General features: G+C 38.9%; 1 protein-coding gene across 1 annotated transcript; it reads left to right on the forward strand.

Annotated features, from left to right (window-relative positions):
• The first annotated feature begins 21,460 nt into the window (after positions 1 to 21,460).
• Positions 21,461 to 97,417, forward strand: LOC122808246 (melatonin receptor type 1C-like). The gene is made up of 4 exons (XM_044079210.1): positions 21,461 to 21,641; positions 88,195 to 88,983; positions 92,263 to 92,343; positions 97,251 to 97,417. The coding sequence occupies exons 1-4, from the start codon at positions 21,461 to 21,463 to the stop codon at positions 97,415 to 97,417; spliced, it is 1,218 nt and encodes a 405-aa protein (XP_043935145.1).
• The last annotated feature ends 46,762 nt before the right edge of the window (positions 97,418 to 144,179 follow it).

The raw sequence follows: 144,179 nt of genomic DNA on the forward strand, positions 1-144,179 counted from the left end.
TCTGCAACTGTTAGCTATGTATATTTCATTGTTGTTGCCAGACATGGGCTTCATTTTTTAGGTTTGTGAGCATGCCCAGTATGACCTTTCAGTATTTTGTTGTCTGACATTGCCTTAATTTCTCTAAGTGTGGGAGCATGCCCAGTATGACCTTTTCTATTGAATGTGTGAATCCATTCCAGGTAGATTGTACTCCAGTGCAGACTTTTGTGTTCTACACCTACAGCTATCAAACTGTTTCTACAGGATATTTGTAGATCAGTTGACAATATGGGGTCAAACTGGGCAAGGGATAGTGGATACTGTAGGTAATTGTGTCTGTGCTGCTTTTGCTACATGGTCCTAGTGTTAGCAGAGATATTCAGACATGTGTACTGTTATAAACTGTGGTGTTTTATGTCATCAAGTACTGTCAGATAGACATATTTGCTTGCTGTGATGTCCTGGGAAACACAGGGTGAATACAGCTGTGTCCAGTATTGTGGTCAAATGCCTACATATTGTTGCAAACTAATGCCATTCTGGAAGGGGAGCTGCAGACACTTGCTGCTGGGTCTGTGTAACTCTTTTAGCACCTTGGTACAGTGGTGGCAGAGGATCCCATACTTGTACATCCATCGGCGTGACAGTATGGCCTTATCTTGCTGTGGCAATACCTCACAGCTGTACAGATTCACACAGGTTACCCAGAGGCAGGGGTCATAAGTCAGGACATTACCCCTATTGTGGTTTATGAGCAGGTTTGTAGCCACCCATTCATGTGTTTGCAGCCAGGGATAATATGTGCACACGGCTGTGTTTTGGACATCGCACACTCTATGCTGCCCATGCTCCCACCCCCTCCTATATTATTCTATCCTCTTCCATACATTATGCAAACATTCTCTGATACTTTACCTATAGTAATCACCTCATTACAGGAGTATATTGGTGTTGGTCCACAGTTCATGCAGTGGGACATGGTGGACATGTAACTGTGGTATGTCCACATGGCCTTGCATATGGGTTCTGTGGACTGTGCTATGCTGTTATTTGGGGGTCCATGACATAACATACATTAGCAGTACAGGTGAGACACAGGCCTTTGGCAGAGGACTGTAGGCCATTTGGTAGTGATGAAGGCCAGCTGTAGCAGGCCATTGCATTCTGTCAGTCCTACAGTCCCAGACTGAAATACAGTATATTCCCCTGGGGTGACAGGGTAGGTGTGTTAGGTGTTCATGCCAATACTTTTTGTCAGTATTGATCCAGTGGTGTGGATGCTGGCAGGGTGCTGCTTACAGCTAGGGACACACCTGCATGGGACACCTGCACTGCATTCTTTCACTATTGCCATATACAGGTGGGGGCATATTGTACGCATTCCCAACAGCAGGGATAAGACCGGAGAGGTACCTGTGGGTGGTGGTTGGGTGACGTGGGTGCATATGTGCTATGGACACTACTTGCATCTGGCTCAAAAAATGCATGGGGCATTCCACTTATGCTGGCTTGTGCAGGGACATCAGCTGTTTCTCAATACATCATTCATATGACCTTTGTGGTCTGCGAGTGTTTGGCTAGATGACATCGGTATTCCCTACTACAAGCCCAGAAAATGTGCTGCAAACCTGTATGTACAATTCCAAGGATGTGTCCATTTAATGGTTACACATTATACACTGTCTGTCTGGGGTACTTTCCCCTGTGTACTGCTTGTATATCTGGCCCAACAATCATGCCATGTCCATCTTTCAGATGGTGACACATATTACTTCCATACATTTACAATGACTTTCTGCTAGAATGTGTTATACTGGGAAGCATTGTGTTTGGCACTACAGTTGTGAAGACTTGACCCTGTCATTGGCAGTACTGGTCAATGGCCACCAGGACAAACCTCACCATGCATACATACTGACCACTCTCATACAATATAAAACACACACCAAACTAACACACGCATACCTGCATATTGTACAAATGCTACAATCTATCCTGCTACCTTGGCCACCTCAGATAATCTGTGCTCCACTGGTATTATACCTACACATACATGATACTACATTTCTACATAGGATTGGAGGGGCACACCTGACTGTTACTATGTGTCTACATCGGATTGGGGGGGGGCACACCTGACTGTTACTACATATCTACATCGGATTGGGGGGCACACATGACTGTTACTACATTTCTACATAGGACTGGGGGCACACCTGTATGTTACTACATGTCTACATAGGACTGAGGGGCACGCCTGACTGTTACTACATTTCTACATAGGACTGTGGGGGACACACCTGTGTGTCACTAAGTGTCTACATAGGAATGGGGGGCACACTTGACTGTTACTACATGTCTACATAGGATTGGGGGGGGCACACCTGACTGTTACTACATGTCTACATCAGATGGGGGGGGGCACACCAGACTGTTACTACATAGGAATGGTGGGGGGGGCACACCTGACTGTTACTACATTTCTACATAGGATGGGGGGCACACCTGACTGTTACTACGTGTCTACATCGTATTGGGGGGGCACACCAGACTGTTCCTACATGTCTACATCGTATTGGGGGGGCACACCAGACTGTTCCTACATGTCTACATAGGATAGCGGGGGCACACCTGACTGTTACTACGCATCTACATCGGATTGGGGGGCACACCTGACTGTTACTACATTTCTACATAGGATTGGGGGGGCACACCTAACACTTGTACACATTTGCTATGACTGTACTGGTATGTCAGATACTCCATTTCATTCTGTATTCTAACATATTATGCTGCCTAGAGGCATATCAGTGTACTACAGGTCTTAGGTTTGATTGACCTACATATCAGTTTCTGACTTCTTACTCTTCAGAACTAACATCCCACTGTCTGACCTGTTGTAGTCTGTCAGTGTAGGCCTGGGGGGGAGGTTACCCATAGCCATCATTCAGAGGCCTTAGCACAGCCTTTGTTTGTGTTTGTCTACACCTGTCCTGCTGGCTGAGACTGTTGTTGGGTATGTGAGTCTCCCTGACTGGCATGTGTGTGTTATATGGACACACATGTGGCCCAGCACATTTCCTGCAGTGGGTTTTTGTCACCATGTGTAGTACTGGCTACTATGGTGACACTAGTATTTGTTACAGATCTCATGCTGCCACTATAGGTGTCTACTATCTGCTGCCATCCCATTCAGCCACCCGATTCCCTTGCATGCTCACATCCATACCATAGATGCAAGTAACAACACATACTACTCCTTTCAGCAATTGGTAGGAAGAGTGACTTACCTTGTGGCTGTGCCAGTATTGTGGATGGTGCTGGAGGGCTGCCTATGTTGGATGAACATAGTAATTCCCTATACATGGTTGAGCACAGGTAGTGTCATGTTTGGCATCCCTTTTACTGTATGTGTGAGTCAGAGAGAGGTGTCATTCCCTGGGTCCCTATTGTGTTAGTGTATGTGCTATGCGTTGCCTCTTTGCCAAGGCCGGGGCATACTGGGCACACCTCCTTCTGCCTACTAGGGCAGGCTCAGGTTGTTCCTCCTCCGAGTCACTCTGTGCATGTGCAGGTCTTGGCAATGGTGGGGGGCTGTGTGATGCTGCCTCATGCTGTTCCTGCTGCAGCTGTTTCCACAGGATCATATTGTGCAGCATGGCACATACGATGACAATTTGAGTACATGTAGCTGGTGAGTACTGCAAGACTCCACGGGATGTGTCGAGGCACTGGAACTGTGACTTGAACATCCCAACCACATGCTCTATTATAATTCTGGTCTGTGCATGTGCCTCATTATGGAGTTCTTGTTCGGGTGTGTGTGCATTTCTGATGGGCGTCATCAGCCATGGCCCCAGTGCGTAACCAGCATCCCCCACTAGGTGACCGTAAGGGATGTCCTCATTGGCAGATCTCTGGTACAGTTGCATCAGATGCCAGATGTGGGAGTTGTGATAGCTTCCAGAGCAGCTAGCACACACATTCATTATAGTGCCCTGGGCATCGCACATGACCTAGCAGTTGATGGAGGGGAAGCCCTTGCGGTTGATGTAGACCCTACCCTGCTCACTGGGTGGTGCTTTGATGCATATGCGCATGCAGTCTATAGCATCCACTACCTCAGGGTATTCTGCTATTTGGTGGAAGAGATGCATATTGCTGGGCAACGCCTCACGGGTGTTGGGGAAATATACATGCTCACCGGCATGTGCTGACATGGCATCCAGGAACTGGTGGAGTACCCTGGATGCTGATGCCTGTAAGAGCCCATGATATCCCCAGTTGTCCTTTGGAAGGTACCTGTGGCTAGTATTCTTAGGCCTACACATACCTTGGTATCCACTGGGATGGGTTCCACTCTGTTAGTTCTGTGTGTCAGGCATGGCCGGCACAGCTCAACAATTTGCTGTAGGAGGTCCCTGTCCACCTTATAGCGCTCCACTATCTCCAGCTCATGTAACCCTTGGTAGGTTACCCTGGGTCTGTACACTCTTCTCTGTCTCCTCACTGTGGGTTGGTCAACAGCATTCTCATTCTCACCAACCTCAGCCTGTTCCACATGTTGATGTATGATAGCTACTGCAGCCCCTATCATTTTGTTGTTTTTGTTTGTTACAATTTCCCTGCTTGTATACACTGGTGGTGTAGAGTATGTGGGAAAAACCAGAGGGAAAGGTGTTTGCATAGTTTATAGTAGTGTTCTGGGCTGGGCAAGGCTGCTGCCTGTGTAATTGGCTGATTCTGATACATTTCATCTGCCAGCTAAGCTAGTTCTCCTTGATTACCTTCCTACTGCTGTTTTCCCTTCCCATTGCCTTCCTGTTTAAGCACAGAGGCACTCCGCACAAACATAGTGCTTAAATGTGCAAAGAGCTGCTATTTTCTGGTTTACTTTTTTTTTCCTTTAAAACCCAGTGCGCAGCGCGCACATCCGCTTAGGCAATGTAAAGAGTGCTAGGCAGCCTCAGACACACCCCTTTGCCTAGCTCTGCTAAGCTAAGGGCAAATCAGAGCCACAGGGCTCCAATATGCTTACAGTATGCCTGACATCCCCCCATGATGTCAGCTAACTCTTAGGCTTGAACCATGCTATTCCTGCACTTACACTGTTGGGTGCTGACTAGCATTGAGGGGAAATCTGGGATTCAGTACCATTCCTCTCATTTGCATAGGATTGCCTGCTAATGCATAGCTACAGATCTCACACTGAGCCTCCCCCCTTAGTAACCACTATTTACTGGCCATGTTGTCTTCTGCCTGCCATTGAGTATAATGGCAAAATAGTGATTTTGGTTAGAATGCTTATTTCAGGTTATTTTTTATATTTTCGTCCGAATCCCATTTGCGCGCAGCTGCCGTTCACTTAAACAGCCGAAATCGGCTAAAAAAAAAAATAAAAGTTATTTTTTTTATTTTTGAAACAGTTTTCCATGCCAATGGCCATATATTTGGCCAGTGACATGGTTTCCCATAATATATACACTTTATTTGGAGCTGTCATGGCTCCATTTTGTATTTTGCAAAAATGTACTGGGTTACTAACCGAGTACATTTCTGCACACTACACTAGTCCTGCATGGCCGGCTGACAGCTTCCTAGATCGCAAATTCACCTCCTTTGCATTGTTTTCACCTACAAATGGGGTAATTTGCATACAGCAGCTGCATCCATGCAGGAATAGTGCAGGAGCGCTCGTGCCCATCCCTGCGGCTTATTCCTTGATCGCATGGCAGCCATATTGCTTCCTGGAGCTCCTGCACTGTTCCTGTACACCGTGCAGGGCTTGCTGAATCCGGGGGAAAGTTACTGCAAGGTATACATGAGGTGTAGATCTTGTGGTAATGTTTTTGTACTCAGGGACAGCCTTACTGTCGCACTTTTATAAGTTCATAAATTTAATTTTAGTGTTCTGGCCATAAGGCCACCAAGGAACACTATTTCCAGAAAAGCAGGATCATGAAAAAGATCACCAACCTATAAATCTAATAGCTTTTTAAAACTCTTTAATATTCTTTGCTAGTTTTATTGTATCCAGAACTTTTGACATATATAAATAACTCCAAATATGGGAATTTCTTAGTTTTGTTCTTGCAAATGGAGTAATAATTCTTAAATTATTAGGTTTATGTGTTTTGGAGTGCACACACATTTCTATTCCGAAAAATGCTTATAACTCATTACAGTGGAAACTTTTTTATAAAAATCAGTTTGCCACATATATATCTGTAATGCACTAACTAGAGATTAAGTTTTGATGTTTGATTACTGGGGTAGTACACTGATCAACACTGACCATTTGCAGGTACTGCCTAGGTGAGATAATTCAATAAACAGAGAGGCCGTAAGCTTACATATTAAAAACAAAATGGAATGAAACAATATATAAGAAAAACTGTAAAGTAGCAATTAATAGAAGTAGCAACAATTATTACAAAAATGCAAATTTTACAATTCACATGATTACATTTCAGGTTTACATCATGGTGGAAATACTGTTGGGTTTACTAAGAGTCAGGGTACAGAATATCCTTAATTTCTATAAGTTTTTTTAGTAAATTTTCCTCAGACTTGCTCAGTGCTGTTAAGTTGTTCACTGTTTTATATATATATATATATATATATATATATATATATATATATATATATATATATATATATATATATATATAATGAGTCTACTTGATATGTTCAACATTTCACTATGTCGACACCCATATGGCCGAGACCATATGATAGACATTTGAAATGTCAAACATACAAGTAAACCAAAAAAAAGAAAAAAAAAATAACTTTAAAGATGCTAGCGGGCGGGGGGGGGGTCCACCTCCCACACCTTCCGTAACTTTAATATACCAACTCCGAGATCGCACTACAGTGCGGAAATGGAAATCTTTCCATTCTGCACTGTATGGAGATGCCGGTTCCCCATGGTCAACATTTCAAATCTTGATCATATGGTCTCGGCCATATGAACGTCGACATTGTGAAATGTCGACCATGTGAAGGGGACCCATATATATATATATATATATATATATATATATATATATATATATATATATATATATATATATATATATATGTGGGTGTGTGTGGGTGTGTGTGTACACCAGAACAGTGTTATGTTCTAATATAGGTCAAATGAACTTAAAACAATATAACTAAGCATGTGGCACCTCTAGAGGTTATATTCTTTATTATGTAGTCCACTTGCTTAAGTGTCATGAAATAGATGTGGTTTTCAAAAGAGAAATTTTCAGATACCATCATTCCTAAGTCCTTACAGCTGCACCTCTGTTAAGTTAAATGAAGATAAAAATACCAATTTTATTAATCTTATGTCTATGTGCATAATATTATACTTATCCTTACTAAATTCTAAAGCCATCTTATCTTCCCAATTAACTATTTCTTGCATTTAAGAAGTAATCTTAGGACAATCTTCTTCATTATTAGTTATTCCAGTTTTGCAGCCATCAGCATATTTACATACCCAACAGTGTTTATTTAATGGCATTGTATCAGAAACCATGTAAAATAATAATGGGCCCAAAAGAGATCCTTAGGGCACTCCAAATAATATATTCATATGGTATAATTTAATTTCTTTAATTGATACTAATGTCCTGCCTATGGCTCTAGTTATATTCTCGAGGAAGTCTGCCAGGTTTAGCAAGCATGACCTGCCCTTGACAAAACCAGATTGGGACAGATACAGGGTTTGCAGGTCACCTATGTCCTTATTTCTGAAGTCTGTGATGATTTGTTCCATTTATCTACAGATGAGGCTGGTTAAACTTATGGGTCTGTAGTTATCCAGGTCTGTTGCCAAGCATCCCTTGTTGAGGGGGATAACAGTTGCTGTTTTCCCTTCCATGGAGACAAAGCCAGTATTCAGGCTGTGGTTGAATAGAGTGCCTAATGGAGTAGCTAGCTCTTGTTTTAGAACATTAAGGACGCAGCCCGAAATGCCATCTGGTCACATGGAGGCTGTGTTTTTAGCTTTGGAGAGAAGATTGATGACTTGCTCTTTGGAGATGCAGGGTGGAGATGATGATGAAAATATGGTTTGTGGCATGTTTGGGAAGCACAGGGGGCGAAAGTTTCACCAAACCTGTCTGCGAGCAGGTTTGCAATTTCCACAGGGTGTGGTGCCATCCACAATTAGTTCAGAACACATCTGAGTCCGACCTTTTAGGTTGCGGATGTAGCTGAAGAAAGCCGTATGGTTATCCTTGGCTATGGTTGCTAAATGTTTCTCATAGCTGCTCTTTGAAGATTTTATGAGTTGCCTAATTTGCTTGTTTAGGCTAAGGAGGGTGGTCTTTCAGTTTGGGGATCTCACTTTTGTATTTTTAAACACCAGATTCTTTTACTTATTGTATAATTTATTAATGGTAGATATCCACTAGGACAGTTTGTTTTTTCTTGAGAATATTGTTTTAATCTTATCCAGAATGGCTGTGTCTATACATTTGTTTTGATGTTTATACAGGGCATCGGTATATACCTTATTTTAGCCATCAATGCCACCTGTGGAAACTAGAGCTTAGAAGCTGATTATAGCTTCTGAGGGTATACTTAGCTTTGGTGAAGTTTTTTAGCGTGACTTTTCCTTTGGGGAGTTCTGGTGCTATTGCTACTTCAAAAATGACTGATTTATGGTTGGATTTAACCAGTGCACTTGAAGCATTGCATTGGTCACTCATATTGGTGAGGACCGGGTCTAGAATATTGGAGCCCCTTGTAAGGTGATACACAATTGCTCCAGGGCATTTGAGTTAACAAAGTCCAGGAACTTTTGTGTGAGTGAGTTTGGGCTCATATAAGTTTCCCAGTTAATGGAAGGATAGTTGAAGTCACCCATGACTAGGGTATTAAGTTGTACCTTAATTGTCCCAAGTAGACATAAATAAGCTGTGTGGGCATCTTGATTCATGGAAGGGGACCTGTAAATGACAATGACCTGAAGGGGGGGGGTCTTACCCACAGTAATTTGGACTTGGAGAAGCTCCATAGATTTTTCTTTTCTAATCAGTTTAGAGGTATATTTATCTTTAATGAAGATAGATATTCCACCTCCTTTGGTTCTCACACTTTCAATTTTTGGTCTGAAATTGTGGAAGGCATTGTAGCCTTGCAAGTCTGGAGTACTTTCTGTGGCTTTGAGCCAGGTTTCTGTGAATGCACAGACTTTAACATCTTCCAGGGAGAACAGTGCTTCCAGAGAGTGCAGTTTCTGATTTAAACTCTTAGTGTTTAGCAGCATGACCCTTAGTTTCTTTGTGTTTGATATTTTCTTGTTGGGGATTTTGTTGTTGTGACCTTGCCTAAAAAGGCATTATGTGGGAGGCAAGTGCCTTAGCCAGCAACTGAAAGCCTAGAGGTGCCAGGTGAAGGTCATCTCTGGCAAAGCAGGGCAGTCTATCCACCATGTTGTCCCAGGCTGACAGGAACTTGATCCCCTTAGAGTGATATCAGAAACTAAGCCAATTATTGAAGTCAATCATTTTCTGTTTATATTTTGGTATCATCCTAGGGGAGGATAAAATGATGCTCAAAGCTGGGGACGTACCCACCTGGGACACATATTCAGAGAGCTCAGTCATGTCTGTCTTCATATAGTACAGACAGTTATGTCTCAAGTCGTTCACACCAACATGAACTATGAAGGAGTCATAACAGTACATGTTGTTGAGAGACTTGAGTGCATATGTGATCTGGTGAATCCCTGCACCAGACAAGCAGCTGACTGTAACCTTCTTCTTGTTCATCCTGGTGAGTGGGGCATCTGTATGTCTCACTATAGAGTCACTTATAACCAAAACATTTGGAATAATTGTGCACTACCTTAAAGGATTATTTGGTGAGACACAGGTGCTAGTGTTTTTATGTGTATTGGGTGTTTTGGGTGTTGTGTTAGGTATAGCATGTTTGTGTTATGAAGGTCTCTGGTGTTTGGGTAGTTTTCTGGACCTTCTTCATCTTTGCCTATGAAGGTTTATGTGTTGGGTGCATATTATGAATAGGAGTTGAGGTGTGTGAGCTGGCAACCTGTTTATTGTTGCTGTTCTGGGTGCAAGACAGCAGTGATTCCAGATTCTTAGTATAGGGACATCTCTCGCAAATTGTACTTGAGTGGTTTAGGAGTAAGGGGTTGTCAGTGTATATGAGGCATTTGCTACACTACCTCAAAAAACCCATGCCACCAGGCTGGCAGGAGAAACAGAGGGAAAATGACAGTCCATAATGCAAGGGTTGAACCTCGTATCTCAGCAGATGAGAAAAAAATGGGGTATCAGGCATGGAGCTATTTAGGGTGACTAACCTATGGGATGTACAGTAGGAGGTCTATAAAAGAGGGGATCTATAGGGTCTGATGTTGATAGGTAAGAGGTAAAATATCTGCTGGGTGGTTCACTGAACAGCTGAGAGCTATTCAAGAACTGCTCTGCTAGAGAGCAGCCACTTCTAAGGGAAAATACATCTATTGGCACTTATGCATCTATAACCATCAAGAGTTACCCCCTCTGCACAGTGGTGCACTATGCAGAAGCAACAGCAAAACAGCTACTATAAAGAAACCAATGAAAAAGCTGAAACGGAGCCCTGTACAAATAAAATAGCTCAAACTGAGCCCTGAACCAGTAACCTTCAATTAGATAGTCCTACTGTATGCTTCTCCATGTAGGTGCAGTGGGGCTTCTCTAAAAAAAAAAAGATGACCCGATTTTTAGTGCTCAGTCTACAAATAGAACTGAATTCAGCCGGTCTGAATCCAGTCTATACTATGGCCAAAAGAAGTGCAATGGAACAAGAGAAAAAAAGCAGGATATTTTTTTAAGTTAAATAAGCAACAGTGTAAAAAGCAGCACAGTATTTCTTGAATAAATAATAGCAACAGGATAAAACAGTAGAAGCAGATCTTTTCTTAAATTAAGTAAAAGCAGCAGCTGGTGTGAAAAACAAAGTATAACAAATGCAGTAGTAAAATACAGTGAAAATCAGCAGCAAACAATACAGTGTTTTTAAACTGCTGAAGTACAGTCACAGTATATAACAGAAGTGCAAAGAAAAAATACTTACAGCCCTTTTGTGGGTTTCCCAGCTCAGAAAGACCAAGTAAACACCTACAGCCACTAGATGAATAATTCCAGTCTTCCTAATGTAAAAGCACAGTAAGATAGTGTCCAGAGTGAAATGCTACCATAAACTTAGGGCTACAGCAGTGTACCTTAAACAGCTCATAAAAGTGTGATTATAAAATAAAAGTGCTTTGTGTAAATGAGCGAAGAGCCACTCAGTTGTACAGAATTTATAAAGGCACTAAAAACAAGATAAACTCTCCAGCCAATAAAACTACATACAGAAATCTCACATGTTTCCTCAAACTACTGGAAAGGCTCACTCAGACTCTGCTACAGTTTGCTGTGAGGGAAAGGTTAGTTTGCTTTTTATTTTTTGTATTCTGCATTACTGTATTGCCTTTTTCTATTTTGTATATTGTGATTTGTTTTCTTTACACTGTGGTTTACTTGTATTCTGCTTTTAACTGCATATTAAAACTTGAAAAGACATCACAGCTCTGTCTCTTGTGAGTCAGACAAAAATTAGAACAGTTCAATTAAGGAGTCACACATAAGTTAGAAGAGGTCAGTTAAGGTTAATCATCTGTGAACTGAGGGAGTGGAGCTAGGAACTAAACATTCTATTTAAGGGGTAAAATAAAACATTTCATTGCTTTACTGGAAAGGCTCACCTAGACTCTGCTACAGTTTGCTGTGAGGGAAAGGTTAGTTTGCTTTTTATTTGTTGTATTCTGCATTACATTATTGGCTTTTTCTATTGTGTATACTGTGATTTGTTTCCAGTGCACTGTGTTTTAGTTGTATTCTGCTTTTAACTGCATATTAAAACTTGAAAAGACACCACAGCTCTGTCTCTTGTGAGTCAGACAGAAATTAGAACAGGCCAGTTAAGGAGTCACACATAAGTTAGAAGAGGCCAGTTAAAGTTAATCATCTGTGAACTGAGAGGGTGGAGCTAGGAACTAAACTGTCTATTTAAGGGGTAAAATAAAACATTTCATTGCTTTACTGGAAAGGCTCACCCAGACTGTGCCACAGTTTGCTGTGAGTGAAAGGTTAGTTTGCTTTTTATTTGTTGTATTCTGTATTACTTTATTGCCTTTTTCTATTTTGTATACTGTGATTTGTTTTCTTTACACTGTGTTTTACTTGTATTTTGCTTTTAACTGTATATTAAAGCTTGAAAAGACACCACAGCTCTGTCTCTTGTGAGTCAGACAGATTTTTTTCCACCCTCCCTCCCGGTTACTGTTGTTTTCTTAAACACCACTGTCTTTCTAGTTGCCTGCCCCTTATATGACCATATATCTCATTTCCTCTCTGCTTTTACTGGTTGATGTGAGTAAGCACAAAATTATCATTTTGTGAAATCACTCCCCGTCAACTATTTAAATTTATTGGCTGTCCTACTGTATTCCATAGTACCAGAATAAAAAAGTGACCACCCCCTTTCAATCTATCTTGCTATTTTAAAAATAGTGACTCTCCACTAAAACTTAACTTTTTAGACAGGTAAAACTTAAGTTACCTACTTTCACATCTAACGCCTCTAGTGCACACTGCAGTGTTTAGGATAAACCATTTTTCATCTTACCTTTAAGCATCTATTGCAAGACCACCAGTTATTGGAGAGCCCACATTCTGCCTCTCAATAGTCATCTTGGGATTAGTGCTTCTGTTTTCTCCTGGTGAGAGAAAGAGTGCAGTTACATTATTTCCTGCAGACTGCTGATCACCAGGAAGCTTAATAACTGCTTTATAGGTTGACAGCTTGGAATTTGCTTATATTCTGATCCTGGTGAAAGTAGGAGCAGAGTGCATTGATTCCTAACTCTTTCTGGTTGGAAAGTGAGTGTCTGTGCTCAACGTACTTGATTGGTCTGGTTGCTATTAGAGGGATCTACCAGAAAAAGGCTACAATCCTGAAGACCCTTGCATCATCTGGGACAAGACTGTGGATAACCAAACAGGCCATGGCCTGCTTCTCTTCTTGGGATTGGTGCTAACATTTTGCTTCTGGTGAGAGAAGAAGCAAAGGAGTATTGTATCTCAACAGTGTGAAGCTGTGCTGAGACCAGCATTAATAGTAGCCAGGCAGAAGCCATTCATGCAACTCCCCTCTTTTTATCATTCTTGACAAGCTAATTCTTTATTTTCACTAAGTACTGCTTGATTTCTTCCTTACTTCAGAATATCTCCCTAAATACTTCATCTTTAAATTTTCAGCATCTATGTATTAGTTTCCCCTCAAGTGTTTGTCAATGCTCTGTACAGAGTCAGACACTTTGAGTGACATTTTTCCGGTAAAAGGCTTCAGTACTTAATATATTGAGCTCATATCCAGGCATGTCTAAAGGTCAGTTCCCTGTGCTTTCTCCTGTCAACCTGATGAACTTGGGCATCCTGAGGCAATGTAGCAACTGCCGCATGCACACAGACAACCCTCTCCTCTTAATTCACAACATTATGACTTGTGAGAGATTCACATATATAGCGAAATTGGAAGCCAAGCACTCTCCAGCCAAGACTGGATTAGCCAGTCAAGAGGAGAAGGTTAACACCTGCACCACACCACATTCAACACATAGCCCTCCAGAACATACACCACCATAACCCTCACATAGTAACACAAAGCACACATATACTTTTTCGGAGGCTCTTAATAAAAATCTGCCCAAACAACAGAGACCTCTGAGGCAGAAATGCAAACAACCACCACATCCCAGCACAAACCATGAGACACATAGCTCACATAAACAGTGTGCCACTCAACCAAAGCCCATAAGGCAAAACAACTTACCCAATACACTAGTCATAGGTGACTCAATAGTAAGGCACACTGATGTCCCACTCACTAGGTTGAATAAGGAGAAAGTTAGGTCAGCTGCCTGTCAGGTGCCCAGATCCACCACATAACGCATGCACTTAGGTCACTCCACAACAGGTACAAATATGACTCTGTCATTGTCGATGTTGGTGTGAATGACCTGAGATGTACCTCCTTGCACTACATGAAAAGAGACATAGAGGAGCTCTTGGATCTTGTAGCCCAGGCAGGTATGACCCTAGCTCTGAGTAGCATCCTACCATCACACAGAAAGATACCACAGTACAAGCAGAAAATGATTGACTTCAACAATTGGCTAAGTTTCTGGTGTCATTCTAAGGAGATCCAGTATCTGTTTGCTTGGGATGACATGATCGACAGACCTCGATGCTTCACCAGAGATGGCCTGCACCTATCACCCCAGTGATTCTGGATACTGGCTAAGACTCTTGCCACCCCTATAGTGCCTTTTTTAAGCAATGTCCTGAAGACAAAATTACCACCATAACAGCTACAAGCAAACAAAATCTGAGGGTTATGCTACTCAACACTAGAAGTCTAAATCTCAAAATGTACTCATTTGAAGCACTCCTTAAAATAGAGAACACTGACATCTGTGCAGTGACCTAGACCTGGTTCAAGGCTCCGGAGAGCACCCCAGCACTACCAGGCTATAATTCATACCACACCTTTCAGCCCTTAAACCTGATCTGAAGCACTAAAGGTGGTGCGGTCTCCATATTCATAAAGGATATGCACACCTCCAGACTAGTAGCCCAACATAATATATCAGAGATACTTCAGGTACAACTAACACTGGATAAAACTGCAATCCAGGTTGTAACCTGCTATAGATCTCCCACCATTTCCTAAGACTCCCAATCGACATTCCTAAACACAATGGAAAACATTAGGGTACAACCCAATACACTTATACTGGGAGACTTTAACTACCCCTCCATTAACTGGGAAAATTACTCAGGTACCAACACACTTGCTCAATGTTTTCTGGAATTCATTAATTCCAGCACCCTGGACCAACTCATTCTTACCCCCACCAGGGGTACAAACATCCTTGACCTGGTCATTACTAACATGGGCAACCATTGCTCTTTGCCAGTAATCAACTCCTCCCTGGTCAGATCTGCCCATAAGCTAATCACCATGGATATCCACATCCCACCCTCATCCCCCCTAAAGGAAACCAGTTTAAAAAACTTCTCCAAAGCCAATTTTGGACTTATAAAAACAGAGGTGGCTAACTTCACAACACCCATGCAAATGGAAAATAGGTGCATGACTGAATCATACACCAATGCACTGTATGAGCACATATACAAGTGCATAGAATGGGCCATACCAAACAGAACCAAGATGCTCTCCTCCAAAAAAAAAAAGCCAATCTAGTGGTCCCCCACTATAAGTAAACTCTAGAACAGAAGGAAAAAACTGTTGCAGAAAAGGGTCCCTAGACTGGAAAAACTCCCTTGTCAGCATCAGCAAAAAACTGAGATCTATCATCAAATCCTCTAAAGCTAGCTATGAAAACAAAACTGCTGCAGATTCTAAAGACAACCACAAGGCATTCTATAGTTATGTCAGGAATCTACATGGCAATACTCAGATCTGCTCTGAGTTACAGCACAATGGCAATACATATACAGAACCAACTGATATTGCCAACATATTGCCCAACAGGTTCAGTGTGAACTTTACACCTTTCACCCCCTAAAGGGCCTATCACAATACCTGAGGAATGCCAAGTCCCTATTATTATGGCTACACAGGTAGAAACTGCACTGTCCAAAGCCAAGAATACAGCTTCCATGGGACGTGACAATATCCCTGGCTGTGTTCTACATGAATTGCAAAGTGAACTGGCACCACACCTGAGTACCCTGTTCTATCACAGCCTCATTTCAGGCTTTGTTCCTACCGAATGGTGAACTGCTATGGTCATCCCACTCCGGAAAAGGGAGTGACTATAGACCCTGGGAACTACCGCCCCATTAGCCTGATGAGTCTGATATGTAAGGCTATGGAGTGCATCATCATGGACCTTATAAATAAGGACATAGGAAATCTCCAAACTCTGGACCCTATGCAGTTTGGATTTGTGAAAGGTAGATCATGCCTGCTCAATGTGATAGACTTCTTTGAGTCTGTCACCAGAGCTGTGGATGAGGGCATCTTGCCAAGACCTTTGACACCATCCCTCACTCAGGAATCATAGACTCACTAAACTAGGCATAAACCCCTATGTCATAAGATGGGTTGCCAACTGGCTCACTAATAGAACCCACACTGTGAAAGTAGCAGACTCCAACTCTGACTACCAACCAGTTACAAGTGGTGTCCCACAGGGATCGGTCCTAGGTCCTCTCCTGTTTGGCATCTATTTCTCTGAAGTTCAAGCCAACACAAAGGGACTCTGGCTGACCAAGTTTGCAGATGATTGCAAACTGGGAGCCATTATTGATTCTCCAACTGATGTAGACATTTTACAAAAAGCCCTCACTGACACCAATGACTGGTGCCAGAACCATGGCCTTAAGCTCAATGCCAAAAAGTGCATTGTTATTCCCTTTGGGAAAAATTTGGTGCCCATGAACTACCACATAGGCGGTAGTCCACTAAACACCGAAGGTGTGATAAGACACCTGGGGACACAAGTTGACAGCAACCTCTCCTTTGATAACCACATTGCCACTGTAGTCAGAAAGTCCTTCTATGTGGCACATCTCATTACAAAAGGTTTCTCATCCAGGAAGAAAGAGGTCATAATCCCTTTCTACTCGTCCCTCATTAGACCTAGTATAAAATACAAAGCCTCATTTGGTATGTACCAAACTAGACACCTACAATGACTGGAAACGCCACAAACATACCTCACTAAGAGGATCTTAGGCCTTAGACACATGCCCTATATGGACAGACTCAAAAAAACTCCAGCTATACTCTGTCTCTTATCGCCTACTTAGAGGCGATCTCTGCTTGACCTACAAAGCCATGTCTGACCCAGAGCTGCTAGATATGCTACACCTAAAGAAATCCCAATCCCTCCATGCCACATGCTCCAGGGACCTAAACCTCACTACCACAATGAACAGAACATGCTGGAGAGACAGGTTTCTAATTCAGATACTTCCCATACTCTGGAACAAACTTCCCATTCACATCAAGCAGAGCACTTCACTGCCCCTCTTTAAGAGAAATCTTGACGAGTGGATGGGTAATAGGAAGTTCACCCCAGGGATCATTTCAGTGGCCTTGCTTGACAGGGGCAATGGGAACTAACTTTGGGCTGCATGATGCCAGGGAATCTGGGCTAGGCTTATATAGGCTCCAGGGACATTAGCCTAGTACACACCTATGAACCTAGACAGACCAGGCTACCTCTTAGTGCACTAGAAGGAAAATCCACTAACCTTGATGAGAAAACAAGTGCTTGCTAGAGTGTTAAATATACTACTTTATCCAACAGCTAGCTAGATAATGAATTCAGATGAAGTTAATCAGTACAACAGACAATAACAGGCAAAATGTAATTTTTTGATATAAACACAAGGAAAAGCAAATAAATAATTCAAATAAAAATTTCAAGATAGCAGCAGCAAAAAGGGAGGAACTTATTAAGCAGAATTTATAGTAGGGGTGAGAAGCTTAAAATTACCAGGTTTAAAAAGAAGAATGACAAATGGCAGGGTGGATGGGAAAACAGAGAATCACCAGCAGTGCTATACCTTATGCAGGCTTCAAATCCTTCCAAATACTCTTATTTTTTTTCTTGGTATTTCATGCCATCCATCTTTATCATTTTTACTAACAACACAAACTTTCTTTCTTTATTTTGAGCTGTATAATCATCACAGCATAGAGCCTACTTGGTTTCATATGATTTTCTGTGTTACTCCCATGTTGAATTAAGGCATTGTTTAGGTTAGTATTGCTGATACTATCCATGCTAATAGTGTTACCAATATTCATTCTAGATGAAAGATCTTGTATCAAAGAAGACTCCACCCTGAGTGAACTTTCCATATTAGTAAGCAATTCATGTGATATTCTTACATCTTCCTATAAAGTTATTTCATCAACTAATACTTCAGGAGTATTGTCCTCATTATATTCAGTCTTTTGCTAGAAGACATGCAATACTGCAGTGGGCTATCTCGGAAGGCCATGCTAGATGCTAATGGGGCATTTCAGGAGGGATGAATAAGCTAATTAGCCATGTGCTGTCATCTGGAACTGCCTGCATGAAGTAACATGGCAGTTCCTGGCCACTCATGCTAATGAACACAGCCAAAAGCTCATACTCATCCATCGTGGTAGAGGTAAGTAGAAGGGAGTTTAGTGGTAAGTGTGTGTGTGTGTGTGTGTGTGTGTGTGTGTGTGTGTGTGTGTGTGTGTGTGTGTGTGTGTGTGTGTGTGTGAATGGGTGAGTGTGTCTTTGAGTGTGATTAGGTGGAGAGGGGTTGTCTATGTGTTTGCTTGTATATGGAATGAATGTGTGTGTGTGTGTGGTATGGTACAGGTTGGGGGCTGTTTCACACACACACACACACACACACACACACACACACACACACACACACACCTAAAATACAACATCAGTAGGGTAGTGTGTGTGTGTGTGTGTGTGTGTGTGTGTGTGTGTGTGTGTGTGTGTGTGTGTGTGTGTGTGTGTGTGAATGGGCGAGTGTGTCTTTGAGTGTGATCAGGTGGGTAGGTGGCTATCTGTTTGCTTGCATGTTTATAGAATGAATGTGTATGTGTGGTATGGTGGGGCTTGGGGGCTGTCATAGCTGCGCATTTCTATAGACTATTGATTTAATCCTGCAGTATTAGGATGGGGAGACCACTAGCAACCAGGGATAATGCTGAAGACATGGAGTGGGGGGGAGACCCTATATACCAAGAATAACCTTATGTCACCATGTCAAATTTCATTATCAGGGGCAAGTGGGGTTAGTATTGACTGATAATAACAGTGGCAGTGGCATGTATAGCATCTGAAAAGGGGTAAACTCAAAACTGCCTTGAAAACTGCTATTTCACAGAAAGGGTGGCGGAGCTCTGGATCCAATTGCAACAAGCATTTACAGATTGTAATTTAGAAGCAGCTTTGAAGGACATAAAATGGAATGAGCATTGCTGGGGGATGGTCAACTACATTAGGATATCTGTAAAAGTCTAGTAAACATAGCAGGCCATCCGATTTTTCCATCAACAAACTCAAATGTTTCACATAAACTGCAGGATGACAGGGGTATGGTAGGACAGTTCAGTAGTCAGAAAGACAGAGTCAAAGTGGCTGATAAATTAATAATCTTAATGTGTGGCTCACAGAATGGGCTTCTCAAAAATGTATTGTGTTCCATTTATCCTGAATTGGTATCAGGGCACTTCAGAAGTTCAACGAATAGGTTAGTTTAGAGGGAATGCTTCCAGTTCCTGCAAGGGAGCTCTCAGAATGTAGATGGCTTTGTTATGAATCTTACATAGTTGTTTGTTGGAAAGACTGCATTAAACTATCAGAGAGTAGCCACAGTTTTAAAACTGTCATCTTTAGCTCAGGCAGCCTACTTAGACAGAGCAATGTATGGTTTTACTCCTGCCTACAAGCCAAAGAGATAGCCAGGGATATAATCAAAGAAATGGTCGATGACTCCACATCCTACACAAAATTAACTTGTCCACTGCAGGGTTTAGATATTTATGCATGAGTCCCAAAAGATGGCTCTAGTAGACATGTTACAAATACAGAATAAAATTATCACTGACCCCAGATGTGCTACAGTCGCTTTTTAAATACTTGGCTGTATAAATAGATATATAATAAAAAAATCTGAGTATCTGTTGTCTTAATCCATACGAGTCAACACAGCCTTTATTTACTGCATTAGTCTGCACATTCACAGCTTTAGACTAAGTCTATTAGGTGCAATGTGATCTCAAGGTTAAATAATGCTCCTCTAAAGCCTTATTCTTTAGTTATGCTAAGTTATATTCAAAGATGCAGATACATTAAATTTAAATATTTCATATAAAAGTTATTTTTACACTAAGAAATAGGTTGCAATCATTCCCATTATAATGCAAACAGACTAATTTAATTGACATCTGATTACTGAAAGAATTATTTTACTTTTTAATTATTGAGCTACTTTTTTAATATAACTGCTTGGCATATGACTTCCCATCTGATTTACTGTTATCAAGATAAATAACTGTTTGGGATGATTATCTTATTTGATAACATCCACCCCACTTAATTAAATCCCTGATGCATAAGTTTACATTTAGAACTTAACCAATCCACAGGGAAAATATACTTTTCCTATAAAAAGCATCTAAAATGTATATAGAATACTTGCCTTTCCTTTTGTAGCTAAATTCTGCAGCTTTTCAGTGGAAGATAAAGAATTCTAAACAAGTTAGGATGCTACATCCTGTTTAGAATCATATGTTCATAAAGTTATAGGATCAGTAATAAGTTTAAAGCATATTATCCTTCTAAAAATTTGCTTGACAGCTCTGTTCTCCCATGTTGAAACATGTGTATTGATGTATTATCAAGGTCCCTTTTAAAATGTGAAGGGACCGATATTGTTATAATGGCAGAAGTTTGCTCTAAAGTTAATACGTCCACTGACTGATAGATTTTTCATGCTTGTTACTGTCTATAATGGATATTTTAAGATAGGGCTAGAATCCATATTTATTTTATAGCATTGGGATAGTTTTTAAAATGCAATAAATGATTAGGTTAAAATAGTTTTGTCATACCTGCTCTACAAGACCACGCCAGCTAAGTAACCAATGTTGTTTTCAAAGCAATCTTATATAGATATTCCAGCACCAGGATTCAGCAAATCACCGGTAACTTAGAAATGAGTTAATAAATTCCTTAATAACCATGTTAAGACCCCTAGGGAAGAAGAGGAATATAATACAACAAATAACTTAGTCATTGGTAACAATGTTCAGCAGGAGACTTTGGGAATCTTAGATTGATTTGCTCCATCTATCAGACTTGCCAGGAGTCCATGGCTGCAATGTAATATATGTTATCCATCACTGGACATTATGTTTGGAGATATGACAGCAAGTAACCCATTGTTTGCCATTATCATATCACACAGCACTGCTAAGACATGACTCCTCATGCTGTATATGCATTCTTAAATTCTTCAATCCAGCTGAGGAAACAAATGTCTGAGGAATCAATTGACCTGTTTCTATAAAACTGGCATTACCAGTACTTGCTTTTGCAGTTCTGATAACTTCACTGACACAGAGAGCCTAACGTGTTGGTGTTTCTGTAGTATTTCATACTGAAGTAAATTACAGCATTATCTAACAGTCCAGGAGAGTGATTTAGAAGAGACGGAAAAAAAAATGATCAAATATTTTCATTTCTGACAAAAAGTGCTACAAAAAAGAAAATATAAATGAAACACATTTTATTGTCTCATTTGTATAGAGATAACAAATATTTGAGGCAGACATACAGGCTTCTTTTCACTGTATTTTCATTACTACCTTCACAGTGAAAATGAATTGCAGTGATTGCTGGCTGATAAATGCAAATCATACTGGCCTTCCAGCTACTTCATCATCTGCTGCAAAGACCATTTCCCTGACAATTGTACTGCTCTTCATCATTGTTGCAGACCTTATTGGAAACACGCTGGTTATTTTATCTGTACTAAGGAACAGAAAACTAAGAAATGCAGGTAACAGTTTTTTTAGAAAAATATCATAAAGTAATACATTATAATCTTATGTTACAGGTGTTCTTCAGCTAAATTTCAGTCAGATACTAAAATTATGTGGGGATAATGCAATGCAAGACCATGAATTAGTTTGGGCTTATGTCAGGATTACCTGAAACTATATACTTTTAGCAGACAAAAGAGATTTTATGTAAGAATGGCTACACCAGAGATATTTATCAAAGGTGAGCTAGTACACTTTCTGGCCAGTACACAGCACTCAAATGTGACCGCGCTGTAATAATAAAAAAAATATTTTATTTATTTATTTGCTTTTGCTTATCAGGGAAGTCTGACTGTGCATAATGCCCTTCTCATTGGAGGTCCTGTGAAGAAAAGCTCCACAAAATGATTGCATTAAAGGATCCATTCAATATGTGTTTGCAGCAATTGGTAGCAATTATTTTACACAGAACGAGGAACATTCAGTATGTACATGTGCCATTCAGTAACAGTTTGCACATAGAATAAGTAATACCATGTTGAAAAGCACACACGGCTTAATGTAATATTTTTACATTGTGGTTGATTAATGGCATTTTAAAAGAAATCAGAGACAAATGTTCAGTAACATGATATACACTTATTATAGAGAGAATTACATAGCTGAAAAAACAACATTGAATTGATCAGACAAGGCAGGAGTGTAAGTCAGTTTTAGATCCATGGAGAATATCACTTGAGGAGGAAGTTTATTGTTGTGATCTAGCTAGAGAAAATATTTCTTTATAGACAGAGGAAGTTAGTATATCATGTTTTAACTTGTGCATTTGTAAAGGGGACTATAGTCATGCTGCGTACTTTTAGTGCTATAGTAGAGGGCTTAGCCTGGAAAATACAGCCTAGTAATGTTTTGTATAGTCTGATAGCTAGATAGGCAGCTGTAATCAACTTTGTTGATCTTTGTCACTGCTTTGCTGTAGTCTTGACAGTTGTCCTATCATTTGTTGAAGATTGAGGGAGATAACAGTAGACTGTGAAGTTGAAGAGAGGATACAGAAGTTAATTTAATTTGATTAAGGAGGTAGAGTTTAGTCTTGTATATCAGTTCAACTTTCTAATTGGTCTTCTGGATGGCATACTGGATGTGGTGATCAAACTTTAAGTTTTCATCATTTATCACTGTGTGTAGCTTTGTATTTTTGACTGGCTCAGTCTTGATGCTATTAGAGGAAGCTATGTTTAATGTTAGTCTTTCTGATAATTGCCATTTTGGGACAAATATTGATTTTGTTTTTTTAAGATTTAAAAGTAGTTGAAGTTTTTGGATCTGGGTTTCTATGGATAAGAAAGCTTTGGGTGTTAATAGTCTGCAGATGGGAATGACTATGGGCTGAACAAACCAGGATTGAGTTGTCTGCATATTGTAAGATATTATCTTATGTTGATGCTGTTTGTATTTCACTGATAACTCTTTTAAAGCTGAGAGTATCTAGTCCAGAGTCTTGAGGTATGCCTATTTGTATTGGTTTGTAGGTTAAGAAAGAATTCTGCCATTTTGTACATTGAGTTATAGCAGTAAGATAACTCCTGAGCCAGGCAATCTTTTTTTTTTTCTTCATTGAAGCTCAAAGTGGTCATTCCATGTAATAGAAGCTGGTACGATGCTGTATAGAAGACTTTGGAGAGGTTAGGTTACAGGGTTGACTAAGTGTCCCTTATTTACTTTATTGTTTGCAGTATCTAGAAAGGATAGTAATGCTGCCTCAATGCTATGGTATAGGTGGAATACATGCTTGGGTGTAAGATAGCAAGTTATTGCATAGGCAGCAGGCAGGGAGTTTAGTGTTGCTGTTTTTTTCTGGGAGAGATGAGATTGGGCGAGAGTGCAGTTAAAGTTTTATACTTAGACAGTTCAGTGGAGTTTCCACATTTATGCTGGAGAATAAAATAGGATTGTTCCAGAGAGATGAAGCATATGATTCAGTAATGGATAAGTATGAACATGAGGTAAGCAAATTCTTTTTTACCTATTATGATATATCCAGCTGTAAGATTATTAGCTGATGTTGTGGTGTGCTTGTGTTTGAATAATAGTTTGATGATGGTGGTGGAAATAGGGTGAGAGAGAATTTGGATGTGTTCATAGATAAAGTAATAGGTGTTGCTGACATTTCTGTTGTCAGAGAGGTAGGTGGTGGTAACCATGAAGTGATAAATATACAGGAAATAGCTGAGTTTAATTTAATAGGTATAGGGTTTGTTTGTGACATCCTGCCTGGTTGCAGTAGGTTGTTTATAGCAGGACATCATTCTTTAGTCTTGTTAATATGGAGTATTTGAAGGTTTTTGTATTTTTTGACCATGAGTAGCTGGGTGTTAATGATGCTTTTGTTGTATATAGGTTTGATAGTGTGTGCTTTGTCTGTGCCAGTTATTCCAGGCTCTGTCTTATTTCTCGTTATATATTTACTTTTATGGGTTAGCCATGGGGTCTGTTTTAACTTTTACTCTCTTTCTGCACAGAGGGGCTTGGTGGTCAAGAATGCTCTATATAGTGGTATTAAGGCATTCAAGGGCTTCATCTAGAGGTAACATGTTTGGCAGAGGCTTAGGAAGGGTTGGGAGAAATAGTAGCCAACACAGTTGCCAGCTTGTAGGGGACTCAAAAATCAGCAAATACTGAGATAAGTAATTTCACTTTTTTTGCAGTACTGTAGCCTACAAATACCTGCCTTCTATGAATTTTTAATTCTGGCTGCTCCCTGCCCTTTTCAGCTCAGTGAAAACAATTTTGTGCTCATACTCATGTTTTATGTATGGAATGAGCCTCCGGCACTGCCCCAAAGCATTGGGCAGCCTTCTAATTGGGGTACTGGGTGCAGTGGACAGGGCAGAATAAGCCAGCAGTGTGTCTTTACAGTCAGTGTCAACACCAGCAGAATTTAAAATTACCTGCAAGAAAGGATTGGTTGTGATTCATGAGTGAGCTGAAGAAAACATGGCTATCTGTTCATGTGCTTTTTTTCCCCTTTTGCTGAGAGCCTGGGAATGGGGAAGAGAAAAAACAGTAGATTAGAGTGACTGGTCCAGGCTACTGCTTTTGCTAAGCTAGCAAGCTGCTCACAGCACAGCAGTAAAGCTTACAGCAGGTATTCTCAACTGAATGAATGTAGAAGAATGTCTCTGATTTTACTATTGTAGTGCTGTCTTTGATTTTTCATTTCAAAAGTTGCAGGAATAATGGATTTTGCACTAGTTTTCAGGCTGAATCAGAAAGCTAATGCAAAAAATGTTATTCCTACAATTTTCATTATATCCCTGATTTTACCATTATAATTTCTTCTTTGTGCTTTAGTTTCAGAACAAGAGTTACAGGAATCATGGGATTTTGCATTAGATTTCTGACTGAATCAAAAACCAAACACAATACCCATTGTTCTAGCAACGTTTGTTAAGCACAGGTGGGGAGAAAGATCACCAAAAACTCAAGCAGCATTATAATTAATTAAATTATGAAAAATGTAGATGTAAGTCTGATGTGATAGAGAGTAAACAACTTTACAACTCATGGCTGACTATCAGTGGGGTGCAGACTTATGTGGTAACCTGGTAAGGTATTTGAAGTGATAATGGAGGATCCAGTAGAACCTGATATTAACGACATACTGCTGTGTAGACATTAGCGGATGTAAATATGGAGTCAGTGCTTGTAAAACATATAAACAAACAAAGCAGTAGATCAAGTTAAGTGTTTTTTGGGAAGGAATGTCATTAATGGTATGCTTTTGATGAAGCCTAGGTTAAGACAGAACAGTTTAAATGTTTGTGATAGCGAATTTAAATTAAACTTATATCATACTAGTACCTATATTTAAATGGGTTCCCTGCATTTTGTTGAATGCTGTTTCTTCAACAAATGCAGGGGTATGGTTTAATGTCAGTGGTATAGATAGCTGAGCAATGGAAATGTTGATGGTGTGTAATGTTGAGAGAGCTAAGTGTGGCTGGAGGGGTTATAGTGTTTGTGCGTGTGTATGTGAGCTAGGGTTAGGGTTGGGGATGATTGAAGGAGAGTTGCTATACATTTATGTGTGAGTCTTTGTATTTTAGGGTTAGGGTTATGTTAAGGGATAGACATACCTCACAACCTCTTAGTGCAAGAAATCTGGGCAAAGCCTGACCTAATTGGGGAACAAAAGCCCAAAAATAGGGACATGTTTCAAATATTGCACTTATGGAGTTAGAAAATTGCTAGAATAACAGGATTTGTGTCAGTATGCATTTTCTGAAGGATATGAAGTCTGAAACTCAAATGCATGTCATTATTTAGTAACTTTAATATTCAAATCATTTCAATGATTTGCCAGAAAACTACAAATTTTATGAACGAACACACCAAAAATATGAGTAAAAAATCTGGACATTCTGCAAAAAGCTGGACAGTTGAGTGATATGGCGATATATGCAGTGTTGTTTTTTACTGTTTGTGAATGTTTGTGTGTCTAAGTGTGCCTTGTGTAATGGTGGTGGTACAGGAAGATTTTAATGACATTAAGGTATAGCATTAGGGTTGAGGGAAGGGGCAATGTTAGGGTTACAGTTAACACCCATTACTAAGGTGGTGCAGGGGGGAGAAGCTGAACTCTGATATCAACTAAAAGAAATACATTAAAGAAAGCTATACATATAAATGACATCACTTTCATTTAAACATTATAGCTGACCACATTGATATCTGTCTGTCTATTGAGAAGTCGTATTTTGTTGAATGACATTTGGTTTAGCGGTTTTGCTTAGTGTATTTTTGGTTGATCTATCATTTTTCCAATTTATGCTATGGTTGATTTGTGTTTTTTCTTGACTGTAAAATTATATTTTGATGTATCACTTTTTTGCTGATCTAAGACTGTAGAGTTAGTATGTTTAGATTGGAGTGAAGCTTCCCATGTTGGAGAATGTGAGGAGAAGAAAGCCCCCCCCCCATGTAATACTTAATTAATTGTTTTAATTCATTGAGTAGCTGTTATTAGTATTATAGTTTAATTTTTTGTTGCACTTCCTGTACTTTCTGTTGCTGTAGCTGATAAGCAGGAAGTTTATAGTCTGAAGAGTTTGTGAGTCTGTAACATCCATTGTTGTCTTTCTGGAATATATTTAGGGTAGTATTCATAGTCATTATGTGAAAGTGTAAGGGCTATTCACACTGTCCCCAAATAAATCCAGCAAAGCTGCAATTCATAGAGGCCACTCACCCGAACTTGTGATGTCAGCAGATAAGTGTCAGCAAATGAATTCATAATGAGATGGAAATGAAATGTGATGTAAAACAGCATATGTTAATGAGGTCTTCTCCTGCCTGTTTGTGATTCGTAGCCATTGATTTCAACTGTTCCTGCACTGTCCACAGATTTGTTATAAAAGTCGGAGTTGTGCCTAATCCATCCAGTTTGCAATCCACAATGATACTGTCACTTGTTGCTAGCCTTGCTGCTTTCTGGTGGAAGGTGCTTGTCTTGGTCCAGCCAAAATCTCTTGCACCCAGTGCTCACCAACCAAGAAAGTGGAGCTAGGAAGATATAGCTATAGTCTTGACAATCAGGAGATATTCAATAGTTTCACAGTGTGCAGGGATATTGTAAGTGTCATAATGAGTACGTATGGCTGCCACAGGGGCAGTGGAGGGATGTGTGGCCTTCCTATTCCTGTGGATACAAAGGTATGTACAGCCTTCATTATACTTGCCACGGGAACCTTCCAGGGACAGACTTGGAATATGGTAGATATCTTACAGTCTTCTGCCTGAAGGATACTCCAGCAGTTCGTGACTGTACTCTTGGCATGTGTGGACAGTACATCTCTTTCCCAATGTCACCCCAGGACCAAACCAATACTATGAATGCCTTTTATGGGGTAGCACATCTCCCTGAGGTATGTGGTGTGATGCATTACAACCATGTCACAATTAGAACTCAATTTGGTCACTATGGGAGCAGTACTACAATATAAAGGGCTTCCATTCCATCAGTTGCTAGACAGCATGTGATGCATGGGGGTGCATCTGCCCAGCTTCCTGGCAGTGCACATGATTCAAATATTTGGCAACTAGCTCACTCTACCACCTCTTCCTATTTGGTAAGATGCCCAGGGGTCATTTTGTTGGTAAGTGGAAAAATATTTTTTTCCTCTTTTTTTCTATTTTAAGTAGTTGTTTATGGTAAAATATATTGCTGAATGCTAAACTTTTTTTTACCTCTCCCAATCCCTTTTCTCTTTTTTTTTTTTTTTTCTTTCAGGTGCTACTGGATATCTACTGGACCCATGACTCATGACGGCAGTGAGATATCCAGCTGGAGATGTCAAAGAGAACTACAACACAGCCCTGTCCCAGAGACATATTGTCATTAAGGGGGTTCTTTGGCCTCTTGAAGACTCATTTTAGGTACCTGGATGAGTCAGAGGGTACCCTTCAGTATGACCCAGCTACTGCATGCAAGATGTTTACTACATGTTGCATTCTGCACAGTTTGATCATGCAACAGTCTGGTGGTGATGTGACCCATGTTGTCACTGCAGTTCCCATTTCAAGTCCTACTATAACTAATGGTGATCAGCCAACAGCAATAGTAATAGCAGCAGGTTTGTGCATGGCATACAGGTAAGTTACTTACATTATTGTGCATAAAAGTCATGCTTGAGTGCTCACTGACTCCTGTCAGTGATGTTGCAAGGCATCATATAAGGAATAATCCATTCTAATGAGTTAATGTACCTAAGTAGGCATTTATTGAATATCGTGAAGTGATGCAATTATTAAAAAATGTTACTTCAGTATTCAATATGACTTCATGCCTTCTAATTGAATGAAAATGTATGATATTGTTTTTTATATCATGAAATGTTTCATCAGTTTGAACTATGTTGTCTGTTAAGGTACTGCACATTGGATTATTTCAGTGTTGTAATACACAATAACTTGTGGCCTCAGAGACAAAAACATCATTTGTGCAGTGGTGAAGGAGAAGTGGCAGCCATGTTTGTTTACATGACAGGATACATATTTTCATCTTTAATTTTCTTATTAGTGTTAACCTGAATACTTGTGTAGCACTACTTTTAAGCTGTAGGTAATTGCCAGTTGTAACAATGATAATGGATAGATCAGCAATGGTGTTAATCACTGCAATATTTTGTTATGACATGCAGCTTTCTTTCCATACTTCCATGAGGTTTTAAGCAATACCATTAGAGGAATGAAATGCATACAGTTGAAAGTGTCCTTAGTTCACCCGCCTGTTTTCTTTTTTACTTTTATTTAATAACTTATTCTCCTTTGAGTTAAACATTGACCTGTGTGTGAAGGTCATGTCGTAAGCAACAGAAACATCACATTTGAATCACAGTAGCTCAAAGTCAAATGTGTCATACAAATCTCCTAAAGATAAGCTAGGTGATGGGTGTAAGGATTTTGAAGCAGAACTGTCATAAGAACTGGACAGTGAGTTGGTCTGATGTTGCAGCCTATTTGATGCAGGTGATCCTGCAGACACTGATCTGCCAGACCATGGCTGGGACCTCGAATGAGATGTTCTGCTAAGTGTAGATGAACACTGATGTGGCTTGCATGAAATCTGTTGTACTTGTCCCCCTCTACTAGTTCAAGTACTTTCTTTAGAAGCAGTTGTAGCTTCATGTGATTTGTCCCCATGTTCCCAGGTAGTACCCTGTCTTCTTCTCCTTCCAAGACTGACTCCTACTTGAGTCTGGTAACTCCTAACTAGTATATGAAAGGAGGTGGCCAAAGATGCTTGGTTTGCCACTGTACTATGCATCAGTGCGATCATGACATTATCCTTACTGTCTATTTCCATGTACTTCTGGAAATCTTCATGTATACCCTGGAAGACTCTGACCATTTCCAGCTGACTCTCTGTGGAAATGCTGTGAGTCCTAGCAAAGACACGGCACAATTTCTGTCAGACATCCAGTTTTTTACATGTTTCCTAAGGTGGCTGTGACAATTTCCTGTACATGGTGCCCCTTTGTAAAGTTATCACTGTGGACACTGTTACTTCTGAATGTCTGCCATCATCCTGAAAGTGTTGATCTGGATTTAGAGATACTGGTGTAGAGATGCATGGGTTTCTTTCTATACAAGCATGAGTGTAATATCAGCATGTGCTTGAAGTTGTGATGCACTGTCACTTCCTTCAGTGTTACTAACATTTTATGGAATGTGAATCCTGACATTAAACTTGGGGGGACATGCCACTTTCCTCAGGCTGTGTTATAAATATAACAGTGTTATCATCATTTTCATTGGGCCGGATTTACAAAGGCTTGCACGGAGTGTAAGAACAGTGTAAGACGGCAGACAGGCAATATGTCTGCCGAGCGATTCAGCAATAGCCGGCAGGGGCGTGCATGAGAGCTTCTAAAGCTACTCTTGCGCGGACAGTGTTATGGTATGCAAATTACCTCATTTGCTGCTGAAAGCTATGCAAATGAGGTAAATTTGCGATCCAGGAACCACTAACCTGTCTGTGTAAGAGTAGTGTTATCTGCAGAAATGTACTCCGTTGGTAATGGAGTACCGTTCTGCAAATAGCTAAATGGAGATATGACAGCTCCAAATAAAGGCTGCATCTAGTTGAGTAAGCATGCCAATGGCTAAATATAAGGCCATTGGCATTTGCAAATGTTGTAAATCCTTAAAATTCAAAGTTATTTTTTTCCCCGATCGCCGATGTTTAAGCGTAGCGCAGTGTTGCGCAAACATGCTGCGCTTTAAATAAAAAGAAAAAAAGGGAAAAATAGCCACAAATGTGCATTTACACTAAAAAGCTTGTTCTGCCATGCAGGTGAATGGCAGGCTGCAAACAACATGGAAAAGCGCAGTGTGAGAGATGTAACCAAGCATTAGTAGGCAATCCTATGCAAATGAGGATAAGGATAGTGAATCTCAATTTTCCTCGGCATGTGAGCCATGTCCCTAGAGTGTAAGTGTAGGAGTAGGGTAGTAGTCAAGTAGAAGATAGGTGACATCATGAGGGGGTATGTCTGAAAGACTGTAAGGTGATTGGAGCACAGTGGCTTGTGTTTTCTCTGAGTTGCTCAGGATTGCAAGAGGCGTGTTCACAGTGGTACTAGCTGAAAACAAGAAACCAAAGGTGTACGCCATGGATATATCTCAAATTTCTTGCAAACATGCTTACACCGTGTGCTCGCATGTGCGCTTGTGTGCACGCTGCTGCCCCTTGTGGAAACAGAAAGGGAAAAAGGAAGGAAAAGAAGTAGTAGGAAGTTAACCAAGGAGAACTAGCAGAGCTGCCAGGTGAAATATATCACAATCAGCCAATTAGACAGGCAGTCGACTAGCCCAGCCCAGCCCAGCAATTTAAACTCTGCAAACAGCAGTCTAACCTGTTTTTTCACAAGAACTCTGCAACACTGCAGTATAGAAAGAGTGAAAACTCAAAAAGCTTAAGGCTGACAAAATGTTAGGGGCTGCCATTGCTATTATAAATCAACATGTGCAAGGTGCTGAGGGTGGTGATGTTGTGAATGCTGCTGAGCAACCCCCAGTGAGGAGACGGAGAAGAGTGTACAGACCCAGGGTAACCTACCAGGGGCTACATGAGCTGGAGATAGTGGAGCGCTATAGAATGGACAGAGACCTCCTGCAGCACATTGTTGAGCTGTGCCGGCCATGCCTCACACACAGAACCAACAGAGGGGAACCCATCTCAGTGGATAACAAGGTATGTGTTGGCCTATGAATACTAGCTACAGGTACCTTTCAGAGACCAACTGGTGATATGATGGGGGTTTCACAGGCATCAGCATCCAGGGTACTGCACCAGTTCCTGGATGCCATGTCAGCACATTTCGGTGAGCATGTATGTTTCCCCAATTCCAGTGAGGCATTGGCCAGCAATATGTGTCTTTTCCACCAAATAGAGGAATACCCTGAGGTGGTGTGTGCAATAGACTGCACGCACATACACATCATAGCACCACCTGATGAGTGGGGTAGTGTCTACATCAAATGCAAGGGCTTCACCTCCATCAACTGCCAGGTCATGTGTGATGCCCAGAGCATAATAATGAATGTGTGTGCTAGCTGCCCTGGAAGCTATCACGATTCCCACATCTGGCATCTGACGCAGCTGTACCAGAGATTTGCCAATGGGGACATCCCTGACGGTCACCTAGTGGGGGATGCTGGCTATGCACTGGAGCCGTGGCTGATGACACCCATCAGAAATGCACACACACCCGAACAAGAACTCCATAATGAGGCACACGCTCAAACAAGAAACATTATTGAGCATGTGTTTGGGATGCTGAAGTCATGGTTCTGGTGCCTGGACACATCTGGTGGAGCCTTGTAGTACTCACCAACTACATGTACCCAAATTGTCATGGTATGTGCCATGCTACACAATATGATCCTGCGAAAACAGCTGCAGCAGGAACAGCATGGGGCAGGGCCAAACAGCCCCCCACCATTGCCAAGGCCTGCACAGGCACAGCGTCACTCAGAGGAGGAACAACCTGAGCCTGCCCCAGTAGGCAGAAGGAGGAGTGCCCAGTATGCCCTGGTCTTGGCAAAGAGGCAACGCATAGCACATGCACTGACTCAGTAGGAACCCTGGAGATGACACCTCTCTCTGACTCGCACATACAATAAAAGGGATGCCTAACTTGACACTACCTGTTTTCAAACATGTACAGGGAGTGTACTATGTGCATCCGACATAGGCAGCCCTGCAGCACCACCTGAGGCATGCCCTATATTAAGCAATATAAAGCAGTGTTAAGCACATTTTACCATTATTTAGCATATTTAAGCACAATTGCACAGAGATGCACACCGCGCAAACTAGCGCAATGTCGGGCAACATTGGGCAACATTGGGCAACGTTGGGCAAAGTCAGGCAAAGTCGGGTAAACATGCTCACACCTGCTTTACTGTTCCTTAACCAGTCAGGTCTGCCCAGCAGGAAAATAAAAAGCAGTGACAGGGCTCGAACTCAGGATACTGTGCACTATAGTCACAGTACTGAACCACTAAGCCATGACAGCATTTCACTGGCACAGACACAGCAGGGCAATAGTAGACTAACACAAACACAAGCAAATGCTGTATCATGCCCTCTGAACTTCACCCAAGGCCTATGCAGACAGATAACAGCAGGCCAGGCAGTGTGATGTGGGTTGGGTAGGCTATGAAGTCACAAACTAATACACGTGAAATTAGAAGCTAAGTTCTGTAGTACAGTAGTATGCCTCAAGCCAGTGCAATAGGCAACAGTACAGACTGAAATGGAGTACCTGACATAGCAATTCAGACCTAGCCAATGTGTATAAATGTCAGGTGAACCCCTCAGCCAATGTACACCCACAGTAACAATCAGGTGTGCCCCCTGGGTAGAAATGTACAAATAATAGCTGTCCCCCTGTATGTATAAATGTTGATAAGTCTATGCAAAGCGACTGCTGGAAGCTCTGCAGGCACAGCATGCTTCCTGTCAATGTACAACACAAAGATGAGCCCTGAAGTAAAAAACAACTTGACTTTTCACACACATATAGTATATATGTCCATACTGGGCATGCTCACACACTTAAATAAACAAAGCAAATGTCAGTCAACAACATACTGAAAGGTCATACTGAGCATGCTCACACAGGCCATGTCTGAGTACAGCAGTGGGCCACACATATCTGGCAGTTGCAGTTCTTACCCCAGAAACTTGTCACTATTCACCAATCCTGCCTTGTGCACACAGTTATATGAAAACAGACCCATATAATATATTGGACTCCTGTCATAATCAAGCTATGTACTACAAGTACTGAACTTGTTCAGAGAAAGTGAAAATTCAAAGAAGACCAATAAATCTCCGATCAATATCATCAATAAACAATGAGCACTCCTAACATCATCCAATCCATGTTCTGACAAAAATATTGTCAAAGAGTCCATAGAGAACCATGAAGCTTTCTTCGCAATGTCATATATATCAATGTAAACACATATATGTTCTGAGTCAGTGCAAACTGTAAATGAATACATGTACATGACTGACACCACCAACATCTTGTCAGACAGGTTCATACATATTTACCCCCTTCTCACTGACAAAAGGGCCCATTATCATACCTGTTGACTGTGAAAACCCAGAAATCACATATACAATGGTTAAACAGCACTTTCCAAACCTAAAAACACAGCATCTATGGGATGACATGGCTTCCCTAGCTGTGTCATATGTGAACTGCAAAACAAACAGACCCTGCACCTGAACAGTCTGTTGAGACTCACCCTCTGTACAGGATATGAAACTGTTGAATGCGTTACAACAACATTTGGCACACTCCACAAGTGATGGTGCACAACAGACCATATGAACTATTGTCTCATAAGCCTATTAAGCCTGATCTGCAAGGCCATGGAGTCCAGCATGATGGGACTCATAAACAGAGCTACTGTGAGCCTACAAACACCCAACCCTACCAATTTCGGTTTGGTCAGGGGCAGATCTTGGTTCCCAAACCTGCTAGACTGTTTTCAAGGCAGTCAGCCAGGACATACATCAATGAAATGAGCTACACACGTCCCACATAGATCTTGGAAAGGCATCTTCCAACATCCCAGACACATGTTGTATCCACAAAATCAACAACCAGTGCATAAATATGTATGTCATCTGATGGATTGCCAACTGGGGCACAGATAGATCCCACAAGGTAAGAATTGTGGTCTCCTGTTCAAGCTGGTAGCAACTGCTGTCCCCCATGGCTCAGTCCTGGGACCCCTCCTGTCTGGTGTATACTTTTCAGAAATAGAGTCAAACACATGAGGGCTATGTTTAGCAAAGTTTATGGATGACTGCAAAAAACTTGTCATAATCGATGTGTGGGACAACAGAGACATCCTTAAAAAGGGTCTCAGTCAGACATATGTGGTGTAAAAATTATGCCCTCAAGTTACAGTCATACAAATACCACATAGGTGCCAACACCCTAAACATGGAGGTGATAATAAGGGATCTATGGACACATGTGGATAGTCATCTCTACTTCCAGAAACATATTCACAAAGTGGTTAGAAAATCATGCTATGTGTTCCCACAAACTGCCAACGACTTTGCATGTAGGTCAAAGGAGGTTCCCTCTACTCATCAGTCATCAGACCCATCAGAGAGTACCACAACACACTTGCGATGAATCTGACTAGGCACCTTCAGCAGCTGGAAAGACCACTGAAGTACCTCAACAAGAGGATTACTGGCCTCAAACAGTTGCCCCATGCAACCAGACTGAATTTAACTCAATCTGTACTCTGTTGCATACTGTCTACTCAGGAGATCTCTGCCCAACAGACAGGTCAATGTCCAATGCAGAACTGATGTACATGTGCTATCTGAAGTAAACACAAGCCTCACTGATACTCTTCCAGAGGAGCCTTGATGAGTGTATGTGAAACTTAACTGTCACACCATGGATCACTTCATCAGCTCTACTACACAGAGGCCTAGGGAACTAACTCCATGGGTGGTGATAGCAGCATACTCTGACCATACTAATATATGCCTTCAGGCAGATAGCCTATCACCTACCTATGTACCTATATATATATATATATATATATATATATATATATATATATATATATATATATGTGTGTGTGTGTAGGTGGAACACAGTATAATAAGCCAAAGATGGATGGGCAGAGATGTGTGTAAGAGGGTGACCATGACAGGGAGCCTTCCAGGACTGTCCCACCCAGCACACATCCCAATGGCATGAAAGACATGAGGTGCACATCTCTCCCACTGTACATAACAGCCACCAGTATCTGTAAGCATTACAGTGTATGTGGTCCATGTGCCTGTTGTACAACATGACTGAACAATTAAGTATACATCTACTATCTGTAGACATGTACCTGTCACATAGGTCCATAGGTATGTAGTAGACTATCTCCACGAAGGCATATATCAGCCTACGCAAGTTGTGCAGCTTTCTCCACATCATTGGGTAGTCTCCCAAGGCCTAGTTCTAATAGTTAGTACCCTAAGCCCCTTTCTAGTGGGGCTGCTGATGTGATGCCTGGCATGAACTGTCTGTTTCCCATCCACTCATCAAGGTTCCAATTGAAGAGTGTCAGCGAGGGGTTCTGTCTGATGTACATTGGGACTCTGTTCCACAGTAAGGCAAGTATCTGGGATGGTACTCTATCCCACCAGCATGTTGTATTCATCGTTCTGATGAGGTTCATATCCCTGGAATGTGTAGGGCGACTCAATGTTGTTATGTGTAGATGGAGCATGTTCAACAGTTATGTGTTGGACATGGCTCTGTATGTTAGGCAGAGTGTGCCTCTGAGTAGGCGGTACACAACGAAGAACAGATTTAGTTTTACCAGTTGTGTTGCATAACACAACTGTTTGAGGCCAGTAATCCTCTTGGTGAGGTACCTATGTGGTCTCTACAGCTGCTGGATATGCTAAGTCGAGTACATCCAAAATGGTGCACTGTATTCAATGATGGGTCTGATGATGTAAGAGTAGAGTGCCAACACTACCTCTTTGGATCCTGATGCAAACCCTTTGTTGATTAGGTGGGCCACACAGGATCTCCCAATCACTTTGGCAACATGGTTGTCAAAGGAAAGATGGCTATCTACTTGTGTCCCCAGATCCCTTATCACCTTGTCATTTTTAAGGGTGTAACACCCATGTGGTAGTTTGTGGGTATTTTGTTTTCAACAAAGAGGATAACTATGCATTCCTCCACAGTGAGCTTGAGGCCATGATTCTGACACCACACATCTGTCTCATAGAGTCCCTTCTGGAGAATATGTCTGTCTTCTGGGGAATCTATTATGGTAAACACTTTACAGTTCCCAGGAAACTTAGTCAACCACAACTCTCCTGTGTTGGCATGTACATTTGAGAAGTCTATACCAAACAGGAGGGACCCCAGGACTGAACCCTGGGGGACACCAGTCATTATCGGTGTAGAGTCTGACATGTAGCCAGCAACTCGTAATGTGTGTGATCTATCTGTGAGCCAGTTTGCAATCCATCTTGTGATGTATGGATTCATGACCAGGTTGGTGAGTTCATCTATGATACCTGACTGTGGAATGGTGTCAAAGGCCTTAGCGAGGTATAGGTAGGCTGTGTGGAGCTCATTTCAATCATCCATAGCCTGGGTAACTGTCAAAGAAATCCTCCCAGTTCAGGAAGCGTGGTCTGCATTTGACGAAGCCAAACTATGTGTGCTCAACTGTGTGAAGGATCCCAATCTCTGTATTGTTGACTTCCATTATGATTGGCTCCATTGCCTTGCAGAACACACTTGTCAGGCTCATAGAGCATGAATGCCAAGGGGTTTTCATGGCCCCACCCCTGTGGAGTGTGAAGAACATTGCTGTGCAACATTCTATGGGTACATATTCTGTAGGGAGCATGTAGAGAGAGGTGTACGTATCCTTGATGAATATGGATACATCCTCACCCTATGTGCTATGATTCAGGTTCTGATGCTTGAAAGTATGGAATGAGTAGTATCCTGGTAGTGCTGGTGTGCTGTCTGGAGCCTTGAACTAGGTTACCGATACTGCACAGATATCAATATTCTCCATAATGAGAAGTGCCTCGAGTGTGTGCATCTGGAGGCTGAGACTTCTGGCAATGAGTAGCATTTAGCTCACTTAGTGGTTATTTGTGTTGGTTATTGGGTTTGGTTTGTCTTGCGTGACTGGTGTTCCTCACCTGACGTCAGCACCTCATTGGTCCCATCTGACCATAAGCTAATTACCCTACATATTCACATTCTGGACCCACACCCCCATTAAGGAAACCATGTTAAAAAATGTCTCCAAAGCCAACTTCATGCTTCTTAAGACAGAAGTGCTGAACTGCAGGACACCCATGCAGATGGACAATACAGTTAAGACTACTGAATCCTTCACAATTGCACTTCATAAGCACTTACATGACTGCATGCATCGTGCTATCCCAAACAGAACCAAGAAGCTAACCTCCAAGAAAAGGAAGCCAATCTGGTGTTCCCCTGCCATAAACAAACTGCACAACAGAAGGAAAATACTGTTGCAAAAGAGGGTAAAATCCCATGAGGGGAGGAGCTCCATGGTCCACATCAGTAAGAAGCTGTGATCCATGATAAAATCCTCCAAAGCTAGTTATGAAAACAAAATCGACACTGATTCTAAAGACAACCACAAAGCATTCTATAGCTATGTCAAGAATCTCAATGGCAACACTCAGATCTGCTCAGAGTTACAGCACAATGGCACTAAATTTACAGACCCAACTGATATTGCCAACATCCTGGCAGATAGGATCAGTGCTAACTTTACCCCTCTCTCACCCATGAAAGAGCACATCTCTATAATGGAAGACTGCAAAGTTGCTGTCATCATGGCTGCACAGGTAAAAAACACTCTCCAAAGCCAGGAACACAGCATCCATGGGACCAGATAACATCCCAGGCTGTGTTCTACACAAACTACAGAACGAACAGGCACCACACCTATGTACCATGTTCAGTCATAGCCTCACCTCAGGCTTTGTGCCTGCTGAAAGGCGCACAGTGACAGTTATCCCACTACACAAGGGGGGAGCCACCATGGACCCCAGGAACTAGTGGCCCATCAGCCTGATGAGCCTGCTCTGCAAGGCCATAGAATGTATCATCATATAACTTATAAAAAAAGACATTGGTAATCTCCAAACTCTGGACCACAATCATGTTGGGTTTGTAAAAGGCAGATCATGTCTCCTAAACCTGACAGACATCATTGAAGCAGTCACCAAAACCGTAGACAAGGGTAAGGTGGTTCTTACAGCCTATGTAGATCTTGCCACAGCTTTCAACACCATCCCCCACTCTGGAATGATAGATAAACCCACTAAACTAGGTATAAATCGCTATGTCACAAGATGGGATGCCAACTGGCTAACTGACAGAACACACACTGTGAAAGTAGCATACTCCATGTACAACATTAGACCAGAGACAACTGCAGTACCACAGGGTTCAGTCCTGGTCCTGTCCTGTCTGGTATCTACTTCCCTGAAGTAAACTTTAACATGGAAGGTCTGTGGCTAATGAAGTTTTCAGATGACTGCAAACTAGGAGCCATAATCGAAACTACTGAAGATGTGGACATCCTACAAAAGGGCCTCACTGAGACAGATGCCTGGTGTCAAAGCCATGGCCTCAAGCTCAATGCCAAAAAGTGCATTGTCATCCCCTTTGGTAAAAACTCTGTAGCCATGAACTACAACATAGGCGGTAGTATACTTAACACTGAAAGTGTAATAAGAGACCTTGGGTCACAGGTGGACAGTGGACATACCTGTGATAATCACATCCCCACAGTAGTCCAGAAATCCTTCTACATGGCACACCTCATCACAAAAGGTGTCTCATGCAGAACAGAAGAGGACATTGTTGCCCTCTACTCATCACTCACTAGATCCATAATAGAGTGCAACGCCCCTTTTGCTACGTACCTCACAAGACATCTACAACAACTGGAAAGACTGCAGAAATATCTCACAAATAGCATTAGCGGCCTGAAATACATGCCATACGCAGACCATCTCAAAATGCTACAGCTGTACTCTCTCGCATATCGCCTACTCAGAGGTGATCTCTGCCTAACATACAAAGCTATGTCAAACACAGAGCTGTTGGACATGCTCCACATAAAACACTCACAATCCCTCTGATCTTCGGCCCCAAAACCCAGAGTGAAATACAAAAGGAAGTGGTGTATCCATTTACCTTATGGATACCCACACCTTCAGGTTAGTGGCACAGCATGAGGCCTTGGAGACCATGCAAGTGCAACTAACATTGGGCAAAGATGCTTATCAGATTGTAGCCTGCTACAGATCACCTACCTTGTCTCAGGAACCTCACTCAGTATTCCTGAGAACAGTGGGAAATATAAAGGTCCTCCCAAACACCATTATATGAGGAGATTACAACTACCAAAACACTGACTGGGAGAATTACTCATGTGCAACGTCCTTTGCCCAATGCTTCCCAGAGTTTAAAAACTCAAATGCTCTGGAACAGCTGGCTACCACGCCCACTTGAGGTGACAACATACTGGACCTGATCATCACCAACATGGGGTACCAGTGTTCCATAACAGAGATAAACCCCTCGCTGGTAATATCAGATCATAAAGTAATCACACTGGACATCCACATCACGCCCCTCCCCACAGTCAAGGAAACCACTGTGAAGAAAGTTTTGAAAGCAAATAGCACACTTCTCAAGACCAAAGTGGAAAGTTCAAAAGCACCCTTGCTATAGGATAATGCTATACAATCTGAAGAATCATTTACAAGTGCATTCTATGAGCATCTACAGGGATGCATGGATCGAGACATGCCAGATAAAACCATGATGCACTCCTCCAAAAATAGGAAACCAATCTGGTGGTTGTCACACATAAATAAGCTATACAACAGAAGGAGGGAATGAACGCATGACAGAGCAAACTTCACATAAGGAAAGACATCACTGATCATTATTAGGAAGAAACAATGATCGCTCATAAAATAATCCAAGGCCAGTTTCTAAAGATAAATTTCCAAGGAATGTAAGAATAACAACCACAAAGCCTTTGTGAGCTATACCAAACATTTAGGTGGCAACTCTCAAAAATGCTGTCAGCTACTGCAAAATGGAAAAAAGATACATTGAACCAGCTTACATTGCCCACATCCTGGGGGACAAGTTCAGTGCACACTCCCACCCACATCACCCCCAAAAGGGCCTGTGTCCATCCCAGAAGAATGCAGAGCACCAGACTTCATGGACATGCAGGTAAAAACAGCCCTCTCCAAAGCTAAGAACACAGCATCAATGGGACTGGATGGTGTCCCAGGCTGCGACTTACACCAGCCCCAAAAGGAACTACACACTCACCTACATTCACTGTCCCGACTCAACCTTAAAACAGGCTATGGACCCAAGGAATGGCATACAGCAACAGTCATCCAGCTCCACAAATGGGGTGCCACAACAGAACCAGGAAACCATTGCCCTATAGACCTACTCAGCCTGGTCTGCAAAGCTATGGAGCAAATTATCATGGAACCCATAAACAGAGACAATGGGCACCTCCAGACACTGGACTCTACCCAACTTGGCTTTGTTAAAGGTAGATCCTGTCTCCTAAACCTAGTTGACTCATTTGAAACAGTTACCAAGGACATAGATGGAGGTGAAAGTAGTCCACACAGCCCACCTGGACCTCACTAAGGCCTTTCAACATCATTCCCCACTCTGGAATCATGGACAAGCTTACCAGCTTGAACGTTAACAGCTATGTCACAGGATGGGTAGCCAACTGGCTCACAGATCAAACACACATGTTCAGAGTTGCATGTGCCATGTCCGACTTTAAACCAGTCACAAATGGCATCCCACAGGTATTGGTCCTGGGACCCCACCTGTTCAGTAGATCCTGCTCAGGGGTACAGGCAAGCACGGGAGGAGTATGGCTGAACAAGTTTGCAGATGACTGATAACTGTGGTCCATAATCGACTCCATGGTTGACACAGACATCCTACAGAAGGGTTTTACAGAGACAGATACCTGGTGTCAAAACAATGCCCTCAAGCAGAATGCCAAAGAATGCATAGCCATCCCCTTTGGATAAAACAAAGTGCACACAAATTACCACATAGGTGGTAATCCAGTATGTACAGAGAATGTAATTATGGCCCTGGGGACCCAGGTAGATAGTAAACTCTCCTTTGATGATCACATTGCCAAAGTGTCTACAAATACCTTCTATGTAGCATACCTAATGTCACCTAATGTAACCCACTTTGTCTAGTCTGATAATGTCACCATCCTACAAATATACTTGTGGAAAGGAGAACTCATAGTAATGTGTGCAGCGCGTTGTGTAAATGTGTACTGCTCTAGTATCATTAAGTATTTAGGTAGGGGTTTGAATCCTGCACTTGACAACTGTATGAGAGTGTGTGTGTGTGAATCTCCTTGTAGAGGAACAACCTTTTTGGAGACAACTACAACACCTTAAAAGTGGCATACTTATCTTTGTGAAGTGTGATGATGTCACCATCCTACAAATATACCTGTGGAAAGGAGAGCTCCCAGTAATGTGTATAGTGCGTCGTGTAAATGCATACTGCTCTAGTATCATAAAGTAGTTAGGTAGGGGTTTGAATCCTGTACTTGGTGAGTGTGTGTGTGAAACAGTTGGCTACTGTGTTGTGGGTTTTGCTTTTACTACTGTATGACATATCACAATGGCAACAGTATGTGCATTGCACATCAGGTAGCTGTGTGGCAAATACATATACGTACATGTGACCTCAATTATTTCAGAGGTGGGAACCCTGCTTTCTCCATGAACACATCTGTTATCTTTGCCAGAGTGTGCTGCCGCTTTCCAGACCTTAGGTCACATCTGTATGCTTGTGATAATCCCAGCCACTGCAGTGATCCCTGGCCTAGGTCATCCATGTCACGCACACTAATTACGGTTTCTATTGAATAGTGTGAGCGAGTGTTTATGCCTGAGGTATATTTCAGACCAGTTAAAATGCAGCAAAGTCTGTCAATGATGGCTATTCATTATAGGTGTACAACAACCTTTGTGGATATGCATGCAGACCCCTTATTGCTTATGTGATTCACCAAGGGATTTAAAAATACCCTTGGAAACGTGATTACCAAAGGAGAGATGATGTAACACTTGGCTGTATGTACACATCGGTACCTGTCAACGTGTTGGGGGCTACTACCTATGTGGTACTGTGGGGATACTATTTTTTGTAAAGGTGGATGACCATGCTTTAGTTGGCTTATAGCTTTACAGCATGGGTTTGACAACAGGTATCTGTCTGTATGATACCCTTGTGGAGGATATGTGTGTCATCTAGAGAATGCATTATAGGCCACAGTATGCATTCCCAGACATGGACGGACATATCCCTACTGTGTTTGCTTGTACCTAAGTGAGCTATATGGCAATCAGGAGTGGTCCCAGGAATGGGTGCAGGTGAACACCACTGGTTACTGGCATAGTATAGTTCTTGAAGGGTACAAATGTTACTGTGTGTTCTACATCTGTGTGTCAGTTGTCAAGACATCATCTAACGATTGTTTATGGTCAGGCTGTAGATTTTATGTATACTACCAGAATGCAAACCAATGACAGTAACAGTATCACCCACAGCACAGTGTCAAACCATGTCATACACACATGTGTACCCAAGTTCCAAAATGTGTGTAGTACAATGCATACTGGCCACCAATAGAAACTATGGAGTGTTGACACTGTGTAATACAGGGCATGTCACCTTGTCCATGTGTCCACTATGCATGTACATGCAGACAGTGCACCTCCACCATGTTCACAAATGTACACCTGCAAACCTGTGTTGCACACATCCCACACGTACTGTCCACTCTGTAACACATGCTGCCAATACTACACACATCAGCCAAGTGGCACGTGGGCGGACAATACACTGTTGGGATTAACACTGGTGTAAACAATACTACACTGACAATCATAGCTTTAATGCATCATGCCTGCTCAGCTACACCTTCAAGGATAACATTACACTTTACTGCTGACAACATGCTAACATTGCTATACTTCCATAAAGTCACCCTGTGCATCAGCACCATGTTAGCCTGTTCCTGCATCAATGTTACAGATGACAGGAGGTGGCAGAGGTTTCATCATATGCACAGAGTGTGTTGTTGGTTTGCCAGAGGCCTACATTGAGCCATGCAATCAACATGTGTGTGTGTGTGTGTGTGTGTGTGTGTGTGTGTGTGTGTGTGAGGGCCAAGAGTACTGTTATGGGCCAATGTTGATGCAATGTGTGGGGGTATGTGTTAGCCCTAGGTTTCTGGTTTATGTGTGTGTGTGTCTGCATGCACACAGTTCCACCATGTGGCTGCCATATAAGGGGATTTGTGGGACAGCCACAGACTGTACCTGCCAGGCTTTACAGATCACTGTCTCTGGCCACGGATACGGTACCTGTGCCTGGCAGGGGTGCTACTGACAGTATCAGGTACTATCTAGCGAAAACCACCGTTAATTCAAAAGCCAAGAACTTGACTCAGGCCAGTCCAAAATGTAAAAAACATGAAAAACAACAAATTTTATTAAGCCACTGTAAAAGCTTTTTGTTAGTACCTTGTACTAACTTCTTCAGACAAGCAAAACATTCCCACCATTACAAGTGAGTTTAAATACCAGCATTGAAACACTTATAAAAAAAAAAAAAAAAAACACTTTAAAAAAAAAAAAAATTATTATGATTATTAAACTGTATAAAGTAGATAAATATGTAAAATATATAATAACATAAAAATAATGATGTTCAACCTACAGCATAAATACTAATAATCAAAATATTGGGCTTTTTTCTTTCAGTTTCAAAGCCTGCTATTATTACAGTCTCGGTGTATGAATTTTTTATTTATTTATTTATTTTTTTTATTATGTTAATAGAGAATTGCAAATGCATCTTAGTTAGCTGTGATCTGTACCTTTAAGGAGCTAAAGGGAGAGCAAGGGGCATGGTTAAGTGTTTCAATGCTGGTATTTAAACTCACTTGTAATGGTGGGAATGTTTTGCTTGTCTGAAGAAGTTAGTACAAGGTACTAACGAAAAGCTTTTACAGTGGCTTAATAAAATTTGTTGTTTTTCATGTTTTTTACGTTTTGGACTGGCCTGAGTCGAGTTCTTGGCTTTTGAATTAGCAGTGGTTTTCGCTAGTTTGTTTTTCCGGTCTTGAAAGTTTATTTCTTTGGTGTTTTTATGTCCACCGCTTCATCGCCAGCAGGGACTATACCAGAGCCAGGAGATTTAACTATTTTAATCAACCTTCTCACTGAGAAAGTGGAAAACTTAACGCAACGTGTGGAATGTCTTTCGCAGAGTACTTCATTATTAAATGGACTTAATACTTCACAAACACGCTCCTTGAGGATGCCTTTAACTGGATCTTTGGGTTTGACTTCACCTAACGGAATTATTAATGAATCGGAGGTTTTACCTAACCTTACAACTCATTTGTTGGCGCAAGAACGAGAAGGGAATATGAAGAATTTAGTAAGTGGCTGTAAGAGCCCCCCAGGTGCACTTGGTTTAGCACAACAACAGAACAACATCTTGGATGGCCAAAAGGGAAGGTATGTGAATTTTAATTTAAATGAATGGCTTAATAGGTCGTTCCGTTTTGGATTCGAAAACGACCGAGCTAGTAATGAAGTTATTGAACACGAGAATGTGAGTCTGCCTACTAAATTACATGTATTTGATCAAAAACTACTTAAAAGTAGAAAATTACAACTCGAGGTGGCATATTTCAATGAATGTAGGCAAGCACACATAGTCCCTAAAGGCCTCCGATCCTGGCAATACCCAACAGGGCTAGAGGAAGGTTCTAAATTCCACCAGGATTTGATAGCCCTGTTTGATAGACATGGGAATGAGTTGTTAAACCTAATTAATGTACATTATCAAGAGACTATTAATGAGTTGAATAAGGAATTATCCATGTTAGATGAAGAGATAAAAACTGATGTTTGTTTCCTAAGGTATAGATTTGAATATGAAAGGTCATATACTAGTATTGACCACTATATAGCAAAGACTACATCAACTAAAGTCAAAAAATTACAAAGAGACATTAAGGCTTATAAGGATGGTGTAGCATATCCAAAACCCCCTACGTTTCAGGGTAATTTTCTGAAAATTAACCCTAATTTACCGAAACATCCAGCGAGGCCTTGTGGAGAGGGTGATATAACACCAGTTATGGAGCAGAACAAGGGGGCCATTCAAGAGAGACTGAGTCTAGAAGGAGTGGATGGAGCAGGGGAGCAGGAGATAATATTGATAATCCAAGTCAATTTGATACAGGATTGGTCGGGGTAAATTTTCAAACACAAGCCTCGTCTCCTCAACAAACATCGAGCAGAATGACGAGAAACAAATACAAATCGAGGAAGAACTGATGGAAGATGTTAGATTTTCTAATACCCAATCAAATAAACCCTTTGAAGTGATATATAACACAGGGAAGAACTTCAAAATATATAATTATTCAAATTTTGTTTTCTCCCAACCCCTTGTTGACATTTTAGCCAAGGGCTTAACTTTTATACCCTCTAGACATGCTAGTGTTGATAAATCAATTTTAGACCTCAAACTTTTTGTGAGAAAGTTGAACATGGCCCTTTTATTGGGAGAGATGGTCCAACCAAGGCCTATGTATCACATTCCAAGTACATATAATCCACCTTTGGCCCCTTGCTTGGGAGTGTTCGAATAAATGTGTGATGTGGACATTAGGAATTTGCTTAAGTGTAAACGACAGACTCACTTCAACATTTCCAAGATTGAAATGGACTCATTGGAAGCTCTCAGTTCTTCTTCTATTAGAATAATGAAACCTGACAAAGGAGGTGGATTAGTAGCTATGGAACAGGATGAATATATAGATAGACTTTTAGCAATTCTTTCTACAGAGACTTATAGAGAAGTATCTAAGAATTAATTGAATATTAGTATGAACAGTGTGCGGTCATACTTTGAAGACATGTTCATTAGTGGGTCTCTGGATATGGACATTTACAATTTTATTTCAGTACCCTCACCACGCATTCCAGCATTATTTGGGAATCCCAAGATTCATAAAAGTATTGGTGATCCCCCTATGCGCCAATTAGTGAACGCGAGGGGTAGTATTACCTATGCAGCAGCCAAGGTAGTAGACACCATCCTCAAACAATATGTATCGCAGGTACCACACATAGCCAGAGATTCTTGGTCCTTTTTGGAAAAAGTTGGACTAGCTGCCTTTGAAGGAAATGCCTATTTTCTGACCACCACAAATCATATACCAGCACTGTATGCTGTCTTGTTTGCCACACACTACTACCTACATACATATATGCACATAACAACCTTCACCAACATATATATGACCTCCCTTCAGAAACAGCTGCAGTATGTCCCTTGCTCTATGCACATGTACAGATGCTAATATATGTGACACAGATATATCTCTCTGTATGTGTGTGCCATACACACACAAGATCTACTGTTGTAAGTCCCTGGACCTCACGGCCTACCTGTTGGTCCTTGCTGCAACATGAACAGGTGCCACGTGTGAGCATACAGTAATATTAGAGGGTGTATACATAGCTGCAAATGCTAGATTAGCATACTAGCCTGGTACAGCAGTTGCCAATGCTAAGCTACACGTTGATATGACTATCATGCATGTGTTACTCTGTCACATCCATGGTTATATAGCTGTATGCATTACTTCCCCAAACAGCCATTGCCCACACCACTGTACAGACCACAGATAACATGGTTCAGATGTTTGACATTTAATGCTGAGCTACATATATCACAGTTATGTCCCACTGCACACAGCTGCACACTGATTTGTCCATGGCAGTAGTTATGCAGGGCATCTGTGCATAGCTATGTACTGCTGCCACATATTGATGTTTCAAAGTATGTGGAGTAGTCTTCAAATACATCTACTACATGCCAGCGAATACCTATCTGTTACATACCTTTCCTTTGTATGTGTTCGTAATTTTCAGTTTGATGTGTCTTTGGCTTTTTTTTTATTTTTTATTTTTTCCCCTGGTGTGGGTGGGGGTGTGTGTCTCTCTCTCTCTCTCAGAATCTGCAATGGGATGATTGCATGTGTGGCCAGCAAGTACAGCTTGCTTTTATAGGTATCTGCACAAGTGCATGTGATGGCCTTTGCACCAATTGATGGCCACCATTTGGTAATTGCATGCAGCCTGCTGTGTGGTAATTGCAGTACTCACTGTCATAGCAACCCAATGCTATAAATTGCTATGTCAGGTAGGCATAGCCCTTTCAGCTTTCCAAAGTGGGGCCCATGCTTGTTTGCTGTGGACACTGTTGTGTAAGTCAGAAGGTTGGTATAGTTCTTATATCTGAAGCTAGGGGTGTAGCCAGTGATTTAAATGTTGTACTCAGACCTGAATGTTGCCACTTCCACTACACAGTTGTCAGTGTAGAATTGTACTCACCCCTACAAATGCTAACACAAGATACATGGGAGTATATAGTTTCTTTTCTACTTATACAATTAACTACCATACTAAAGTAGTTATTGAGATGTATTCATTTGGCACAAGAACTGTTTGTGAACTGCTATACTGTGAATATTAAATTACTCACTTTTGAACAGTTTGTGCTCACAACATTGTGTTCACAATCATCAACATTGTGCTCACATTAGCTCAGGCTGCTCAAGGAAACTTGACAAATTTCAGTACTGAGTATGCCTACCTACATCCTTGGTGGACCCTGAACACACATGTATATTGTACATTTGGGTAGGGGTGCGGAAGGACAGAGAGCACTATGTATTAATGTGTGAACTTTATCTAGCTGGACTTAAAGGATTGCTGTGTACCTGTTAGTTTACGAAGGCAAGTAGTCTGTCTGCGTAGCTCCCAACTGTGGACCTATCCAGATGGTAGTCAGAGGTTAGCCTGTTATTCTTTGTCTGTGCACCACACCGGACTTTTCAGCACTGGAACAATGGCATTGTCACAGTTGGTTGCTATCAGTACATGGCTACATCCCTTGGTATTTCAGTGTTGTACTCGTACATAAGGGTATGCTTCTGGAACTCCTTACAAAGCTATTTGCACAGTGTATAACAGCAGAATAGCTGATATGCCTGTGTGTTTCTACCTCTGCCAGGCCTCTCAAACACTCAGGTACATATTTGAACAGACTCAGGGAAAAGTAGGTAGAAGTGAGGTGCACCTTTACAATATTAGAGACATTAAGTTGAGACTTTGAGAGAACCAGTGCATATGGATTAATACACATTTCCTGAAGTACAAGCAGTGTCTAACTCTTACTTATTGTCATTATTCATTAAGTGTAATTCCCCACCTTTCTGCCTAATGTCAGTACCTTTCAGAGGGTTTCAGAGGGATACAGCTAAAACCTGTCTCCAAATCAGGGACATGCCTGAAAATTAGTCACAGTTGGGAAGTATGGCCTCTGCCCTAATCAGATATGCTAGTGTTTGTCCTGCTATGATACTGTGTGGGGGTTGTAAAGTGCTGCTGTATCATTATTTCCTGCTAAAATGGCTGGTTCTCTTTTCACAGTCATGTAATGCAATTTTACAAGAACTACTGGTAAAGATCCACAGAACAGGATTTGTGTTATGACATTCCTATTTGTCCTTTACATTCACTCATTCTGATGCATGATATATTTATTTCAGCACCAATTTGTTGTATGTTTACCATGGCTTAGTGGTACTTCATGCAGTCTAGTGTGTACAAGGTCTGGGGTTCGAGGCTGACAGAGGTGTTTTATTTTGCTGCTGAGCAGAACAAGGGACCTGACATACAGAGTGACTAAGGCACTTTTAAGCAGTTGTAAGTGGGTTTGCGTGGGTTTGCGTGGGCTTGCGCAATGCTTAGCTAAGCACAATCAAGCACACACTCGCACAAACCTGCTAACTACTGCTTAAAAGTGCTTACTCCCGCTAACCCCCGCGCTCATTTCTTTGAAAGAAAAGAAAATGGGGAGATAGGAAAGTGGTGAAAATGGGGCACAAAGAGGGGAAGGCAGTAGGGAAAACAGCTCGGGATGTGCAGGATGGGTGTAGGGGAAGGCCCATAGCTGCCCATTTCTTTAACAGCAACAGCTGTGCATATGCAGTAAATTTGGAGGGAAATATGAAACCTTCAACCCCCTGTGAGAGGGGTGAGGACAACAAAGTATATTGTACTGCCAATTAAATATCAGTTTATGTGTCCAGTGGACATGTGTGCAAAATGGGCAGCTATGTATGGGGCATAATTTTTCTTTGGGAGCAGATTGCCCTTTTTTCTTTTTTTTTCAGGTGAGAGTGGAATGTGGGGTAGGGGAAGTAGGTATATTTGGGAGGAAGGTTGGGGAGGTTAACAGACAAGACAAACAAGACGCATACAGGGGCGGAATATGACACGTGGTGGGTGAACACCATTGACGGGGAAGGATGTTTGGAAATCGCAAGCCCATGAGCCCACAGATGGCAAAAGTGGAACTGAGATCCCCACCGATGGGCAGTCACCACTGCACCTTCACAGCCCAGATGGTGGCTGTGCTGGGGGCTGTGTAGGAGGGGCAGGCTCACCCGTGAGTCACACCACTCATGTCTCAAGCTGGTGTAGAGGATCAGCAACAGAACGCTCGATCTCCCTATGCACCACAGCCCGGACCGTTCGGAGGGTGATAGGTGGCCATCCTCTGCCCACGCTTGCACGGGAGGGGGCTGAGCCCCATCCCCTGCAGTGCTTCCACCCGAAGGTGGCACAGGGCCAACGGAGGAGGAGGTCCCAGGCTGGGCACCGGACCTGTTGGTGCCAGGTGCCATCGCCAGCTGAGGTGGGACAGGTGGGTCCGCTGGGACCGGCCTTCCCATACGTTCTATGTTTAGGAGGATTTAATGAAAATATGGGTTAGTAACAGTCAACAGCATTCCCAATTAATTATAACAGCATGCAGAAGTATTCCCATTAACCCAACACATCAGAGTTCCAACAGCTGAACAGCAAGCATGACACATGCATATATGGGACAGCAGTGGACATTACAACAGCATGCAGGTTTAATTGATGGCAACAGGCCACCAATATTGCGGTATTTGAACAGGGCACATGCATCAAAATAAATGCAGATATTTATAAACCAATAGGACATATGTCCCAACAAATGTTTTGAAATTAGACATACCCAATGAGGTGTGGAATTGCATTTTTATGCACATACAGTAGGGTGGAAAATGATAGCTCCATTAACAACTTATATATCCTTCTAGTTTACACTACATTCCTACTGACTGCAGTTATATGTCCCCTACATGTATTATTACACTACACAATTGTCCTTAGATCGTGAAATGGGTTTTGCTAGATCTTTATATACATGGGCTGTATCTGACATACAAACTGTCTGGGATGCAGATGTTACTGCTACATATTTTGTGAGTTGCTCAGACACACTACCTCTGAGATGGTACACTGACAGCTCTACTTTCATATACTTATCTAGATATGTTTAGGTGAAATTATCAGTTATATGTTAACAGCTCCCTACATTTCTGCCAGCACAATGACATTTCTGGGGAACACAATACCAAGCTACTCATGTGCCAGATTAACCTGTACATGCTGGGCATGAACCAACAGTTGAGGACTGTGACTATGCTTAAAAGCTACTGGCACTCCCTTCATCCACTTTATATGGGCCTACCCAACTGTGTGTTAACAGCGCTTAATACAACAGTACTATTTCTATAATGCAAGGGTACAACAACATATCAAAGAAAATGACACAGACACACTCCAGGAATTATACCTTTATTAAAGACTTAAAACACTTTTCTAGAGGCTCTCTCATTTATTTTATGACAGTATATGCAGAATAATTATTAAAGAATTATTATAGCTTTATTTATTGTGTTTAAACACTTTTTTCAGGCTCTCTCATTTATTTTACATAACAGTACATGCAGAATACTTACTAACCTGCCTGGTGGTGCAGCCTTAGCAGCCTATCTGCATAGGCTTGCTGATTCGCAGCACGGACACCTGCAGCTGTGAAGTAATTGAAGTGATATTGAGACATACCTATCCATAGTATACACTAGAATAGCAATTCTTACATACTTAATTCCATGGCTACTTACTCAGTAGAGGGGCATTTGCCATCCCACGGGCCTCCTGGATCCACTGGTCCAGTTGATCTGCCTTGCGTCTTTTCAGGTCTGCGTGGTGGTGTCTGACCTGCTCACCAATCCGAGGGATGCCTGTGGCACTGGTGAGTTCATGAGCTAGACCGTCCCAGGCTTCCACTTTGTATTGGGTGCCCTGGTACTGGCCGCACAGGAGTCTATCCTCATGATTGTGGACAAGGAGCCAAACCATTACTTTTGACTCCACAATGCCCCAATGTTGCGCTCGAAAATGAGAGCCCTCTCCAGCACCGGCCATTGCTGCCTGCAGATGGGAGCTACAACCAGTTATGGCTAGTATTCTCGCCTATGGAGCTTAAATATGCATCATTTCCCGCACTTATTTGTGATTGGCCAGTTTTGAAAAAACACAGCTGAAGGTACACCTGCTTAGCAATGGATAAACTTACATTTATATGTATGTGTGTGTTGAAAGTGCATACTTATGAAAAGCTGTCATGGCTTAGTGGTTCAGTACTGTGATTATGGTGCATAGTACCCCAGGTTCGAGGCCTGTCATTGCTTTTTATTTCACTACTGGCCAGATCGGCTAAGAGGTGTGGCTATGTTTTACCGACTTTGCTCAACTTTGCCCGACGTTGCTCTACATTGCCCAATGTTGCTCTACGTTGCTCTATGTTGCCCAACATTGCTCTACGTTGCCCACTGTTGCCTGATGTTGCGCTGGTTAGCGCGGTGCGCAGACATCTGCTGTTTTTGCTCGTTTGCATGATGCGCAGCTCCGCACAAAGCTATTGCGCTAGTTAAAGCAGTGCTTAGCTACGAGCAATGCTATTGTGCTAGTTAAAGCAGTGCTTAGCTACGAGCAATTATATTTAAATAAGTTTAATACTGGTAAGCTTTGCTTAGCAGTGCTTCACATTGCTTAAGATACGTTACTTATGCATCCATCAGTATGCATAACCATTTCACTTTCTTATGTGTGTGTATATATATATATATATATATATATATATATATATATATATATGTATATACACAATTTATTCACTACTACATAGGCCATTTCAATGCTTTTTTCTGAAATTTAAATGATAAATGTCAGGGACTATTTTTATATACCGATTTCCAACAGAAAATAGAAAGGGGAGTGGTAGGACTCGAACCGGGAATGCCTCCTCTTTGTGCAAAGGCTCTACCACTACACTATCACTATTTTGCTTAATTTGCATATACATTTCTTATTATCCTCTTCGATGTCTAAACTGCTAACTGTAGCTAAGCAATGGGCAAACCCGTGCAAACACGTGCAAATATGGGCATCTATATCGGGAATAATAAAAAAAAATTTAAAGTTTTACATTTTATAATTGTACAGGGGTTTAGAATGTGGGGGAGTGTAGTGTTGGGTATGTACACATTTGAGCGGACTTGCTCATGTCAGTTGACATTTCCCTATTGTGAGACTTGCAGGGGCGTGGAATTTTGGACTGCTCAGCAGTCCGACACGTCCCCTACACTCGTGCATGTTCCATGTTAGACTTACAGTTGAGGCAGCGCGCCCTCATTAATATGCATGGTGCGCTGCCGTCTTACTCTTACACTGGCGTTTCCGTGTAAGACTACTTTAGTCTTACACAGAGGATTCATGAATCCTGGCCATCATCTTTAAAGGCCATTCTGCTACTGATATCCTCCAAATTGATTGTATAGTGGAACTGTTTGTTTGCATTGCTGACTCTGTAAGAAATTATTTGAAAACATTGTCGATACAAAAGTAGCCTACATTACTGCATGTTTATTAAGGAGGTGTGGGAGGTCACTGCCTTCATTGTCATTCTGTGCAGGTGTGGAAGGTTTACCTGTTAATGGTAACTATGGATGTTTAATGTGAAAATTCCATGTCAACATTCAATTCTGTATATAAGTATATGTTACTGCTTGTAAACCCACCTTCCTTAGTAGATGTATAATGCTGCTGCAGATGTTGGTCATATCACTATCTCTGATATTCCAGTCCCATCATTTTCTGTGTCACAGTCATCCCCACAAATGGAGAAGATGTATTCCTCATCTGATGTTAAAGGGATAAATGTTGAAGCCCCCCCTCCAGTACTAGTATGGGCAATTGCATTCTGTCTCACCTTGGCTCTAACACGTCCTACCATATAATTTGCCCTCTTCTTGCGGTGTTAATGTTTGGTTCCTTCCACGTACAGTGTTAATGCCCATAACAATTTGAGGCCTCTCAGCTATTTAGGGTTTCCCTTTTTCAAATAGATGTTTGCTTTATTTCCTAAGGTCTGCGGATGCTGTTCTCATCATGACTGAAGTTGTCTTTTCTCTGCCTTGATCACTGGTTTTGCATCACTACTGCACTGAAAACTATGCCACAATCAAACATAAAAAGAAAACTTTTCATGTAATCATCAGTGAAACAACACAACAAAACAATGAAAGCAGCATGCCTTTCATCTTCAGAAAAAAAAATGGCACAAACCCCATAACTACACATGTAGAGTCTCAGTCTGTTACATTCACAATAGTAAAGCAAGCAGTTTATTTACAGATACATCTTTCCCCTACTGTCATTTTTTATTCAGCAGTGACACTCAGAAAACACCCACTAAAGACACTTGTATGTTGAGCCAACAGATCATCCTTGCCACTTCAGTACTTCAAAATTAAACAATTGTATTTCTACCATATAGGCACAATCACTAAATGTCATCAAAATAAAATATTTTCTCAGTGATCATGAATCATTTCTACTGCTGCTGTGAGGAATTTCCATTTACAAGTGAAAGTTTTACAGTGTTTACGTAAGCCTTTCTGCCTATCATAGCAGTAAAGCAAACATTTCTTGATTTAAACTCAGTAATGTTACATAATTTTTAACTGTTTCATATTAATTTGAAATATTTCTATAATTTTTGTTTACCTTAAAAAGTCTGCAGTTTCCTAAGATATTTGCCATCTAACTGGAGTAATAACTAGTTAATAACTTATTTGCTTAATTTCATGGTCATTTACGAGGTGTTTTAGGCAAATTAGGCCTTTTTACAGTTATCCCTATGAATCACAGTAATACAGGAACATGTATTATTATTATCCACATAACCAGGCCACTGGTAGTCATGAATGTGGCCTCAAGTTCATATGAATGCACTAGAGTCCGCAACCGTCACCAGTAATCCCATTCCCCAGACTGCCATGGAAATGCACAGATAGCCTCAGTTATTCTCTAACTTGATAATCTATAGAAAAGGCAAAATGGACTAAAACGCATCTGAGTTTGCACAACCATAAAGCATAATCCCTGCCCATCTATCACCACCCGGCATACCTTGTCAACTGAAAGCATGCAACATTTACTAAAAGTTTGTATTGTCACACACACAGGAATATTTATTTCTGAACCTTCTCCCCTCCCCTCACAAAAAAAAAAAAAAAAAAAAAAAACCCAAAAAAAGCATGAATACTTTTGCAATACTGCATGAGGAATGTATAAATGACATTCAGGTGTGATACTAAAAAATTATTACAGCAGCAGTAGCAGTTTTAAGTAAGATAAAAACTAATGATTTAATAATGACTTTCATCTACCATATAAATGAAATCAGAATATATTCTTTAAAAACAAACGCAGGTGACAATGTATTCTTGGTTGAACCTATCTCCCCCTTTCCAATCTTTTAAGAAAACCATCAGGGTTTTCCTATAGAAAACATTTTACATTTCTTTATTTTTTAAATATTCATAATAAAGGCTGCAGAGTCTGCCACTTGCCTTAAGTTTTTCAAGAGTGGCTGTCAGCTGGGATTATCAACAATATCCAAGGATATATGAAGTTAAGTGATACCTGAGACTTTAATGTAGTCCTTCACATACACTTAACAACTAATTTCAGCTAATTTATGCTTTTGCTGTAAATAAGTGTGTTTATCAAAATGCGTTTGCATTTCCTTATTCAGTAGGAATAACCTGTGCTTACTGTATTGGCATTAGAGTATAGAGGCGGCAGTCTCTGTTGATAACCACTATGCAAGTGGGAAACATAGGACTATGAATACCTCCCTTACTATTTTAGGCAGCTGGTTTGTGGTTTTCAAATCACTGATATTGTGGAAAGCAAATACTTTGTCTGGTTATACAGAATTATTGTGCTGGTATATATGACATTAGCAGGTTGACAGAATAAGTTTTCTTATGTATGGTCAGTTTAAATAGTTTATGTGCTTTAGTGCATGCATGTTGTATTTTTGTTTTTCACATTTCTGTATTGTTTCTTTGAACTTTTGTTTTAGGCAGTGTGATATGATTATTTTACGTTGGTTTTGATGCTTTGTGTTGTTAATGTGATTTACTTTCACTGGATTGTATGGTCACTGTTATGATGGTGATTCAATAGTTTATATATATATATATATATATATATATATATATATATATATTTGGGTTCCCTTCAGAATCTCAAAATCCTAAAACCTTGAAATTCATATGGTCGAGACCATATGATCAAAGTTTTAGAACTTTGAAATTCTGAACGGAGATCTGCATACAGCACGGAATGGGAGATTTCCCTTTTCCTTGCTGTAGTGAGATCTCGGAGTTGGTATATTTAAGTAGCAGGGGTGTGGGGGGTGCAGGGGGCTTGCCCCCTGCAGAAACTTTTAAAAAGATGTTTTTATTTTATTTTGGACTTGTTTCGGAATCTCGATATTTCGAAGCATCGGTCATATGGTCTTGATCATATGAAATTCAATGTTTTGGAAATTCGGGATTCTGACGTATATATATATATATATATATATATATCTGGGTAACCGGTGTTGAAATATCCAGAGAGGGATAACATAATAGTTCTTGTTGCATCCATACATAAAAGTAATGAGTTTATACATACATAATCTGGCAGAAAATTTCACTGCGGCAGTTATGCAGATTGTAGAGCTAAGCACTTGGTATATGTAGCAGTTTGTGGCCTATGTACATGCTTTTATATTGGTAAAACTGACAGATGCTTTAAGGAACGCATCTTGAAGCAGTGACATCAAGCTTAAGGGTATCAAAAATATACTTTTTAATCATGTTGTGAGGTGGAAGGGCATTCATTTAGATTTATGATTCAGGAGGTGACAAGGATTACTATTAGGAGGAGGTGACACTAACTTGAAGACTGAAAAGAATGAGATGAAATGGATTGCTAAGTTAAAAGCCTGTATTTTTCCAGGCTTGAATGCGAATATTCAATTGAAACCAACTCTAAAAGGGCAGAGATTAAGGAGGAAGGTCTAAATTTCTAGGAAGTAGGTCTTGCCCTGAATTCTCGCAGCTGTTTGGTTTTTAAGAATTTTAAACTGTACTGTCCTTTTCAATGGTATTAGATCTGATGAAGGGTTTGTGTGTTACCCAAAAGCACTTATCTGATTTTATTTTTTTACTTTGATATATATATATATATATATATATATATATATATATGGGTTCCATTCAGAATTTCGAAGCTCAAAACTTCGAATTTCATATGATCAAAGATTATATGTTCGAAGTTTCAAAAGTTCGAAATCCTGAAAGTAGATTGGCATACAACGCTGAGCGGGAGATTTCCCTTGTCCTCGCTGTAGTGCGATCTCGGAGTTGGTATATTTAAGTTGCGGGGAGTGTAGGGGGGGCTTGCCCCCCTGCATACACATGTTTTAGTGTGTTGGGTGGTATTTTGGGGGGGGGTTCACAATTTCAAGATTGCAAGATTACGCGATCCTGAACTCGATATTCTGAAACTCGAGATTTTGGGATTTCCAAAATTCGTTGTTAACCTATATATATATATATATATATATATATATATATATATATATATATATATATATATGGGTGTGTATCATATCATTGAAAGTAGCACTGATTGAAAGAAAAAAAAACAGTTGGTTAAAATGACTGAATGTACAGCTGACTGTAAAGCCATTTTGTTGAAAACCATAAAAGTCTATATATGGTATTTCTGGATTCAGTTTTGATCACTGGAGTTGTTAGGGATGCAATTTAGAAGATTTTGTGTGGCTTGGCAATGGCCCCCTCCTGGGTTGTACACCTAAATTTGTAGATGGCAGGGTTTGTGTATCAGCACTACTTCACTGTGTGTGGTGAGTTCTTCTTTTCTCATTAGATGTGTAACTGTGGAGTTAGAATATAATTAAGGGGTAGGCATGCAGAGGGTCTTTCTCCCCCTCCGCAAAATTATGTTTTATGGTATATATGTTGTATAGAATGTTTTTGATAAAATGACTTTGCAATGAAAAGAACGTTCACTCATTTTAACATAATGCTTTTCTTTCATTCAAAGCTACTGCAGATGATATGATACACTATCATATATATTTATATATACTTATATCTATATCTTATATATGTATAGCTATATAGGTGTATTTTTGAGTAAAACTCTCAAAAGTTGACATATGTTTGGTCAACTCCATTTGGTTGACAGAAACAGATGGTCGACATGTGTGTGACACTGGCAGTCCCTGGGTAGGGAAGTATTCCCTTTCCTCGGAGATTGTGTGATCATGGAGTTAGTATATGTGAGTAGCAGGGGGTGTGGGGGGTGCAGGGGTGGCTTGCCCCCTGCAAAAACACTTGCTTTTGGTTTTGCCTGCTCTGAGGTTAATCCCTGGAGTATGCACAGTAACTGCCAATGATCTACTTTTCGATGATGCCAGGATAATCCTATGGGCTAGGCCTGTAAACGTTCCAGGGCCATTAGCCTAGTACACACCTATGAACATTTTTGTATCAGCTTTGCAGATGTCAACATTTCTTCTGTTAGATGTGGAATACTATATCCATATACATAGATAGATACGTAGAAGGATAAGTATTTACTTTTCTTTAATTTTTTGCATCACTGGGAATTATTTTATTAATTTCTAGGGGGTTAAATGCAAATACAATTTTAATATACATTTTATTTGTTTTAAATTTATTTTATGATAGCAACATATTTAGTAAATGGAATTTAAATGAAGTCAAAACTTGGAACTGGCTGACTGGCTTTCTAAATATCTTCCATACTTAGAATATTTGGGAAAGTCAATGTTATATGGCTGGTTTATGGAACAAAATGGACAGTTGATCCATCTTTTCCTCTGGGGTGAGGTGTGTAATTACTATTTAAATGCAACATCGATTTCAAGTTTAAAATAGTTTGTTTTTGGATGAACAGGTATTCACCATAATATGTTTTGTGGCTTGAAAAATTCATGAAAAGCTATCAAAGATGAGCATATGATATTGCTTTTCAAAAGGTCCTCCCTCATGATATCAGAGATGAAGGTATACACTGTATGGCAAAATGACTGCAAGGAAAGGTACTAGAACTAGAAAATGTGGCTATTTTAACCAATTGTCTTGTGTATGTAGACGATCACTACAAACGATAAGACTCAGCGATCAATGGAGTAATATTGGTGAAGAAGAATATGTATCAGTCATCTGTCTTCAATCCCATAATTAAACAGATCCACATAACTGGAACTAAAAAACACTCTAATGGCCCAATGTGGCATAATATTGTGGCAGCATTATCAGCCAGGACTAGAGACTGGTTGATTGGGAATAGCCAGAAATACTGAGGCATGTCATAGGGAAATACCAACTTCTCATTATACAGGACTGATTGAGAGAGACATTTAGACTTAGACAAAGGATGCTCAGTTTCACAAAATGCTTAGCTAGAAAGGCTATAATACTTTCTTGATGTATCTAGCCATTTTAGTGGTAGAGGTAGAAGATGAAATTTCCCATTGTGCAGTCCGGCCTTTAGTGAACTGGTGCCTTAGGCAAAAGGCCTCTGCAGCATCCCCCCAACACCACCCTGTGCCCCCATTCTGGTCTACCTACACCATCCAGATTACTGCAAAAGTGCCCCCTCTAGACCGACACCCTAGGTGGCCGCCTATTTGGCCTATGCCTAAGGCCAGCTATGCCATTGTGTACTATAATTAAAGCAGAAGATGGTATTGCCAGGGTTGTTGCTCAGTTTCCTTTAAGTTGTACCAAGTCACAGAAGACAGCCTCTCTGAACAATAAATTGAATGGGATATTGGTTGGAGTAAAAGGCACTTCAGTCAGTGAAAGGTGTGTGGCTCAGTGATGAAGGGGAAGAAACCAGCAGGATTTCCAACACCAAGTTACTGTAAAGAGAAGCAGATGACACTAAGAAGATTGCATTGAAAATTAAAGGCATGATAAACACACTATATATTTAAAATACCGGAAAGGATACTAGACCTCATTCTCTCCACTATTAACCAGAAAAGTCCTAACTATGAGACCACCAGAGTCACAGGGCAATAATATGAGCAATATCTCTTCTCATTAAGAAAGTAAAAGCAGGCCTGATAGGTCCTCTGGTGACTCAGACATAGCCAATGATCACCGATAGTCACTGAAAGGACTGAAAAGGCTTAACAGATCACCTGATAAGAAAAGCGGCAGCAGTAAAAGTAAGAGTTGCTGTATTTTGACTAATGAGAGGCTCAACAACTTAAAGTGAGTATGACTGGATTATAGCATTCCTCTTGGAATCTGCATTATGTCTCTTTAAGAGTCACATTATTATATTGTAAATATATCTTGCAGTGCTTTTATTTTTGATAGAGTCAAGAATATTTATCAAGTTGCTATGCTCCTAGAGAATTTTACCCCCCCTCCCCTTTGGACATAGAAGATCAAAGATGTAAGAGTCTCATGCAGAGTTGTAGTCAGTTAATTAATGAGTTGTATGTGTGTCCTGAGAATTATATAACACATGGTTTAAATAAAATAATCATTTGGAATAAAGTTCAAATGTCACAGCTAAATCTGAGTGCTAAGTCAATGCTCTATGACTGTGTGAAATAGCCTCTTTTCAAGGGAGACTCAAGTGGCATTCATATATGGTAATAGCAAAACTATATCTACTGGTAGAGCTCAGGAGGGGGTGTACTCTTGAAAACTGAAGTGTTAGCTAAAGGATTAGGAATAGATGGTAAAACTGCAATTATAGCTACTGAAAAAGATACAAAGTACATGTGCTCATGAAAACTTAGCTAATTGTTAAAGTGTGTGGGAATAATGTAACTTCAGCAGTTTACTTCCATGGTCAAAAACTCAATCTTCAGTTTTATATTTATTCTTAAACTATTTTATATGTCTCAGAATTTGCGTAAGTCCTTTGTGCTTCTAGAATACCCAGACAAATCCAGGAATAACATATAATTTTACACAGATTGTAATTGGATGTAAGAATTGAGGCAAATATCTCACTCTGGGTGACTGTGCTGCCTAGTTCAAGGCGGCATATGTAAGAAAGGTGGAAGTCTGAAAGTTAGTGTAATGCATCAGGCAGCACATGAAGTGACAGTTTTGATACTGTGTATGTGCAGAAAGTGACTACGATAAGAGGAAGTGAATTAACTGATAATACAGGACCAGACAATGAAGATGTTGGTATGGAGCATCAGTAATCAGATGAATTATGACACTTTCAAAATAAAAGTCAGTGATAGTGAAGATATCATCAAGATATTTGTATTCAGTTCAGAGAAACCAATGCCATTTAAGGATAATTTTGAAAACTGCCATTGTTAAGAAAATGCTTAATTCTGCTAAGCTATCATTCAGGTAAGGCATTAGCAGTGTGAGAAATAAAGCAACAAACAAAAGTATTTAAACCCACTGTTAAGCAAATGTAAGTGAACTATTCTGAAGATATTGGCAAACTGAAAACTCATCATGTCATGCTAAATTTAGATCAGCCATTCATACATCTTGTGCAGTCACACAGGAGAATTTCCTTCGACATGATTTACAAGGTCAGAAAATAGCTATAAGTGTTGGAAGAGCAAGAAGGTTACTCCAGGAGAGAGACCACTGGTGTCAAAAAAATCAAGTGAGATGAGCATACCTCTCAACCTGTTACAGCAAGAAATCTGGGCAAAGCCATAAACAGAAGTAGGACATAAGGCCAAAAAATAGGGACACTTTTTAAATACTGCTCTTATAAACTTAGAAAGTTGAAAGAATAACAGATTTTGTATTAGCATGAATTTTCTGAGGGGTATGAAGTCTGAAACTCAAATGCCTGACATTATTTTCTAACTTTAATCTTTAATGATTTTCCACTAAGAAAGAAAGCCACAATTTTATAAAAAATGGACCAAAAATATGAGGCAAAAATATGGACATTCTGGAAAAATCTGTACAGTTGAGAAGTTATGAGATCACCTAATTCAGTCATACAGAGGGTGAGACATGCCACAGTAACAGTAAAAGACATGATCTCTGAGATGACTGAAGCAACTTCCTTCATTAAACTAGCCCTCACATCAGACTATTATCAGCTTGACCTCAAACCTAAGAGTAGACGCATACCTGCTTTTCCATATTTTGGTCTTAAGAGATACAACAGGCTCATATTTGGTGTTTTCTTATACAGACCATTCATCATTCATCTAACTGGCAATACAAGTGATACCTGGTGGCAACACTTTAGTGGTGATATAATAGTTATTGGCAAGAACAGAGAAGAGGACAACAGACACTATAAAAGGTAAACTCAAACACTGAAAATTACGAAAAACACTTGATAAGGATAAGTGAGAGTTTAATGAGAGTAAATTGGAGTTCTGTGGTGATTTATTATCACAAAAATACATGAGCTCAGACTCCAACAAAGTCAAAACACTGTGTGACTTTGTACCACCAAACAATCTTAAGTATGTCAGGAGTTTACTGGGCATGACATACCACAGTGAGACTTCATTAAGGACTTCAGCACATTAACAACCCCACTGGAAGATGAAGGAATTGACTAAGAAAGGCCATATATTTGAATGGACAGATCAAATTCAAGAGTATCTAAATGAAATGAACACGAGTCTGAGTTTACATACAGTGGTGTCATTCTTTAACAAGGATTGTGAGATAGTAATAGGAGTAGATACATATGCTACAGGAGAGAGTGCAATACTGAGGCAAAAACAAAGTGGAGAGACAAAAATGACAAATTTTCCTACCAAATCTATTAAAGAAGTTGAGAATATGTATTCATTTTTGTTAATAAAATTTAATATTGTTGCTATATAAGCAATCACATATTGGTCTTTGCAACTGCAACTCTAAAAAGTGTAGCATAAAATTTATAATAGGAGGGAAAACCTTGTCCCTTGTTGAGTATATTCTTTTGGATGTTGGGGTATGAATGCATTTTGAGATTTCATCAATTTCACCAGCATTTAAATCTTTAATATGCTGTAAGCACTCTTCCACTCCACTATTACTTTTACATCCAGCTATGCGTGTTTTCCTGACTACATTCATCCAGAACTCATACACATTCCCTCGCCCTCTGCTTCACCTCAGAGGGAGAAGTTCCTTATGTGGTAACCAGAAAAAAAGGATAGACTCACCAACGATCCTATGTGAGGCTATAGGGATGAGTTTATTCTTTATATCATGCTAACTCTCAGTAGGAATAACAACAAAAGCAAAAATATGTTTCTGTTGTTTTCCTCTTGTTTTATTAATGTGAATATTCAAACTACATGCCAAAAAAAAACCAAAATCACAAATATACTTACGGCTACTCTGGAAAGAAATAGCAGTTTTGCCGTTTAATTACATTCATTGAGAATATATAGAAATGATTTTCTCATCTTGAAACTGCAAGAAAGCCAAATGGATTCAGTGAAAAATGGTGAGGTCCATTTGCAAATTAATGACTCTATGCCTAAATCTGGATATAATTAATTTGCTAATATCCTTAATGGAATGAATACCTTATTTTTAAGCCTTTATATAAAGATGGCGCTTAAAGTAGGTTAAGTTTATACCATACTCAATTGTTTTGTGAATCAGCTTTAGTGTGATCAAGTCACATGGGATGTAACCTGACATGTGCATAGCAGGATGACAACCAGACTTTAATTTAAAACTACATTTACAACTTGTGCAAGCTTCGTTACTCCTAACAAAGCTTTCTCTAACCCGCAGAGTACTCAGTGTTATGTATAAGTGATAAGTGAGTCCCACACAGTTTATATGAGTGAGTGCGTGTGTGTGTGTGTGTGTGTGTGTGTGTGTGTGTGTGTGTGTGTGTGTGTGCGCGCTTGCGCATGTGCGTATCTGTGCGTATGTGTCTGTGTGTATGCTCACATGCATAGGCCTAGGGAGAGAAGTAGATATACCTAAATATATACATAACCAGACAGAGAAATAATAAACAGCTAGATCCTCAAACAAAGATTCACAGACAGATGGACATTTTTATTTTATTTATGTTTGTTATCCAAGGTAGAGCAATGATTCCTATGGACCTTTTCAGATTCAACCCAGGAGCACACTCTGGGACTTGCTGACAGTCAGTAGACAAATGGAGGATGAGGGAATCAAACCCTGGACTGCAGAGATCAGTTTCTTAATAGCTCATAGACTTAATCCTTGTGTTAAGTGCCAACATATAGAGGACAGATGTGTGTGTATGTGTGTGTGTGGTTACACTTTAGAATCTCAAAATAATGAAATGTCGAATTTCAGTATCTCAAGATCAAAGTGTCGAAACTGCAGTTGTGCGAAACTGCAGTATCCTGAAGCTGGAAATGTCGAACCCAAGTCTGTGATGATGTGTTAGGTAAGTGTTATTTTTTTAAAGGGTTTGGCTAGGGTTTGTGTGTATGTGAGTGTGTTTGGAGTGTGTAGTGGCATGTTTTCTGTGTTTTGGTGGTTAATGTGACCTCGGAGTTAGTATATATAAGTAGTGGGGGTGTAGGGGCAGAGCCCCCCATATGGGGGGTGCAGGGGGGCTTGCCCCCTGCTTTTAGCTAGGGTAGTTTTTTTTGTTTGTTTTTTTTTTGTGTTTGTGTGTCTTGTTTTAGTTTCTTGTAGTGTCGGGAGGTAGGTGTGTTTGTGTTTGTTTGTGTGGTGTAGTGTTTCTCGCTTTTGAGTTTAGCTGTTGTGCTGTTTTGGGTTTGTAAGGTTTTGGCTTTATAGTCTCAAGATACTGAAATTCGAAATTTCAGTATTTCAAGATTATAAAGTGAATCCGTGTGTGTGGCTGGTATCTACTACGTAGTCAAAAGGTAATCTGTTTGAATGCATTCTATGATGTATAAAGTCATAGAATAGAATACAGTTCAAAGAGATTAAGTGGGAGGCTGGTATTTTTGTGAGCTCATGGAATACCAGAGATAGGGGCATTTTCCCCTTTCCCTGGTATTGTGCATTCTCAGAGCTGGTATGCCTAAGTAGCAGGGAGTATCGGAGATATGGGGGAGCTTGCCCCCTGAAAAACACTTCTTTAGTTTATATATATATATATATATATATATATATATATATATATATATATATTTATATATATATATATATATGTGTGTGTGTGTGTGTAAGAGTGGTACTGTCTATGCATGTATGCATAAAATACATGGTGTCTAGTTTGTAATATAAAGACATAATCTGCAGTAAGTTTAGGGAGCGAGTGTGAGTTTCATATTGAGAGACAAAGCAATGAGTCATGAACAGAGTTTTAAAATCCTACTCTGCAATATATTTTATGGATCACACAAACTAGACTTCAGTTAGTCCTATTATCCACTGTTTTTTTCTTCTTCTTTATTCTTCCATAATTAATGCAAAAACAACTTACTAATAAAAGCAATTTTGGTTTTATAATTATACCACTCCAATAGTTGAATCTTACATAAATTTTAACTGAACCCTGCTTACCCTCCTTCATTTTCCATCATCTCTATTTTTTTTTTTCAAATTTCAAATAATGACTTGATATTAATCATCATCTATTGATTGGAAAAACCTGATTCTTCTGGATAACCTGATTCCAGTTTGCTGGAATAATTATCTTCATAACCATATTAGCTAAGGCCACCATCTTAGAAAATGTTTGTGACATTATCTGGCAATTTGCAAAGAATTTATTTGTTTATTTATTTACTGACATTTGATTACTAGGAACGTCTGACTGCATATAAGCCCATTTTCAGCTGAGACCAGGGGAGAAAAGCTTACAATCTTCAAAAATATAACAAAAACATCTGCAGATTAATTATGACAAGTTAGAAATAATAATAAAAACATAGGTTAAGAATGGATACAAGGTATATGACAATCATTTAATATTACAGACATTTTAGAGAGTTTGTAGAGAAATAAAAGGTAAGTTAGTCTAATACAAACAGGAATTGCCATATGAAGTCAATGAATAAACAGGCTTATGATATATTTAGAAATTAGGCCAGGAAAGAGAATTTATATAGCAGTGAGGAAGGAAATGAAAAAGGGAGAGTAAGACGGTATAAGGAAGGAAGGGTCTATATTATATCCTCGAACGCTTAAAAAAGCCAACACTGATTGATCAAACTTATTTTTGCGAAACTGCAAAATATCGAAGCAGCAGAAACTCTATTTTTTTCCTAGGGAAAGAATTTGGTTGTCCGTTTCTGTTGCTTTGGTATTTTCAGTGTTATGGTGGAAAGTTACCGGTCGGATTCAGGTAAGTGTGCGATTGTGTGGATATGAGTGTTAGGGTGATTTAGGTGAGTTAGGGTTAGGGCTTGGGTTAGGTGTGTGTGCGATTGAGTGGACATGAGGGTTAGGGCGGATTTAAGTGAGTTAGGGTTAGAGAGCAAGTGAGGTGAGTGTGCGATAGTGATGGACCTTAGGGTTAGGGTTTGGGTTTGGGTTAAGGTAAGTGGGTAGTTAGTGGTGTGTGCATAGTTTAGTGTAGGGTTAGGTATCAGATTTTAGGTGTATGTGTTTGGATTTCTGTTTGTTTGGTGTGCTTGTCTTGTGTGTATGTGTTTTGGATCAGCGATTTTTTTCCCTGGGAAAAAAATCGCTGATCTGACAGTTCCAGATTGTAAGCTTTCGCTTAAATTAGGTTGATCAATCAGCGTTTGCTTTTTTAAGCGTTTAATGATATAATATAGACCCGGAATGAAAAGGTACATGCTCATATTTAGGGATATAGTTTATCCTGGTTTTGAATAAGAACAGAACCAGAGTTTAGCTCGGAAGTCTTTCAGAGCAGTTTTGAAAGATGGGGGAGGGGGGGTTATAGACCTGATGGATGCAAGTAAAAAGTTCCAATGAGTTCCACACGTTAGCAACTTGCACAAGTACAGACAATGTCCATCAGATTTTCTAGGTTTGTAGACAGACAGGAGTTTTTGGTCACTGGATCACAATGACCAACTGGTAACATTGTTGTGCAGAAATGTTTTTTAGTGCTGGACAGGCACATGGATGTTGAATAATTTTAAAGGTGGCAAGAAGTTATGCTGCGGTAGCGTTGTCACCTCACAGTAAGACGTTGTCCTGTTCGATTCTCAGCTAAAGCGTCTACTGTGTGGAGACATGCGTGAATGGGAGTACCTTCATTGAAGGTTGTGCATCAGAGCTGGCAACTCGGCATGTAAAAATCTACTGCCAATCATTAGCGGACTGGAGTTCCACTGTGGCGACCTCTAACCGGGAAAAACCGAAAGACACAACAACAACAAGTGCTATGCAGTGGAGGGTTCTGAAAGGGGTATGTGCTGCAAATTTAGCAACTTTGTTATAGCATTGTTCAAGTTTTAATTTTAAGGATGGCAGCACCACAAAAAAAGTTGGGAGGAGATAAGTAGTGGCAAATGTAGTTTTTGTTGTGTTAGTGAGAAAGTTTTTGACTCTGTAAAACATCCCTAGTTTTTGATGAGTTTTTCTTATGCAACTCTGTATATGCAGGTTGAATGTAAGATTATCATCCACTATCACCTCTATTAGTTTACTATGAGAAGTGACTTCAGTGGTTGTATTATCAAGAGACAGGACTTTAAATTTTGCTTTTTCATGAGAGAGAAAGAGATTTTGGGGAAAAAAGTAGTAGTTTGATGTTTTTTGGGTTAAGCATGAATTGTAAATTACGAAGCCATGTTTCATTGGTTGTTAAAGCTTCCTGAGTAATTTTTTGGAGATGTACCATGCTGTCAGATGTTCAAATGAAAGTGGAATCAAATGCATATTGTATTAGGGTGGTTTGATGTGTGGAAGTATGGAGGGTGTTGGTGAAAATGTTAAAGAGCATGGGACCAATGATAGAGCCTTGTGGTACACCGGTGGTAACTGGGAGGTAAGGAGAAAGCATAGAGTGACATTTCACTGACTGATATATGTTCGACAGGGAGCTTTTGAACCACAGAAGGTTGGGCTGAGAAAGACCTAGTGAGGACAACTGAAGTAGGAGATTGCTGTGACAAACTGTGTCAAAAGCTTTAGACAAGTCTAGAAATAAGGAAGAGACTAGTTTACCACTATCTCTAGCTTTATTGACAGTATCTATATAGGTTAGAAGGGCAGTGCTAGTACTATGAGAAGGACGGAAGCCATGCTGTGTAGGGGATATGAGTTTTACCTGAAGAAGATAGTCTTTCAATTGTTTTTGAATACATTTTTCAAGTAGTTTTGGTGAGGGAAGATAAGAATGATATAGGTCTAAAGCTACTAGTGTCTGTTGAATTTCCTCCTTTGTGCAGAGGGATAATATGTGACTTTTTCCAGAGAGAGGGAATGTGGGATTCCTGGATAGACCTATTTATAAGGATTAAGATAGGACAGGCAATGTTATTGGCTGCTATTTTTAGGTACTCGCTTGGAAGGTCATCAGCCAAAGAAGAGCATGTTTTAAATTTGTTTAAGAGTAGTATTATATAGGCTATAGACACAGATTTGAAGGTGAAAGGGGATGTGGTAATATGTGGCTGTTGGGAACGGAAGGGATTAAATGTAGAGGAATCCTTAGTTAGAGATGCTATACAATCTATAAAATAAAAGTTGAACTGCATTGCAGTTTCAAGTGGTGAGTTATCTGGAGAGGGATTTAGATTGAATTTTTAGTCAGGATATAATATTTCTTTAATGGATGTCCAAAATATTTAAGGCTGTGTTATGAAAGTTAGTATAGTATAGTTTTTTTCTTCATTTATTTGCTTTTCAATACGATTATGAAGCATTCTGAAGTTTTCAAGATATTAAGGCGTTTTATATTTTTGCCATTCTTTCCATGTTTTCCTGTATCCTACGTTTGCATTCTACTCTTTCTGGATAGTCGGATTGCATTATTTATTTTCAGTCTCTTCCTTCTCGGAGGTTCTAGGATATTTAGGAAAGTTGTATTGAATTCAATTACAGCATCATCTAAGGGGAGGATTTTTAGGAAGTTCCAGTTAATAGATGATAGTTTAGTAATGAACAATTCTGGGTTAAACTTGGAAAGGTTACATGTTGTTTTATAAATATGCTGTTTTACTGGATGTGTGAGATGTCTAGTCATATAGATTGGGAGATAATCAATGAGACAGCCTGGAGTTGTACCTGTGCTGGAATATTTGTTGGGGTCTGATCCTAGGTAGAGAATTTGCTGTCTTGCTGTAATGTGTGGGGCTATTAATTAGTTGCGTGAAACCATATAAGTTCATTCTAGATGGAGGGGAGTTAGAGCTTATGTCCAACCAATTGACATTCACATCACCTAGTAATATTATTTCTTGTGGAAATGTTATGGATATCCAAAGTAGGATATCGTCCAGTATAGCTGTATTGTCACTAGGAGGGATATAAAGGACAGTAGTACATAATTGTTTATTTTGAGGAAACCATAAGAAGCTCTGCTGAACTAAATTCTGGTGTTGGTTTGCTGTAAGGGGAAATGTAATAGGTATTGGGAAATAGTAAAGCAACACCACCACCTTTCCTGTTTATATGGTCATTATGGATTTTATTATAGTAAGGAGGTATAACTTCGGAATTGTTTATGCTGGGTTTAAGCTAAGTTTCAGTTACAGTGAGAACATCAGGCTTATGTTGGGAAATCCAGGCATGTAGTTCAGTAGTTTTATTTCTTATACTTCTAAAATGTATTGCTGCAAGAATTAGGTCACAAGATTTGGGGATTGTCTGTTGTTGTTCATACATCACATGAAAGGTTAATAAATTTTTATTGACTTTTTTTTTATTAGATATAGAGTTTTCTTAAGGACAAGACCACCACATATGGTATCAATCACTGGTAAGACCACAGCCATGCCAGTATTGCTTGTTTTTCCCAACCCATTTTAGTTGGAATCCAATAAATTTGATGATGTTTCTTTTGCTGAATTACTTGATCTCTAAAAGATATAAAATAAACTTTATATATTTTTTATAATGAATGAAATTTTGAAATTCTTAATGGAGAAGTTTACTTGTTCCATTTTTTCTGAAACTCTTTTAATGTAGTCAAAATGTATAGTTCTAGTCAAGTTTATTACTTAAGTCAGATTTTTTTTCCTTGGGTAGATCATGTAAACGTTGTTATCTGGGTAGCTATCCAAACTTACTTGGATGTATTACATCTCACAATCTGGGTATTATATAGTTGTTAACTGTTTTGGAAAGAATCTTATAATCAGAATTTAAAAGAGTAATGGGGCAGTAATGTTCAATGAAATGTGTATCCTTCCCAACATTTTATATAAACGTAAATGCGCTTATGTCAAAAGTAATAATTCAGTAAAGGTGTTTAAAAATAAGATTTTAACAATACTATTATAGCTAAATGAAAAACTGTTAGTAACTTTTAATTAAACATTTAAACAAATGAAGTAGATAAGAAATTAATAAATCTTGAAACCATTTATAGAATTCAGATGAGAGACCATCAAGGCCATTGGCTTTCATTAATGGATTGCTACAAATTACTTTCTTAATACAGTCAGATGTATTAGATCTTGGAAAATCATAAAAATATTTTATTTTTAGAAAGAATTTCTGAAATATCTTGCTGTAAAGTTAAATTAACAATTCTATATTAGTGTAATAGGCAGCAAATGCCTCCAGTATTTTTTCTGCATCTGATAATATTCCTTATGAGAATTTAATACCATTGCTATACAAGGATTGTAATTCTGCTTTGAGTAATTTGGAGAAAAAGGAACTTCTTGTTTCTGCTTCATACACACTATTGAGAGATATTGCATCATATGGAGGCATGTTGTCCTAAGGAAATATATTTGTCACAATTAGTCACCATAAGCATCTCCACTACCTGGATCTGATCCACTTCTTGTTTATATTTTTCAGACTTTTAGATAGTTGTAATAAAATTCCAAACTACAAGTCTTCAGTGAGTCTCATAAATAGGAAATGAAATGCTAGATTCTTCATTATTAGTTAAAACAATATTTCATTTTCCCACTTATTTCCGCCATTAAAATGTTAATATTCTGTGGTCAAATCCCAAATGCATACTATACCTGATAATTTCTTCTAACCACATGTATAATAATATACATATATACATCCACAGAAATATTTCAAACATGGGTATTAATGCCTTTCTAGCCTGACAATATACCAAACTGGTTGTCCCCATTATAAATGTCCATGTTGTTCTTAAAAATATCTAAACTACTGCTTGTTTTAATGTGGTTTGGTAGTCTGTTCAATGCAACATCTGCTCTTTCAGAGAACCAGTTAGTGCACTTCCCATACCTATAGAATCTCCTGCATAGGTTGTATGATGGTTCTCTACTATGTTTGATAATCCAAACATTCTCAGAGATATTTGTTTCTAAATATTCTATATTCCTGAATAAGTTCTCCTCTTAAATATCTATGAGACAGTGTACAAGTTCAGATATTTTAGTCTTTCACAATAACTTAAATTTTCACATCCATGGATGCTCTTGATATATTTCTTCTGTATTCTTTCCAGTTTACTTATGTTTGTTTTCTTATAAAGCTTCCATATTATTATTCCATACTCATGTTTGGGTCTAATGTAATTAACAATGACTTCATCATTTCTGATTTACTATACTTTATAAAACATTTTATACAACCTATAGTTCTATAGCTATCATTAACCAATTGGTTGATATAATTAGCACAATATTTTGTAAATCAAATTGCATCAAAGCATCCTTTAGTTTTTTTATCTTCATACTCTATAAAAGTAGCATAAATGGATCTGATAACAAAATATAACTTCCCTACATAAATTGTCTATAATTACATTCATCCATCTGGATCCATGTGTTGATCTATTGCATCAGATTCGGGTGACTGCACAAGAATGGCCACACTTGCTGATTTATTATTTTTGGAATTTATAAATATTTGTTTAAAAGATCTGTGGTTAGACAACATATAATGTTTGTTACTAGATAAATGAGTCTCTTGTAAATAAACAATATTAGGGGATACTCAGCTAAATGCTTCAAAGGTTTGCTCTCTTTGATATTGTAGTTTAGCCCATTTATATTAGACACTATGTTCATGCTCCATTAGTTTTAGCAGAAAAAAAAAAAGAAAAGAAAAACCTTCTGAATTAAATTTTCCCCATGTAAGCAGAGAAAAAAACTTCTAAAAAGAGCTATTAGCCACACTGTGGACATGCAAACAGTTTTATATGTTAGAAATGATTTTATTTTTGTTAACATTTACTAGCCACTGGAGTCCATATCGAATATGGTAAAATCAGTGTACAATGAGAGATGTACCTTGAGTTTAATACCCTGCCTGTTGTTAGTAGTATATTGTCGGAACATTGCAAACTGCCCTTTAAGATGCCCACTCAGACCAACAAGTATAGGAAAGAATCACGACAGGCTTTTAGAAAAGTATGTTACTTTCTTTGCAAAGTCTCCTGTCCCAGCACATTGAATTCAGCTAAAACAGGATAAGAAACAGAAAACAGAACATTTTTTGGAGAGTGAAAGGACTTCAGGATAGGAAACTGGTACAAAACAGTTTAAAATGACCCCTGGGTAACCTTGAGTTTGCACCGAGAATTAATTAGAACTATTCAGTGGTATATATTTGCTATAGGGCACAATATTAATTATTCCAAGTTTACTACAAGTAATAACAATTAAAGACATGGCCTGAGACACAAATCTGGCCATAATAAAAACAAAACTAAATATGTCATAATTACCAACATGCTAGTGGAAGGAAATAAGGGACTCAGAAATTCAAGTATACATTTGGTATGGTAGTCAGGAAAAGCTGGCTTTATTTGCAGATGATATTATTTTGTACCTGATAAAACCAGAAAAAGACATTACAGTGTTGTGGAACATCTTGAGACAGTTACAGATCTTTTTTGGGATACAAATTTAATGAAGCTAAAACAAAGGCAATATTGGTAAATTATGTACCCACACATGAACTAGTTCAGGAATACCCATATTTATGGGGACATGAATTAAAATGATTCTAGTGTGGCAGCTAAGGATATGTGGGAAGACACTAAACAAAATATAATGCAAAAACTGAGAAAATGGAAGCTTTGTTATATGGATAAGGACAGTAAGATACAAGCAGTTAAAATGTTTTTTGTCTCTTTAGTCTTACACACAGTTCAGGCATATTTTTATCAACCAGAGGAGAAGTTGTGGTTAGCAATTAATAAAGAGCTGAAGGACTTTATCTGGGAGGGGAAGACAACAAGAGTCAAGTGGGATAAATTGATTCTTCCAGCAGAACAGGGCAGATTGGGATTACCCAATCTGAAAAGGTATTTCAGAGCTACACAGTTAAGACTCTTGTACATAGCACAAGCAGAAAACTATAATTCATAGTGGAAAGGGATGATGAAACACAGGGGAAGCTCATGAAACAAGTAGAGACTGGGATTTTGGATGCAGGCCTTTAAGGAGAATAACAATAATCATGCAGATTATTATATTCATAAAGTAGCAGAAAGTATTCTAAAAACAAAACCAACACAGGAATGGAGAAAGGAGATTCTGTCAATAGGGATGAATGCAATTAGGGATACAGACAATAGGCAAGAGGGTCTGGAAATTATTGGAGAAAACTGTCAAAGGAACCAAGGTATTGGGAGCAAATAAACAGAGAGGGAAAGATGATAGAAGGCGAAGACACCAAGAATTTATCTGGACTGCCAGTTAGAGATTGCCTTTTACACAGATATTTTATATCCCAAGTAGATTTCAAAGAATTTTTCCTCAGGCAGACAGCAAATGTTGGAGGTTTGATGAGGAAGAAAGAAATTATTTGGAACATATTTTCTGGGAGTGCGGTGAATTGGTGGACTTAAAGGATTCCCTGCAGGTTGCACTGAAGGAGATGCTGGGTGGGCAGATTGGTCTAACAAGGGCGATGATTCTTCTGAGCTATGCTACAGAATTGGAATTGCAGAGGCATGATAAGGCCTTGCTGTGTCTAATAATGGTGGCCGCCAAAAAAGCAATTACTAGAAAATGGAAATCAGAATCTAAACCAACTATAATAAAAGTATTGAATATAGTAACAGAGATAAAACAACTGGACTGGAGATCTTTAGAAAAGGGTAGGAGCAAACTACATAGGAAAAAATTGGAATTGCGGGAACAATACATACAAGGAAGAAATGAGATTTAAAAGGCGACAGGACTTAAATGAGCTATGTAATGTTAGACTGAAAAAGATTGGGTAGATTATAAGTGATGTATAATGTTGCATCTGAGAGTGTGTCAGTATGGATTGTGATGTAAAATGCTTGCAACTAGGATTGTGTCTGTGTGGTTTGTTTTCATTTGCATAAATGTATGATTGCCTATGTAGTAAGTGATGGTTTAATAAAGATGTTTCTTGTTAAAAAAAAAAGAAAAAAAAACATACAGGAATTGAATAATTTTTGTAATGTTGCTTAGGTTACATGACATATAACAATACATGTGAAGCAAAATGTTTATGTTAATTATAGTATGATTACTTTTATATGAATGTAAATTTGCCTATGTCATAAGTGATAATTCAGTAAAGGTGTTTGGAAAAAAAACATGCCAGTGGAAGAAAGTTAGTATATTTATAAGGGTGTCATAAACAGCTCATAGTATATCCTGGTCATGATTAATGAATATTCCAAATTTTCTTTTGCTAAACCAGTGACATCTAGAATAGCTGACATATTTCAAAATAACAAACAGAAAAATTAGTAATCTTAAAACTTTGTTGTTGAGCTCAGTCACAATAATTTCCAAAAATCATGAAACCCAAGTAGTGTTCCAAAGCAACAAACATTTATTTGCCACATACAAGCGATCCTCATTATTTATTTATTTATTTATTTATTTTTGTTACTGAGGGTCACTTGTCTGACTAATAAAGGATTGTTGCTTTGGAGCACTACCTGGGTTTCATGATTTTTGGAAATTATTGTGACTGAGCTCATCAACAAAGTTTTGAGACGACTAGTTTCTCTGTTTTTTTTTTCCCTCAGCACTCTTGTTGGTGAGGTTGGAAGTAAACAGATTCCTGTGCTTCTTCAGTTTTTATAGCTAACATATTTATTTCCTTACTAAACAAACTTTTATCCATGCTTGAAATAAGTATCAGAGGTTGTAAATTCAGTCAATGGACCACAATTTAACAGTTAGTTAAAGAACTGCTGATAAAATCTTTTTTCTCCCGACATTTGCTGACCATTTGGCAGGTCACTAAAATTTCTGTCACATTCTTCCCCAAAGAATTACAGCTGATGACAGCATGGCCATCATGCAGACATCAATTAGATGAGTTAATTTCCCATGCTGTTCTGACTTCTCCTTAGATGCCATGAAAGCACTCATGGGGGCTGTACACAATGGGTGCAGTGTGTGGCCACCACTTACTTCTTTGAGTGACAAAACTTATCAAGTAACCCTGTCTACATCTTCTCTCTGCCTGAGAAGATGTAGACAGGGTTACTTATCAAGTAACCCTGTCTACATCTTCTCAGGCAGATGATTCCCTGGTCTCCACCAGAGGTTCATTGGTGGGGGACATGCCCTGTAACATGCTCCTCAGCATGCCTGCTGGGAGACACAAAAAGGTAATTCCTTTTCAGTCCTCTCTCATCTTGCCCGACTTATTCAGTGCCTGGGAACCACTCATACTCAGGTTGGCTGGACCATACAGCATAGAATTTCTACCAAAATCTTGGGGGAAAACACAGGGAAAATCATTCCCTTTTACCACAGGCATATGGCATATTAGGTGTATAGCAAACATTAGCAAAATCACCAGGATTAACAAAGTGAAAAGGATTCACTGGAATTAGCAGATCTTTACATTGGTGAGAGATCGTAAGAGCTCCATTCAGCTTATGAAAGGAAGGGCTCTAACAACAAGCCTCATGTTGAACTACCAGTTTAACAACACAATTCTCATCGTCTCAGAGAATGCAAGAGTTACATAATAAGGGCAGAGAGATTAGGAAAGTAAATAGAAACAAAAGATGAAGTTATGTGCTGATGTCAGAAGGACAGCCAGAGGACATGGCCTCCAGAAAGAGCACACGATGCTAGCCAAAGCAACTTCACATGAAAAAACAAACTACTTTGTACAGTTCAGACCTGCATGTGAATATGACACTAAAGGATGCATGAACATCATCTTAGATGGAGGAAATGCCCCGAAGTTACATTGTTCAGTTTTAAAGCACTTCACTGAAGCTGCTGCTAATGTAAATGTTTTTACCCATTTCAATTATTTCCCTGTTTCTTCATCACATGACTTGTGCTCCTTTTAGGAATGCAATCAAATGGTTATATAAACGTCTAGTCATTATTTATTGTACCTCCCGTTCACTTATCCCATAGCAGTTGTTTTTGTTTCATGGGTATGCCTATGTATTGCACTTTCTTTAATTACTTTCCTTCATTTGGTTTGTGGCATTTAGCTATTTTAGTCTTTGTGCTTTAAATTTGTTAATGATGCAACCATATAAGGCATATTTTTCTATGTTTTTCCTTTATTCCAATTACTTTGACTCATGCAGTAGTTGAAATATGTTTATCTGCAATATGTTCATTACTTTAATTTACAGATATTAAATAAATAAATACATTTATGATGTACTGACATGTAGAAGAGTGACAGTAAAAGCATGTCAGTGCAAAACTTAGCACAAAGAGGTGCACAAAAAACATGAATACCAATGCGATTACAACACTCTGAAGGTCAATGTAGAAGTCCACATATCATAGTCTGCATATGTTACCTGAGTCTTCTTTTCTCTTTTTATAAAACTCAACATTTTGAGCAGTGAATTACTGTCAATAACTTGTTTATGTCAAACTAAAAGATCTCGTCATTAATTTCTACAGATTCTAATAAATTGTTCCATATACCCACTTTGCTTTAAGAAAAATAAAGTGTGTGCAGAGTTTTAAATTGCTAACAGCTGTATGAAGAGTTTCTGCTTTGGTTTAACATAGACCCATATAGTAAAGGCAGTGAGTTGCTAGAATATGTGTTAGCGGAGCATTTTATTCAAGATAGGCTGTTATGTAATTTCTCATGTTTTTGGAGAGCTAATGGAAGGATGTAAGTTCTCTCCCCCCCCCCCCACTCCCCGGATTGTTAATTGAACATCAGTGCTTCATTCTCTGACAATATTTTGTCGCTACATTTCTTTTGTATTAACTTTCAGGTTTCCCAGTCCAAACATTTGAATAACCTGAAGGGTACAGACCACAAGCACCATGGATACTTTCATTAGAGTTGTATACCTTTTAGCCACTTACAGGCATGGAATTAGGACTCTTGAATGTTTTGAGCATTTAAACAAATTCAAATGTGCCACAAAGACGTATGGCTGAAAGGGACATATGATGATTGTTGACTGGAATACTAGTACCACATTGTAGACAAACATGTATTTTTCACATACATTAAGTCTAAGATTTCCCAGTTGGCAGAACTTACTAAACACTGAAGGAAACTGATTGGGACTTCATAAGATACTTTTCTATTTTAAACAGTATCCTTAAAATATTTAATGCAACCATTTTAAGGTTACTTGACAAACAGACACCTCCAAGACAAGTCAAAGTAAAAAAATAGCATACTTTCAGGATCAACAAACTGTAAAATATGTCACATCTGAAGGGAACAGAGCTTATAAACTGAATGGAGATAAAACTATAGCCATAGAAAGCAATTAGAAACACATGCCAAATGACTTGTTATAAAACAGTTAAAATATATAGTAGCATATAATAGTGTAATAAGCATTTCTCTGAAAAAGCCATCCAGTTACTGGAAAGAAAAAAACATTCACTGAAAATCCACTGAATTATGTAGCACAATCACTAAATAAATAAATAAACAAATAAATAAAAGATAAAAACAAAAAACACTGTATGCCTTAAGTAATATTTTTCATCTATCAAGGAACTCTAAACTATAGGACAATTGCTGTACATAGTGAACTGATCATTCTAAAAACAACTAATATTTCAGCTGCACACTGACTTTCAAAAACAAGAAACAGTATGGCTCATCATCTGTCACTGACGTTCCTCTGTGTTTCTTAAGACAAAAAACAGGTTTCAACATTTGTGAAGGAATTTCACTTGACATTTGAAATGAATCGAGCACAACGCTGCTTTTCAAGAGTGGTGATTTTCATAAGGTCAAAACTATCAGCTTGTTAAACATAATTTACACCTTTTGAAATGTTCTTTTTTTTTTTCTCAAAAAATCTTTTATTAATTATATGAATAGCAAGACAATTAAAAGATTATACATAACAAGAAGGCATAAATGAACATATAACAATTTATCTAGTGATAACAACCTTCATAAGATTTTGATAAGTTATTTAGAAATAAAACATACACCATATGTACACTATATACAAGTTAGGCAACCTGAGAGAAAAAAAAAATATTTAACATTAACTATTTAATATGTTTAGAACCTTTTCTAACACAACCTTTCTAATAGCTTTTTTTTGGACTTCCACCTAAGTATCTTTGAGCATCAATAAATTTAAAAGCCATTTTCTGGAAAGTAACCCATTTTAATTTAGAACGATCAATCCAATTTTGTATTATATAAAGTTTTAGTAATGAGCAAATAAAAATGATAACATGAATATCAACTTTTGAAAGATGAATCAATGGAATATGTAGAATAGCAAATTCCCACGTCAACGTGGATTTTGATATCCCATTTTCTGCAGTCTGACTTTCAAAGATGTCCACAATCTGTGAGAAAAATGACAATACCATAGAATATGAAGGAGGTCTGCTTGGGGATGAGAACAGCATGAACATGAAGGGGACTTATTTGGGTTAAATTTGTTTAATTTGATTGGGGTAAAGTAGGCATCATTATTAATCATTAATTGTGTGTATGCTAATTTTTAAAAGGGTAAATTCCTTAGTGTGTCTAATAGCCAGGACTTTCTGAGATTCTGACAATTGGGAATTATAATTCAACCAAACATTAGATAAAGGACAGTTGTGGTCCATCATTAAAGAATTAATTAATTTATATGAGTTTGAGAGCATTTTATCAGATGATGAAAGTATTTTGATAATCGTGTTAAGGTTTTTCAATTGTGAGTCTATGGGGACCAGAGATACAAATTTGTTTTAATTATTGCTCTTAGTTGTGTAAGAATTGGTGAGTAATTCCAGTTTACTTTCAATAACTTACGCCAGTCAGATAAAGGCAAGTCAAGATATTTCAAAACATCTCCTACTTTTAGATTTTTAATTAAAGGATAGTTTGTTAAGTTCAAAAGTTTATTGTCCAATAATATATTTGGGTTTAGATGAATTGGCTGAACATGGTGCGAGATCTTTTCTAGTTTACACATTTTGAATAAGGTTTGGAAATCTCTAATCTTTTGTTTAAATACTGTAGATATATTTTTAATAAATAAACTATCCAGAGAGATAAAGGAATAGCTTCAGGATTTAAATTATTAGAAATGACATAATTATACCATAATTTTATCCATAAAGAGTGATTTGGATAAGAAGTGTTATTGAATTTAGAGATAGTAAGAAGTTTATTGGATGAGACAATCAAATAATAGAGATAAAGATTAGGTAAACCCAAACCTCCCTTGTCCTTCAAAAATGCCAATCTAGAATAGGAAATTCTAACAGATTTAGGGAACCATATGAATTTTGCCAAAGCTTTATTTACAGACTCAAAAAATTTTTGAAATTATCTGATCAGATGATGAGAATTGGTAAAGAAATTTAGGCAGAATATTCATTTTAATAATGGCCACCCTTGAAAGAAATGAAAGGTTTAGATGCTTCCATCTGTCCATATCAGACAATATAGAGTTCCATAATTTATTAATATTATTTTGAAAGGAAGATTTATTATTGTGTTCTAAATTGATTCCTAAATATTTTATATTATAAGTAAACTGAAAATGATCATCTGGAAACAAAAAGATTTGTGTGCTAAATGATTTAAGGGAAAAATATGAGTTTTTGTAGAATTTAAAAGATAGTTGGAAACCAAAGAAAAATAATCAATAGAATTCATTATTTTTCTGTAAGCAGATAATGGAGTTTGAAAGTAGATTACTAAGTCATCCCGAAAAGCAGAGAAATGAATATTAGTATTAAGAATTCTAGGGATGTTATGAAAAGTATTTTGAGTAATAAACAATAGCAAAGGTTCTAAGTAAATGTTGAAAAGAAAAGGGGACAATGGACAACCCTGTCTTGTTCCTTTAGTGATCTTTATCGAGCAGAAAATTGACCATTAATGTATAGTCTAGTAAACATATTCTTGTATAAAACTTTTAAAAAAATTATAAAGAATAAGGGAATATTAAAACATAACATAGTTTGAAATAGAAAGTTCCAACATACTCTGTCAAAGGCATTTGATGCATCTATAATCAAAGCATATATAGGGTTTGGATTTTTCTTAATGAGATGAAGTATAGTCTCTAAAGATAGAGTATTATCCCAAGCATGTCTCTGAGACATAAAACCTGATTGATCTGACGAGATAATTGAGGGTAAAATCCGTTTCAATCTGTTAGCCAGAATAGATGACAGAATCTTAATATCCACGTTAATTAAAGAAATGGGTCTATAATTAACTGGGTCAGATTTATCTTTATTCTTTTTTAGAATTAGAATGGTTTTGGATGTGTTCCAATGAATATCTGAGATATCATTAACTCTTATATGATTGTAAACTTTAAATAGAAAGGGAAGAACTACCAATTTGAAAGTTTTGAAAAATTCTGGAGTAAAACCATCAGGTCCCGAAGATTTACCCAATTTAAGATTATCTATTGAATCCGAGATTTCTTGTACCGATATAGGGGTAGAAAGTAGTTTTTGCTGATTATCATTAAGTTTAGGGAACTGCAAAGAGTCTAAAAAGAGTTTTGAGTGATTATCTTTAACAGAATTAGAAGAACCTGAATATAACTCAGTGTAAAGAGAGGTGAAAAGTTGAATAATCTCTTCATCAGTATTATATAATCTGTTATTATAAGATAAAGATGTAATATTTGGATTTCTGAAGTTAACTTTAATAATTCTCGCTAACAATTTAGATGGAACCTGGGCCCACTCTGAATATGAAGCAAGTAGCTTTTGTTCAGCTAAGTAGAGGTTATTTTGGTGAAGCAGAATTAAATCTTTCTGACAATCAAAAATTTGTTTTTCTAAAGTAGCATCATAGTTCAGACTAAGATGATTTTCCAATGAAGAAATTCTTGATTTTAAGAATTCCTCTTTCTTAAAGAATTGTTTTTTGAAAAAAGCAGCTTTACTAATAAATAAACCTCTTAATCTTGCTTTACATGCAGCCCATTGTATGTCATAAGGAATGTCTGATGATTCAAGACTATTCACCATTTCATTTAGGATTTCTGAAGCTTGTTTGCAAATATCTTCATTTGACAATAAGTTATTATTTAAGGTCCACTTATTAAACATAGTTTTATTTTTGATATTGGGTTTTATGTTCAATTTTAGTGAAATTCTTGAGTGATCCGAAAAGAATCTGGGTTCTGTAGTAAAGTCCACAATATATTTTGAAATATAATCTGAAATTAGAAAGAAGTCTAATCTGGACCACGAATGATAGCACTTAGAATAATAAGTATATATATCATTCTTGTTTATATTTTTAACAGTCTTGGAGGGATCTATTAAATTATATTCTGTCATCAAATCATTTATAGCCAGAGTAGATTGAAGATTATAGGTGACAGTGGAGCGGAACGATCAATTACAGGGTTTATAACTGCATTCCAGTCACCACCCACTATAATATGATGATCCTTATAGGATGCAAGAATATTGTAAATTTTTAAAATGAACAAATGTTGTGAATTACATGGGCCATATAGATTTAAAATTAATAAGGGTTTGTCCAAACCAGCAATAGAAGCGGTAAATAAGCACCACCTCCCCTCGTCATCAAATTTCTCATCAATAATATTCCCAATGAATTTTTGTTTAATGATTATAGCTACACCTCTGGAGTTAGATGAGTCACCTAAAGCTATAATCTTTTTGATCCATTTTTTTTAACTCTTTATTCCAATCAATATGTGAAATATGGGTCTCTTGAATAAAACAAATGTTAGCCTGTGATTTAAAGATCACATGAAATAATAGTGACTTTTTCACTTTATCTTGAATGCCTCTAACATTCCAAGAATCTAAAATTATGTCAACAGGCATATTCTACAAGTATAATCATTATTGATGCTATAAAAGTGAACTCAAGGTGCAAATCCAACACAACATTAAAAAGAAGAAGAAAAAAATAAAAGAAAAACAGTCTTTAAGTATTCAAGCAAGTCATCAAATAACATTTGTTGAAAAAAAAGAAAAAGTTTTTAAGAACCATGAAATGTATAATAATAACCTTTATCCTAACCCTAGTGCCTACCCACCAATGCCCCTGTGATAAAGGAAGAGCAGAAGGACATGAAAAAACATTGTAATTATAGATAATAATAACCTCAAGTTAGAATATAAATTACTCAAAGGAAGCCTAACATAACATAAAGTCCGAGTAATACTACTAAAAATATATACAAAATTAACTAATTTCAAGGCGTCCAACATGCTTAATCCCTACTTCTAATACTAATCTAAAGCTCCTATCCTTAAATTGAAATTTATAGTGATTAAATGTATTTCCTCAAGTATTTCAAGAGAAAGAGAAACAAGTAAATAATAAATAAATCACACTCTGCTTAACTAGAACACTCTATCATAAGAAGTAATACAATTAAAACTGAAAGATATGTAAGATAACATATATAAGTATAACAAAACCAACTGGTAACATTATAATATAAGTAAATAAGCATAGCATTACTGAACTAAAGATAATAGTCATGCACTATCTACTGAACCTTCTTTAGTACTTTAGTGATAATTTCATTAATCAACATGACCATTAGTATGATAAAAGCACTAATACCTGTAGAATGAGTATTTAGTTATAGTTCAAATAAAGCAAAAACAACTACCAAGCAACCATATCTCAAAATGAAAAACAATTCAGTCTGGAGATGCATCTATTAACTAGATAATAATAGTACAGGAACTATTCAAAATGAAATATTATAAGCTGTAAGGTTTTAACACTAGTTAATATACATGAATAAAGTATAATTATATTATTAAATAGTAACTTAAACATCATCATATATATTGGACTGAATGTACAACAATGTGCATACATATAATTTTAAATCTATTTTTTGAATATTTTACTAATGACTCTGTTAGGTTATGTAGCCATACTATTCTTCTAAGCTATAGATGTAACATAGCAAAACAGCATGAAAAGACAAGGCTTTTAAAGTAAACATTTTGAACATCTAATTAAAACAGAAACAAGCAAGCTAAATGCAGTAAATCTAAGGGCTAAAATATATACATGTAGATTCAGCTAATCATATTAAAGATAGTTATTTCAAACCTTTCAAATAAGTAAAGGCTTTCTTAAACATAAACTACTAATCATAAATATCACATCCAGCCTCTGAGAAGAGAGAGAGCAGAGAATAGAAAGAACATGAAACTTTCATATGAACAGGTATACTTTGTAACATTTGTCAAATTAAACACTTCAGTATAATATAAAATATTGTATGAAAAATATTCTGAATGGGAAAATATGTTCATTTCTTTACACATCCTTTAGAATTTTAATATATAAAACTAACCTGTTCATTTGTTTCCAGAAACATTTTCACTCTGCTTTATGAAAGTAGCAGCTTGCTTTGAAGTCATGCAGACACACTAAAAGTCACTGAATATATTATGTGACATGAATCTGTTTAAATTTAAAAAGCAACCTTCATTTATGAAGAGAAAACACTTTAAATAATAGCCAGATCTATTAAAAAGTTAGTGCTATTTGAATACTTGTTGAAAACAAGCAGACTTGTGTATTTGAAACTGTCCTTCTTTCCTCACAAATGATGACATCACCATCCATCTCAGAGAGACTGTAGTGTGCGCATGTTCATGCAGAGCATCAGCTGGAACTCTGAGGGGAAGATTTTCTTGCTAGAGTGTTGAGATGGAATGTTTTTCCCTCCAAAAATCATTTAGCTTACACAGAAGGCTGTAACTTCAAAGCTTGTAGTATAATTAACATATTATCTATTTACACAGCAAGCATATGTGAGAGAAAGAGAAAAAAGTAAATACAGGAATTTAAATGCTTCTATTAATCCACACAAATCTAACAAGCATATATCCTGTCACTGCACACTGTCACACCAAATCCATCATGTGTAAATTACATGACAAGTTCTTAAGGTAAGATAATTATGTCACACCAGAATTACAAATCATGTAACACAAATACTGTCAGATTAAAGAAAAGAAAAGATGAAACCTTATTGTAGTTCTTTAACAGTAGAATATTAAGATACAGTGTCAGGAAGCTTTTTAAATGTTTTAAGAAAAATGTCTTTTGCATCTTTAGGATCTGAACATACAAATCTTTTGTCATTAGTTGTGAAAGACAAGGTATTAGGATATGCCATTCGAAATCTAATCCCTCTTTTTATCAAGTCAGCACAATAGGGGGCTAGTTTTTGTCTATTTAATTTGATCTGTGCAGGAAGATCTTGGGAAAATTATAGTTTGTGAGACTTCCATATGAATTGTTTCTTTGTTTTAGCAGTTTCTAGGATCTGGAAAGTGTCTTGAAAGTTTAGTAACTTAGTATAAATTAACCTTGGTGTGGAAGAATCTTGCTTTGTACGCAGTGTTCTGTGTGCTCTCTCTACAATTATAGATTTTGAAGAAGCTTCACAATTTAACAGTGTTTCAAAGATATTTTTAGTCACAGATAACAAGTTTTTATTGTCATAAGATTCAGGTAAACCACGAATAATGATGTTATTTCTTGACTCCTGGCTTCCAGATCCAATATTTTAGCTTGTAAATCTGAAACAGTTTTATCTCTAGATTTAAAGTCACTTTCCAATAAGTCTGTTTTAACCTCCAAAGCTAAGATTTTATTTTCAATAGTAACAATACTATCGTTTATTTGCTTTAAAGATTTACTAAAGTCTGCAAACTGTTCTGAAAAGTTTTGTATAGCACTTTGGATTGGTTTTAATGCTATTTTTAGTTCTTCTAAAAGGAAATTTGAGCCATTTAAATCTTTATTACTTACATTAAAAGTTTCTGTAGGTTGTCTAGATGATTTCAATCTTTTTGAACCTGAATCTTTTTCAGGAGAGAGCATTGAAGTATATTTGGCCTTTGTAGGCTGAGTCTCCATGGAGTCAGATTTTGTAGCCATGCCCAGAAATGGAATGCAGTTAACAGGATACCAGGAACCAGGAACAGACTGGAGCAGTAGGAGTCCCAGCAGCAGAGAGACCAGGAATGTTCTGAGGTAAAATAAATCCCAGGATAATAATTCCAGAAGAAAAAATAATCCAAATGCGTAGAAAAAGATTTATAAAATCTTTTAGTATAAAAATTTGAGGAAAAAGGTTGATGTAAAGTTGTAAAAAAAAAACAAAAGTTAAATAGCTGTGAGGAGCTCAGAGAGTAAGGACTAGACTAGTCGGCGGCCATCTTGGAATCTCACCTTTTGAAAGGTTCTAGAAAAAGTAGTTTATGTGCTACTGTAATAATATCCCCTGGAATATAACAAATTACTATCAAACCAATGAAATTAATTGTGTATTCATTAATTTAAATAAATTATATTATACTGCTACAATTTCCTCAGATTTTCTTAAGACTTTCAGCCTGCTTGATTATAATATTATAATCAAAAAACTTGGTGAAATTTCTTGCCAGCCAAATTCTCTGGCAGGTTTTTCAGTGATTTATATGAGAAAAAGCAGGCCATATCATGGCAGACTACATTGCCTGATTTCAATTTTCTAGTCTCAAATATTCAAGGGAAATGATCTTAGGTGCACCCAATTTTCCATATACAACATTGAGATGTACTGTCATGTAAAAGGAATTCAAGTAATGCAATTTGCTGATAATGCTGTCCTTTTCCACAGTACCAATATGCAAGACAAAGAAGCACATGATCTACAGCTAAGCATCAACACTATCATTACCAGGACAGGCAAAAACAGATGTACGAAATGAAAAAAAAAATTATTTTGGCAAAAATTATATGACCTTAACCTCAGCATACGTTCTTTCCTATAAAAATGTCAAAAGAGCATCTGGACCATTAGAGCACCAAAACTACTGAATGCACTTTGTGATTCTTGTAGAACATTAACTGATTTTCAAAAAAAAAAAAAAAAAACATGTTGAAGTCAGAGACAAGGAAACTATTTATAAATTAGGGAGTCTTCCCAGTGTCAAAGCTTTCTTAAATCTGGAAACAATAATTTCACTAGTTTGGGCATTAATTCAAAAATTTTTTTCTAAAATTCTTCTCTAATGGACAATCTCTGCAACATTCTGATAGAGCAACCTGCATGCAGTTATAATAGAATCGTAACGTTTACTGTCCATTGTCTCTCAGCTAGTCCTCTCTGTAATGCACTTGTTGAAGCTAACTGGATGATGTTTAATTATAAAATAGTTTATGACTAACATGCCTTTACTTTCAAGCTATGTGGGATTAAGTGCTCTCATTTGTTTAACCCACTATCCTGGCATAAAACTAACGGTACTACGACTCAATTCTAAAACTCCTATATAGTGCCACCATGGTCACGAAAATGGGTGATGAGTGACTCTTAGAGTCACTCTTTTTATCTGTCTGGACCAACTTTACTTCATGTTTTAGAAGAGGGTGATTTTTATCAACATTTAAATATCTGCTCAGGCAATTCTTTCTTCAAACAAAAGTGAGTTTGAACTATAGCTAGCCACCTTAAATAATACTACTATGATTTACCTAAAATTTGTTTGTGTACCATCTTTATTTCATTACCCTTTGTTTATACCATTTCTTTGTTAAATCAAAATTGTTGCAGGCTATCTGGATATAAACTTTAAGGTGCATTTACTTGTGCACTTATTTCTGAGCATAAAATGTATTACATTCTCGGGAATACTTTATGACATTCAATACCTCCTCATCATGGACTATTTATGACTGTCTCCAGAAAAATACATCGTTTAACATGAGCATATTTGGACTAAAATCTTCATGTACAACTTTTAAGATTACTTACCATAGAAGAATGTATTCTTGTTGCTGTCCCATGAAGAATAAATCTTTGCATTACTGACCATCTCTATAATTTTCTTGCTTTCTCAGCAAAACATTAATGTTTTCATACTGCGGCTGAATCATCTCTACAGTCTACAAATTTCATCTCCGACTACTGAGTTCTGTTAACTTACACTGGCTTTCTCTGTCGCAATTTGTTTTACATGTCATTTATTACACATTTTTGTTTATGTCAGCCTTACAAGTAGATTGTACTCATTGTGATATCAGCTATTTTTGTGTATTTCATGTAAAGTATGAATTGTGCTTTTGGGAAACCTTTTTTTCCTTGAATCCCCTCTTAAATAGTTTCTGCCCAGCAGGGCTAACCCTGTTTAAAATACAAATAAATTAATGTTTTGCGGCCTACAGTTACTTACACAGTTGATATAGTAGTTGTGCCAAGTGGTGACCCTGACCCTGGTACTACGGTGCTGTTATTATTATCTTCATACAAGGCCGGTTGCCTAATCAGACTAAAGTGTTAGGCTTGGAAGCATAAAATGAAAAGGAAATTTTGGGGAGATATCCTACAGCAGATGTAGATACCTATTTCCATGGTGACTAATGTCTTATCTGCATAAGCCCTCGCTCTGTTGGTGTTGGCCTGGTTGTCTTTCTTATTTCCATCCTTCATGCTTCACTAAATGTAATAAGAAATAATCAAAATCAAGAATGAAGGACGGTCATTTGACCCACTCTAACCATGACTGTTTAAGTTCTTTAGCTGTGAATAATACATAAAAGGTAACATCTTTTATCAGCCAGCCAGACCTAAAATGCAAGCAAATTGTAACAATCTGTTTACACACAATAGTACATTTTAATAGCAAATAGTAGTATGTAATTGTTTTGACTGAACTGTTAAGCAGCACAATTATGTTTTGGCATGGGACAGTTCATCTCTCAGCATGGATGCCAAAAACAGAATCTGTACAATTAAATTTTCTTTTCAGTCAAGTACTACTGTTGGTCTAGCCCACTAGATTGGAAGAAGCACAAGCCCATGACTGAGAACAAGGGGCTAAAGTTTAGACTGGACATGCCTGGTAAACAAGTTATAAACTAAAATCAGTAAAACTATGTTAAATACCAAGTCAATTATTCTGTTTTAAGTATCTCTGCAATCTGGCACTTCAAGGACTCACTTACATTTTTATAATTTTATAGCAAAAGAATTTTACATATCTGCTTCTGTTTTAGGTAATGTATTTGTTATCAGCCTATCAGTTGCCGACTTGATGGTTGCTGTTTATCCATACCCATTAATTTTGACTGCTGTTCTCAATGATGGATGGATTGTGGGAAACACTCACTGTCAGGTCTCTGGAATCATTCTAAATATTAGCCTCCTTGCATCTGTCTATAACATCTTGGCAATTGCAATCAATCGCTACTTCTACATTTGCCATAGGAGCAAATATGACAAAATTTACAGCACACAGAACACTATCCTCTGGCTCTGTTTCATCTGGGCATTGACTGTTGCCGCACTGATGCCAATTGTTGCAGTGGGTGCGCTGCGCTATGTAGAACAGATATTCTCATGCACTTTTACACAGTCTGTTAACCCATCTAGTGATATTACAGTGGCATTTATTCATTTCATAATACCCATGGCTATTATAATTTATTGCTATGCAAGGATCTGGATATTGGTCATTAAGGTGAAATATCGGGTCAGAAAAGATGGCAAGCAGAAGTTGAAATCAGCAGAAATCAAGAGCTTTCTGAGCATGTTTATAGTCTTTGTGCTGTTTACAATATGTTGGGCCCCCTTCAGTATAAATAGTCTGGGCATGGGCTTTAGCCCTCCAGGGAAGGCTCCCAATTTTCCAAGCTGGCTGTTTGTCATGAGCTACTTTTCCACCTTCTTCAACAGCTGCATAAATGGCATTGTCTATGGTGTGTTTAATCAGAACTTCAGACAGGAGTATAAAAATATTATTTTACTGCTCTGGCTGCCAAGACTGTTTTGCAAGAAGACATCAATCAAATTAATAAACAATGGGAAATAAGGCATCATTTTCTCAGACAGTAAGTCTGAAACATCTTTAAAGAAGATCTATGGATTTCAGTAATACTTTATTAAATATATTTTTTCACATGGTTATTCTCGCTTCAAAGTCATTAACATTGGTCAGTACTTATAAAAGCATGACCTTCCAAAGTAGAAATAATATTTATAAGAATTGTGCAGCATTAACATTCTCATTTAAATTGAAATCAAAACAGGAATTTCAATTATGTTTTGAAATACTGTCACTGGTTAAATAGTAATTCCAACATTCAGAATAAAAAATCTTCTTTTGTTATGTATAAAACAATTATGTAGTGTTGTACACTATATCAATAATATATTCTTGTGTGGTTTTTCATCCTATTTCAGTAGTGTTTTTGACAGAAGTGCTGATCAGTATGTTAGGAGTTCAAGTGAGATGGATAAATAGTCTGAGCCAAAAACAACATCTTAGAAACTTCTGACAGAAAAAGCCACTAAGGCAAAAGTCCAATGTTGTTGCCTCCTAAATGCAACAAAATCACATGTAGAGCCTGAGTCTAAGGAATCAACCATTGAAACCTGGATAAAAACTGAACACACCATAAACCTGGGTAACCCTTGCAGACCACTTTGACTGACAATGTATCAAAGTCCATGGTGAGCCACTGGGTTAAACTGCTGCTCTCTTAGCTGCTAGTAAAATGCAGTAATGACCCAACACAACCACATGCATTGCACCTGAAAAAGAAATAGCTATTAACATCTAGAAACATCTGTCTAATGTATTTCAAAAAGGCATTAGAAGATCAACATCCAACCCTCTTTATGACTTCATTAGATTGACCCTCCTTAGCCAGGTCAATAGCTCTCCCCATAAAGAAAAAGTGAAATGATAGACTTACAGAAGGCAAATTCTGGACCTCTAGTGCCTTATGGAGAAATGTACAAAGCTCACTGTGGTAATAGCTTTATTCTTAGGCTCTTGGAAAACTAACTTCCAGTGCAGAATAGGAGAATGTAAGTGCAAAAGGATTTTGCCCCATCGAATCAGACACAATAATATGGAGATACATATAAGCAATTTACATAAATGACCATGAGATTGTTGATCCATCCTAGAAATAATAAGCCAGACAGAAACTGAATTACCAAACAAATATATATCCTCCAAATCCTCCTAGCTAAACAAAGAAGAAAAACCTCACCTACGCTGAACACTCCCTCAGTATATCTAGGCAACTAATGTAGCATACATGATGTAGAGAGAATAGCTGGGCATTAACTTATAAATGCCATAAATAATAACCAATAATAGGCTTCCTTCTGGGCCACCAGCAATCCACCACAAGCCCTAAAGTCTGTCCTCATCCTTACAGCATTCTAGACACCAACCAATCCTTGGTAAAATCTAACAAGCCTAGCATTTTTGCCTAAAAACTAAGAGCTGAGAGGTGAACCCAAAGCATCTTAACTTCATTACATACACACCTGGAAAGAAAAACTGACAGATAATCAAGGACATCAAATTCTGAAATTGGAGGTATCCCCTTTAAAATCTGGTAAAAGGAAACAATTGACAACATATAAGCACATTCAGTATTAGCTGACCATGATTGCAAAATCAGCTGGGTTGCTTCTCTTTACCAATCATTCAGAAAAAGTCTGGAACAACCAGAGGGCTGTCTTGTGCTTTTGGAACCAGCTGTCTGAATCCTGAGACCTGTAACTTAGAGAGACAACATGCTAAAACATAGTTTTTTTTCCTGGGACATGCAAAACTCTATATGACAAATTTATCTTAAGACTTTGTAAATGAGCTACCTCATCAACAATTGAGCCCTCTTGGACATGAATGTTCTCTTGGTCAAAACCTGCACAATAAACATGTTGTCATAATGAAAAACAACCTTGCTATGACTAAGTAGGTCACATCAAAGTAGTGTTGCCATCCAAATGGTCATAAGTTTAAGAACTGTAATGTCTTTCTATACCTGTATAGTAAAGGAAATAGACCAGGGGGCAAAAAGTCATCTGTTTTGGAAACAGGCTTCCATAACAAAGGACCCAGCTGCATCCATAAACAACTGCAGAGGAAATTCAGTCACTTTGGCAATACACAATACCATTACAGTGTAATAAAAATACCCTCCAGATGTGTAGATCTTCCCTGACTCTTTCAGACACTTTTTTGTAATGATTTTTGAGTTTTCCACCTCTTAAGATATTAGTTAGCCCTGAAAGAAGAGACGCACCTGTGACAAGCCCCCTTCATGCAAAGTTAAGCAAACCAATCATTTCCATGACATGCCTAACTCTCACTTTCTTAAAACTTAAAAATTGATCTATACCTGCCCTCAATCTTTGTATTTTCTCAGGGGGTAGGGGCAAGTCTGAAAGTAGAATTGATTTATTGGGCTCCTCAAGTTTCCTTTTTGCCAGTGGAATCCCAGCATCTGAATACAACTGCCTGAAAATGTCCAATACTTCTTTGGCACCTAAAGCCCATCTCTGACAAACAAAAAATTGTCCAAGTAGTGAACAACCATGTTTTGTTGCCTTCTGCTGCCAGGCCCAATGATCAGCTGAGTTAAATTTCTCGAATCTGAAGAAGCCACTGAGAACACCATGGGTACTGGTGTATCCACCAAAAACTTCCCATTAATGCACATACCCAAGTACTGTTAATCTTTGGACTGAGTAGGGAGAAGCCAAAAAGCTGACTCAATGCCCTGCCTTTCAAGCCAGAGGTCATTAAATCTTACAATAACTTCAATAGAATCTTCCAGACTAGAGTACTTAACCTGGGCATCCAACCTGCCAATGTTCTCTTTAACCTAATAAATGGATGGGAAGGACAAGTGGTGAATAACTCTATACTGACCTGGTGTAGTCCATACTTCTCAGCTGTACAGATTTGCACAGAATGTCCAGATTTTTGCCTCATATTTTGGTCTGTTTTTCATAAAATTGTTTTTTTTTGACAAATTATTTGCAAATCATTAAAGATTGAAGTTAAAAACTAATGACAGACATTTGATTTTCAGACTTCATACCATTCAGAGGATTCATGGTAATGTAAAACATGTTATTCTATCAACTTTTTAGTTGTAAGAGCAATATTTAAAAATGTCCCTAATTTTCAGTCTTTGTCTCACTTTTATCCATAAGCCATAAGGCTTTGTCCAGATTTCTTGCTCTAAGAGGTTGAGAGGAATGGTGCATTCTTTGTAACTAACTCTAAGAGCAAAACTTGAAAATTGACAAATGGGGGGGGGGGTCTAAAGCTCTGCCTTCAAAAACCTCTCTTGTAATGACCTCCTTCAGAACATTCTCTTTGCCCACAACTGACTGTAAGTTATAGCAAGTATGAAATTGGGGAACTGCCTTTGTTTTCAATGGGAAACTAACAGAGAACCTGGTAACTAATTCCTGTTTAAGTTAAATATTATGATAACCAGCCAGCAATCAATCCAAGGAGTCTTATTATCTCCTGCAGAGCACAGAAAATGTTGTTATATGTCCAACATGCTGTCAACTTACTGTGGTTCTCCTGAAACTGTCCAACTGCTGAAATCCTGTGCTTGCCAACCATGATACTTATTGAGGTGTCTATGTGTTTTCTTCCCATCAGAGAGAGGGGTCCACCGCCTTTAGTTTTCTAAACTTTTGGCCGTGCCACAACCAAGCTAAACCCCTCTAAAATGTTGTGCATCTGTGATGGATTTTAAATAAGTAAAGAGGAAGTGCTTTGCTAGGATCTTTTTCAACTAGGATGGCCATAAAACAAATAAAATCCAAAACCTAATTTTCCCAGTTATGGATACGAGCTTTCCCTAATTTTGTCTTACCTAGGACTGAGAGGGCCATCAATAAATCCTTTCTCCCTGTGACCTGAGCATTCATGAGGCTGTGTACATCTTCACTGTCAACCAAGTCAAAAATATATATGTATGTACTCCCCTTTGAGATCCTTGAGCAAGTGCACTGCCCAAGGTTTCCAGGCCATTGAACCCTGGTTAACCTGGTTGAGGAATGGTTCTCCAGGAAAAGATGGAGGAACTTCTACAAGGTTTATAAAATGACTATCTCTTTGTCCTTCCAACCTTTCAAAACCTTTATTGATAAACACATCAATCTAGCCCTATTCCCAAGAAACTACCCAAATACTCTTCTGCTGTCTGAGCTAAAATTCCACTCTTCCCATCAAACAAATAAGATGTGTTACCTGATGAATCAGCTGGGTCTACAAAAAACGGGGCAGGGATTAAGGCTTCATTCACCACTGGCTCTCTCCCCTTTTTGCATGCCTGAGATCAAAGTCATTTCTCAGGTGATGCCACTGCAAACTGCTCCATTGCTGACTGTTCTGATTTGAGTTTTTTTTCATCCCTAGAGACTACTGAAGGCATGCTGTAGTTTTGATCAGCTGATTCCTCCTCAGTCAACTCCTTGAGACAGCAAGGGCCTCCTATCTTGCTTGGAAATCTGTCATCTTCTGATCTCTTCTGAGTTTCAGGTACTAAGGTTCATAGTTTTGTAGGTAAGTACAAGGCTAACTGATTAATTGATAATAGGCAGATGAGCTTTATATACAATGTAATTAATAAGCATTGGCATATAATAGCTGATGCCGAAATATATATAGGTATATTGTATCAGCACCACCTTTGTCTGGGTATAAGAGGTCATGCAATCTGAAACAGATGCTCTGTTATAATGACTAGTGACATTACGTTACCCTGTATGAATAATCAGAGGAAAGGACTGAGCTGATGGTCAAGGACACCACATGTACAAATGCCGTAGATATAGCAAACTTGCTGGCTGACAGATTCAGTGAAAATTTCACCCCTCTGTGCTCCCCATCAGTAAATCAGGGCATTCCCAGTACCTACCCCTTTACCCTTATATCTAGGGATCAGGTCATCACTGCCTCTCTCAAAGGCAAGAAATAGAGCCTCCATGGGACCTGATAACATCCCAGGACTTGGGCAGGCACTTACAGCACCATTAGGCACCCTATTATTAGGCACCCTATTCAACCAAAGCTTGAGTACCAGTTTTGTCCCAGCTGAGTGGAGGACAGCCAGTGTCATCCGTTACACAAATGTGGAGCATCCACTGATCCGGGAAATTATAGATCCATCAGCCTAACTAGCCTGATCTGCAAGACCATGGAATGGATTATCATGGACTTCATTAACAAGGACAGTGGCAACCTCCAAACACTTGATCCCACACAGTTTGGCTTCGTCAACGAGAGGTCATGTCTGTTAAATTTGGTCAATTGTTTTGAGATAGTCACCAAAGCCATAGATGAGGGGAAGACAGTGCACACTGCTTACCTTGACCTGGCCAAAGCCTTCGGACATACCTCTCAGCCTCTTAGAGTAAGAAATCTAGACAAAGCCATAAAAAAGTGGTACAAATAGGGACAATTTTTAAATATTGCTCTTACAAACTTAGAAAGTTGACAGGTTTTGCGTTAACATGATTTTCTGAAGGGTATGAAGTCTAAAACCCAAATGTCTGTCATTATTTTCTAACTTCAATCTTTAATGATATGCCACTAATTTGCCTGAAAGCCACAATTTTATGAAAAATGGGCCAAAAATATAAGGCAAAAATCTGGACAATCTGCGAAAATCTGTACAGTTTGACACTATTCCCACTTGGGCATAATAGATAAACTCTGTCAACTAGGCATCAATCCATATGTTACCAGATGGGTAGTCAACTGGCTCACTAATAAAACACACCTAGTCAAAATAGGGCAAGCCACCTCAAGCAGTAGACCCGTATCGAGTGGCGTACCCCAGAGTTTGGTCTTGGGGCCCCGGCTATTTTGGATATACTTTTCTGAGGTACAGGCCAAAACCAGTGGACTATGGCTGACCAAGTTTGCAGATGACTGCAAGTTGGGAGCTATCATCAATTCCCCTAGTGACGTGGACATCCTCCAAGAGAGTCTCACCCAAACAAATAACTGGTGCCAGAAACATGGCCTCAAGCTGAATACAAAAAATGCATCATTATCCCCTTTGGGGAGAGAGATGTCCCCACAAATTATCATATAAATAACAGCATTCTAAGCACACAGTCAATCGTGAGGGATTTGGGCACCCAGTTTGATAGCAGCCTGACTTTTGACCACCATGTTGCCTCCATTGTACAGAAAGCTTTCTACATGACCCACCTCATAAGAAAGGGTATCTCATCCAGGGACAAGGAAGTCATAACATCCCTGTATTCTTCCCTTATAAGGCCAATTATTGAGTACAACTCCCCATTTAGCATATAACTCACAAAGCACATGCAGCAGCTGGAGAGACCACAGAAGGTCCTTACCAGGAGAATCCAGGGCCACAAAAATCTACCATACACAGATAGGCTAAAAGTCTTATGCCTCTATTCTGTTTCATACAGACTCCTCAGAGGTGACCTCCATCTGGAGGGTGGCCTAATGGTTAAGGTGTTTGCCTTACAAACACAAGGAGCAGTGTTTGAGTCTCATAAGGGATAATTGGCTAGGCTTAAAATAGCTTGCAAGGGCAGTTAGCCTAATACTAATCTATGAACCTATGAACAAGGTGATCTCTGGACCCCACCTTGATGGACTGCTGCATATCCACAAGTCAAGCTCCACTCGAGTAACTCGCACACGTGGCCTCAACCTGGTCTGTGACATCAGATTTGTGTCCCAGAGACTCCTTCATCTATGGAGTAGGCTCCCTCTCCATGTCAAGCAGAGTACCTCTTTACCCCTTTTTAAGTGCAATCTGGATAACTGGATGGGAAAGAGAAAATACATCCCTGAGATTACACCCGTGTCCCTGCTGGGCAAGGGTATCAGGTGCTGATTTGTCTATGCATGGGTTAAACTCTTGGCTAGGCTTATAAGGGCTTCAGGACCAATAGCCTAGTAACTTCCTATGATCCTATGAAGGGAATTTATCCATGCAGAAAGTGTAATTTTTGTAATACGTCTTAAATGGTTATAAATTTGTGCAGCCTGTTACTCATAAGGAGTATCCTTCCAGGACTTATGCAGACTTTGATACCTGTAATATAGATTATTTGGCGAAATACTTGAAATGTTCAGTGTTCTATGTTGCAAAGTTGAAAAGGAAGCTGAAAAACTGTATTTGCGATAATATGTCTGACATCAGGAGAAAAATAAAAATGAATGCTTTATTTAAGCAGATTAGTGAAACACATGATACACATAGGTTCTGATTTATTGTCCTAAAAATAGCCTTAATGAACAAAAGGGGTGGTGATATGATTGCCAGGATTGAATACATAGAATATCAGTGGATCAATAGAATAAGAGCATATATATATATATGTATATGGATTCCTATTACAAGAACGAAAGTTCACTACTTCAAACTTATAATAGGAAACCTCACTTCTGTGAAAGTTCACTTTAACAAAAGTGAACTTTTGCGTAAGTGCACTTCACCAAAAACACCGCAGCACAGTGGAGGACATCAAAAACAAGCTATGTCCTCCACTATAGTGCGATAGTCATGGAACTTAGGGTTAGGGCACAGGTTAGGGTAAGGGGATAGTTAGTAAAGCTATCCCCTTACCCTAACCCGTGCCCTAACCCTAAGGTTCATGACTATCGCACCATAGTGGAGGACATTGCTATGTCCTTCACTGCGCTGCAGTCATCACGGACCTTAGAGTTACGGCACAGGTCATGGTAAGGGGATAGCCTTACGGGCTATCCCCTTGCTATGACCCGTGCCCTAACCCTAAAGTCCGTGAGTACTGCACGGAAGTTCAGTACAACACCTGTTCATTGTACTGAACTTCGTGTAAGTGCACTTTTGATTAAGTGCACTTTCGCTACAGTGAGCATTCCATGCACTATTTCGAATTAGTGAAAATTCGATCTAGTGTATGGAACCCATATATATATATATATATATATATATATATATATATATATATATATATATATATATATATATATATATATATATATATATATATATATATATATCCTGTTTTAAATGAAATGATTGGTATTAAACCTGTGTTGGAATTCATGTGATAACCACCAATGAATATGAAATTCTAATAACGTGATTTTAGATGCTATATTTAAATAATGTTAGATGATAGTTTTTATTACACTCGAAAAAGCATTTATATAAAAGCTGTTGTTGGCTAGTATGGCTCATTAAATTTGATTATTTTATATCTGTGTTATTTGAGCTGGTCATTTTATATTGTTTTACATTAGGGTCACTCTATCAGCTTCTGGAAATTGACTCAGGAGAAGGCACAATGAAATGCTATCAGGTTGCAAAGCAAAGACAGAAGGATAAAGAAAAAGTCATCAGACACTCTTTGTTATGGATGCCAGCAACAACCTGTTCACCAGTTCACATGATTTCAAAGGCAGAATGAAGGAGTACTTTCAGCAGCTTCTGAATGAAGAAAACCCCAGCAAAGCTGTACTGCCACAGACACAGCCTATGATGAAAGAAGAAGAAATAGAAGAGGAGCACAGCCTTGAAGAATTAACTACAGCACTAAGGGAAGTGAAATCAGCTGGCTCAGATAAGGTCATGGCAGATATGCTAAAGGTGTTGGATTACTTTGCGAAGAAATGGCTTGTGAGGGTACTCATAGCAGTATGTAGAGAAAAGTGCATCCCAGTTGAGTTGAGAATAAGCATTCTAGTGCCAGTGTACAAAATCAAATGAGACATTCACAGCTGTGGCTAGTATAGAGGTATCAAACTCCTATCACAATCTAGGAGTGTTCTGGAGAGAGTGAATGATAAATAAATATGCAGTAGTAGAAAGTAAGATGAGACATGAGCAGTTTGGATTCAGATTAGGATGCAGCACAACACACCCAATGTTTGCAGTGAAACAGATAGCTGCAAAGAAGCTGGCAATGAGAAAAGAGTCCAAAGGTGGATTTCCTAGACTTAGAAGAAACACATGACAGTACCAAGAAAGCTGATTTGGGGAGTCCTGTGATGGTTCTAAGTCATAGAAACATTGGGAGAATTAGTGCAGGGTTTGTACAAGGACCCAATGGCACAGACATGAACAGTTTCCCAGTTGGAGTGGTTGCTCATCAGGGTTCAGATCTGAGCTCACTACTGTCCATATTGGTGATGGACTAAACAACTCAGATGGGACAGATAAACAAAGCTGCTGTATGTAGACAATGTAGCATTACAGGTAGACTTTGAGCAAGAACTTCAGCAAATGATAGGAGAATAATGGAATGCAATAAGACAGTTGTAATGGCAACAAATAGGGGAAATCAGAAGAAGCTGAAAACTGAGATAGAAGGGGAAATAGACCAGGTTATCAGCTTCAAGTATTTGAATGTGTTGGTTGAAGGAAAGGGAAGTCTGAATGGGGAGGTGAAGGCTAGAATCAGATGGACTGCAGCCAAATGGCACAGAGTTTCAGGGGTAGTGTATGACAGAAAAATGCCAAAGAAGATGAAAAGTAAGGTGTACAAAACAGTGGTGCAATCAGTACTATTGTATGATACAAAAACCTGGGCAATAAAGGCAGAGCAGTTGAGGAAGCTAGAGGCGATAGAAATAAAGTGCTTGAGACAGGTGGTAAGATGCACACTTTGGGACAGATGAAGAAATGAAGACATCAAAGCAGCAGCCCAAGTAACACTGATTGCAGTAAAGGCCAAAGAGTACAAATTATGGTGGTTTAGGTGGGTCTACTACTGGAGATTGAAATTACACTATTTCGAAATCCAGTAGTAGATGCCCACTAACGCGAAAGTGCACTTCACCAAAAGTGCACTTTTGCGACCGCCACTTGATCGAATGGCTATGGACTTTAGGGTTAGGGCTTGGGTTAAGGATAGTGGATAGCTAGTAGGGCTATCGACTATCCTTAACCCAAGCCCTAACCCTAAGGTCCGTGACTACCGCACCACAGTGAAGGACATTGTTTGTTCTAGTGGTGTTCACAAAAGTGCACTTTCGGTGAAGTGCACTTTTGCATTAGTGGCCATTAACTACTGGATTTCACATCAGTGTAATTTCGATCTCCAGTAGTAGACCTAGTTTTGGTACATATGCAAGAAAGTTGAAGACAATCTGGTGAAAAAGATTTGTGACAGACAGGAAGAAGGCAAGAGGAAACAAAGACATTTAACAAAGAAATATGTGGCTTGCATGAAAGAAGACCTGTGACACTCAGGCATGACTGTCATAAGGAAAGTAGACGGGTAGCACTTAAGAGAGATGACAAGAGTTGACACAACACCCTGACCTCATATAGAAAATGGGGAAAAAAGGGAGGTGAGGGGCTAGGGTGATGATAACTTGACTGAATGTAATTTGACATATCAGGTCTTGACATAGTCATCCATATCCTTTTAATGCAACACAGCCACCTCTCACTGATTGCTCCCAAAAATAAATTTCTTCAAGACTGGACTATGCACAAAGTCTAGAAGATTTGGGATCTTTGCTTGGAAATGCTTGCATAGGTATTTTTAAATGCCAAGCAGACTACAAAGAATTTTCCTTAGGTAGATTGCAAATGTTGGAAGTGTGATGGGCAACAAAGATATAATTGGGAACATATTGTTTTGGAGTGTAATGAGTTGGCAGACTTTAAAAATTCCCAGCAGACTACTCTAATAGAAATAAATTGGTGTAACTAAGGAAGTTATTTTTGAGCTATGATACAGAATCAGAATTACCTAAACATAATAAGGCCTTGCTGAATTTAATTCTGGAAGCTGCCAAAAAAAAACAATTATTAGAAAATGAATATCAATGCCTAAACCAACTATACTATCAGTAGTAAATATTGTAACACAGCTAAAATAACTGGAAGTGGGATTTTTAGAAAAGGGTAGGAACAAATTACATAAAAAATGAGAATTGTGGGAACAATACATGCAGAATAATGTTTTGGAGAAGGAATGAGGTTCAAGGGAAGTCATGAATTGAATGAGCTTTGTAATGTTTAATTTGCAGTGACTGGATAGATTATAGGTGATGTATAACATTTTCTAATGAAATATGTCAATATGTTTTTTTCATTTATTTAAATGCATGATGGCCTATGTCATAAGTGATAATTTAATAAAGATGCTTCTTGTTTAAAAAAAAAAGATTGAACTATACACATTTCCTTAGCCAGTGGTACAATTGTACCCCTCCCACTCATTAGTAACTCCATGTGAAAAATATACTAACCATGAGTCTAGAGGATCACCCTGCCTGCTACATGCAAATCCCATTTAAAATATGGATGACTTTATTAGCAATCATATACAGGTCAAGTCATCTTATAAAAAGCAAGTTTAAGAGCAAAGCTTAAAATGTTGTCCGTCATAGGGTGCTTGAGAAGACTTAAATGCCTTCTTTGTACATGTTTACTGATAAACACTCATTATATTAAAATGAATGAGCCAACATACCATAACTTTTCCAGTGCAATACGTTTTTCATATTGAAAGTGTTTAAAGAGTATATTCATGTACCCCATTGCTCATTTCCTCACTGTTTCATAGCCAGTAGGTTATTTAGATGGGTTTATTCTTATGTTGTTCTTCTGCTGCAACTTGCTAGTTACTACAGCACAAAACTAGTTATAATCTCAGTGCAGTGCAAACATGTTTATGGTACTACTGCAATGCAAAAGTTCTAAGTCATTGTTCATTTTGCAGGTACATCAAAAGCCCTTCCTACAATATAATCATATTCCTCTGTGTTCACATCCTTTTGCAATCATCATCATTATCATTATCATCATTATTATCATCATCATCACCATCATTATCATCATCATCATCATCGTCATCATCATTATTATCATCCCCATTATCATCATTATCATTGTCATCATCATTATAATCATCATTATCATCATTATTATCATCATCATCATTATCATCATCATCATCACCATCAACATCATTATTATCATCACCATTATCATCATTATCATCGTCATCATCGTTATCATTATTATCATCATCATTATCACTGACATCATTGTCATCAGTCCTATATAAACAAGACCACCAGAAGTGTTAGAGATCCCTCCCCTACAGCAAGGCAAAACTAAAAGCAGAATCCAAAAAGTGTCAGCTGCACAACAGGTCGCACACTATTTTTGATGCACACTGCACTGGATTCTATTCCCACAAAAGGTGGATGAATTGCTGTCACTGCAGTACTTCATAAGGGTGGTGTCATATGCTTGAGCTGGTGCTAGCTCATGTGGATGTAAATGTTCTCACAGCACCTCTCAAAAAGAGTGGAAGTTTTTATTTATATAACCTACACAAGCTATTTACATAACTTTACACTATTTATAAGTTCAATATTTACAGGGCATTTACAGCATTTGCAATATTTGCACCATTTATATTCTGAATATATACAATATACATGTAGAGTACCATAACTCTGCCTCAATCTACAAAAATACAAAACTTAATTTAGTTCATGACCCCACCTTTTTTCTACAACCAAAATCTTATTCTTTCCAAAATGTCCATGTATATATTTTTATTAAACAAAACTTATCTTAATCTATTATTCCAGATTTCCCATACCACCCAAAACATTCCTTTATCAATTCTTTCCCTCATGCCAACAGATTCTTTCCCATAATAGTCTTACAAAATCATATTCATGTTCACATCCTCTGCTTTTTATGCTTATATGAGTATCCCAGACTTTATTTGTCCTTTCACATCCTTAAAAAATATTGTGTTATTTCTGTTTGATTACAGTATATACACAGCCTATCATAGGTTCATAGGTTCATAGGTTCATAGGTTGGTACTAGGCTATCAGCCCTAGGGCCTATACAAGCCTAGCCATAACAATTCCCTGGCTATTTCTTCCCACATTATTTACTTTCCTGGACCCCTGTCTAGCAGGGCAACTGACGTGATCCCTGGGGTGAATTTCCTTTCTCCCATCCAGTCGTCAAGGTTCCTTTTGAAGAGGTCCAAAGAGGCACTCTGCTTGACATGTATGGGCAATCTATTCCAGAGTCTGGGGAGTCTCTGGGTCAGGAACCTATCCCTCCAGCATGTTTTGTTTATTGTGATGACAAGGTTTAGATCCCTGGAGCGTGTAGCTCTGAGGGATTGGGATTTCTTTAAGTGTAGCATGTCCAACAGCTCTGGGTTTGACATGGCCTTGTATGTTAAGCAGAGATCGCCTCTGAGTAGGCGATATCGACAGAGTATAGCTGGAGTTTTTAAGGCGGTCAGCGTGGGGCATCTGCTTTAGGCCTGTGATTCTTTTAGTGAGGTATTTCTGAGGCCTTTCCAGTTGTTGCAGATGTCTTGAGAGGTACATACCAAATGGGGCGTTGTATTCTATAATGGGTCTAATGAGGGATGAGTACAGTGGGACAATGACCTCCTTTTTCTGGATGAAAAGCCCTTCGTGATGAGGTGGGCCACATAGAAGGATTTCCTGACTGTTGTGGCGATGTGGTTAGCGAGCGTGAGACCACTGTCCACCTGTGTCCCTAAGTCTCTTATCACACTATCTGTGTTTAGTGTACTGCCACCTATATGGTAATTCATGGATACATGTTTTTCCCAAAGGGATAACAATACATTTCTTGGCATTGAGCTTGAGCCCATGGCTCTGGCACCAAGCATCTGTTTCTGTAAGGCCCTTTTGTAGAGTATCCACATCATTTGGGGATTCAATAATGGCTCCCAGTTTGCAGTCATCTGCAAACTTTGTTAGCCAGAGTCCCTTAGTGTTGACCTGTACTTCAGAGAAGTAGATGCCAAACAAGAGCGGCCCCAGGACTGAACCCTGAGGTACTCCACTTGTCACTTGTCTGGAGCTGGATTTGGAGTCAGCTACTTTTATAGTGTGGGTTCTATCAGTAAGCCATTTAGCAACCCATTGGGTGACATAGGGATTAATGCCCAACTTAGTAAGTTTATCTATGATTCCAGAGTGGGGATGGTGTCAAAGGCCTTGGCAAGGTCTAGATAGGCTGTGTGGACCACCTTACCCTTGTCCATGGCTCTGGAGACTGATTCAAAGAAGTTAATCAGGTTCAGGAGACAAGATCGGCCCTTCACAAACCCAAACTGGGTGGGGTCCAGTGTTTGAAGGTTGCCAATGTCTTTGTTTATAAGTTCCATGATAATGCGCTCCATGGCCTTGCAGATAAGGCTTGTCAGACTGATGGGACGGTAGTTTCCGGGATCCAAGGCGGATCCCCTTGAGGATTGGGATAACTGTAGCTCTACGCCACTCAGTGGGCACGAAACCTGAGGTGAGGCTATGATTAAACATGACACTTAGGTGAGGTGCCAGTTCATATTGTAGTTCATGTAGTACACAGCCGGGATGTCATCTGGTCCCATGGATGCTGTATTCTTGGCTTTAGAGAGTGCGTTTTGTACCTGTGTGGCCGTTATTACTGGAATTTGGCAATCTTCCGGTATTGAGATGGGCCATTTAGGGGTGAGAGGGGGTGAAGTTGGCACTGAATCGATCTGCCAGGATATTGGCAATATCCTTTGGATCAGTATATTTAATGCCATTCTGTTTTAGCTCAGAGCAGATCTGAGCATTGCCATTTAGATTTTTGACATAGTTATAGAATGCTTTGTGGTTGTCTTTGGAATCTTTGGCAATTTTATTTTCGTAACTAGCTTTGGAGGATTTTATGAGGCATCTCAGTTTCTTACTGAGGCTAGTAAGGAGTTTTTGCATCCTGGGATTTTCCTCTTTTCTGCAAAAGTTTCTTCCTTTTGTTGTAAAGTTTGTTTATGGCAGGGGACCACCAGATTGGCTTCCTTTTTTGGATGAGAGCATTTTGGTTCTATTTGGGATGGCACGATTCATGCATGAGTGGATGTGCTCGTACAGTGCCTTAGTGTAGGATTCAGCAGTTTCAGTTCCGTCTGCATGGGTGTCATGAAGTTTGTCACTTCTGACTTAAGTAGCATGAAGTTGGCTTTGGAGAAGTTTTTATGGTGGTTTCTTTACTGGGGGTGGGGGTGGGATGTGGATGTTAAGGGTGATTAGCTTATGGTCAGACCTGACTAACGAGGGGTGACCATAGGTATGGAGCATTGATTTCCCATGTTGGTAATGACCAGGTCTAGGATATTGGAGCCCTGGTAGGACTATGGATTAGTTGATCCAGGGCGTTGGAATTTATGAATTCCAAGAACCGTTGCGCAAAGGTGTTGGGACATGAGTAGTTTTCCCAGTTAATGGCAGGGTAGTTAAAATCACCCAGTATTAGGGTGTTTGGTTCTATCTTAATATTTTCCAGTATGTTTAGAAAGGTGTAGTGAGAATCTTGGGGTATGGTGGGGGATCTGTAGCAAGCTACAATTTGGATTGCAGTCTTACCTAGTGTTAGTTGCACTTGGAGAATTTCAGACACATTGTGTTGGCCAACTAGCCTGGTGGTGTGAATATCCTTGGTGAATATTGACACTCCTCCACCTTTAGTGTTTCGGTCCTGGTTTGGTGGCCGAAAAGTGTGGTAAGAGTTGTAGCCTGGTATTGCAGGGGTGTAATACATTCTCATATATAGCACACTCCCTTTCACAGGTAACTTGTTAATCAATATTCTTCATAAAAGTCCTGACACATCCTAATACACTCAATCTCTGCCTCACACTACTTCTTTACTTCTTCCACTTTACAAAACATGGGTCTATATTAAATCAGTGAAACCTCACTTCATTGAATGGCATTTCGTTGGAAATACTGTTCATCGAATTCCTCTCGTGGTGGGATGTGCCCCCCACACTCCCCATTAATTATATATACCAACACCGAGATTGCACTACAGTGAGGAAAGGGCAAATTTTCTGATTTTCACTGTTTTGCAATCTCAGTATAAACAGTCCAACGAACAGCATGTTCGATGTAAGTGCACCGAAAATGCTGTTCGCTGAACTGAATTTTCGATGACCTAATAGGGATCAGCAAAGCACTATTCCAAGTAACTCAATATTTTGATCAGAAAAGCAAATGTCTTCAGTTTTAGTTGGGTCACCTAAACCCTTACTTTTCTGTTTTTCAGCTGTAATCCCAATAATTCACAATTTGTTCATCCAACTTGCATTTCTTGCAATAACTGTAATATCCCTACTATATACAAAATTAGGAATCTCAACGCAATTTCATAATCTGTATGCCTCCTCCCTCACTCGATATACCACTCATAACACAAGCAACAGCATTCGTCACTACAGAAAATAATATGATGCTCAAAGTGCAGCCCTGTATTACAACTCACTTGTACACACCTACTTAATAAACTATCCATTAAGCAATACTCTAATCCTATTATTATTATTAATATTAATGCATCTTTAATAAGTTTGTCATTTTTCCTTTAAGCCCATATTACATCAAAATTTCCCATAAACATTTATGACTCACATAATCAAATGCCTTGTTTATATCTTGCACCATTAAGTTGACACCACTGTGTCCTCCTTTATCACAATTAATCATTAATGATTTTTTTTCTACCTTTCAGTCCACACATATTAGGTGATATTACTTCATGCATAACCTTTTCAAATCTCATATGTAATATTTTCATTCATATTTTATAGCCTATGTGCAGGATTCAATAAACCCTACATTGCTCGCTAAAACCGTGTTTGCTTCACGGCGTGACATGCACATGATATCGGGTTGATTTGTAGTCAGTAAGCAGCTCTACACAATGTGTAGTGCTGCACAAGCATGGCAAACATAATGGCATGCTAACGACTGTATAAGCAGAGGAATTTTATGCTAATCAACCAATGTAAGATGGTGGAGCTATTCAACAAGCTATAAAGCAATTGAATACACTTAGTGTAGCCTTTTGCCTTGTATTCCCAAACCTATTGGAATTCCGCCACAGAAACTACACTGGGGGGAAAGAATATTAGGGGTTGCTGCTGCTCTTCTGCATGTGTATGTGCAACAAGCTCAAGTCTGCTGCTGCAGCTGATGATAGACCTCAGGCAAGGAGGATAAGGGTATTTAGACTCTGTTTCACTTTTCATGGTCTGCATGATGTGCAAATAGTAGAGAGCTACAGGGCAGATAGAGACACACTCCAGAAACTCTGCAGCCTCTGTCATCTTCACCTGAGAGCAAGGGCAAACTGATGGGAACCAATACCTGTGAAGACCAAGACGTGTAGAACTTAGAGGAACCCTTTAGAGACCCACAGGGGACAAGCTGCTGGTGTCACAGGTATCAGCATCCAGAATCCTACACCACTTCCTGAATGCTATGTTACAGCATGCCAGTGACTCTCTCTCTCTCTCTCTCTCTATATATATATATATATATATATATATATATATATATATATATATATATATATTTCCTGTACCCCTGAGGGCAAATCTAGAACTATGCAGGATTTCTACCCAGTAGCACACTTTTTTGAAGTCTTGGGTGCCATAGACTGCATGCAGATTGAGATCAAAGTACCACGTAGGGAACAGGGAAGGGTCTACATAAACAGAAATGAGTTCCACTGTATTAACTGCCAAGTTGTGTGCAACACTAGGGCAATCATCCTCAATGTGTGCGCTGGCAACCCTGGCAGTTACCATGACTTCCATGTCTGCCACAACTCACAATCTACTAGGCGTTTTCCACAGGTGATATCCTACAAGGCCATTTACTGAAGGATGCAGGTTATGTACTTGAATCATGGCTGATGACGTCCATCAGAAATAAACACACACCCATGGCGGAATGCTATAATGATGCACACACTCAAACAAGAAATATCATAGAATATGTGTTTACATTGCTGAAGTCACTGTGTAGGTGCCTAGATACATCAGGGGGTGCTCTACAGTATGATCCCAGAACTTGTGTCAAAATTATCATAGTCTGTGCTCCCCTACACAATATAATCTTGTGAAAACAGCCACAACAGGAACACCAAAGGCTAGGAACAAATATTCCACCACCACTGGCAACACAACCACATCCAAACGCAGCTAAAGAGTCAGAGGGGGAACTCCTCAGTCGCTGTGGGTATAGATAGATGTAGGTGTGCACAATATGCCCTTGCTCTGGCAAACAGTTAATGGATAGCACACACGCTGACAACCTAAGGAGTACAACTTTCATCCTATGCAGATACATACAGTAAAATTGATGGCAGGCAATGCTCACAACCTTTACTTACCCATGTAATGGCTGTGGATTGCTATCATCAGATAGAGTCAGCTCCAAATTACAACAGTTGTAACTCCAGGACTATGAAGGTAAGTGTTGAACCTGTAAAATAAAAATAAACATGTAAAAGCATGAATGAATGTCAGATACCTGCATACTATTACTTGAAAATGTACCTAAATAGAATGTGTTTGAGTTGTTCAGCAATTACATCAGTATCTGACATGGCCGATTTATGTAATATATTTATGCAGTTTATCAGCTAACATGACTCATGCATCTAAAATACCCAGTATAGAAAAATCAGTCCAAACTCTATTTCTCCCTACAGTCTCACAAGTAGAGCAATAAGGATGACTGCCATATTAATGATTTCAAGGTATGAATTACAACACTAAAATGCTGTAAGAAATCTGAAAAAATGTCCAAATAACATCACCAATGCATATCCTAAGTACTCATTCAGCTATCCACCCTGTGCATCAGACAATATATGTACGTAACCCTGAATAAAAAGGACAGAAAAAAGGTGATGGCACAATTATCATCATTTGCACAGGATGGGGTTGGGGAAGTAGGAAGTCAAGGCTGACACCAAAGTAAGTGAGTTTGTGTGAGTAAGAAACACAGACAGGCAGAAATGCATTTAATATGAAATGGTCACTGAGACAGAATGACCTCTAAACCTCATAAATGCCTCATGTAATTGGTATGTGTGGGTGTCTTTATTGACACTCAATGTGAAATGTGTGTGTGTGAGTGTGTGCATGAAGAAAGCCAAGCTTTGTGCTAGCATTACATCCTGGCATGTTGGACAGATGTGAGCCATGCATGACAGAAGTATCATTTCATCATCATCAACCTCAGTTGTGAGGAATGGCTTTGCCAGGAGTTGCATCGGCATGTCCATGCCCATGGTCAAATATGGTGGTGCTACTTGAACATGAACAAAGTCTGCTGAATGAACTGTCTTTAACACTATTCTCATATTTATGACCTCGGGCTTACCACGTCTGAGTGTGGACACCTCAAACACTGATAGAACAGTGGAAGTAGTGCCACTACACGAGCGGGATTGGGCATGTCCATGTTGGCTAACAGCAGATGATGTTGTAGGCCTACATCCACATGGATGTTCTCCTCCTCCCAGCAGCCATTCCATCACAGACACTACGCATTCCATTGTGGCATTCATTCAATCCATTGAATCAACTACAAAGTGGAGGCAGTCATGCCTGTCACCTTACCCCACATCTAGAATCCTAAGCATGTCCTTGGAGGTCCTAGTGGAATGTGCCTGTGTCTCCATGATGGCCTTAAACATACGTTGAGTGGCATATAATGACACACCAGCATCAGGTGGAGGGCAGACAACAGACCTCCTCTGATCATCCCTACCAACTCTCTTGCGTGGCATCTCCCCCACACATTTACTACAGCCAGAGTCAACCAGCACTGAAATCCCAGTAACCAAACTACCTTGATCAGCTGTGTCACTCTCAACCTGTCCACTATATGAGGACTCAGTGAGATGGGTATGCATAGGCATAATGAGTGTGTCTGAAGGAGGTCCAGGGGATGTGTGAGTCACAACCTCAATGTCAGATTCAAACTCTCCACCTCCTAACTGTACATCTGTTTGGCCACCATCATCATCAGAGCTACCAATACTCCAACATCAGATGGTAGGAGTCCTACACTTCCACTGTAAGGCTAACCTGTGATAATAAGTAACAAACACAGGAACAACATTACTATTCCCATAAATATTAACCCAAAATATCTGAACAAAAAGTAACACTGTTCACAAAATTGCAGATGCTACAGCAATACAGACACTCATTGCACACTTCTCACACGTACAGCTAATATATATGTCAAAATAATGCTTATTTAGAGCAAAAACAAAAAATGCACTTGCCATGTGCAGATGTCTCAACACTTTGCAGGGAGAATGGGCCTGGAAGGAATGAAGCAATGAAATGATGGCTATTAAACATGACAATGGGAATAACACAGGGAACAGTGAATACACAATTGCCTATATGCCCTGTAAGAAATAGCTCTAACTGAAACTTGTCTGAGCTGTCCACCCACACCCATGCCTACCGAACAAACTCTCTTGTATAACTGTATCAATAGGTACAGATAGAGAAAAAAAACATGTATAATAAGCAGTAGCAACCAAATTATACTTTAGTCTACAAGACAATATAATGTTGCCATATGTAGGCTTACCTGGAATCTGCTCCTGGGACACACTTGTCCTCCCAGCCACTTCAGCACCAGCATCAAGTATGTGGTGTGCAGTACCCACTGAGCTGTCTGACTCTCTGATAAGAGGACAGGAACTCCTTATTTGGTGTCAGTGATGGCTCGGTAGCAGGACCACCCTCCATAGCCAGCTGCTGTTGGGTAATGGCAGCCACTCTCCTCCATGCTGATGAAATTATATCAGTGGCCAAGTGCTGCCTTTGATCATAATTGCAGCCATGACCACCAACTGCATTTACATCAGTGATTAACTGGTTACAAACCTCCTTTCTGGCAGCCATATCCCCACGGTCTCTCTCAGGCTGAAAGGCTCCATGCTGCCTCAGAGCATGGATGATAACTTCATTATCAGCATCATTGAAAGGGAGTTTTCATGGATTTCTAGGCTTGGGTACCATAATCCTATGTGACATAAAACAGAGAAGGATAAAATGCATTACTATTACATAAGTTAGTTTTATTCACAAAAATAATCAGTCTGGGTACCATTTGTCAACATAAAGCACTTTAAACACACTTTAGGTAGCTCCCTCACCTCCCTTTCCCACAGAAACAAAGGTTTGTACAAGCCAAGGAATACCATGTAAGTAATGTATACGTTTTCAACAAAATTATCAGACTTTCTACACATTTTCAACAGAAAAGCACTTGAAATGGATCTAGGATTAATTACCCATAACATAGGTTCATAGATTAGTACTAAGCTAACTGCCCTTGTGAGCCATTTTAAGCCTAGCCAATTATGCACCTTGTGTTTGTAAGGCAAACACCTTAACCATTAGGCCACCCTCCCAACATGAAACTGAAATGGTCAAGCAGACTTCCGCTAAAGTGTTTTTTCATGAAAGTCTGCAAAAAAAAAAAACAAAAAAAAAAAAAAACAAAACAAAACAAAAAAAAACAGTAAACACGTTTATGCAGGGGGGCAAGCCCCCCTGCACCCCCTATGTGAGGGGCTGTGCCCCCACCCCCTACTTTTATATTCTCACTCTGTGATATCACTACAGTGGGGAAAAGGGAATGTTCCCTTATCCCCACTGTACTGCGATCTCAGCAACAGCCATTCTGTCATGTTTTTTTTTTTGAGCTTACTTTAGCGAAAGTGCATTTTTGGTGAAAACGCACTTTTGCAAAAATGTGCTCACTTGTTTTGGTTTCAGTGAAATGAGCCTTTGCTCAACAGTCCTAGACCCCTTGAAACACATTTCCTATTTTGGACAAATGAATGATAGGTGCCCCCCCTCACCACCACAAGTGGTTTGTACAAACCAAGGAATGCCACATAAGTAATGTATATGTTTTCAACAACATTGTCAGGCTTTCTACACATTTTCAACAGAAAAGCACTTGAAACACACTTCCGTTTTGGACAACAGAATAATAGGTGTCCCCCCACCACAAATGGTTTGTAAAAAGCAAACAAAAGTCTGCAAAAAAAAAAACCCCAAAAAAAACAAAACAAAACAAAAAAACAGTAAACATGTTTATGCAGGGGGGCAAGCCCCCCTGCACCCCCCACATAAGTAATGTATATATGTTTTCCACAAAATTAACAGGCTGTCTAGGCATTTTCAATAGAAAAGCACTTGAAACACACCTCTCATTTAAGACAACAGAATGGTAGGTTGCACCACAATACACTCCAAAAAAAAATGTCAGGTTTAGTAGAAGCACCCATTCTGTCAACATTCATTTAGTGAAGATTGAAAAGTTATGCCATTGATTACTAAATTATGATGACTAAATAGTAAAGAAGTCAATTTATGAATACCAATCAATTTTCACTGTGCCCACCACTCTTGTGGAGGTTCCCTAGAGCATCTATGAAGCATAACACCCGTGTTAGTGACATATAAATTACATTTTTCTTCTGGTGGTACTGCGGTAGCGTTGTCGCCTCACAGTAAGACACTGTCTGGTTCGATTCTCAGCTAGAGTGTCTTCTGCAAGGAGACATGCATGAATGGGCGTACCTTCATTGAAGGTTGTGCATCAGAGCTGGTAACTCGTCAAGTAAAAATTAACTACCAATCATTAGCGGACCGGAGTTCCGCTGTGGCGACCCCTAACCGGGAAAAGCCGAAAGACACAAACAGACAAACCATATAAAATTGCAAAAGCAAATGTTAAGAACATAGTTGTGCTGAAAGTATAACCCGTCTATTTCACAAATGTAAATGCCTGCCAAAAACTGCCTGTGCCAACAGTAAAGTGTAAGAAATTCATACAGATAAAAGTTCATTTTTCTTCTGGCTATATAAATATATTGGTAAAAGTTTACAAAATCTAAAATGCCCTTGAATAACAGAAGCATAACCTAGCAAAATAAGGGCTTCTGTACCGAATAATCACCTTCAAAGAAATACCAATCTTCTGCTTCATCTGAATACACAAGTCTCATCACCGTCAAGTTCTCTAGCTTCATGGTTACTTTTTATAGTGTAGATTCAGCCCTCTGAGCACTGTGAAGATGTAAATGAGGTGTGAACTCATTAAAACTGGTGAATACTAAACTTTTGACTTTGTGTAACAGGTGTAAACATTTTTACTGTTAGGTGCTAATGGCTTGCAACTGAGAATGATTAGTCTGAGTGAAGGAAAATGCAACAGCAATTCAGACACCCTTCTCTGCAGTGGATGTGTCACAGAGGATACACTTATAAAGTATGTAACTAACTTCAGTGAGCTTTTAAATAAAGCAAAACACCACATGTATATTTTTTCCATAATAGCACAAGTCTCCTGTCTTTGATGAAAACTGTTGTTCACCGTTATGTATTTTTATCACACTTTGAAAGCAAAATGACAGAAAATGTACCATAGACTGCATGTCTGATACTAAAGCAGAGATAAGGGAAGAATAATTAGACTACAAGCAGCAGACAGAGCTGCATTTCTGTAAACATATTTATAAATACCTTTGTGGTCACTCAATGCACTAAATATATTAGCCACACATGTACAACCAACTGAGAAAGTCTAATGGTATGAACTGTTAATAATGGATATGAAATGTGAATTTGATTGGTGTTGTGAAGCTGTGTCTGTGGTGAAGAGAGATAACTCACTGCAACTGTGTTTTGTAAATACACTAGTCTGATTATTCAAATCCATAGCTATCTAATTATTTAACCTTTGTTTCACATTTTTTTTATCTTTTCTGGGTTTTGGGGGGGGCTTTACCATTTGCACAGTGTGTGGCTTAGCACAAACATGGCTAACTGCTTAAAAAAAATTAAAATTTACTGTCAGTTGCCTTATTAAGCACAAACACGCTTAATGGCATCATGCAAGCAGTCAGAACATGGATGGCAATAACTGCAGAAATTACACCTGTTACCTGACAGTCTGTGCAACACAATGTGTACATACATTTATTTATTTCAGTTTGATTACCGAGGAGGTCCACTGGGCTCAGGAGCCTATTTTCAGTGGAGGCCTGGGGAGAAAAGCTCCACATTACATAGTAAACATTAAAATACAACAAACTAAAATAAAAGATTTAAAGATACAATTACATTGTAAATCAGAGACATGATGTGGTACATTGGTTACATAGCATCTGAGTCATGTGATGACTTGAGTATTTCAGCGGTTACATAGTATCTGAGTCTTGTGACGGTAGTATAAGTACAATGTTAGGGAGGTGAGAAAAGGGAAAGTAGACTATTTACAATATTTACATTATGCATACAATATAACATTGTTAGATTAACTAGTATCCAGGGGAGCTAAGGTGTTTAGAAATAGGAGTATAGAAATACAATTTAGAGTAGAGAGAAAAGAAGGCTAGGTGGGGAAAGTGCAATTGCACTTCCAATTGGAGGAGAGGTACATACATTAAGCTAAATACGAGGGAAGATGGGTAAAGTGAGGTTGAAGTCCCACAGTAGTTATTTTTACTGAGAAAGGATCATAATAAGTATTTAGGATCATAATAAGTATTTACACGAGTAATATATGTTCACTATTGCCTTTTACATTTGAGCATTGTCTACCTATGCACAAACAAGGTTCACTACTTAAGGAAAAAAGTGAAAATTTTAATTTAAACAAGCTCAGTGGTGATGAGCAGACAATAGCACTCTAGACTGTAATTAGTGTGGAAAATAGACCAGCTGCCTACCTTTCCCTGTGGCACAAGTTGTAAGTACAATGAGTTCATAGTTAGAACACAAGTGAGCCAGGATACTAATCCAGCACAGTCCACTTTTTAGTAAGGGTGTCCCACTGTAATTTTTCAAAATACTGTGATTATAAAGGTAATACTGCATACCAGTAGCTATGCGTAGCAAGTTGATTGGTCATAAGCATACTTTTGCAGGTATTGTATGTATTATGTGGGTAAATGGTTTATCACGAGAATGATAATTATATAAAAAAAATGCAGTTATGTATCTGTGATAGACACAATAGTTTACTGACAATCATCAAAAACCCTTCCATAACACATGTTACTGTGGAACAGAATGTTATTTAAGTGTGTACCAAAAATCACAAATCTATTACTAAAGTAATGCAAGTCTATCCATTTCCAGCATATTTTCAGGCATGATTCCAGCATCACAGATAATAATGCATAAGCCAGTACCTTGTAATGTCACTTACATACAGTCTTATTGGAAGTATAGCACCAGTCACTCTTTAAACTGTATATATGTGATGACCATAAGTCACCAAATACTTCTTCTGTGGCAGTGAGGAAAAGACACCTGTGTGGAAATGTATGCATTCTCTTTTTTACATAGGTTTGAATCCCACATTGTACAAATTACTTTTAACAGTGTCTAACTCCCCACAAAATATGTGTCAAGTAATCCTATTGATCTCTCCAAAGTAATGGCTTAAAAGCCAAGTCATTTAGCATTTTAGTGTTGATCACTGGACAAAGTGTGACTAGGTATAGCAGCACACATGCCATACTTTTATGCCAAATGTCATATTATCCTTGCTGTTTCATAAACTACCTTCCTCTTTGTTTGGCAATGTTTCTATTTTATTTCTCATTACGTAAATGTGGTTGGCATGGTTGTGCATGTTTGTGCACTGGTTGTAAAATGTGATATCACATATTGGTCGGAAAACACTTGTGCTGTTGTTAGAGGACATTTGCAGACATGGCAGGAGAAGGGAAGTATGGTGCCAAATTCAGGGCCCAGGAGTGGGGTGTGAAGCAGTCAAAAATATTTTGTGGGCTCCTTCTGAAGTGCTACAGCTGTAGGCTGCTGCAGAGGGACTCTACCGGGTCTCATTATAAGGTAGAGGCTTGGAAGAGCCTAGCTGTGGCTTTCTCCAGTGTGTGACTGGCATACTACACACTGGGGAGCAGTGCAGGCAACATTACAGTATACTCAAATGGTGGAAGCAGGCATGATTCGACCAGTGGCTGGATGAGTTTATAATTACTGACATATCACAGTTGTGTAAGTATACAGATAAAGCAACTAAAATTTATATGGAATGGAGTAGACAGGTAAAACTAGTATGCACAATGCTTTTTTTCTATGTTTCTTTCCTTCTTTATTTTACAGCTGTTCAGGAAGTCCATACAAACATAGACACTCTTTGTCTGACAATCATGGAGTCCATGAACAATGCTGATATACCGCAGAAAGGATTAACGCACACACAAATGATTGTTGCCAGAGTCATGGAGGAAAAATAAATGAAGAAAATATAATTATTGTCATTTATAAAAACATACCCAACCTAATTACAATATAGTCAGCAGCATCCTAAGAGTAGATCCCAGTGGTACATGATGTGTTACTCAGGTTGATACTTAACTAAACTTTGACCACCCTTTGTCCACAGTTGTAAGAAAGTCCATCTGTGTGCCACAACTCATAAGTAAGGGAATAGCATTCAGATCAAATGATGTTATAATTCCATTGCAGTCAGCACTCATCACACAATAGTTGAGTACAATGCACTCTTTTGCATGTACATAATCAGACATCTGCAATAGCTGGAACAAACCCAGAGTTTTCTCACCAGGAAGATACAGGATATAAAGATCAAGTCAGATGCGGAAAGATGGAAAGCCTATCACTGTATTCTGCTTCCTACAGACTACCAAGTCCAGTGTTCGATCAGGCCCTGCTGGAAATGTTACACAGTCATAAATCAAACTGCATGAGGGTCACTCATACCAAGGATTGTAACCTGGCATCTGACATAAATAAATTATGTTAGAGATATAGATACATCTCTCAGAGACTACCCCTTCTCTGGAAAAGCTTCCCATTCATGTAAAGGAAAGGACTTCCCCAACCCTCTTCAAGTGCAACCTAGATCAATGGATGTGCAATCATACATTTATTTGTGGGGTGGTGTCCATTTCCTCCATGGACAGAGACAGTCAGTATTACATTCCATAGCATAGGCTCATATCTCTGTGAACTTTCTTCACCTACCTACTGAAAATTGTTAACCTCATGTTAAGTTTGTCTAGGCTTGTATAAACTAATGCTAAAGGCCCAAGGATCTCCTATGAACCTGTGATCTATGAAATGCAACTGTAGCCTTAGTACAGATATAGTGTTACTGCACTGTGTCATGGACATACCAGTACATCATATCAGTATTAGTGCTTGATAGTTTGCATGAACACATATGAAAGTATGTCAGGATTTTATGGCAATATAACATTATGACAGGCAATGTTAGGAGGACTATGATTGTGTGACACATGTCTTGAGGTTTGACATGTCCTTTTAGAGGGTGCTCCAGTTATTATTTGGTATGTCTACAATATTTCAGTGACAGCTTCCTCTGTTAATGACACTTGACTTTGCATTGCTGTACTTTCTGTGCACATGGGCATAGTTGATGTATTGCCATCAGTCTCACATATTGCTGTACCATTCATTATAATGGATCACTTTTTAATTCAGACATCAATTGCTGATGCTTCAGACAATATCCATTGACATTACATGTTAAAGATGTATGTCATACCCAGCTGTGTGTAGGGAATCCACTCTTAACAGTGTGGTGTTTGTGTGTGTTGTTATCCACATAGTTGATACCTACATCAGCCAGGGATGCTTTAGTCAAGTGTTTCACATCTGGCACAGTGAACTCCCACACATCTGGTAGTCCATAGGGAACTATTCTTTGGGATGCATACCCATTAGGATTTGACAGTGTAGACTTCCCTTCAAGTTGTACTACTAGTTGCTTGCATGATACATCTTTCTGTATTGTACCCAGTAAATACATATCTCAGTGACAACATTGATACTATGGGTTTGATTCTTGAAGGTGGTGATTGTGACTTATATGTCATGCAAACCTATCAACTGGCTATGATTGGTCCTGATTTCGCTTCGACACACTTCCCCTGCTCAGTGAAGATTTTATTATATTTTTCCTTCCCATTTAACACACCCACCTCCATTATTTCATTCTTCAAATAACTTTTCTATTGTACATTGCAATGAGCAGACTTTTCTTTATTGTGTTACTACTGCTGGTATTTCAGTATTTTTACCCCTGGTAATCATTGTGGCTGTCTGCTCAATCTCAGCAAGCAAGTTTGCTCATAAGCAAACTTGAAAGTATCTTATTTCTGTGCTCATGCTGCTCTACATGGTTTCCAGGCCAGAAACACTGTTGCTGGCCATGAAACTGTGCTTGTATTCATGTATGTGCAATGAGCAGCATTAATATGCAATTAGCACTACCTACACAGGGTTTATTGAATCCCCAGGTATGTTATTTAGTGCAGTCAGAATCCATTTTTATCATTTTTTCCTTTTTTTATATAACCTATAATACCCTCACATAATTCCTTTATTGCATTTCTTTACTAAACTATTCATTCAATATTTCAACAAAAACCTTTCTCTGTTGCTCATTAAATTTTTTATATACATCATAAACTATACCATCCTTCCCCAGTGATGAGCCCTCTTTTAATAGCTTACACATGCTGTCTAATTCATGCAAAGTAATCTTACTTTGCAAATGTTCAATTGCTTATACAAAAAAATTCTTCACACCTCATATGTTAATACCTTCATCAATACTTTATAAACCTCCTTCACATAAACTTTCATGATATCCATAATATCTTTCTCATTGTGCTTTATTTCCCATTTCACATCTCTCACTTCCCTAATCACACACTTGTCATATTTTGTGATTCTTGCCAGGTATGGAGATACTTCTTCTTTCATTCCTCTAATATAATATTTTGTTTATACAATAAAATCTCAACCTTCTTTTGGTTCTTCTCATATAACTTCCTTTCCTTTACTGGAAAACAAACACTGTTTATTATCTTCTAAACTATACCACATACTTTATCTCATCTTTTTATACCCTATTTTCTCTTCTTTCCTTAGCTGCAATTCCACCTCCCACTCCCTATATATATATATATATGGGTCTACTTGATATGGCCAATATTTCATAATGTCGACTTTCATATGGCTGAGACCATATGATCAACATTTGAAATCTTGATCATTCAAGTAAACCACAAAACACAAACACAAACTTACCTTAATGCTGCTAGCAGGGGGGCTTCACCCCCCTGCACTCCCGTGGGGGGGTTCCACCTCCCACACCCCCCATAACTTTAATATAACAACTCTTTCCATTCCGCACTGTAGCGTGATGGCGGTTGCCCATGGTCGACATTTCAAATGTCGATCATATGGTCTCAGCCATATGAATGTCGACATTTTGAAATGTTGACCATTAGAAGGGGACCCATTTATATATATATATATATATATATATATATATATATATATATATATATATATATATATATATATATATATATATATATATTTATTTATGTACTTGTTTTTAAATATAACCCACCACTCTGTCCAGGACTTACAAAAAGCTCTCATTGTATAATGGTCCATCCAAAACTATCCAGTTTCAGGAATAATTTCATCTGTCTGCAGCACCCTTCCCAATAATCTTTTTATACCTTTTCCTTGTTTTATAATATCACCATTTCTCTCACTTTAATCCAAATACACAAATGATCCGAAAACCATGTCACCATAACATCAGTATCTTTTTTCAGTAAGATGCTCAAACTTAAAAAGTCTGTCTTTGTTTTCAGTAATCTTCTTGTACATGTGAAATGTCTTGTATTCAATAGTCTTAAGCCACCCCATGTCATTACTTCCTGCAATTTTTAACATGATTCACTTTTTTCTAATTTTTCTCAAATCAGTGTTATGATCTCCCATTACAATAATGTTCATGTTAACCATAACATAAGGTACCATTTCTTTCAAATAACTCTTCCCTTTCCTTAACATCAGTACATGCTTATACCCGTATTAGTCTGAATAAATTATTTTCCCATCTAATAGCTATCAGTTATTCTTCCATCATAAACAATGTTAACTTCTAGTATTTTTACTTTATCATTAAACAAAAATGTCACTCCAGAAATTGTTCATTTCCTAAATTCCATACAGTTTTGTTTCCTTATAATTTTTCAACTTGCATTCTATCTTCATGAGGTATAAACCTTATGCCTTGTACACAGATAATATCAACATGTAAACCTGCAGACCATTCCAATATTGATAGTTTTTGGAACATATTCATGGCCGTTAACTTTAATTGAGACCACTCTAATATTATTCATTTCCCTTTTATAAGTTTTTGAGGAATATTTCTCAACTTTAATTTCCTTACTGTTACCATTTGTCTTATAGTATTTTCGTCTCTCTTCTAACCAGTTCCTCCATGTTCCTTTTTCTGATCTGGCTGTTCACTTAATAGTTGTGCAGACATGTTACATGTCTCACTTTTAACTTCCTGTAATATAGCAGTTTCTTGAACAAAATTAGCCACCCCTTCTTCATTCATGTCCTGCTTCTCATCCTCCCTTATTGGCACTATAATTATATTATACATTTTTTGTTAATGTCTACATTTTCCTCTTGTACTTTGGCACTTTCTTTTTGTGCACAGTTAAACCAAAAATGGCCTTTTCTCCACACACCCTGTATTCTCTTTTACATTTATGCATTGGATAACCCATCTCTGTACATTGGTTGTATTCAATCTTTTTACAGTCTTGAATTAAATGTTCTATTCTACCACAAAATGACAGATTTTTGCTTGGCATTTGTACTTTAAAGTACTCCTAAAATCTTCCATCAATATCACATTAAGTAAATATTGCAAAACATCCTGCCTTACATTTAACACAGCATTTATTTCCCAACCACCATTCCATACATGTCTCTCATCTGTTGTTTTTTTAATATTTTCACTTTTGTCACAATATTTAAGTAAACATTTTCTTACTTCTTCTAGTACTCATAAAGAGTAAGTGTTCTTTATTGTATTTACACACACACACACACACACACACACACACACACACACACACACACACACACACACACACATATATACATACGCATACAATGAACTTTTTGGCTTCTTTTTAAGTATTCTAACTTTTCCCAAATTACTTTATGTCTCTCTTCTATGATTTTTGTTAGTAACTTTTCTTTAACTTTCCTATTTACTAAGATTTTATACATATTTAATGAAACAAAAACATATACAATTGGGTGTAATAAGCTTAACCCTCCTTCTTTGCTATGTACATAAAGAATTTTCATTGGGTTTAGTGATTACCCCCAAATGAATGTAAAAATTACATTCATTAAATCCTTTTCTAATGCTAATGGAATTGTACATACATTAACTAAATGTGCAATTTTACCTAATATTATGGAATTGCTTAAATATGCCTTTTTTTCTATATGACAGCCTAAATGTTCTCCAAAATATGCAAAGACCTCATATTCTAACTATCATGTTTCTCCATTGCTGTTCTCTTAATTGTTCATTTCCAACGTTTATTCATAAGATTTCTCTCTCTTCTTCATTAAATTTGATGCCCTGTGTTTCTCCCATAAAACCTAGTCCTTTACTTTTTTCTTTATTAAGAGTCAATCCTAACATCTTCAGTTCTTTATTGAGTATTTCTATGGCTGTTTTGTCCATTCTGTATTCGTATCTGCTAACACTAAATCAAATTAACTACAATGACCACTGCATTCATAATTAATGCAAATAAGATGCTGCTGGTTGGACATCCTTGTTTAATACCACTTCGTGTAACAAGCTCAACTCTCCTTCTTTGTTATTTACATAAAGAATGCCTCCTTTCACTGGGTTTAGCCTTGATCCCCAAATGAATGTAAAAATTACATTCATTAAATCCTTTTCTAATGCTAACGGAATTGTACATATATTAGCTACATGTGCAATTTTACTTAGCCATCCATTGACTACTGTCTTACTTTGTTTTCCTTGTAAACTGGCTTCAGAATGTTTATTTTATTACATGTTATATTCCTCCAAAATTTTCCACAATGCTTTGTGTTGAATTTTATCAAAAGCTTTATTTACATCTTCTATTAATATTTTTAATTATGTTATTCTGTTTGTTATGTCATCAAACAATTCTCTTATTAATTTTAACTCTTCTTGACTTCCTTTACTTCTAGGTTCAAAGATTGTCTCAGATAATAATGTATTAACTTTGTTTGTTATTCTTTTTTTCTATTATTTTCAACACCAACCACAGGATTAACATACAACAGTTACTATGTTAAGTGCTTTCATCCGCTTATCGCAGACTTCTTCAGAACGAAGTCTGCGATAAGCGGATGAAAGCTCTTAACATAGTAACTGTTGTACGTTAATCCTGTGGTTGGTGTTATAAGTATATTAAATCCCACATTTTTTTAAGAAGAGCTCCGTTTGTCACCTTATTCGAGTGAGCCAGCAAGCTACTTTCTTAAACATAACAGTGACGGTGAGGTATACTGTCTCGTACTACATTTTCTTTAACTATTTTATTTAAGTATGTTGCTACTTCTTCTTTCTTTCTATGCAAAAATATCATTGTTTAAACAATCTTCTTTTAATTTTCTTGATTCATTTCATACAGCTTTCTTTTTCTATAAATTCTTCACAATTACTTGCTATGATTTTGAATATTTGTTCACTAGTTTCCTTATATACATCAAAATCTTGTAGTCATCTCAGTTTTTGCCATTTCAATACCTCCTTTCTATATTTTATTTCAAATTAATCCAACTCATCCAGCCTTTATAAAATTCTGTCATATGTATGGGATCTTGCCATAACTGCAGTATTATGTCTTTTGCCTATTCAGTCAATTCTGACACATTAATTATTTTTATTCCTTTGCCTATTTTTATGTAATTGCTTATTTCTTGTATCTCTATCCATATAGCTAAATGACCTCTAGCCATATACCTAAATGATCTGAAAATCATGTGATTTTAAACCCTTGATGTAGTATAGTCAAACTGTCTGAAACTATAAAATAGTCAATTTCACTTCTTAAATTGATTATTTTGTATGTCCAATTCTTATTTTCCCATAAATACATTATATTATATTTAATCATATCTAGAATTACTTTAGCATCTGCTCCTTCTTTGTGTCTGGGTCTTAGATTACAATTAAAGCCCCCCATTGCAATTACTTGCAGATTTAAATTTACATGCTCCATTATTTTTTAAACATAATTTCCCTTTGTTTTTGTAAGGTGTATGCATAAAGTGTAATTATTCTATAAACTTGATTTTTATACTTTATGTCTAGGATCACTATTTTTCCAATAAGTACTATTGTATAATCTAAAATATCTATCCATTTTGTATGTAAGATGACTATACCAGAGCATTTTTCATTACCTAGATTCCAAATTATTTTATCTTTCCATAAACCATTTATTTGTTCTCTTTCTTCATCTATTGTTATTCTAATGTCTATAAGTGCTGTAATATCCACATCTAATGTCATGCACCATTTTAATACTCCTAACCTATGATTAATATTCTTCATGCTGTTGACATTAATAGCTACGATTCTCACTATAATGAATGAATGTTATCTTCACCCTTTTCTTTTTTGCTTTCTCTTATAGTTATATTTTTGAACTTGTGTTTTCTGTCTTTTACACTTCTACCTATAGAACGTCTTTTACATCTTACTTTTACCCATTTACTTTCACCTTCTTCACATGTATTACTTATTTCTTCATTTGTTTCCTTATCTTTTACATCATTCATACTCTCTCACATCCATTTTTACTCTGATATCATTCATTTGCTCATTTTTCACTTCCTCTATAGTGTCTAATTTTCTACTTTCCTGTTCCTGTACAAATGTAGTTTATTGTGTATGTTTCTCTAATTCTGTACAAGCCATCCAAGAATGACCTATCTTTTTCACATTTTATACACTTTTGTTCACATTTTATTGTTTTGTGACCCATTTTTCCACATATAAAACATTTTCTTTTATCACAATTACTAATTAAATGATCATCCTTACCACAAAAAAAAAAAAAAACATGTCTTGGGTTGTTTCCATCAATATTAATTATATTTGGTAAATGTACAATTTTTCATCTTGCATTTTCAATATTACAATATTCAATATTACACCACATTCCCAACCCTCAGTCCATAAACCTCTATTATCATATATTTTTGTTACATGTATAACATCTCTGCATATACATGAGAATTCAATAAAGCCTACATGGAGTGATTTTCCATGTATGCATAGTGGCATGGAACTTACATGGAAGTAAGTAGCTGTACAATCCAATAAACAGAGCTGAGGGGAGTGCACAAGCATGCGAACACGGAAGTGTCTGTGGCATGTAAATCACCTCATAAGCAGGTGAACTGCATGCAAATGAGGCTGTTTTGCAATCCAGGAAGCAGATAGGTATTCATGCAGATCTCATGTTGGTGTTAGAAGTGTACATGGAAAATTTCTCTGTACAAGAAATTAAAAATTGAGCAGGGGCTGCAAAGCCTATTTAGAAGGTCAGAAATGTCATAGTAGGCACAGATATGTACAAAATTATGCCCTGTGTGTCCCAAAAATAATGCAAACTTAAGTAATATAATGTTCTTTTTTAATACTCCTATTACGTTTGCGAGGTGAACAGCAGCATGCAAACATGCTGTTATGCGAAAAATAAATATTAAAAGTTTCAAAAACTAAAAATAAGACATGAGAGTAATGTATTATAGGACCCTGCATGAAATATGTGCAATGGTAGATTTCAGTGGTTGCTAAGGAGGCAGGCCCAGGAATAGTGAAGTATCCAGGTTGTGTGCACTGATCTGTATGCAAATGAGCCAGGGTTACTGAATAGCAAAAATGGACACTGTGACCACAGATAAAATCGGTGTAGCCCCAGAACCATATTGGTGTCCACAAAAGAGCTAGCTGACATCAAAAGGGGGTATGTTACTTTATAGTGCAGCAGATCACTATAAAGTATGCATACACCCTACAATCTGATTTCCCCCATACTCTGCACCATTGGAGTACAGACTTGGGAATTTTAACTGACAGAATGCTAGAGGCTGCTGCTGCTCTGCTACATCTGTATGTGCTAGAGGCTGACGTCAGTGCTGCTGCTAACAATAGGCCTAGACTGAGAAGGAGAAGAGTGTTCAGGCCCAGGATAACCTTCCAGGAGCTACATGAGCTGGAGATTGTAGAGCACTACAGGGTGGACAGGGTCATACTACAAGAACTCACCGAGCTCTGCCATCCTCCACTCAGACCCAGCACCAACAGCGGGGAACCCATCCCAGTGGAAACAAAGGTATGTATAGCCTTTAGAATATTAGCTACAAGTACTTTTCAAAGACCAACTGGGGACATGAAGGGGGTCTCACAGGCATCTGCATCTAGGGTACTCCACCAGTTCCTGGCTGCCATGCAAACACATGCCAGTGAGCACATTTATTTACCCAGCACCCCTGAGGAGAGGGCCAGCAGTATGCATCTCTTCTACCATGTAGCACACTACCCTGAAGTACTGGGTGCCATAGACTGCACTCAGGTACACATCAAAGCACCACTCGGTGAGGAAGGTAGAGTTTACATCAACTGCAAGGGGTATCACGTCATCAACTGCCAGGTTGTGTGCAATGCCCAGGGCATTATCATGAGTGTGTGTGTGCTGGCAGCCCTGGCAGCTATCATGTCTCCCATATCTGGCACACATCACAGCTGTATCAGATGTTTGCCAGGGGGGACATCCCATATGGCCATCTACTGGGGAATGCTGGACTATGGACTGGAACCATGGATGATGACACCCATCAGAAATGCAACACACCTACTGAGGAATGCCATAATAAGGCACACACACAAACTAGGAACATCAAAAAGCATGTGTTTGGGCTGCTCAACTCATGGTTCTGCTGCCTTGATATATCTGGTGGATCCCTGCAGTACTCTCCAGCCACATGTGCACAGATGTTCACAGTATGTGCCATGCTACACAATATGATCCTGTGGAAACAGCTGCAGCTGGATCATCACAGGAAAGGAACACACAGCCCCCAACAGTGCCAAGGTCCCCACAGCCACACCCCCAGAGGCACTTAGAGGAGGAACCCCCCTGAGACTGTCCCTGTAGGCAGACCTGGCCTTGGCAAGGAGGCAACGCATAGCACATGCACTGACAACCTAGGGTCCTAGGGACTGACACCTTACTCCAACTCAGATACATAGTAAAAAAGATGCCAGACACACCACACAACCTGTACCATACAATGTATTGCCTGTGTACTGCGTGCATAAGACAGAGTCAACCCTGAAGCACTGTTATCTCAACTGCTGCACTCACAAAGTAAGTCACTGTCCTTTACAACAAATGTATGGGTTACTACACTATGGTACCATATGTATGGACATGCTGTATGTATATCAGGGAATAGAGTGGACTACTGGGCTACTTGCAGAGAAATAACAGCTATGTGGGATAACAGGTACTCTGTTCAATACTAGCTGCCCCATAATATGCATTAGGCCACAAGGCAGGAAAACCCACTTCAGTATGCGAGGGAAATGCCAAACAGCGGGGTCATAGGACAGATGCACGACTGTCAATGCTAGAGTCCCCTACCCCCAACATAGCAGTGTTCCCATACAAGTGCAGTTACAGTATGTTTGCAAGGATATAGCAGCCGACCACACAATCCCAGGGCTGTTACAAAAAAACCTGGCTACATGTTCTATTTCCACAATATGCAGGGGTCAAAGTCTATGTCTGTCTGCTGTAGATAGCGTCAGGAATTAAACCTCACTTTCTGGTGGCTGGTGTGGCTCAGTGGGCTAAGTACATTACCATGGCTGATGGTGTTCGTGGTTTGAAGCTGGCTGCACCTACAACTTTTGCATGTGAGGTACTCCAATGGCAGGAGTCCCACAGACTGTCGATATTTCACAATCTGTTACTGCAAGAAAGCTGGACAAAGCCAGAGACAATGGTGGGGCAGGGGGCCACACCTACAGACATTATACATGCTCTGAGTAACCTAGAAGGGAGCTAGTATAACAGCAGGTTGTAACAAGTCAGAGTAGCAGCAGGATGTAAAGGCCATCATGTAGCTGTGTCAGAACTTACAACAATTCAGTGGGCACCATTTAGTATCATATTACTAGAAAAACACAACTGTTTGAGGAGCAGAGTGGACATGTGGGGTGGAATGCTGGATATCCTGTAGAACATGTACAGGCAGAGATGTGAAGACTGGCTAACCCTGTGCGGGGTGTTACATCATGTACCCCAGTCACAGCATAATTACAACAACTTAGAGCAGGTAATATGGGCAAAGCTATGAACAGGATAAAATATCAGGGAGATGCTAGCCTGTTGAATCAGGTGCAGCAGCCAAGTGGCTGTAGCACACAAAATCCAGGTAATATGGACAAAGCTATGAACAGGAGCGGGACAAAGCCTGAAATATAAGGAGAAGGATTAAGTAGTGGCCAGACAAATGTAGAAAGTGCAGAGAATAACAGGTCGTGCAGTAGCATGGGTTTCCTGGTGTGGATGCAGTCAGTAACTTAAATGTATGTCATCGGTTCCTAACTGCACTCTATAATGATTTGTCACTGATGTACCAGAAAATCATGATGCTATGTAGCACGTACCATATATATGATGCAAAATCCTGTACAGTCTATTACAATCTGTACAGTCGCTAGGTATGACTCATATATTAAGTTCAGCACACAGCTGGGGAATCCATTGGATAAAATATCAGGGAGATGCTAACCTGTTGAATCAGGTGCAGCAGCCAAGTGGCTGTAGCACACAAAATCCCGGACTGGAGTACAGGTAGGTTTGGCCTGGAGTCACCTTGTAAGTACTGACAGTCAGACTGAACATGCTCCTACACTTAACTAATTTCAGCTCATGTCTGATGCCTCATTTGCCTAAAGTACTGAGATGTGACACTATCTGTGCATACAGACAGCTATGTATACGTATCTGTCTCTCCCCCCTTATCTATGAGAATGTGACAGAGGTGTGTGTGTGTGTGTGTATATATATATATATATATATATATATATATATATATATATATATATATATATACATATATATGGATTCCATTCATTTGATTGAAAACTCACTTCACTGAAAATGAAATTACTAGGATCACTTCACTGAAAGTTCACTTCACTGAAAACTCACTTGACTGAAACTCATTTAGTTGAAAGTTATATATGGCCTTTTCCTCACTGTAGTGTGATCCTGGAGTTAGTATATATAGTAAGGGGGGGGTGGGGGGGTGCAGCCCCCCCACATATTTTAAACATTGTACACTATACAGAGTGATACTTACAAGTCAAATAAAGAACAGTTTCCAAAAGACAATATATAGTTAATATATGTGGGGGGCTTCACCCCCCACACCCCCTTACTATATATACTAACTCCAGGATTGCACTACAGTGAGGAAAAGGCCATATATAACTTTCAACTAAATGAGTTTCAGTCAAATGAGTTTTCAGTGAAGTGAACTTTCAGTGACGTGATCCTAGTAATTTCATTTTCAGTGAAGTGAGTTTTTAGTTAAGTGAATGGAATCCATATATATATATATATATATATATATAAATATATATATATATATATATATATATATATATATATGTACATACACACACACACACACAAATAGACGCACATGTATATGTGTCTGGGATGCACGAATGTTCACACCTATACACAGAATGCTGTGGTTAACTGCACCTGCATACAGAACTGTTGTCTGATGGTAAAATACCACAGCCACATAATGACATAATCCACCCAACCACAGAACACTGTGCTTGTGAAATGTCACACTGTAGATAGACAATTGCGAGCAGGTAGTGTAATGTGCAATGGCTGCAATGCAGGACTTGGACAGGCCATATTGTCACTAGCCAATTGTCCACCTAGCAAACTGCAACTGGCCAGAAATGGCAATACTGGTACCTGTACACACATAGCAGGGGTATTAACAGGTACCCCACTGCTACGACATTAGATACACTAACAGCATAAAGCAGGTTCATTCTGCAGACCACACAGGCTGTATAACACAAGGCCACTTTGTGTAGCTCACAAGTACTGTGGCTGCAGCCATGTGTGCCCCAGATGTAACTGGTGGTGCATGCAATTAGTACTGTGAGCTGTAGTGTATACATGTCGGTAGGTTGGGGTGCCAAGCTCACATCACTCACCATGTGTTTGTGTATGTGTGTGTGTGTGTGTCTGTGTGTGTGTATGTGTGTGTGTATGCAGATATTTCCCATACAAGAGTACAGACATGCCCATCAGGCATATGTCTGTGCAATGGTCAATCATTTTATGGCCCTGTGACTAGCATCCTCCACAATATTGGCCTACCTGTCAACAGCTGCTGATGTTATCCACCATAACAGCATTGCATAGACCATCACATAAATAAGTGCAAATATGCTACTGCTCCTTCAAATACACTACTGTGATTACCAATTCAATGCACTTCAGTTAACCTCTCTGAAGCTGAACATACAAGCACTGTACTCTGGCTAAGCATATCAGTTGTGCCTACAGCAAAATGTCAGCCCTTAACATTCTTAGGATATATATGATCCATAAAAAACAGTATCACTCTCATCAGGTACAGGACATTGGACTCAGGCCACACCTGACATACCTATGGAAATGTGAGGAAAGGTATTGTCAGCAATAACAAATGTGGCATTGTTACAGGATAATATGTGTATATATCAACATGTACAGTAGGTACTGTGATACTGCCTACATTGCTGTCATTCTAGGTATGTGTGCACAAGTGTGTGTTACAAACAAACCCCCCAATGCACATTGACCTGACATCCATGTACTTTTATGCAGTGGCTTCCACAATGACTGATACAGTATTACAATGATGAACACAGGAGGCTTACCTGGATGCTGCTCTGCTGTGGATGCTGTGGCACCCACCTCCATGATGTAAGGGGTGATGGATGCTTGGGAGCTGTTGGTTGATCCCAGATTCACCAGGAATTCCTCTGCGGGCGAGAGTGGTTGCTCTGCTGCAGGCTGTCCACCGGTGGCAGCATGGTCCCTGGCCATAGCAGCGACCCTTTGCCATGCAGCATTTACCATATTTGTTGCCCGGTGTTGGACGTGCTTGTAGCTTCTGTCCTGTAGCCCTACTTGGTTAACTGCTGTGATGAGGTCAGCCCATAGTGCTGCACATTGCTCACGATTCTGGTGACTCCTGGAAAGCAGAATGTTATGATACAGTCTGAGGCCATCCAGGATAGCATTATTTTCAGCAGCTGAAAACAGCAGTGCCTCCATCAATACATCCTTCCTGAAAGACAAGAAGGGAGGAACACATTTATTTATTTATTTGCTTTTGTTAAACAGGAAAGTCCACTGGGCTGAAATGAGCCCATTTTCAGTGGAGGCCCGGGGAGAAAAGCTCCAAAAAAAAAACAACATATGTAATTAAGAGATTATTTAGAGAGTTAATAACAGCATTTAACAATATACAAGAGTAATAACAGCATTTAACAATATACAATAGAATAATATAGGAGTCAGAAGTGATACAGTAACAGAGACAATCTATAGCAACATTTTGTGGAAGACTCGGGTGCTTGGCAGGTATTCAATAGATCAGACAGATGATGATAATCTGCACTTACACAATTTTTATACACCATGTGAGGCAGGGTGAGCCACACTGTGCTGTGATTAAGGGTGAATGCACAATAGGGAGAGTGAAGAAGAGTGTGAGTACCTGAGAGATGAGTCAGGTTAGTAATCAGGTGACTGAGGAATTGGGGATGGTGCAAGGGCATAGGCAATGAGAGGAGAGATGTTGGTAGAGTGATTGTTTTGAATGACGGGACATTAGTTATAGTCCATAGAGAAGGTGGAAGGGCATTCCAGAGTTTAGCTACAGTGAAAGAGCAAAGGTATTGGCCTACAGGGAGTTTAGGTCTCTTAACTTGGATAAGTAATTGATTTTCAGATCTTAGTGAATGGTTTGGTTGATAAGGAGTCAGAAGTGAAGCCAGGGCTGGGAATTTGGAGGAGTTATAGATGAATTTGTGTGCTGTGGCTAGTTGTATGTAAGTTAGGTGTTGTGGGAGTTCTAGCCAGTTCAGGGATTGTAATGATTGACAGTGGTGGAAGGAATATTTTGCTCTAGTAACGAATTTAACAATTTTGTTATAGCAGCTCTCCATTTTATTTTTAATGACGATTGGATGTTTGTCAAAATGGAGGCACCATAGAGAAGAGCAGGTAGGAGAAAAGTTTGGGAAATTGTTTTTTCTAGTAGAGTAGTTTAAAAAGTGTTTATGTTGGTAGAGATTACCAAGTTTTTGGTGTGTTTTTTTGATGGTGTTGTGGATGTGTTGGTCAAAGGTTAAGTTGTTATCTAAGGTTATGCCAAGTAACTTAGTATGGGAAACTACCTCTAAGGCAGTCTTGTTGGAGGAGAAAATGATGAAATCAGATTTATTAATGGTGGTACTTTTTTGGTCGTAAAGAGCAACTGTTTTGTTTTATTTGGGTTAAGGGCGAGACAATTATTTGTCATCCAGGTTTCGGTAATAGAGAAAGCATTCTGGGTGATGGTCAGAAGTTTGGTTTCAGAGTTACCAGAGCAGATAATAGTAGAATCATCTGTGTATTGAACTGCAGATGTATGAGTGAGAGTGGAGTGAAAGTCATTAAGAAAAATACTGAACAGGAGGGGGCCTAAGATGGATCCTTGGGGAACTCCGGTAGAAGTAGTGAGAAAAGAAAACAAAGAGTGCAACCATTTGGTGGATTGTTGTCTGTTTGTGAGGTAACTGGTGAACCAGTTAAGGATAGGTGTGGACAAACCAAGGTGTGAGAGCTTAGAAAGGAAGAGAGGATGGGAGATGGTGTTGAAAGCTTTAGAGATATCAAGAAAGAGTGTGGAGACAAGTTTACCATCATTGCGGCTGTGGTTAACAGTGTCTAGGAAGGATAGAAGAGCAGTTGTAGTACTATGGCCAGGGTGGAATCCATACTGAGTTATGGAAAGTAGTTGGTTTTGGGATAGGTAATCCAGGAGTTGAATTTGAATACATTTTTCCATTATTTTAGAAATAGGAGATAGAATGGCTATAGGGCGGAAATTTGAGATGTCTGAATTATTACCACCTTTATGTAAGGGTATAATATAAGCTTTCTTCCAAATGCATGGTACATAGGCTTCTTGGATAGATCTATTTATGAGAATACTTATGGGGTAGCTGATGGGTTTGGCAGACATTTGAAGGTATTCTGGGGGTAAACTGTCTGGGGCAGTGCTACCGAGTTTGAGTTTTAGCAGGAGTTTAGAAATAGTGGAAGTGGGAACGTGAGAGAAGGAGAAAGACTGGTGGGTAGGCTTTTCTGGGGTATGGTTTGTAGAAGTGGGGTTGATGTTGTGAGTAGCTGTAGGAAAGGTGGAAGCAAGTTTGGATATAGTGTCTATAAAGTAGGAGTTGAAAAGGGTAGCTAGTTCATCATGGGTTTGGGCAAGTATTGCTTTTGGTGCCAGGGTTTAATAGAATGGAGACTAAATTCCAGAACATCACAGGACCACATACATTGCTATCCTCTATGTACAGACACTGCACATCCAAACTGGCCTGCACTATCCACTGCTACCTCCCATATCATACCCTGCCCTCTATCAACACAGTATGCATGTGGCTATTAACAACATAGTAGCAATACTGGTTATGACCCTGTGTGCTGTGAAGGAGTGTTCTTATGTTTCCACTCCCATCAATGCCGTCTACTGTGGTGTGTCCCTATGGGCAACGTCCTAGTACCATGTCATACAGCCATTGCCAGAAACTAGGTGTGTGTTATTACAGGTATATTTATTTATTTATTTATTTACATTTGTTTACTGGGAAATTCCAACTGGATACAGGTCCTTTTTTAGCGAAGGCCTGGGGAGAAAAGCTCCACAGAACAATAAATGAGCAGCAGAGTACATGAAGAACAATTGAATATACATACAATAGCAAATAATACATACACCACTTGACATTAGCTATACATACAATATGAGACATAGTAATTAACAGATACACCAATATCTAGCTAGAGACTAGGAATAAAGGTAGGATGCATATAACAGATAATACTAAGCTCAAACAGATAATGTTCTAAACTCATATACCTAAATCCTATATACACATATTGCACTAAACTCAAATAGATATAAAGCAGATGCTCCACACAAAGGTGGAACAAGCTGGAGGGGCTAATGGGATAAATGGGAAAGGTAGAGGAGTAAGAGAGGTGACTGAGTGAGAAGTATACATAGTAGTGAGAGGAAGCTAGGTGTAAGTCAGTTGGATATGTTCATAGGTTCATAGGTTAGTACTAGGCTAACTGCCCTTGCAAGCCATTGTAAGCCTAGCCAATTATCCCTTGTGAGACTCAAACCCTGCACCTTGTGTTTGTAAGGCAAACACCTTAACCATTAGGCCACCCTCCCAACCAACTATTTGGAGTTGAGATGATGTGAGGTAGTTAAGCATGTTATAGCAGGTCTGAGAGATTGAGTGAGGAGGGAAGGGGAGGGTAAAGGTGTGAGGCAGAGTTTGCAGAAGAAGGAATGCAATGATCATACAGTGTGAGGCAGGGTGGCTAGAGGAGGGGAGAGGAAGGGGACATAAAAAGGGTTTCCTATTACATGAATGAACTTCTCAAAGTTCGAATGTCATATGGTCGACACCATATGATCGAACTTTGAAAAGTTCTATGGTTAAATGTAACAGCTCTGTATGGTGCAGAATGGGAGAATTTCCCTTTTCTGCACTGAAGTGCAATCTCAGAGTTGGTATATTTATGTAGGGGGTGGGGGGTGCAGGGGGCTTGCCCCCCTGCTTGGAGCCTTAAGGTAAGTTGTTTTTGATGTTTTATTATATATTCAAAGTTTCAAACTTCGATCATATGTTGTTGAACATATAGGATTCGAAGTTGTGAAACTTTGAATATATAATATAGACCCGTAAAAAGGAGGGTTACTAGTCGGGATTGGGTGCATGGGCATAACCAGAGACTTTTTAAGTGAGTTTTTAGTGCAGTCTTGAAGTGATTACAAGAAGGTAGTGTGGTTATAGAGGGGGGAGACTGTTCCATAATCTGGATATGGTGCAGGAGAATAGTGCTTCTCTCGTTGAGTTCTTGGGTTTGGTCACTAGAAGTAGATTTATTGCTGCGGGAGTGTAGTGGTCTAGTGGAGCAGTAGGGCTGGAGAAGGTTTTGGAGGGATGGGGCATTAAGAGGATGGTTTATTCACTTATGGACGAGAGAGAGAGTTGATTCAGGTGAAGAAGTTGAGGGAGTTCAAGCCAGTCAAGTTCTCTAAGTGAGATACAGTGGTGGCTGTGATAAGATGCACTAGTGGCAAACTTAGCGATTTTATTGAAGCAAGCCTTGAGCTTGTTTAGGTCTGTTTGTCTAAGGTAGGTAAGTATAGGAGAGGCATAGAGTAAAATGGAGATTAGGTGGGAATTGGCAGCAGAAATTCTGGCTGTCTTGGTGAGGAAGTGTTTGTTTCTGTATAATGTACCTAGTTTTTTGTGAACCTTTTTTATGATAAGAGAAAAATGAGTGTCAAATCTGAGATTGTTATCAGTCTCATAACCAAGTAGTTTGGTGTATTCTGTTGGGGAGATGACAGTATTGTCTTTAGCTAGAATATTAAAGTGGAGGATAATTGGGTTAGATTTAGTGGGTTGGAAGATAAGGAGTTTAGTCTTGCTCAAGTAATAACTGGGCATTAGATAGCCAGCTTTCTGCAGATGAAAAGGCTGCATGTGTGATCTTATGAAGTTCAGGTGTAGTTGGGGCTGAGCAGATGAGGGTGGAGTAATCTGCATACTGTATAAGGGAGGCATGCTTGGTGATTGCAAATAGATCATTGGTGAGGAGGTAAAATAATAGGGGACCAAGGATGGAGCCTTGGGGAACACTGAGTGTTACAGAACGTTGAGGAGATAGGTCATTATGCCAAACAACTGATTATTGGCGACCAGTTAGATAGCTGTGAAACCAATCAGTAGCTGATTGGGTACAGGATAGGTTAGTGAGAACAGAGATTAGTAGTTTGTGTGAGACCATGTCGAAAGGCTTGGATAGATCCAGAAATATAGCAGGGGAGAACAGGCCATTATTTTTATGATGAAGGATAGCATTAGTGAAAGAGAGCAAGGTCATAGTAGCACTGTGGTATGGCCTGAAGCCATGCTGGGTGCTGGAGAGGAAGTTATTAGCTAAGAAGCAGTCTAAGACTTGAGAATACATGCATTTCTCAAGTATCTTGGATAGTGGAGAAATGATGGCTATGGGGCAGTAATTGGAAAGTTCAGTGGAGGAGCAACCTTTATGGAAATAGCTTTCTGATAAGGACCAATAAATTAAGATAGAGACTGGATAAGCTAGGGCTTTCGTTGCTATTTTTAGGTATTCCGAGGGGAGATTGTCAGCTGCAAGTTTTGTAGGCTTAAGTTATAATAGAAGTTTTTTTATATAGGAGGTAGGTACTGATGAAAAAGAAAAGACTGTGGGCAGAGTATTTGGTTTTGATGTAGGGAGGGTGGGTAAAGGGTTGTTTCATTTAGTCAAAGACAGAAAGGTTTCATTAAAGTGTTTATTGAATGATTCAGGAATACTGCTGGAGGAAGAGGGAGTGGTAGTTGGGGGGTGCCTACTTTACCTGGGTGGAGAATGGAGTTTACTGTGGACCAGAACTGCTTAGGGTTGTGATGGGAGGAGTTTAGGGCAGACTGATAATATTTGGTTTTATCTTCTTTTATTTGCTTTTTGACCTTGTTGTGCAACTCTAGAAATGACTGTCTAGAGGAGGGTTTTTTGTTAAGCACCAGTGTTCCCAGGCCTTATCTCTGATTTTCATTAGTGCCCTGGTTCTTTTTAGTATATGGGAAAAGTCCAGCAACATCCGTGTACCACAATGACAGACAGCAATGCAAATGTGCTGTAGGGTATATTCCCTGTAGGTGTCCTACTTCTCCAGTACACAGATGTTTGCAGAATGTGTACATGTTCCTGATATAGGTTGTCCTTTTGCCAGAAACTTGTGAATGTCTGGCAAACGGTTGGACAATAATTGCTGATTGTTCTCAGAATGTAGAGAACCTGGCTGTCACACGCCAGAACCCTCAGAAAAGTTATGCTACAGTAATATCTGTTACCGTATTCATACTCTTACTTTGTAGGACCAATATGTACACTCTTTTGCTGAGGTTGGGCCTGTGTCCCCCCAATAATAATGTCTGTGACCTGAATTCCTGCTATGGGGGGTTTCTAGGTATGGTAGTCATAGCTCTCAAGTAATGAGATATGAATGTTGACAAAACAGTGACCTAGCCATATTACATCAGGGACAGTCAGGGACACCTTTACAATGTCTGAACTATACCTGTGTGACATTGACAGACTGTGAGGAGCTGAATGCCAGTACATCATGTGATATGACAGCTGTGTCCGTCCTTATGTACTGTCAATATTTCTAACACATAATCCAGTAGCATTTGTACAGGAGCCAACTGTTGTAGGAGGGAGTGAGAGGGCCACTGCAGTGATTTAAGTCATAGCAGGCACAGGTGAGAGACATGACTGTAGCTGCTGGACAGCAGAGTATAACCAACATGTCATTTCCAGAGTTGTACTACAGGCCTACTGTTGTAATCCCTATTCCCCATGACTGAATCCTCCCATCTGCATTGCATTATATGGGGACTTGTATTACATACCTGATAGATTACCATACTCCTTTTGTGATAATCTGACAAATCACTGGAACCACCACGATGAATAAAACAATAGATTTATTTCAGGACAGAACAAGCGCTTTCACGCACTTAACAGTGCGCTTCATCAGGTTACATTAAACAAAACCAGACCTTGTCCTTATATATAAAAAACACACCCTAATTAACAAGTAATTGGGCAAATAAAGACAATTTAGATCAATTTAAAGAGGTAAATTCACATTTTTAAAACGTCATGGTTCATGAAGCATTACAAGAACTTCTTAAAATTTCATCAAACTATATATGCAGTCAATTTAACTGACCCACATTAAAAACATTTCTTATATGGACAACAATAGTATATTATCATAAATTATGTATATCGTTCCTAAACATTTCCATACTAAGAATATTATTCCAAAATTCATGTCCAATATAATTAATTCTATAAATATTTCATGTGCATTATACACATAAATCAACATGCCCTTATTCGCAAACTAATAAAACAGCTTAAGCTATGTCTGCAAATAGCAGATAGAGGGAAAAGGAAAGGAAAGGAATGGGAAAAAGGGGGAGGGGGAAGGAAAGTGGAAATAGGTAACAATGTAAAAACTATAAAAATCATGCATAAGCTTGAATGAATTTGACCGACATACGCAAGAAAAATGAACCATCAAAGCATCTCATATAACAACAATCAAAAGGCCAACCCAGGCCAAGTTCTGTTTATATCATAGAAAATATTATGCTTTAATCCAAACCACCCAGAGTTCTTATGTAGGGGAGTACAAGGGTTAAGAAGGATGAAACAAAGCCACAAAACAAAGGCGCCCGTGGTTATTCATAGAAGTGCAGGTCTAATACTAAGGGCTGCATTCAGGCCTGGTTCTAGATGTGCTCTAAGGGTTAAGATCCATCTTAACTCATTCAACTCAAGGGTTCCTAATACATTACCTTCCCTTCTATTTGGATATAGAATCTGCAAGACCCTGAACTTAAAGACATGGGTCGGGAATAACTGACAATGCCTAGCTAAGGCGTTGTTTGTATTTGCCTTTCGTATATCATATATATGATTGTAGACCCGATCTTTGAGTCTACGTGTGGTCATACCCACATAATAGGCTTCACAATTTTCACATGTAGCCAAATAAATTACGTTGGTGGTATCACATGTGGCATAAAAGTTCGGTATGAACCTAGTACCTAACTCCATGTTTTCATATTTCTGATCAACTGTAATAAACTTACAAATACAACATTTCTTACAAGGAAAAGTCCCTTGTCTGAACTTAACCCTTATATCAGAAGGTATATGTAGCACTTTCTCCTTGCACAATAATCTTTTCAAATTAAGGCAGTTACTATACCTAAAACTAGGGTATTCCCCTACCACTTTTAACAGATCTCTATTCATACTAAGTAATTTCCAGTTCTTACATACGATGTCCTTTATGTATTTTACATCATTGGTGTATTTAAGGTCATATTGTACCATACTCCTATGAGATCTAGTAGAATGTCTATAAGAACATTTTTCTAAATGAGTTCCCTGAACAGATGTAGTATTATTTCTAAAACTCGCTACTAACTGAGTAGGATATCCTCTCTTTATAAAGCATTTTGCTTGAAAATCCAGTAAACAATCACTATCATTAATGTTATTGCACAGTCTGGTTACCCTGGCCATCTGGTTTTTTACCACATTAGGAAAAATGTGCCTAGGGTGCATACTCTCAAAATGGAGTATGCCATTCCTCCAACACGGCTTTCTATAGAGGGAGGTTGTAATCTCATTCCTATTGTTCTTAGTTATAGCCACATCAAGGTAGTTGACACTAGTGAAAGAGAGTTCATATGTAAAATCAAGAAAAGAGGTAGTGGACCCCATATATTTAACAAAATCGTGCAAAGATTCGACACTACCATTCCAAAAGAGGAGGATATCATCAACAAATCGCCTATATAAAATGGCGTTATCAATGAAATCCTTATGTTTAAAAATATGCATCCTCTCCCATTGATAGACAGCTATATTAGCATAGGCATTAGCACAGGGGGTGCCCATGGCTACCCCCCATGTTTGCCTATATACCTTGTCTTGAAACATAAAGATGTTATTATTTAATATTAAATCCAACAAGGTGCAAATAATTAGCTGATCATTGCTATTAATGCTATCACATTCATTTAGACAACTCCTAACAGCCTCAATACCAAATTCATTGGGCATGCTGGTAAACAAACTCTTTATATCCAATGTGACCATTAGGGTATCTAACCTCATATTTTCAAGCAGTGAAGCATCTTTAAGATCTTCCAACAATTTAAATGAATTTTTTAAAATGGTGGGTACCATTCCTACTAATGGGCCTAACTTAGATTGTACATACTGAGAAGCATGCTCAGTAACCCAAAGTTTTCCAGATACTATTGGTCGCAAGGGCGGGGGGGTATACCCCTTTATGTACCTTGGGTAGCCCTTTAATTATAGGAACAAATGGGGCCTCAATATCAAGAAACTCATATAAACACTTGTCAACACATCTAGACATTAAGAGATCATATAATGTATCATGAATGCTTCTAATAATCGAAGCAACTTCTATTCTGCTTATTAGGGAATAGGCCATATCATCCTCTAGCATTTCTTTCATCAAATCATTATAGAAGTCAGCATCCATTATTACAACACCCCCCCCTTTGTCAGCCGGTCTAAACACCAGACTGTCATCATTACATAAAGAATCCAAGCCATGTTTCTGTGCATTATTCAAGTTCACAAATAGTCTTCTGTGTCGCTTCTCTCTGTAATAAACATAAAAATCATGTTCACAGGCTCGTTGAAAACATTCAATGGAGCCTGGTAGGGGTGGCACAAAAGTACTCTTTCTTTTTAAAGCTGTAGCATTATAAGTATATACATCATTACTAGAATCTTTATATAAGAGTTTGAGGGCCACTTTTCTGGTAAATTTACGGAGCATAATAAGGGTATTAGATAATTCACTCCCTCTAGAGGGAATGAAAGAAAGCCCCCTATTCAGTACTGAGCATTCTGTTTCAGTTAAGGCTCGAGATGACATGTTGAAAAATAACGTATTCAATACTTCTTCTTCCTGGTATCCCTGTTCTCGCCCGACAACTTGCGTTTGCCTCTTCCCCTGCTTGTCGAGCGCACCTGCGCCCGATGTTTGTAAGGAAGCGGGAAATTTAAAGCAGTCGCTGCTTCTGGGGCAATATTCAATTGATGTACACCATCCTTAGGTCTCGCTCCTCCCGTTACTATTTTTAGGCCCTGCTGATTGCAAGGTATTGAAGAAGTCGACAGAGCAATATCCACCTCAGATTGAGTTAAGCTGGAAGCAACACTGTTAGAAACATTGTTCACTGACTCAGTTCGGCTAGTCGTACTGGTCGTACCATTAGGAGCTACATTGGTCTGCTCATTAATTTCGCCTGGAGCAACCGCTTCATTAAACCTCGGCCACATAAAAATGTGTCCGGATTGGAAATCACTACAGTCCCGTTTAAGCTTCCTAAGCTTAATTTGTTCTAGCTTATTACTGTAGAACATTAGTTGTTTCAACATGTTGTTCAATTTCGATACACAAAAGTCACTTTTAAACAGTAAAGTCAAATTCTTGTGCTCACCTTCAACTTTGTTGATAAGTTCATCTTCTTCAAAAAACTCATATAAACACTTGTCAACACATCTAGACATTAAGAGATCATATAATGTATCATGAACGCTTCTAATAATCGAAGCAACTTCTATTCTGCTTATTAGGGAATAGGCCATATCATCCTCTAGCATTTCTTTCATCAAATCATTATAGAAGTCAGCATCCATTATTACAACACCCCCCCCCCCCTTTGTCAGCCGGTCTAAACACCAGACTGTCATCATTACATAAAGAATCCAAGCCATGTTTCAGTGCATTATTCAAGTTCACAAATAGTCTTCTGTGTCGCTTCTCTCTGTAATAAACATAAAAATCATGTTCACAGGCTCGTTGAAAACATTCAATGGAGCCTGGTAGGGGTGGCACAAAAGTACTCTTTCTTTTTAAAGCTGTAGCATTATAAGTATATACATCATTACTAGAATCTTTATATAAGAGTTTGAGGGCCACTTTTCTGGTAAATTTACGGAGCATAATAAGGGTATTAGATAATTCACTCCCTCTAGAGGGAATGAAAGAAAGCCCCCTATTCAGTACTGAGCATTCTGTTTCAGTTAAGGCTCGAGATGACATGTTGAAAAATAACGTATTCAATACTTCTTCTTCCTGGTATCCCTGTTCTCGCCCAACAACTTGCGTTTGCCTCTTCCCCTGCTTGTCGAGCGCACCTGCGCCCGATGTTTGTAAGGAAGCGGGAAGTTTAAAGCAGTCGCTGCTTCTGGGGCAATATTCAATTGATGTACACCATCCTTAGGTCTCGCTCCTCCCGTTACTATTTTTAGGCCCTGCTGATTGCAAGGTATTGAAGAAGTCGACAGAGCAATATCCACCTCAGATTGAGTTAAGCTGGAAGCAACACTGTTAGAAACATTGTTCACTGACTCAGTTCGGCTAGTCGTACTGGTCGTACCATTAGGAGCTACATTGGTCTGCTCATTAATTTCGCCTGGAGCAACCGCTTCATTAAACCTCGGCCACATAAAAATGTGGCCGGATTGGAAATCACTACAGTCCCGTTTAAGCTTCCTAAGCTTAATTTGTTCTAGCTTATTACTGTAGAACATTAGTTGTTTCAACATGTTGTTCAATTTCGATACACAAAAGTCACTTTTAAACAGTAAAGTCAAATTCTTGTGCTCACCTTCAACTTTGTTGATAAGCAAAGCCTCATGAAAAATGCTGCCTAAATTGCAGTCTGTCTTAGTAAAGCAAGTTACAGACCTGTTTTCCATAGGCAGCTGCTTGTCATTTGTAGGTAATGCTAATTAACAGGTAATTTTCTGTGCACCAATCTGTAGCTCAGACTTGCTAATTGCATCCAGAACAGTTGGGTTGCACTTTCATTAGCCAATGACATGGCACAACAGTGCAATATTTAAGGTCTTTATGAAGATCTTGGCCCCACTACTAGTCTTTGATATTGATGTTACTGAGGTGTGGAGACTACAGCATCAAAGAAGGTAGGTGCAAATACTGTCCAATGTTGAAATGTATGTGGTATGTCCACAGTTTTGAATGTTATGTTTGGCCATTGTTAAATGACTTTCTGATTATCTGGCAGTTCAGTGTTAAACAATGTGGGTTGAGGTCAGTAAGGGGGAAGACACATGTGAGTATCAGACATCATACCCATCAGAATATGCATGCTGCTGCAGTAGCAGACTGTGACACATGTCCCTGTCGCTTGACCTTTGCCCCCACCCCTTTATGTATGGGTGTTGTGTGGAACTCTTGTTCTAGGGTTTGTGAGGTATGGTAGGTCTGTTGCGGGTAGCTTAACATACTGCTGCATATGTTGCAGGCTGCAGCTGCTGCTTTTTGCCCAGGACTCATAGTGAGGAGTGTGAACACGTTGGAGGACACCAAGCTGTATCTGTCACAGAGGGAGTAGTTTCAGCTCTGCCATTACAGCAGAGCCAGGGTGTGAGTACCCATGACAGTTCAGTTAAGGCATGTGCTTAAGGTACATATGTTTTGTAACAGTGCCAATCGGAGAGTAGTAGGTGACATATAGGTAGCCTATACAAATACGTGCAGTGTGTCTCTACCTACAGACCTTTGATGTGCTAACAAGGGTAGCAGTTAATTTTGTAGCAGTAACCTGTTTTGTTTAAAAGTGCATGAATCAGTCATTATTTGCTGTATTCACAAGAATGTAATTGAAGTGCAGCACACTGGATCCAAACCCAGGACTGTGGGTGGCAAAATGTACTGCATACAAGGCATTTAATAGCCTGAGCTACTGAGTCAGTACTGCAACATGTGTATTTGCAAGGTATATGTGCATGCTTACAGTCTGTTACACAGGATTTGCATTAACATGTGTTTTTGGAATGGTATGACGTGCGGCACTGAAATATCTGTCATGATTTTCTAACCTCAGTCTGTAATGATTTGCCAGTACTTTAGCAAACAGAAAAGGTTTTGTGAAAACTGTGCCGAAACTAGGTGCCCAAACTGTGGACATTTTGCAACAGTGTGTACAGTTTACAGCTATACCTGCCATCCCAGGCCTCACGTACATACATAAATATTTATTTGGATGTGTACTGTTGTAGTATCTGCATCACAGTTCCAAGTACACTGCCAATTTTCCCATTATATGTACTTGCAGTGTGCTAGTGGCAATCAGGATATGCTTGTGAAAACACCAGTTTTAATTCAGAGCTGAGTGGCCTAGTGGGCCAATGCACTATGCTGTAGTTTCCGGGCCCTGGGTTAGAGACTTGGCAGGGGTGATTATTTTGTAGAATTGCCTAACACTGTCAGAAACACATAAGGTGATTAAGGAAATTTTAAGCAGTTTTAAGCATGTTTGTGAGGGTGCAGTGCAGCTTAGCTCTACTTAAGCCTGCGCTAATTATAAAAAAGAAAAAAAAGGGATGATAGGAAAGTAGTGAAATGGGGGCAAGCAGGGGGAAAATATACTGAAAGGCAGGTAGGGATGTGCAGGATGGGTGTAGGAAAGGACCATAGCTCTCCATTTCTTGTACAGCAACAGCTGTGCAGGTTGTACAGAATTTGGAATTTGGGGCCTCACACTCCAGAGAGAGGAGTGAGGGCAACATAACTGTGTTGATTAATTCATGTAATAATTACTTGTGTCCAGTAAATGCAGGTGCAGAATGGAGAGCTTTGTATGGGGAGATTTTTTTTTGTGGGACAGGTGCCCTTTTTTTAAAGGAGAGAGTGGAATGTTGGGGAAGGGGTATAGGTACATGTGGGGAGGTAACTTGGGTAGGAGAGGTTGCATTTCCAGACAGACAAGACAGCATACAGGGGGTGTGTGACACATGAGGGGGTAAACACCTTGGATGTGGAGGGTGTTGTGGAATCAGAGATCCATGTGCTTCCAGATGCCATAAGTGAGACTAAGCTCCCCACCCAAGGACTGATGGCAGTGCTGTTTCACTGCCTGGAAGGTGGCTGTGCTGGAGGCTGGGAGCTGGTGCCACCAGACCCCTCTGGGTTGGTAAGCCTGCCCTCAATCCAGCACAGGTGGTTCTCATAGCCACAATGGACTATCCTGCACACCATTGCTGGTAGCTGATCTTGGGTGACAGCCCCCCTCCACTCCCACTCCCAGGGAGACAGGCCCTGTCCCCTGAGGTGGTGCAGTGCCTGCAGAAGTGGCACCACTGGCTTGGGTCCCAAATGTGCTGTGACCTGCTGCCACAGCCATCTGAGGTAGGTAAGGCAGATCGTCAGGAACCGGCCTACCCAGTCAAGCTGTGGTGTTGAGGTATTTCAAAGTATATAAGTTAGTAATGAACATAACATTTAGTTATAACAGTATGTCAGAACATTGCAAATAACCCAGTAACATAACATTGCATAGTATATGGAACACAGCAATAAGTGAGATAACAGTCAGTCATAGCAACAGCATGCCAGTAACAGTTATGTCATAAGGCCAACAACATAGGTAATTCAACAAGATATGTTAGTATGCAACCATTTTAATACATAATAATAATAAAACACAAGGCCTAACATAATGTTTGGAGAACAACATAGGTTAATATCAAACCATAACTGATGTATAACAGTAATAACTATGATGAAGATAAGGAGTGGGGAGAGAGAGAAATGCAGTCCATTAATACCAGTATAGGCTATACAGTGTGCAGCAGTACTGTTATATACTCTACAGGTCTGCCCTTCCTTTATGTATACAAGTGCCCTAGAGCTTTTGTAGCATGTGCATACCTCTCAAGCTATCCGCATGGGACAGTATGGGCCAAACTGTAACACTACAGGTACACAACTACAGAGGACTATTACATGTCAGGGGACCTATATGACTACCAAGATGTATTGTGGACTGATGTGACTGTGCTATCGACATAATCATGTCAATGATAGATCTGTGACAGAAGGATTAGGCAACAGTGATCACAGTTCGTGACAGTGTGACACTTGAGAGACATGTATTGTGCACAGCAGTACAGAGAGTATGTGACTGTCATGCCATTTATGACAGGCAAGGGGTTACAACATCAGCAGACATTCACAGACACACCAGGCATACAGCCACACCAAGATTACATTTTATTTATTGTATTAACTTTTATTAGTGTTTTACTTGTTGCCTTTATTTTCTGATGTCTCATCACAACCCTGAGCAATGCTGTTAATACTCTGTTACATCTGAACACACAAATTATTAACCCATAGTAAGAGCTACTGCCCCCATTTACCTGTAATTCATGTGGGGAGAACATCTGTTAACAATACATAACTGATTCAATAATATTTACTAGTACTTGTCACTGAATTCAGACCCTGGTCTGTCTATGACAAAATGTACATCAGACACAGCATTTATAAAACAGAGCTACTGAGCCACTACTGCATGTTGCTTGAC

The sequence above is a fragment of the Protopterus annectens genome, chromosome 8.part0, assembly GCF_019279795.1.
Source record: "Protopterus annectens isolate FY-2018-M chromosome 8.part0, PAN1.0, whole genome shotgun sequence".
Lineage (NCBI taxonomy): Eukaryota > Metazoa > Chordata > Ceratodontiformes > Protopteridae > Protopterus > Protopterus annectens.

What these genes read in the sequence shown, in the direction of transcription:
- LOC122808246 (XM_044079210.1), top strand. Translation starts at nt 21,461, where the DNA reads ATGAATTGCAGTGATTGCTGGCTGATAAATGCAAATCATACTGGCCTT. An exon ending in CAGAAAACTAAGAAATGCAG is followed by an intron (nt 21,642 to 88,194) that starts GTAACAGTTTTT and finishes CTTCTGTTTTAG; the next exon opens with GTAATGTATTTGTTATCAGC. An exon ending in CTCTTTGCCCACAACTGACT is followed by an intron (nt 92,344 to 97,250) that starts GTAAGTTATAGC and finishes GTTTTACATTAG; the next exon opens with GGTCACTCTATCAGCTTCTG.